Source organism: Gobio gobio (assembly GCF_949357685.1).
Source record: "Gobio gobio genome assembly, chromosome: 23".
NCBI classification, from domain to species: domain Eukaryota; kingdom Metazoa; phylum Chordata; class Actinopteri; order Cypriniformes; family Gobionidae; genus Gobio; species Gobio gobio.
The window spans coordinates 13,594,859-13,739,037 of NC_137119.1; the positions used below are offsets into that span (position 1 = coordinate 13,594,859).

The following is a 144,179-nucleotide window of genomic DNA, read 5'->3' on the forward strand; positions in this document are numbered from 1 at the left end:
TGTTGGAGATTCTTCTCTTCAGTTCACCCCACTCATTGTCTATAGGTTCAGGTCAGGAAACTGGGATGGTCATGGCAGAAGCTTGGTTTTGTTCTCAGTGACACATATTGTGTTGATTTTGATGTTTGTTTTGGATTGTTGTCGTGATGGAAGTTCCAACCATGGCCCATTATTCATAGATGCCACCTACGTCACTACCAAATAGAAAGCCACCATATTTACGACCGATCTCGCCCGGTATGGCCCCCCAAATGCCCATTTGAATGAGAGAGAGACAGAGATACCTGGAGAAAATTTCTATTTTAGGCTCAGAACCTTATTTGTTATCTTCAGTTCCCTTTCGAGGGAACTCCCACTGCATCGGAACGACGAATTTGGGGACACTCCCTAAGCAACAGCGCGTCTGAAGTATAAATGAAATCAGGCCAATCCTGATTGGTGTTGCGTCATGACGTAACTATGACGGCATACCCGGAAGATACATAAGGGGAGCCCAGGCATAGTAATGGCAGTTATCGCTCTTCAGCATAGCGCTCTGTGTGAAATCTGTCTGTCTATTTATTGCTGTTTGTCAAAAAGTGAAAGTGTGTGTGAAATGGCGACTGGAAAGTGAGAGAGTTTAAGCAGTGTGTGCATCCGTGTCCCCGTTACATGTCGGGCTTGGATGCACACCTGCTGTGTGTGCAGTGTCTGGGTGTTCAGCATACTCGGGCGGCTCTCGAGGGAGCCGCTTACGAGCGTTATGAAAGCTGACACTCAGGCTGCTCCGCTCTCGGCTGGCCGTGTTCAGTGAGACCAGCCAGCCTCGTGAGCCCTGTGGATCGGTCCCGCATCCGCCAAGGCGGTGCGGCGAGGCCGGTCATGGGGCTCACGGATGGACTGTCAGCGGGACTTGGGACTGCTGAGGCATCTTCCCAGTCTTTGTCTGACAGTTCAGATGTTCTCCTTCCCCGTGTGGAAGCCCGCGCTGCGGCTTCTTCCCCCGGGGCGGAGGACCTGATGCTTCAGCGGTCTGATTCTGAGGAATTAGACGCGCTCAGCATCGAGGCAGTCAAAGTCATGAAGCACTCCTTATATATGCAATTAAAATGAACACACGCGATCGGTGTGCATGAGATACTGGTTGGCTTAACGGCTTGAGCCACGTTGCTGAGGCAACGTGTGGGTTACGAGTCCGTATAGTACGATAAAACAGTATCGTCTGATGATGGCTGCATTTAAATCTGAGGATTTAAATGAAATATGAGCTGACTCTGAGGAGTTAGATATTCAGCCTGTCATTCAGACCATGTTTCACCGTATTGTTTGAAACTGTTTGGCTTTTTTTCTCGAGGGATGAAAGCCAATTGTATTATGATGGCTTGAACCTTTTATGAGTCCATATAAATACAAATAAACAGTTCGTCTGATGATTACGGCCACATTTAATTCTGAGGAATTAAATAAAATATAATCTGACTTTGAAAAAAAAAGAAGCTCCCTTAGATGAGGCCCCTGCTGGCCAGCCCCCTCTCCCGGGTAGGAGCGACTGAGGTCATTTTCCCCCAGGAGCTCTCGGGAAATCAGTGCTGTGTTCCCGCCGTCAAAGACGCTTTGGGCCTCACTGATTTCCCGCGCACGCACGCCGCCGTCGTCGCCTCCAGTAGGACTTGCGACTGGGCAGCGAACGTGTGCGCCAACCGAAAAACATTCTCGACTGCTCCCTGCCGGTTAGCCGCTTCAGGGGGTCGGGAATGAGTTTCGGTTGACACCCGAGGCCAGCCTCGAGAGGCTGGTTCCCTTAGTAGATTATCTCGGCGCATGGTCATGCCTTCCGAGTGTGTCTACGTGGGTCCTGCAGACTGTAGAGCTGGGTTACAGGTTTCAGTTCGGTTCTCCTCCCCCGAAGTTCAACGGGGTGGTCCGGACTGTGGTCGGCCCAGGGCAGGTTCGGGTTATGGAACAAGAAGTACAGCCCTGTTAGCCAAGGAGGCCATAGAACGGGTCCCTCTGGCAGACAGGAAGTCCGGATTCTAATGCCGGTACTTCATAGTTCCTAAGAGGGATGGCGAGTTGTGTCCAACTTTAGACCTGAGGTACTTGAATCGTTCTCTGAGGAGATTCAGATTCAAGATGCTTAGCAATTCCTCCATTGTGATTCAGATCCAGTCTGAGGACTGGTCTGTCACGATGGGTCTGAAGAGGACGCATACTTCCCTGTATCCATCCTTCTGTGTCACAGGAAGTTCCTGAGGTTCGCTTTTTGGGGGCAAAGCGTACCAATATCGGGTTCTTCCAGGCGGCCTAGCCCTTTGAGACTCTACACGCAGTAGCGTGTTGACGCCTTCTCAGGGAACTGTGTTCCTGGGAGTCGTATGGGATTCTCTACGTTGGGGGCACAATTGTCTCCCGCACGTATCGAGTCCATACGGGCGGTGGTCTTTAGAAGGAAGCTAGGCCACAGCATCACTGTGAAGCAGTTTAAGGACTGCTGGGGCTCACTCCAACAGAATATCTCTTGGCCTGCTGCATGAGATCCTTACAGTGATGGCTGGGAATCAAGGGGTTTTCCTCGAGGGGAAAACCATTCTGTATGATCAGGGTAACGCGCAGATGCCTTCGTTCCCTAGTCATATGGAAGAACCTTGGTTTCTGTCCCAAGGGCCAGTGTTAGGAGCGTCCTGTTGCCGGGATTCTGTTTCAACAGACGCCTCCCTCACTGGCTGGGACGTGGTCATGGCAGCCGCTTGCGAGAGGTCTATGGGAGACCCGGCATTTCTCCTGGCACATCTATTGCCTGGAAATGCTGGCGGTCTACAAAGCTCTGAGGAGCTTTTTCCCGGACCTCCGTGGCCATCATGTCCTGATCGGAAGTAAACCAGGTGGCTTTCCTTAAGGGGAAATCCATTCTGTATGATCAGGGTATCGCGCAGTGGCCTTCGTTCCCTAGTCATATGGAAGTAGCCTTGGTTTCTGTCCCAGGTGCCAGTGTTGGGAGCGTCCTGTTGCCGGAAAATCCGTTTCAACAGACGCCTCCCTCACTGGTTGGGGCACGGCATCAGGGGGGTTGAGGTCGCGCCCTCTATGCAGACTGGCGCATCACATCCTCCTGTGGTCCCAAGGGAAACTGTTGTCCATCAGGGCAATGTATGTCCCAGGGGTCCAAAATCAGGGAGCAGACATCCTGTCGAGGCAGGGGCTGAGGCCCGGGGAGTGGCGACTCCACCCTGAGGTGGTGGAGGCCATGTGCGAGAGGTTCGGCCCAGTGGAAGTGGATTTATTCGCGTCTCGAGAGACAACCCACTGTCCACTGTGGTTTTCTCTCACGCATCCGGCCCCACTGGGGCTGGATGCCATGGTGCAGACGTGGCCAAGGCTGCGTCTGTACGCCTTTCCCCCGATCGCTCTGCTCCCGGGAGTCCTGGAGCGGGTCCGTCGACAAGGCGCCAGCCTGCTTCTGGCGGCGCCACGTTGGCCGACTCGAGTTTGGTTCTCAGACATCATAGCTCTGCTAGCGGGTCAGCCGTGGGAGATTCCTCTGAGGAGGGATCTCCTGTCTCAAGCAGGGGGCACAATATTTCACCCCCGGCCAGAGATATGGAACCTTTGGGTCTGGCTCCTGAGGGGGCCAGATACCTAGAGGCTGGCCTGCCGGCAGATGTGGTTGAGACCTTGCTCAGTTCCAGGGCTCCGTCTACAAGGAGACTGTACAGCCTCAAGTGGAATGTATTTTCCACTTAGTGTAGAGAGTGTGAGGTGGACCCAGTTAACTGCCCAGTGGCTTCAGTGCTGGAGTTCCTCCAACATCATTTCTCTGCAGGGCTTACCCCGTCCACACTCAAGGTGTACGTGGCTGCCATTGGGGCTTTCCATACACCGTTGGGTGATGGGCCTTTGGGTAGGCACCAGTTGGTTGTACGGTTCCTTCGTGGGGCTCGGAGGATGAGGCCTGCGGCTCGTTCCAGAGTCCCAACCTGGGACCTGGCAGTGGTTCTCGAGGGATTGGCTGAGGCCCCCTTCGAGCCACTAGAGTCAGCAGACCCAAAGAGCTTGACCCTTAAGATGGCCTTTCTCTTAGCCATCACTTCTCTGAGGAGAGTGGGGGACCTTCAGGCCTTGGCGCTTACGCCGACTTGCCTGGAGTTTGCCCCTGGCGAAGTGAAGGCCATCTTACACCCTAGGGCCGGTTATGTGACCAAGGTGCCATCAAGCGTGATCAGGCCTTTGGTTCTTCAGGCATTTCATCCTCCGCCTCACGTGACGGCGGAAGAAGGGAGGCTTCACCTGCTCTGCCCGGTCAGAGCCCTTAAATTATATGTGGAGAAGTCTGCGCAGTGGAGGAAATCTGAGCAGCTATTAGTGTGTTTTGGTTCATCTAGGAAGAGGGCACATTCCACCAGGGGCATGGCCTCTTCGGTGGCCCTCCTTTCTGGGGTCCCTTTGCAGGACATTTGCGAGGCGGCCGGATAGGCTACTCCACACACTTTTATTAGATTTTATAGTCTGCACCTCCCTGCGACGCCCGGTGCTAGGGTACTCCAGTCCTAGCTGTGCCCGGTCTCCGGCTTCACACTAGGACTGGTGCTACCGTCGGTGTGGCCTAGTGGGTACTCGTTCCCCAAATTCGTCGTTCCGATGTAGTGGGAGATCCCTCGAAAGGGAACGGCTCGGGTTATGTATATAACCCTGAGAAAGGGAACGAGCACTGCATCTCGTCGCCACACCTCGGCAGGCCTGGAGCGCATGCTTCATCGCGATAACTGCCATTACTATGCCTGGGCTCCCCTTATGTATCTTCCGGTTATGCCGTCATAGTTACGTCATGACGCAACACCAATCAGGATTGGCCTGATTTCATTCATACTTCAGACGCGCTGTTGCTTAGGGAGTGTCCCCAAATTCGTCGTTCCGATGCAGTGCTCGTTCCCTTTCTCAGGGAACAAGGGTTATATACATAACCCGAGCCGTTTTCTTTTGAAAAAAGAAGTTGGTACCCCCAGACTTGCCCCAATTGGCCTTCCATGACATATATATATATGTGTATGTGTATGTATGGAGTCTCTCGCATATTGATAGCGGCTCCCTGATGCCCGCAAATGAGTTAAATTAGGGGGCTTTTATCTCTATTCCCGAACCGAATTAATCAGAACCGAATCTCCCTGACTTTTCCTGACCCATTTTTGATTAATTGAAACAACAAACATCAGATAATCTCAATCAAACACTTGAGCTCATAAACGCATGGCAGTATAAAGCCTCCAAAGAGAACACACACTCAAAAAAATGCTGGGTTAAAAATTACCCAAGTTAGGTTGAAAATGGACTAACCCAGCAATAGGGTTATTTTAACCCAGCGGTTGGGTTAAAAGTTTGCTTAAAACAACCCAATTGCTGGGTTAGTCCATTTTCAACCCAACTTGGGTTATTGTTGTAACCCAGCATTTTTTAGAGTGTACCAAAAGTATAAAATTCATCCATTCATTCAGAAACATACAACATTGTCCCTTTACGACATTACAGGAAGTATGAAGGGACAGATAAGGAAACTGTGAGGTGTAAAACTACTGAGTTTAGCCCAATAATTAGTTCATTTTAATATTTTCATAAAGTTACTACATGAGCTAAAAAAAGGGGACTTGCATAGGTAGACTGAAAAAATTAACTTTGACATCATCCTACTTCCAGGATTTGTGTTTATGTGAAATATAGGTTTAAAGGACAATTCTGATGCCAAATGAACCTAGGGGTTAATAACATATGTGTACCGAGTCGACCGTTCTCTGGGACATGTTTTCATGCAAACCGGAGATTAGCTGCTAACGCTCGCTTACGGGGCATTTGGTAAATCACTATTTCATACCACTAAAAAGGCTCAAAATAGCACAACACTTCAACTGTAGCATAATAAGGGCCCCAAAATGCAAACCGAAGCATTGAGAACTTTGTAAGTGTACCGACAGTTTATTAAAAATATATATTATAAAGACTGTAGCGTACATGTTTACATGCAGACAAAATCGGATGCAGTCTTTATAATCTAGCTATCTTTTTAATAAACTTTCTGTACATTTACAAAGTTCTCAATGCTTCGGTTTTCATGTAGGGACCCTTATTATGCTACAGTTGAAATGTGGTGCTATTTTGAGCCTTGTTAGTGGTAATAGTGACTTTCCAAATGCCTGTTGGCACCATGTACCAGCTATCATCTGCGAAGTGTTCATTGCATAGTTAGGTGTGAGACGTGGGTGTCCAATTATCTCTTCGAATGACAGCTAACCACTTCTTTCTTCTATCCTTTTCTTTTGGTATAGAATAAAATACCAGTTCGGGCTTCCTCTTTCGGCTGTTGTTGCAGCCAACTGCACAACATATTGCAGGCATTACTGAGACCGTCGGTCGTTCAGTGATGTCATGTGACCCGACCGAATAAGATTTCTAGCAGAGGCCGTCAGGTTTAGATTTTTTATCTGTTGGTATTTTCTAGAATCAATGACACCATGTATCTGAATAAGATGTCCAAGACCTCCAGCAAAAAAAAAATAGGCTCACATTAAAGATCCAGCTGTATATTTAATCGTGGGCATGGGAGACTTTTTATCCCTGTTTGCACCAAACCCATCTGGTGGATTTGCTGCCAAAAAGCTCTTTTTTTTTGTTTCGTCTGACCATAGAACTAGGACTCGTTTGAAGTTCCAGTTGTGTCTGACAGCTGAATATGCTGGAGTTTGTTTCTGGATGAGCGAGGAGAATTTTTCTTGAAATCCGTCCAAACAATGTGTTGATGTAGGGGTTGTTTGAATTTGTTTTGTTTTTTTTGCCTTTCTGACCCCAAGACTCAACTAATTTCTGCAATTCTCCATCTGTGATCCTTGGAGTCTTTGGCCACTCAAACTCTCCTGCACCGTGCATTAGGATGATATAGACACATGTCCTCTTCCAGGCAGATTCGTAACATCTTTAGTTGATTGGAACTTCTTAATTATTGCCCTGGTGGTGGAAATGGGAATTTCCAATGCTTTAGCTATTTTCTTACAGCCACTTTCTATTTTGTGAAGCTCAACAATCTTTTGCTGCACATCAGAACTATATTCTTTGGTTTTACTCATTGTGATGGATGATTAAGGGAATTTGGCCTTTGTGTTCCCTCATATTTATACTCCTGTGAAACAAGAAGTCATAGCTAGACAGTTATATATAATATATATATATATTTTTTTTAATGAAAGATCAAAAGGATAAACAATGCAGATTTCCTTTTACAGCCATCTTTGATCATATTTACCAAGGTGTGCCAATAATTCTGACCACAACTGTAAGGTTCAATCATATAACGAATCATGAATTAGCAATTAATGTAACATTTATAAATCTAGGTTAAGTAATTTATGCATATACTAATGCGTTTTTGACATTTCAACATTAGTTAGTTTAGTCATTAGAACAGCATTACTATTGATAATGAACAATAGTATATTTATGGAGCAACATTAACCTAGATCAGTGATTCTCCAACTTTTTTGTCTCAAAGTCCCCCATTGTTGTATTAAATAAACTACTATTCTAAGAACTGCATGTTCTTCAATAAAAAATATTGATTTTATAGTTATTGATAGTTTTTTTTTTTTGTGTTTTTTTAGCATTTTATTTTAAATTAGAGTTACAATGTAACAGGGCTCAAATCAGCAAACTTGATTACCAGCCCTCAAAAGTGTGTTCTTCGTAAACTTTTACATTTACTGCGAGAATAGAGGATTCAAGCAAACATTGCAAAAAACATGGATTGTCGTCATATCCAAAACTCGCAGAAAAGAGTATGTATGTATATGCATGTGTGTCTTTAAAGTGAGCCTTTGTCTAGACAGTATGATGACAGCAGAGTTAGTCTGTTAACTGACCCCACACAGAATCACGCACAGGTCATTCATCATGCTACTGACAGCCGATTAGCGACTGACCCTTGAAGAATGGATGAGTTCTAGCATGAATGCTGCACTTTTGCATTCCTATATCTCTTTGACTCTCATCCTTAATGTGATTGGACCATGCACCTGAAATAAATGTACCACTTTTTGATCATGTCAAGTCACTTACAGCCATTTATGTTAAAGTTATCATGATTTTGCATGAGCATAGGTGAAATGACATGCTGCGCACACACTTTGTCTAATGGCTGTGTGCAAGTGTGTGTTTAACACTTTGAGCTACTGATTGAAATACATTTGCAGAGGAATGCTCAGCTTTTATCTCTCTTAAACCACTTATCTTGTCAGCCTCTGTTTTCTCTCACTGCTTAAAATTCTTTCGTTCTTAAAGGAATATTTCGCCCATGAATAAAAATCATGTTATAATGTATCTTGTTGCTCCAAACCTAAAAAAAAAAAAAAAAAAAAAAAACAGAAGCACAAATCAAGGTTATTGTGAGGCACTTGCAATGGAAGTGAAGGGGGTTTTATAAAAGCACCAACATTAACTCTTCTTTTAAAACTCATTTAAGCTTCAAAGTTGTTTCATTTAATTCTCATCATTCAGTTATTTTAGGGTTTTAGATATTATTTTGTCTTGGCAATAAAGTTTTAAAATTGGATGTATTAAAAAAAACATACTAGTGTAATTTTATTTATTTACTTTTTGAAATGAAAAAAATGCCAAAAGTTTCTGTGATGGGTGGGTTTAGGGTTAAGGGATAGAATATACATTTTGTAAAACACATATTGTGCAATTTACTTAATTGTATTATTTGCAATCCATGCAACAAAATTGCAGAATGTGCAAAATGATTTAGGGCGAATGTGAACCAATCAAGTACTCGCAAATGATTTTTGCTGAAACTGCTGTTCCCAGCATGCTTTGCTTGGGAGGCTAAAAGTGTTATTTTATGTGTTTTTAAGAAAATGAATGCATTAATCCTGTTAGGGAACCATATTCAAATAATTTTGAACGTCTGCCAAATGAATAAATGTAAATTTTGAGACTACTTAATTGGGTTACTTAAAAATGACTTCATTCTATGATGTTGAAATTAAGTAAACAAATTATGTTTGTTTAACTTAATTGATTCATGTGGAACTGATGTACATGATTAAATCATGTAAATCCAACACACTTTTTTCAGTTGGAAATTCTCCATACAACGTGTGTGTGTGTGTGTGTGTGTGTGTGTGTGTGTGTGTGTGTGTGTGTGTGTGTGTGTGTGTGTGTGTGTGTGTGTGTGTGTGTGTGTGTGTGTGTGTGTGTGTGTGTGTGTGTGTGTGTGTGTGTGTGTGTGTGTGTGTGTGTGTGTGTGTGTGTGTGTGTGTTGAAAAATGAAAACAAAAAAATGGTGTGTTGGATTTACATGATTTAATCGTGTACATCAGTTCCACATGATTCAATTAAGTTAAACAAACATAATTTGTTCACATAAATTCAACATAATGGAATTAAGTAATTTTTAAGTAACCGAATTGAGTAGTCTCACAATGATTTTAATATAGCTCCCTATCAACAGTGGTGCTCACGGGGGCTTGAGACCCTGCCTCTTTAGTCAAAACACATGTTTATTTTTGTATATTTTTGTTGTCACTTGACTGATCTATAACACAGTACTCAATAGCTTTCATTATATTTGCCAGCATTAGCACATCATACATGCTAAGTGTGAAATGCTCTATAATGACATGTGTAGAGTCAGTCCACAGCCTAAGCAATCGCTCCGCTCTTCTCCACTATGGTAACTCAGTGTAATTTAAATGGTTCTAATAATTCCAACATAATTAAACATTAAACACTAATAAACAATATAAAGTCTCCCCCTTTTTCTCATTTTGCCCAAAAACACATAAAATAACACTTAATTTCAACAATTTTACTCTAGTCGTCAAGTCCCAAGCAAAGCATGCTGGGAACTACAGTTTCAGCAAAAATCATTTTTGAGTACTTAATTGGTTCACATTCACCCCAAATAATTTAATCTAGTAGATTGCACATTTTAGAGAATTACATTAATTGAAAGCAATGAAATCATGTTTAGAAGAGAAACACAAATTTGTTGCGTAGATCACAAATAATACGATTAAGTAAATTGGACAACGTGTTTTCCTGTTTTTTCAGTGTGTACAGGTTTATATTATCCCACAAGAGGAATGGATTGCTAAATTATATGTTATTTTGGAAAATATACAAATACTTTTTGTGTTTGAAGTTTTCTGTGATGGGTAAGGTACGGTGGCCCAGTAGTGCACAACACAACGAAATTTAAAAAGCATACATAAGTTCACAACACAACGAAATAAATCCACAACACAACGGAATGAAACCACAACACAACGGAATGAAACCACAACACAACGAAATCAAGACACAACACAACGAAGTCAAGCCGCAACACAAAGAAAAATCCACAACACAACGAAATCAAGCCACAACACAACGAAAAATCCACAACACAACGAAAAGTCCACAACACAACGAAAAGTCCACAACACAACGAAATAGCCACAACACAACGGAAATGCTCCCGACCACTAGGGGGCACTCGGAGTGCGGTAAAGTTAGTTTTCCTTGAATTGTTCTATATAGATTCGCCAATCTTACAAATATTTAAACACTACGATCAGTTTTAAGTGTGCAGTTGTATATCGACATGAAATATCAATTAAAAATCACTTACGTGCATAATAGCTGCATATTTATACTCGAGAACGCTTTGACCCGCTGCCTCGGCGCTAAGGGAGCGTCTGCCAATTCCACCAAGTTGAAATAATTTGTATGAATTAAATTAACTTTTTTTTTTAATTTTCAAATTCCAATGTTGTGTTGTGCATTATTAAGTCAATTTTACCAATACAATCAAGCTGTGGAATTTTAACATGTCTGTTTTTAAATGTTAAAAGTAATTTTAATTCATACAAATTATACATTTCAACCAATTGGTGGAATTGGCAGACGTTCCCTTAGCGCCGTGGTATCGGGTCAAAGCATTCTCGAGCATAAATATGCAGCTATAATGCATGTAGGTGATGTGATTTTAAATTAATATTTCATATAGATAAACAATGGTTAGCCTACATACTGTTAAAACTAATTGTGGTATTGATTTCTTTGTAAGATTGCCGACTCTATAGAACAGCGCTCCGAGTGCCCCCGAGTGGTTGGGATTGTGTTGTGGCTATTTCGTTGTGTTGTGGATTTTTCGTTGTGTTGTGGCTTTATTTCGTTGTGTTGTGGATTTTTCTTTGTGTTGTGGCTTGATTTCGTTGTGTTGTGGTTTCATTCCGTTGTGTTGTGGATTTATTTTGTTGTGTTGTGAACTTATGTATGCTTTTTAAATTTCGTTGTGTTGTGCACTACTGGGCCACCGTAGTAAGGGGATAGAATCAGTTTGTACAGTATAAAAATAATTATGCAAAACCTAGTATGTGTGTGTGTGTGTGTTCTTGTATGGTTTATGATGAGGACACAAATGTGTATAATGACATTGGTATTACAACATAATGAGGACACTTCCTTTGTCTTCGTAAACAAAATGGCTTAAAAAAACATACTAAACAATGTTTTTTTAAATAAAAAAATGCCAAAAGTTGTGTGTGATGTAGGGATAGTGTAGGGGAATAGAATATACAGTTTGTACAGTATAAAAAAAAACAATATGCATATGGAGAGTCCCCACAAACCACACACACATACGTGCGCGTGTGTGTGTGTGTGTGTGTGTGTGTGTGTGTGTGTGTGTGTGTGTGTTTGATGGATGTGATGGACTTTCAAAGATTGGACTGATGAAGGGAAGGGAAGGGGGTGGCTGGAATTGGTTTGCATCGCTGGTCTTTGATGCATGCTTTTCAGCCCCGTTAGATAAGATTAGCCACTTAGAGATAACAACACTCAGCCATCTTATCGATCTGAATCTCACCAGACACAACATGGTGTGTGAATGTGTGTGTGTTCTGAAATCAGTCTCCATAACATAAACATGTAAGCTCTCTCTCTTATTATAGTAAGTTCAGAGTGTCTCATCTTTAAAGCGTTGCACCTGACCGACCACAATCTCTAGTTTGCTGTCTATCTGTCTGATGTCTGTAATCTTAAACATCAGAGAACTCCTTTAAAAATGCACGAGAAAGACGAATGATCAAGATATCGCACAAGATAAAATAATACAGTCGTTTTAGTGCCTTGTCAATTATCCTCTTTTTTTTCAGAAAAACTATATTGACCTTAACAAAAATGTATAGCCTACATGTGTACATGATACAGTTATAGTATCAGATAGAAATACAACGTTATTGACTGATTACCATATTATGTAACACTGAAAAAAAAAAAACTGTTACTGGGACGGTACCCTTTCTAAAGGTTCTAATATGAACACTTTTGGTTCCAATATGTATACCTTTGAGGTATGCACTATGCACTCTTTATGTACAAAGATGTACATTTTGAGGTACTAATATCTGCACTTTTGGTTCCAATATGCATCTTTGAGGTACTAATATGTACACTTTTAGTTCCAATATGTATCTTTGTGGTACTATTATGTGCACTTTTAGTTCCAATATGTATCTTTGAGGTACTAATATATACACTTTTGGTTCCGATATGTACCTTTGAGGACTAATATGTACACTTTTGGTTCTGATATGTACCTTTGAGGACTAATATATACACTTTTGGTTCCGATATGTACCTTTGAGGACTAATATGTACACTTTTGGTTCCGATATGTACCTTTGAGGACTAATATGTACACTTTTGGGATATGTACCTTTGAGGACTAATATGTACACTTTTGGTTCCGATATGTACCTTTGAGGACTAATATGTACACTTTTGGTTCCAATATGTACCTTTGAGGTACTAATATGTAAACCTTTGGCTCCGATAGTTACCTTTGAGGACTAATATGTATATTTTTGGTTCCGATAAGTATCTTTGAGGACTAATATGTAAACTTCTGTTCAAATATGTACATTTTGAGGACTAATATGTTTTGGTTCCAATACCTTTGAGGTACAAATGTGCACTCTTTAGGTACAAATACCTTTTGAGGTACTAATATATACACTTTTGGTTTCGGTATATACCTGTGAGGTACTAATATATACTCTTTTGGTCCCATTATGTATTTGAGGTAATAATTTAGTTCCAATATGTATATTTGACATACTAATTTGTACACTTTTGGTTCCAATATGTACCTTTGAGGTACTAATGTGCACTCTTTAGGTACAAAGACGCTTTGAGGCACTATACACTTTTGGTTTCGATATATACCTTTGAGGTACTAATATATGCACTTTTGGTTCCATTACGTATCTTTGAGGTACTAATAACTTTTGGTTTCATTATGTATCCTTGAGGTACTAATAACTTTTGGTTACATTATGTACCTTTGAGGTACTATAATATGTACACTTTTAGTTCCAATATGTATCTTTGCGGTACTAATATGTACACTTTTAGTTCCAATGTGTATCTTTGTGGTACTAATATCTGCACTTTTGGTTCCAATATGTATATTTGAGGTACTAATATGTACACTCTTAGTTCCAATATGTATATTTGAGGTACTAATATGTACACTTTTAGTTCCAATATATATCTTTGTGGTACTATTATGTGCACTTTTAGTTCCAATTTTGGTTCCATTATGGGTACCTCTTTAGGTACAAAGATGTACCCTTTAAAACCGCCCCAGTGACAGCTTTTGTACTTTTTTTTTGTGAGAGAGAGTGTACCATGACACAACATAGCCTAGTTCTTTTTTCTGTTTTCGTCAGTGTCTTGCGGTAATTTTCTGTGTCGTTAGGGGTCATGCTTCGGCCATAAAATGGCTCGATTTACATGGCGCACATTATAGGATTTTGTAGTAACATTTATTGAAATAACTATTAAAAATAATTACTTGGATGATTACCTAAAGCCTTATTTGATTTATGGCATCCTCTCACAATATATCAAGCGAATATCGGTCAAATAAGGTCATACTCTGCACGCGTGCACTTCAAGCGCACAAAGCGTGACGCAACACAACTAGAACGCTTCTAGGACTTGAACGCTATACTTGGTCAAACTGTCTTCGTTATAACTATTGCCTACACATAGGAGGCGTTCAGTTAGGCTACACATGATGCGCACTGGCGTCTTGTGGCTATCTCTCTGGTTGTGTCACTATTTTAAGACGGCGACAAACTAACTTTTTTTTTTTCCCGAGAGCGCGACAAAACTAAAACGCTCCCATTTTAACACGAACACGAAACGCAACTGCTGCTCTTATAATGAATGGATTTTTCTGCATGGCGTTATTAATCTTGCACTTTTGAGTAGAACTGGTGCGTAACGGCCGCGTCGCGTCGCTCGTATGCAGACAGACACCTGACTTGAGAGCTGATATTGTCATATTTAAAAGAAGACACGTAGACGTGTGCGTAAAGACGAGTGTGAGGATGTTAAAACTGTCTTGTAAAAGCTCCACCTCTGGACGCGAGCACTGGGGCGGGCTCGAGACGCGTCTACCTGCTTCAGCCCCGTTATTTAAAAGCCTCTGAGACAGACGCGCTGTCCACTCTACAAACTCTGTTGGGATTAGCCTAGGGTTAAACCAAAGAACCGAACAGAAAATATATATAGTAATAGCATGGGAATACTGTATTGGAAGTGACGGATAACTTTTTCTTTATTCCTCGTTTTGAATTATACACATAACTTCACATTTGAGGCGGCACAGAAGTTTCCTGCTGTCTTCTGCCCGGAGCGACAGTATCACGCCGAAGAATTGATGGAGAATTTGCGAATTGAAAAAATTCCTGGACAACTGCATTTGCTTTGCACAGGATAATACAGTTTAACAGAGACGGGTTTACAGCCTGATGCCATTGGAAACATAACTCTTTTTTTTAAATTCTGTAGTTCTTAAGAAAACCATCTATGCACTGGTACTTTAAGGAATCCAGCACACTGATCTGAAGATCCTATAATGTAACATAGGACATTTTAATCTCCAGGGGATCATACAGGCAAAATGGTTCTTAATAAGAAGAAAATAAGTTCTTTTCTGAACCATTGAAGAACCTAAGATCCATGGCGTGAAGCAGAAGAGAAGAGGACAGAACATTGTTTTACAAGTGATTTTATATTTAGAAGTGATTGCACCCTTATCATCATCATCATCAGACTGGATGTAAAGATGACAAGCGTCTGGTTTGCTCTGCTGGGCTTCTTGTGGGGCTCTTATTTGACAGGTAGTTCTGTACTGGACGGCTCTGAGCTTCAGCCCAACTTCATACATCGGAGGTTACGGAATCAGGAGAAGAGAGAGATGCAGAAAGAAATTCTGTCCATACTGGGACTGAACCACAGACCCAGACCTCATCTGAACAGCGGCAAATATAATTCAGCACCCCTCTTTATGCTGGATCTGTACAACAGCATGTCCACTGAAGAGAAGAGCGACGTGGATCAGTACAGATCACTGTTCACCACCACGCGACCCGCTTTAGCTTCACTTCATGACACCGAGTTCCTGCACGACGCGGACATGGTCATGAGTTTTGTCAATTTGGGTAAGCTGAACTTTTACATTTCCAATTTAACGCTTGTTTTAATTTGGCCAGAAACGATGCACACGGATAAGGGTCTCACTACAAACCCAAAAAGCATCTGTGAAGTCAATTACGTTTTTACAGATTAATTAATTATTTTTTTTATAAAATCAAATTCTCCTCAGACATTTATGTATTACTTAAATAGGTGAATTCAGGGTGATTGGGACACTTTTTTTCAAGTCATCTCAATGGCAGAAAGTGTTCCAATCAACCTGAATTCACCTGACTAAAAGGTAGGCTACTTCAGTTCTGCCGAGATGTCTTAATTTATTTAATGTAATATTTTAAGATGGTGCTTTTCAGCCAAACATGGCAAAGAGGTTTGTACGGTTTCTAAATATAGGCTAAAACAATAAATATATTGATTATTACATGAGCTACACCTATAGTTATTCTGCTTGGACCCCTGAGTGAATTTCAGGACCACTGACTTTATAAATCCACTAAAAATTGTCATAAATAATGTCTCAGAGAAAGTGTATTTTGTAAGTGTATTTCTAGTGCAATGGCATTCAGGCATGTGTGGGTCTAAGTGAACAAATGTCTTTATTTTGAGCAGGATATCTACTTTTTTAAACATTTAAAGCCAGGCAAACTTATTTTTGTGAAATATTATTACCTAATGCAATGACATTTACACATTTTTAAGTGTGAAATAAGTAATTTTTGTGGCCGCTGCGTTTGTAAATCTTTTCCAGGCAAATACATTTTATAAAATAAATATTTTAATGAATCCAAAAATGATAGAATCCCTCCTATTAGCGTATATTTAACAAATGTGCAGGCCATCATTGCAAATGGTTTATTTTATTATGCCTCCTGGAGTGAAAATGTTTGATTTTGTTCAGATTTTTCTGTGGCATTGTTTACTGTAGCTTTCAGGATTAAGGCAGTTCATTTTTTGTTCTCTAATTAACTACCTGAAACATGCATTAAAGTGTATTGTCAAGCACTTTGATATTTTGCTCATATACCATGGGAAGTGAAGTATCTTGGAGTACCATCGTGTTCATCAGTAGTTTTTTGTAAGGTTTTGCGAGATATCACCCTTCAACACTTTTTTTAACTGACATCTATCAAGCGCATAGTGACCCTGAGTACAGTGTCAGACCACAAGTCTGTTTATGCTCAGGGATTCTGTGTGGTTTGCTTCAGTAAACACAGACCTCATTAATGGAGGGAGTATTTGCGTCCAAGATTCACTTGTTTATGTGAACTTCCCTCTACAGGGGCCAGGAGTTGCCCAATTAAGTTAATTATAACAATAAAAAACTCTTCTGGCTCTACTCACTGCAGCTATGGGCCAATTGTTGGGTCAGTTGCCAGAGATGCTTTTGTGTGAGTTGCGCCATTCTAGTTGTTGGTTGGGGTTCATATCAGAGCTAATTTCTGTCTGTTTTATAAGACAATATATGTGTTTTTCTTGATCTGGTAGCGGTTTTCTGCAGTCAGTTGAACACTTGATGGACATATGTCATTGATTGACGTGTTGGCCACATTTATAGTGCTGCTTGGAACTTGCAACTGACCACAGTGTGTTACCCGAGACAGGCTTGAAGTGGCTTTTCACATTTGTGTCAATGGATATTTTGCATTAGTATTTTAATATGTTTTTTATTCTAGACTCTTGCGAGGTAAGTCATATTTGTTTTGGATGACTTGCCTATGATTCAAGTGCTATTTCTTCTCTGGTCATTTACTGCAGTCATCTGTCTAGAACACCTATGACTAGTCTCTATATATAGGAGAAAAAGGAAGCATTGGTATATATTGGCATAGATAAACTGACCAGTGTTGCAACTCATCCAGAAATAGCCAGGCTTGTCACAAACATTTGGATGGTCAGTGCATCCTATGTGAATCATCTTATGACTGTATAACAGTAGGCTAGTGCAAATTTCCTTTTTTATGGTGTGGCTTCATGAGTAGTCAGGAATTCTGCCTCAAAGAGAAACAGTATGTTGTACACCATTATTAAATAAATATTCAACAACTTACTGACGTTCTGACCCAAAAAATGTCAGTTCTGTCACAAATTAATCACCTTCATTGACTCACATTATTCCGTGGAGCTCAATGTTAGGCAGGATGTGTACACTTTTTTTTTATACACTGAAATGACCTTGGGCTGTCAAGCTCCAAAAATGAGAAAAAAAGCATCATAAATGCAGTCCATGTGACTCATGCGCTATATTGTTTTCTGATGGTTTTCTGATGCTTTACAATAGCTTTCTGTAAGGAACAGACCAAAAAATTAAATTGTTATTCACTTAAAGATATCCTCTCCAATGTAGCTCAGACACAACACTAAAAATTGATTTATTAGAATAAAGGCAAGTGTGCGATTTGAGAGCTGCGGCAGGAAGATTTTTAGTGAACAATGTATGTATGTACAAATGTTGTATGACTTCAGAACATGAAATATAGCGCCCCCATGCAGACTACTTTTATGATAGTTTAACTATGCTTTTTGTGCTTTTAGAAGCTTTTGGAAATACACTTTAATCAAGTTAGTACCCTCCCTTGTGAAAAAGAAGTACACTTTATCATACTTTTAAAATAAGTACTATACTTATTGAGGAAATAATTTATTTTAAAAGTATCAGTGTGCTTATTTGTAATTGCACATTTGTAATTATGAAGTTGCTATTTAGTACGTTTAAAATAAATTAACTTCAAATGTAATGTTGGATAATACACACAACATTACATGTTAGTATGTTAACCAACACATTAAAATCAGTGTAGCACTACAAAATATAATTACAACACAATGATATAAAATGTACTTTGAAGTAAAACTTTTAGTTTGATATTTTCGAAGAGCATTTAAAGCAGCACTAGGTAACTTTTCAACCTTCATAATATATTTTCAAAACTCTTGTGATGATACATCGACTTACAATAGGTTGAATGACACGTCTGCCATAGCCTGACGGGGTCTGTATCGTTTTTAATCGTACTTTTAAACTTCGGGTTTCGGGTAGTAACCCGAGAACAAAAAGAACTACAAAATTAGACTGCTTTACGGCATATACGTCACTTCCACCACCATCCTTAAATTCGGACGTGCGTGAAAAAATCGCTCGCAAATCATTTGTTTGCCGAATGTTATAGTCATGGCCGAAGCAGCACAGAAAAATAAGAAAGCAAAGGTTTTGTCTGAGGAAAGCAAAAAGAGGAAACGAGAAAGTGATCGGATTAAAGGCAGGACGAGGATCAACATTGGGCCAGCGTTTGCTCGCGGGTGTGAGCTGGAGGAGGAGGGGCTACATTCTTGCAAGTAAATACGTAATACATACAAAATCATATTTTAGGATACCTAACATGTCTGTGATATTGGTTTATTTGTCTTTCCTCAAGCTTTAATGCAAATCGATTTTTCGAATTTGCAGATTCATCTATGGTAGCTTCATATTATAATATTGACGATATATGGTTATTACCTACCACTCAAACATTGAATTGAAGTATCATATAGATTCCGTAAAACGGGAACCAATAGACTAGGCTACTATAATGACGCTGGCTTGTAAACGTGAGCATCGCGATCATTTGGCGTTTGAAAAAAATAAAACCCATGAAATTGTATTCATATGACATGCTGAAACATATGCCACTGTACCTGGGATGAAGACATTTCACACGCGACGCAAGCAGAACACCTGAATTTGAACTCCTGCAGTGTTCAGGGCTATCATAGTTGTCATGTCAACAAATGCACGTGCGATGCATCCCCTGATGTAGAGTGACCGTTTACGACAGTAGTAGAGGACAATACTGTTTCACAACTGTAGGAGGAGCCCGAGAGCAAAAGTTACCTAGTGCGGCTTTAAAAGTTTGCTTGATTGTGATAAAAATATTCACGAAAGGTTACTATATTTAAAGCTACACTGTGTAACTTTTTTTGTTTATTCTTAGCTAAAAACACTTAGTTCTTTCAAAAATATATGTGCTCAACTGCTCATTAATGTATATTTACTTCTTTCAAGTTATAAAGTATTCTCGTAAGTTTATAATATGCCATTGAAAATACATACGGGTGAGGGGTTCGAATGCCGGTCGCCATGTTGCCCCTCCATCTTGAAAGTACATTAGCCAAAGAGGGACATACCCGTAAATTCAAGCTTCGCCTTTCGCGTTTTAACACTCGATGGCACCGTGTCGAATGTGGACGAGGTCGAACTGGAAGCCATGTTAAGCCATGATTTTGCCTTCTGAAGCAAATTGATGGGTTTTTGTATGGAAAATATCCATATTTAACATGTTTTAAATATTAGGAGGACCGCCTTCTGTATTCAACTAACGGAAAAAGCATAACTGGCGCGATGCATGACGGGCTGCCATTCACTGCCATTATAATGCTAGGATTAGCCAGGACATTTTTTTAAATATAACTCGTAATTTCACTTATATTCGTCTGAAACAAGAATGTCATATACACCTAGGATGGCTTGAGGGTGAGTAAATTATTGGATAATTTTCATTTTTGGGTGAACCATCCCTTTAAGTGTGATGAAAAATACTCATGAAAGTCTACTCTACACTTAAGTGTCTTTTATTTTATTAATATTACATTATCTGCAAGTACAGACAAAAAAAATACACTTTTAAGAATTGAAGTACACTACAAGTGCAAGGGCAGGTTTCTTAAAAAATGGGGAGTTATTTAGATTAGTATATTTTTGTTATTTTTTTATTTTAGAATTTTTCTGGTCTCTATGTCTCAAGAAAAACTAAATTTGTATCCTAATTGATGTTGTTATGTAATAAACATAATATTCAGCAATATTATTGACTTGAATGCACTGAAATTATTGAATTGAACTGAGCTGAATGACAATGTCACTGTTTTCACTAGAGCTGCTTTATAGCTGAATTGAACTCCATCCATAATTGATTAACTTTTCACAGTTATTGAACCAAACTGAATCAACACTGAACTGATTTCAACTGAATAATGACTGTTTACTATTGTTTTTTATGCTTTTTTACAGTAGAATTGAATTCTGTTTGCGTCACTGAAGCATTATTTTCCTGTTTATTACTGTAAAGCCAACGCTATCCCACAACCCATTTGTATGTATTGGTACGAGGTGGCTAATTCGTACGAATTTGTATGACCTATGAATTTCTACGATTTGTCTAAATCACAGTTACGGGTAGGTTTAGGAGCAGGGTTAGGGGTTGGTCATTCGTATCAAAATCATAAGAATTGGGCAACTCGTCAAATAAGTACGATTTAGCCACCTCGTAAAATATGTATGAATTGCATGAGATTGGGTTGGTAAAGCTGCTTTGAAGCAATCTTGTATAAAGCGCTATATGAATAAATGTGACTTTGACTTGACATGGACGCATGCTACATGCAGGTGTCCACTGAAGCCAAACTTTGAGTTTGTCTGTATTGCGTTTGAGTGATCTTTGGGGCAGATTCAGAAACATCCAATGTTCTTGATGTCAATCCCAATTTTTCTAGACCAGTCTTGCTCTGTTTACAGAAGGGTAGAGGATACCCTAAGCTTTTCTTGGCACAGAGAATTTTGAGGAAACTCCCATCTCTTGTTTGCACTGGTAATATTGTGTGTTTGTCTTTTTTTCTGGATAAGAGGGATCTTCCAGTAATCCAGGGAAAATCCATTGGGGAAAAAAGCATTTCTGTTTTCTCTCCTTTGGTCCACCATTGCTTTTTTTCCACCTGGATCTTTTGTGTTCACTCACATTTCCTCCTATGATTCTCTCATACAAACACATATGCATTTCAAACTAATTTCTTTTCCACGGCACGCGTCTTAACTAGAGCCCAGCTGTCTTTTCCCCACTTAGCAAAGTCAACAGCCACCCAGGAGAGCACAGGTAAGCTTCGCTTTAGGCCTGTAAAGTAGTAAAAGTGACCCACACATAGAGTTTTAGGGGGTTTCTTGGGAGCTTAACAAGGTCTAGACAATCCTGGCTTCTTATAACTGTATGAATCCTGTATTTCACAATGCGCTTTCATTTCGCTCTTCCGCTCTTAATAACGTCTTTCAGTGTCCTGAGCTTCAAATCTGGGCTGAGCTGTTTGTTTTGCACCACAATGTGTTTCTAAACCCACATTTTATCACATAATTAGTTTGCCGCAATCAATCAATGAATTGTTTGATGTTGGCAGGTTATGCACAACATGGATGACCCCTTCTGAAAGACCGCCCGTGGCTCACAGACACAGGAGGGCTGTATCACTTCTAGTCTGCATGCGGGCGTTAACATGGAAATTAAGGAAGGAATTTGAGTTATGCTTTAGCTCCGTAAAGGAAAGGGATTTTCTCATGGGTGACTCAGCAGACTGATAAGAACTGTTGAAAACACACAGCGAATGAGACTAATGGCCAGGCACAGATGAAATCTGCAGACGTTTTTGCAATGATTTTGAGGGAAAATCGGCAAGTCTGTGGGATGGATTTAATGTTGTGTTATATGAAGCTGTAGTCATGATATTCAGTCATTTAGCTAAAGCTTTCATCCAAAGTGACTCAAATATGGTAGCTGAGAACATTATCAAATTACCAGGTCATCATGAAATTAACACTGACCTATTTACTTTCTCAGTGCATGTACCTGCTGTTAATGTGCACAATTCATTGGTGAACTTTTTTCTACCCATCAAAATATGATAACTTCACATTGTAAAATGTTCTAAGACTTCTAATATTTTTCTTTCATATAGAGTCCACCCCCATCCAATCAATTCCACATAGATCAAATCCCTCTCTATAGTTTGTCTTTTTGAATATCGTTATTCACAGCCATACATCTTTAACAGAAGTAAGGTTGTGTGCAGTGTTTCATCGTTGACTTTAAAGCTGCACTATGGAAGATTATTAAGCAAGTGCGTAAAAAACAAGTGCGTTTTCAAAACCGTCTCCTTCAATTAATTATAAAATTACACAACTGTAAATTTATAATAATGACTTCATAATCATTTGAATTTTGTGGGCAGTGTTGGGGAAAGTTACTTTTCAAAAGTAATGCATTACAATATGCGATAATGGTTTATGTAAAGTGTTTCTTCCTAAAAAAATTTACTAATTGCATCACTAGTTACTTTTTATGTAAAGTAATGCATTACGTTACTTGAAATGAATAAGCCTTAGCCTGAAGGAAATATAAATCCACACCTGTACAGTAGAGGGCGCAGCTCAAACAAACCTTTTTCAGCTGTCCTGCCATTCTGGGTTGTAGAAGAATATGCAGGAAAGTTCAATACCTACTCTTACCTCAGCAAAAAACAAAACAAAACAAAACAAGAAACACAAATGTGATGTTTAACTTAAGTCATTTTTGCTTATTCATATGGTTGAATTGGATCATCAAAGGTCAGCAGCAAAGACATTGGTTAATAAAGTGAGATTAAATACATAAAGTATATTTGTATTCTTTAACATATTTCATTTTTGCAGGTTTGGTAATATTCTGAGTTAGCATTTTACTGTTTTTTATTTTATTAAGGAATACTGAATACTGAAAGGAACTATAGAGACTTTGGGGTGGTATTTGGTGTGTTTCGACTGCAGAAACCAGGGTCTAAATGAAGTTCCGGGTAAATATTTCTTAGTACTTTTTCAAAGTTCAGGAACTTTCATGAGTGAGACTTGGGCAACTGAACATGCTGATTGTTTGGCTTCACACAGCATTTTGATTGGTTGACTCCACGAGGCATTTTATTTCAGCCACCATTTTTAAAAGTCTGTGGTGCATGCAGTAAGAGTTGTTTGCTATTCGAATCAACAATGAAGTTTAAAAAAATACGACAATGTGGTTCAGACTTTATTAAGCTTGTGGAGGACAAATTCTAGCGGGAACTGGAAAGCTGCTTGCAATCCTACATCACCGGACAAATCTTCATGGTACTTTAGACCGCGATGGAAACGCAGACAGCTACAGTTCCTGGGACAAATTGTGCCGGGTAATTTCAGTGGAAACAGGGCTTTTGAAAATCTTTTTTTTTTTTTTCAGTGTATGAAACGTCTCACACACCACTGCTTGTTTCATTTTATAAATCAACATTATTGCTGTAATGTAGGCTAATGTGTAGTTTTTGAGAAAACAGAATATTTAACAAAATTAAAAATATATATAAAGATGGGATTTGTTTTTATCATTCGTGATTTGTGTGGTCACTTTAAGAGTTGTGATGTCAGAGGGGTAATGTCAGATGAAAATAAATTTCTGAGGCAAAATAAGTTATTGCATTTTGATGAAAGATTACTAGGACAAACAGTTTTCTCCTTCAGAAAAACATGACGTGATAAATGTGGGAAAGTGCATTTTAAAGTAAATAGGGTCTCTTTTGATTTCAGGTTGACATTAAGCAGTTTATTTATAAAGGCCAAGAAGACTGTAGTTACAATACTTGTCTTTAAAACACACACACGCACACACACACAGTATGCATTTTGCAGAGACTTTGTCAGTCACATGAACCTCACTGGTTTCTTAGTTTTGTTGCATTTTTTTGTTTTAATTTGTTTTAATTCTTCTCTCTTAGCCTGGGGCCAGATCCCCTCGTTCGTGAACTAAACATTTTTGGACCGTGATTATCTGACAAAGAATGCAAGTTTTAATCTCAGTTAAACAGGCGCGCTAAAGTTGATGATCGTGAGGTCAGGAGATAAGCTTCTTTCAGGGAACGTCCTCTTAGCCTTAGTCTTAGCTGTGAAGTCCCGATGCTATCTCTCCGTCTCACGCCATAGCCGTCAGACATGCCCCCACGGCCACCGGTTCCTGCGATCAGTCCTGAGGAATGTGCCGTTCTCTGCAGGTAGCTGCTGTCTTTGACTGAAGCATCTTGTGTTATCAGGGATCATATTGAATGAGGAATGAATAAGGATCTCAGAACAATAAAACTTGCCTTGCTGTTGCCTCTAGCTGTGAATCTGTCAGATAAGAGGGCGTTTGTTAAACTGATGGATAGGGATGTGAGAAGATACCACAGAACCAACATCTGATTGTGTGATAAATCACTTGTCGGATAAATCACATCCATTTAGCCATTTAAAAGTGTCACGCCAACATCCGAGGAGTTAACCGCAGAAGAAATAAGGGGTCACCCCCTGCTTATTCCTCCTAACCAAATGTGGTATTTTTCACTATAGCGGCTGATGGCCTGACGTCAAACACTTTTAAAGCCAAGTCTGTGCTTGAAAGTGAAATGCTTATGCACAAAGTCAGAGATGTCTGGACAGCAGAGTGTGACCTCCCTGCCAATCCTCTTGGTTAACCTTTGACCCCCAGATGAGGTCACAGCTGAGCTGTCACCACTGGGTTCAGACCTACAGGTATGCAACATTTGTTACCATATGATATTATGTAATAGAATTATATTAGTCAGAGTAGATGTCATATTTAATTTAAAGCAAGTGAAAACTAAACTGAAATTAAGACTTCCTGTTACATACATATATAATGCTCCAAATCCATTTTACATGCACTTCAAAAGGGGGGGGGGGGGGGGGGGGGCATCACTTGGCATCACCGTTACTGTTCGTATCACTGTGTATAGGAAGCCTCTAGAGCTAAAACATGCTGTAAAAAAACCTTTGGAACTGAAACATGCTGTAAGCTGTGGACCAATTACAACAGACTGGACCATCTGACCAAACAGTAGGCTCGCGGAAAGGAGGGGTTTAGAAAGACTGACACTGCATCCGAAATTGCGTACTATGTGAGTAGGTACTACATTTGAATATGAACGTAAATTTGACTTTGCAACCGTTAAAAAAGTGAGTGTAAAGAGTGTAGCATGAATGTAATCCGGATGTACTACATACGCCATGTTGTCGTTATCATGTGACCTACCAGCGTCAGTTGCGTTGCTTCACCTTCATTCATAAATATTCTCCCATGGCCTCATGGGATAGTAAAGTGTCCATCGTATGCACACTTCAGAATCTCGCAGGAAGTAGTAGGTCATCCGGGTACTTTTCGCCTTTTGTTTTTCAAAATACTATGAATTCGTACTGTTTTTTGCATATTATATAGTAGGGAAGAATTTTGATTTTGGACGCTGCATGAATCTCTGAACCTACCGTTTTCAGACTCTTTGAGAAATGAAGTGATGTGCAAATGTGTTTTTTGACCTTGGATGCATGTAAATCTAATGTAGGAAACTTCCAAAGAAGGATAACCATTAAAATAGCATAATAGATAGGGGCGTTTTAAAATGATTTAGTTCCTGTATTTTTAAACGAATCAACCCAATTCTGGAAGAAACTGATCCCTCACTGACATTATAAACACACTCTCCACCCATGGTGGAATGTCACCCAGTGCCCTCCACAAGTGAATAGGAAATGCGTGAGCGCTCTAGATTTATGGCTCCAATGCTTTCTTCAGGCAGCAATGAATGGGTGTTCATTTAATGGTCAGTAGCACAATGAAGTGTTTCGTGGTGTGCTGAATCAGTCATCTAAAGAGGTTACATTGTCAGAACTTTTAATAACAATCAGAGTGCATACAAAAAGCATGTTAAGTATTTATGCAAACAGTTAGCATACAAGCACAGTTGACTGCACAGACTTTCAAAATATACTTCACAGGGTCTTCATACATTGCGCGTGACATGAAGTTTGTCATTCGTACTTTACGCTTGCAGCACGATTTTTCTAATTGCGTAATCTACGTGCAGGTCACACATGCACATTTTTTGGCTCGAATTAGTTTGTCCACAAGGTGGCAACAGTGCCGCTGGGCTGTCGATTCACAAGGTAGTCAAAGAGAAAACTGAATTAACAAGATAGAAAAGCGTACAAGCTACAACAACAATGGATGGCTACGTAGATTTGACGAGATTGCCCTCTCTTGTAGACCAGAAGGGGTAATGCAAGTTGTCGTAATGTGTATACGTCGACAACCTGTGTACATGCACACATCAAATAGCGTAGGCCTATACTTTGAAAGATCTTTGTAAAAAAAAAAAAGTATACTTTGGCCTTTAGAAATATTGAGCTATGTGTGTACCGTGTGCGCGTTCTGTGCAGGTAACGAAATTGTTAATTAATAGTATTTGCTTCTGTTGAAGCCGTCAGTCCACATTATTTCAACTTCATTTTAAAATAGTGTTTTTACAGTGGAATTTTTGAGGAAAAAACTACATTACCCATGATGCTGCTCAACAAAAAAATCCACCAATAAGAGAGTCAGAACAAGCAATGCAATGCAATGCAATAAACTTAAAATATATTGTTTTTATATGTATAATCAATTTTTTTTAAATGAATAGGCCTAGTTTTATTTATTATTTCACTATGGTGTTTGCAATGTTTCATGGTATTGTAGTTCTTTAGTTGGTTTGGTTCATGGCAAATACAGTTTTAATAAAGACTTTTTTGAAATCCCTATGAGAAAAATTTATAGAAAAAACACTTTTGGAACCAATACAGCTGAAAAAGTGGTAGTGTTTCACTCTATTGTGGCTGCCGTGTGTCACGTGATAAACTTGATGCCATGGAAATAATAAGGTGAAACATTCAAAAATAATGGTCACCTCAAAAAACTCATACTGGGAGGCTCATTTAAAATTTAGTTGTGATGTGTGAAAGGGTTTATTGACCATGAGATTGGTTATTGGTTACACTTAGAATCTGTCCTACCTAGAGTTTCCAGGAGGAAGAAATCTATGGAGGTGGATGTCAGAGGATACACATAGCGACAAAGAGAGAGAGAGAGAGAGAGAGAGAGAGACTTTGGCTGTTGTACTTTCTGCTCTGGAATGCAAGCCACCGATATTTTGACTTCTCCTTTGGAAACAGCTGCGTTTCCTTTTTCAAAGATATTTTTTCCTTATTTATCAGATCCCTTAGGGGAGATTCATCTATGCTGTCTGACACAGACTTCCTCCTCTAAATCTGTGTCTCTGGCCAGCCCTGAGCTCACACACACCTGCTGCAGCACACACAGATGGCTCTAACAGGTCTCTCTGCTTGGCATGCTCACACAGACACACAGGTAGCCACAGTTGCTGGAGACACTGCACACAATACCTCAATAGACACCACAGGTATATCTCATCTGTACCAAGCATGCACCAAATTAGGCATTCCGACCCCCTAACTGATGGAGAAAATCACCACCTAGGGTGCCAAAATGACCAGTAATAAGTCTTAATTTTTTACCTGCCAGATGATAAAACCAGTGCTGCAGTAAAAAAAAAAAATATTTGGACATTCAAAAAATCTTTCAAATATTACAGTTACGTTTAAAATCTTAATATGACAATGTAACAATGTTTAAAGTTCAGGTAGACGAAGGCAGGACCCGGCAAATGGCCAACATAAGTTTTAATCACAAAATAAACAAACAACAAAATGAAAGTAAAGCGGCAGCCCCTCACAGGCGACTGTCGCATATAAACATAATTAATCAACAACATAAAATCCAGGGCTGGTCCTCTCTCGTTCTTCAGTGTCGTCACTCCTTCTTTTTATCCTTCTGGAGCTCCTCTATGAGACTTGATAGCAGTGTGGCATGCAGGTGACGCACATTAGCACTCATGCCACCGGCCTCACTCCGTTCCCACGGCTCTCGGCCCCCGCCCTGCTTGCCACATACCCTCGTTGCCCTTCGCAGTTCTGGGGGCACACATGAGAATGCGCTCTACTCCCTCATGCTGGCCGCAGAACCTGGGGGTATAGACAGACGAGGCGAGAGAAAAGGAGATGGAAGGATGAGGAGGGGCAGAGGGGAAAGAGGGAAAAAAAATATTGGTCCGGTTCCTAAAACACACTGTCATCCGGTCCTCCTCCAGCTGGGTGAACTCCTCTGCGATCCCTGGCAGTGGTGCAGGATACCCCTCGGTGGACGACCCTCGAACTCCTCTGACGCCTGGTGGACGATGATGGCTCTTCTGGCTTCAGGCAGCCGGCAGCGAGTCCCCCGTTCCCTGCTCTGGAAGCAGGCCCCAGCCTCAGGCAAACGGCGGCGACCCCTCTGCTCCCTCTTGGTCGGCAGCTGCACCCTCCACAACCAAGGCGGATGGCAGCGAGTTCGCCCATTACCCCGGAAAGTCTCTCCAGCCCACTGCCTCGAGTGTCCATGGCGGCAGACTCTGCTCAGCTTGATGGCACCGTGGATTTCCTTTTCTATGACAGTGCGCCCCTCCTTCCTCCCAGGTTTCAGCACCAATGTAACAATGTTTAAAGTTCAGGGAAGAAGGAGGCGGGAACCGGCGAACACTCAACGTAAAGTTTTAATCATTAATCACTCATAGACGACTGACTTATATAAACACAATAAATCAACAACATAAAATCCAGGCCTGGTCCTCTCTCGTTCTTCACTGTCATCACTGCTCCTTTTTATCCTTCAGTAACCAATGTGGTCTTGAGTCTAACCAGTGTGGCTCACTCCGTTCCCACGGCTCTCGGACTCGACCTGCTTGCCACTGACTTGTAGAAGCATGTCTATGACTTGCTCTAACATGGCAGCTTGGCTATAATAAACTATTTAGCTACAGTTCGGCTCGAAATTGCAACAAAAAAAGGGTGATCACAAAATAGATACGGTTACAAAATATGTATTTATTACAGGGTCGTAAGGGAAACATAATGAAATGAAGGATAAAGAAAACATTCAAACGCGACCAGTCCAACCATGGCCACGAGGTAGACGGAACAAACAAGAATCTCATGATGGTGGTGTTCTAATCCAAGGGCACCTGCCTGCCACGTGCCCATTCCTGCAAAACGCAAGAAAAGAACAAAGAGCATCGAACATCCCCACACCACCACTGGTTATTTAACAGACACTTAAATACCCACAGCCCATCCAGACCAGGTGTTCACAATATCACAATCACTGACGGACAGTGACGGATAACTGACAGAAAGCAAAACTAAACCAAAAGAAAATAACACGGTAAGACCGTGACAATATACTTACAAGCTTCTTCAAAGTAGTGCAAAAAACATCTAACACAGAATGAAATTAGCACAAAAAAAGTATTACATTGTTATGAAAACATTACATTTCATTTAATTGTAGCTACCACTGTACCACAAACACCACACACAGTTTTCATACAGAAAATGTAGAAATCTAGTTTAATTTGTATTTGTTTTACTTTAATGAGAACCAAACCTGTGGTTGAAATGATTTTAGCTCTATAAATCTGAAATGAAATCTCCAATTAAATGTCCAATTGTAATAAAACACTTTATATTTATACTGTAGCCTATTCCGCTCAAGATAAGAACAAATTATAATGGATAACAATACAACTATTGTTCTCCATTTTTTATGTAATTCTCTTACAATAAATAGTTTCTTAATTATCCCAATTTCCAGGCACGTGCAGAGGGGGGGGCTTTGGGTGCTCGAGCCCCTGCCCTTTTTCAAAATGAATCAAAAGTGCCCCTCTCAGACAAATGATAATCAATGATAATATCGTGGTCAACAAAACTAAATAAATGTGATTATTATAACATGACAATGTATACAATAGTAACGAACGGCTCAAAAGTAGGACAATTTCTGTTGAGGCGTTACCATAACGCGTTGCTATGGATCGCGTGCGTTTTGATTGACAGCTGATTTTCCTCTGTTCGGAAGCGGCTCTCGAGCTAAATATGGCCCTTTCAGAGAGTGTGTGGCCTTACGGGAAAAAAAGTAAACCAATATTTTTTTTCATCCATAATCAGAGCTAATGTGTTGATTTAATTACAAATCTATATATTATATATTTTAAAGTATTACACAATTCACCAATGCCCGTTTGTCATGTATATACACCAACCAATCGTGATCTGGCAAAGCAAGTTCAAATTCCATTGGGCGATGTGAAGTGCAGCAGTAATTTTCTGTTCTTATTCATAAATCGGTTGAAAATTACATGGACAGACAAACTAACGTTTGTGGAACGATTTCCTGCGGTTTGTCTCATTTTATAAATTGCATCACTGACAAAATGGATTTTAACAAACAAATCCCTGCACAACACCACAGCAGCAGCAGCAGCAAACGTCGCATTAATGGTAAGTTAAGTGTTAAATTCACTTGTATTTATGTATATTGATGCACCGTTTACCATTTCATGAAACTATCAAAGTTAACAAAAACCAAGTGCCACCGGCATACAGGCCTATTATGTGAAGATACGTGAAAGGACTTTATTATATTACCATTTTTGAATATTATGCAGAATTATGAAAGTCTCTTATGTTCATCAAGCCTGCATTTATTTGATAAAAAACAGCAATATGGTATTTAAAATATAATTTATTCCTGTGATCACAGCTGGATTTTCAGCATCATTACTCCACTCTTCAGTGTCTCATGATCATTCAGAAATCATTCTAATATGAGGATTTAATGTCAATGATGGAAACTGTGATACTATTTTCAAGATTCTTTGATTAATAAAAAGTTAAAAAGAACATAATGTAATAAAATTTCACAATATTAGGCTACTGTTTTTTTCTGTATTTTTGATTAAATAAATGCAGGCTTGATGAGCATAAGGATATATATATATATATATATATATATATATATATATATATATATATATATATATATATATATATATATATATATATATATATATATATATATATATATATATATATATATATATATATATATATATATATATATATATTTTTTTTTTTTTTATTTTTTTTTTTACATATTGCCCCTTTTTTACATTTGAGCCCCTGCCCCTGAAGAACTCTCTGCACGGTCCTGCCAATTTCTTCCCAACTGGCTATCTAAAACTAAAAATTGGACATAATTTATTTATGTTTTGATAACATTATGTATCTACAAGAAAATAAGTCCAAGCATCTTTGTTGTGTCATTCTTAGACTGTGAGTTTTTTGAGGCCTGCGCTCTAGTAACACTATGCGAATATCTCCTTTTTTGAGGTTGCCAAAGCACAGAGTACCATTAGTCTATCCCAAAATGTTTTGTCAGCTGTTCTCATGGATTATGCCTTTATTAATGTTTCTATATGCAGAAAAGAAGGAAAGAATGGGACTGTTTATTTTCCAGACCATTTCCTCCATTTTATGGAATTTCCTCATACAAAAAAAGACATTATAATATTTGTTGACAGGTCGTTGGCTTGTGTCGGCACTCAAGTGAAAATGGATTTGTTTTACGCCTGCTAAAGACAGAACAGCTGACTCTTGTAATGTCTATTAGCCTGTTGCCCCACACATATGCAGAGCATAAAGTAAACAATTCTCCTACGCAAAGCAAGTTAACCTGACTTTGTGCCTGAACTGTTGAACACTCTCTCTCTCTCTCTCTCTCTCTCTCTCTCTCTCTCTCTCTCTCTCTCTCTCTCTCTCTCTCTCTCTCTCTCTCTCTCTCTCTCTCTCTCTCTCTCTCTCTCTCTCTCTCTCTCTCTCTCTCTCTCTCTCTCTCACTCACACACACACACACACACAATTCCTCTCTGTTCTGTATAATTCTCCTACTGACACGCAGGTATGGCCATCTGACTGCGGCCATTCACTATGGAGACGATCCGCTTATCTGATGTCTCACAGTGTCTTGAGAGATCTTTTAACAGTCATAATTATCACAAATTACTGCTATTCTCTAAATACCCTGCGATGCAGACAGATTTAATTTCTTCCTGCATGAAACTTTAGAGCAGTCCAATGAAGATTTGGTCCAACATACTATAAAAATACATTTTCCTAAAGGTCACTACCGCAAAATAAAACTGACAGGGTGATTTAATGCAAAATAAACCTGACAGTCCCTGACGTGAAGCAGAGAAAATATTACAAGGCAACTTGCCAAATAAAAAAATGGACATGAAATATTGAATTGAGTGTAAATTATTTTATCATGTGAGAATTAAGAGAGTGTGAAGTGATTTAAGAGACATGGAACTAGCACAGCTATACTGGAAATCACTTGCTTGGGACAACAGTCATTGACCAATCAAGTATTCCTGAGAGCCGTTTTATTCGATCTTAATTAACTATGATCAGTTAGTGGAGGCCAATTTGCAATATATGCAATATATTTATAACATTCCTTTATGTTCCTTCATAAACCGCATATAGCAACTTGCTGTATTTCATCATGAGGTTTTTCTTAATGGAAGAACATTATTACTTTTAACATAAAATATAGTACGTTTTATAACTACAGTGTGTGAGTGAGTGTGATCTTTTTCCTAGTGCTCACATCAACCAATGGATCTTTATGACCATCTCATGTATGGTTTGCCATAAACTACTGCACCTCTTGCTGACCTCTGCTCAGGGCTCTGACTCCTGTAGTGGCGCCTTTGATGCTTTGCGTGGGTCAGAGACCAAGATCAGAGTTGTAGGAAATGCCCAGGGAATGCTGTGTCAAACCCCTGCCATCTCCCAGCTGCCCGAATACAAAACCTTATGACCAGCAAGAATTTTGGGCAGCCTTAATTTACCTACTATATTTCAAAACAGTCACCGTGATTTCACCAAGTAATACATGTTCCTGGATCAACATATTTTGTTGATCCTGGAACGACATTCCTGTCCAAAAATGTAGTCCTATCCCAGACCCCTATATTTACATAACATATCCCTAAAATCTGAGGGAAATTATTGGGGAATAATACTGATGTAGAAGCACCTGACCTTAGTTGTAAGCTTAAACTTAAAGGGTTACTTCAGCGATTAGCATTAAGCTTTGTATCATTAGAAACCCGGTAGTATATTCAAATGATGGTACTTTCCCCCCGCATATCCCCCTGAGACGAGAGAATTATGCATTTTATTTCTGGAAAAAATCCTCAGATGATGCAAATATCGTCATTTTGCATCATCTGAGGATTTTTTGGCCAGAGGCTAGAGACTACAGGAGCTAGTTCCGCATGTTATCTCACTCACAGAATGTAAATGCGCACAGCCGCTCGGCTCGGGCATTAATAATGGAGCGGTGAGGAGCAAAGTGAGTGTTTCAACTTTTCAATGAATTCCTATGAAAGTTTAGCTTCCATAGGCATGATCTGATAAAAATTGCCGTGCCAGACTGGACACGCGCCGAGAATGACTGCCATGCTTACCTCAGCTCTGCTCAGCTCTTCGCTCTTGTAATGAATGAAATCTGACTCCTACTGCGTCTGCCATGACTTTCGTTCGGCTCACTCACACTTTATTGAAAAGACACGTTCAGTTTTTAATTGTAGTGTCTATTCTCTAACTGAACGAAATGATTGTATTAGTATGAAAATCAAAATCACGGTGGGGTGTCATGGTGGGCAAGTGATAACCAGTAGCCTTGGCTTTGGGAGTGGCCTCCTAGGACAGCGAAGGAAGTGTTTTCTGGGAGTTGTAGACTTTCATCCACATGAGACAAAAATACATTTACAATGACCCAGTTTAAATAAACATGCATCTTCCCAGCGCTGAAGTACCCCTTCAACATAAACTGTAAACGTATCCCTCAAATCTGATTGGTTGATTTGAATGTTGTTCCAGGATTAACAAAGATGTTACAAAAACGAACATGTTGTACTTGGTCAAATACGTTCACCAAAAGGACACACTATTGGAATTTCATTAACCAAGCATTAGTTTCCCAAAATCATTACTGGCAAACTATGGTTGCAAATGCATCATTAGCACCATAGTTCAACGCTTTGTGTCTCTTGAAACCATTGTTCCAATAAACCAGCTCACAAATTTGTGTGATCGGAACTACAGCTCTTGACTTGTGGTTAGAAGCATAGTTTCTTGTTAGTATGACATGTGGACTTAAATATTTTATCATGTTTCCTGAGGTGCACTTATAATGTTAATATGATTTTTACATCAAATGATTTTCATAATTTAGAAATAAATGGCTATTTTCTATCCTGATTTTAGTCTTCGGATTTGAACTCTTTGTTTTAAAGGTTGGGTAAGTGCTTTCTGGTAACGATGTTGATTTCAAATCACCAAAACAAACACGCCCCTATTTTGATAGCTCCACCCCACACATACGTAACCCAGGCAACGACTATGGCGGAATCTGCTGTGCCAGCCGGCCAAAGGTATGATGTCATCAATAAGTGAAAGCAATGTGTGTTACTATGGCAATCCAGGTCGAATATTCAGTGAAAAAGTCAGCCCTTCCATCCCAAAAACACAAACACAGTTCTCATGAACAACTCGATAGCATGAGCATGACAGTCCAACTAACGAACATATTACAATTATGACAAGATTAGAGGGTTATATCGAACCAAAGGAAACAAACATATATTAGGAGTATATTATCTTACTTTTCGGACACACTTTGGGAGCTGATACTTCTTGCCTGATCATAAGCCTTTTTTTTTGTTCCACAGACATCTTCCACGTTTGTTTTTTATCTGGCATCCCTCTCTTTATGTCGTCGCTCGGCTAATGTCCGTCCTGTGTCGTGTCTTTTGAATAATGACGTGCACTGAGCGCTCTCTTCTCCCTGTCATTACTAGACACGCTCCTTACTGCTGATTGGCTATAAGTTTGTTTTGGTACTCTGTCCGAGACACTTTTCTAAAGCAGTTTTGAAATACCACTTACCCCACCTTTAAGGGGCGTGTCTGCTGTGAGACTTCAGTGTAAACGTCCACTGCTGTGATTGGATATGAAATAATATCTTGTCAGTGTTAAAATAATCATTTGCTTATGAAATAAGTATTACAAATGGAACCCTCTCAAATACTTTTACTAAATTTTTACTATTACAGCTGTCGAGATTAACGAATCGTGAAAAGTGTTGATTATAGTATTATATTTAGATCTATTACCATTACATGAAAGGTTGATAGTGTGCATGTAGTGATCTCATCATTGCAATGCAATGCAATTATTTCACCATAAATAACAATGCAAACACGGTGTACAGTTTCTAGCTTCATTGTGCAGTGTTACAGCATCATTGATTACATAATGGGAGTTTTGGCAAGTGTCTAGCTAACTAGTGCATTTTTATTGATAGCTTCAGCGTTCTTTGATTGCTTTCTGTATATAATTGAATCACAATTTAAACAACAGAGAAGAGAAACAATGTGAAGTTTATCGTTTAGTAACTGGCTTGATTTACTGATGCCTAAACAGTATTGAATCATTTTGAGACAAACAAAATATGTCTGAACTTGAATAATTACACATCAGAAATCACTGATCACAGATCAGACATTTTAATAAACATGGTTACTTACATGTTTGTGGTGTTGCTGATGGATCCATATCATGTTTGCAAAGCCTCCCCCGAGATTGTGACTGAAATACCAAATAGTCCTTTCGCATTAAGATCCTTTGGAAGATAATGTTAATGGGCGGTGCCAAAGATGCGGTTATGTAGATGTTGGGGTTGATTTTCTTCTGCAAAAGCATCGTAATAAATACATAAGCTGTTTTTGGAATATCAAGGAAATTTTGAGTTTTGAAACATACAGGAAATTTTTATAGTATAACATCCTCTTAACTGTCAAAATATCAAGGAAAATTTTAATTCTCAGTTCATGACCCCTTTACATAGATCATACTCATGAGAAAAGAGTAAGCTAACATGCAGTACAACCTACATTTTTCATTCCATATATTTACAAATTTAATTCTAAGTCTTTTAGTTTGTCAAGAGAATGGAAGCGCCATTTTTGAAGAGTGTGCATATGTTAACCCCGGAGTATGATTCGAACAAACTTAGGATCTTCAGATAATACAAAACAACGAAGAACAAAAATAGTAGATAAAGTAGTAATTATTTGTTATTTACAGCAACAATTTGACATTAATTCAATCTCAATCTGATTAATTAGCAGTGACATCATTGACAACCATTCTATTTTCGAACCAAGCTGGTTTGAACGGTTGATGTGCAACAAAGTAACTATGGTTTTGGAAAACAGTTGTGACTAGATAGTTAATATTTCCAACAATGCAATGTACAATGGGAAGAACATTACATCATTGTATGCAAAACACAGCTCAGGATAGTCAGCAAAGGAGATTAAACACTGTAAACCCATGGGTTAACATTTGGACAAGACATTGCGTAAGAAATTGAACAAGTGTTTTAATTGTTTAATTAGCGACGTTAAACCCAGCAAATTTCCATAAATTGCTGGATTGATTTTTTGGTAAATGTGCACCTCTGGTGTTCACACAAGCAGGGACTTTCAATCTTTTATTATTAAGATACCATTCAGATATTCATGCCAAAATCCTGGAAAACTCTGTGATGTCAATCATTGTAAAATACTTTTAAGCGTTTTGCCATTTTCGTCATCCACGCAAATGAGGAGAATCACTTTAGTTGCATCTAAATTATTAACTAAATTACACAATAGTTTGGCTTTCTGAGTGAATGATGTTACTGTAAACAGTGCAGAGTAACTGCGTTGTCTCTGTCAGATCTTTCATTATCCCAAATATGTCAGCATGTTCTAACTTTGTACATGCTAATAAATCCAGGATCGATGGAAAAACTTGCCTGTGGCAACATTTCTGCAAAATATTATGTTGTTTCTTGGACATTTCATGGCACTTTCATGGTGGTATGTGCAGTGGTGCTAAAATCACTTTAGATTACTGTAATTTTATTACATTGGTTGTTGTACGGCATTCGGAAATGAAATGTCCAGTGAGTCACGCTAAAAAGTTAATGCTACAAGTCTTTATTAATCAATAGGCCTAATATGCCCCTGTAATCATAACTTGTGTAAAAATTAATAAAAGTTGTCGGTGTTTTACTGCCTCTAGTGTTAATTTCAGCTGGGAACTGCATATGTTTTTGGAGATTTGCAAAAATGTAGGTGGAGGCACGGTTTTCCAATGAGCCAATGCTGGAAATGTTACAACTTCCCATCCCAAAATTTGCCAGAACTGATTTACTGGTAGTTCTCAACAGCTCATGTTCACACATGATCTCATAATGGTAAAAAGACAAAAAAATATATTAAAAGTCTGTGTAAATGTCTGTCTGTCTATCTATGAAAATGACACAACATAAATCCACTTTGGTGGACTTAAGTCTTCTAAAACAAAAGACAGACCCATAAATATGAAATAAAAACAAGAACATTTAACATCACTGAGATTTCTAACTTTTATATCCAATTCTCCTCAGAAGATCTTATGAGTATTTAATTCATGAGAAAAGCAATGAGCCAATATATGATTGGTTTTCTGTTGCTAAACGACTTAAATTGTAGCACAACATTTCATATTGTATGGTGACACCACAATGCAGTGTTAACTCTGTTCTGGAGTAGGCTTTATAACCCAGGGTTATAAGCAGTTTGGTTAAAAGAGTTTTGGTGGGTTTGGTTGAGCGTTATAAATTGTCATTCACTTTTTTAAGAGTGTCAAAAACAAGTGCAGTCGTACAGATGACAAGCAAGTCGCAGTAGCTTTTCATTACAGAAGTTGAAACAATTAGATTGTGGGGGAAGAGAATGTGAACGGGGATTCTGAAGATAATTACATAAACACAGATGGATTCTTCACATGCCTGGCTTCACAGCACATTTTTATTGGTTAAACTGAAGGAGACAGCTTTCAAATCATCTGCGTCTGAATGTTTCATGTGCTGCAAAGACGCAGGGAATAATTGCAGGCTTTGTGTACACTCAACTTTTTTTTTCTCACAAATTTGTGGTGAACGATTTTGGATTGGACAGAATAATTAAAAAGCTTTAGACATAAATTATGCCTTAATCCTTAACAGAAACTTGTTGGTAGTGACTTGTTTTGCACCAAAGTACTGCATGTATAAAGTGGATGCTTATATACATTGAAAAGGTACATTATACAGTTTATTGTATACATTGAAAACCATCACATTTGTTAAGATCAGCATGATTAGTTTTAGTGATAATGTGGCTTAACAGCTGTATTATTATCAGTATACAGTTTATAGTAATAAACTTTAACGGGTCATTTACAACAACAACTCATTTCTCCCTCTCCACATTCACTTAAGTTGGTTTAGACTACATTATATTTTTTAAAAAGACATGAACTGTTAAATATACCGCCACTGTCCAGTAATGCTAGTAACATTGTCACTGTATTTTTATGTAAAATTCTGGCCACCTTAGATACCGGTTTGAGAAATGTGTTCAACCAGCTTTAAACTTACACAGTCAAATTTCCCATAGCATCTCCTGGATACTTTATAGTGCAACAACTCTGGAATATAGGTCAAAATTATGTGAAGGATTGACATCAGTGTAGCGCCCCCTTTGGTCTTGGAGGAATTGCATTGTTGTTGTTTTTCTTAGTGGTTGAGGGCAGGGAGAAAAAAGTAAAGATGTGGTCAGTGAATCAAATGCAAATGACCACCGGACTACTTCAGAGGATGTGATGGAAAACATTTAAAGTGCGACTCGCATGTGACCACGGACCACAATGAAGCCTGACTGCCCAGTACATGCAGCCGTATGCCGTATGCCACGGTGATTGGCAAAAGAAAAAGAACATTTATGTCTGTCTCTCTCTTTTCAGGTGTCTGTTTCTCTGTCTCACTTCTGCATGTTTTGAAGTTTTTCCATAGCTTCTCTGTAGGTCACAGCCCACTCCTTTTTGTCCTGTGTGGGCTAATGACAATAGCACAGAAGGAAAGAAACAGATGTTATACAGGTGGAAATGGAGAATCAGCCCTAATTAGAACAACACAGAGCTTTATCCCAGACCCTTTATCAACTTATCAATTTTACACTGTAACAAATGTTAATACTTTCAACAAAAGACACATGAATGCATTTTTAACAATTCAAATTTGTAATGAAATTTATTCAATTTTAATTATGTTCTGTGTATTGGCATGTTTTATGTTACGTTTGTTCCATTCAGAGGTGCTTAGTCAAGTCAAGTCACCTTTATTTTTATAGCGCTTTTTAAAATGCTGATTGTTTTAAAGCAGCTTCACAGTGTTAGACAGGAAAATAATGCAGCAGAATTTGATTCGGCTGCACAGCCGCTCTGGAGAAAACGTGATGTTATCCGTCTCATTTCAATTATCATATAGGGACAATGCGGGCAGATCAGTAATTTAGTTGAAAATGTGGTATCTGAGGACTACTTCGCTGTTTTTGTTTCCTGTGTTGGTAACTACAGACTTAGTTGGTTAACAATGCTTTCGGAAAATACATCCCTGTTTAGTTAAGGGTCATTGTATTCTTTTTGCATGTTGTGTTACCTTGATGGTGTTTTATGTTGGTGTAGGTTTCCAAGTTTAAGCCATTACATTTTACCATGTGTATTGTGGTCTGTTATTAGGATACAATGCTGTGAGCAAGTTTTTAGCATTGTATCTGGTCAGATTTTATTGTGGACTAGTATACATTCATTCTAGTCTTTCAAGGTTTCAGTTATTTAATATTCAGGTGTCTGCCTTTTGCCCATATAATCAATGTGAATTTGACAGCACAGCAATTTTAAAGTCAGGTGGATCATGCCACAAAGGAATGAGATTTCTGAAGAGATTTTGCAAAAAAGTTGTTGAAGCTTATCAGGGTTCTAAGTCTGTATGGCTCCAATGAACTGGACATCCTGCAGAATTACTACAAGATTAAGGTATAATATTATCCAGTAGATGACAAAGAACTGCAGAGAAACCTTCAGAGATCTTTGGGCCTCTCTCACCTTGGATAATATCAAACAGGATCTATGGCAAAGTAGCCAGGCGAAAACCAATGTTGACCAAGAAAACATCGTGCCTCATATTTGCTAACTCTGGCACAATGCCTATATGAACAGATTAATCAAAAGTAAAACTTCTTCTATGTTCCACCATTATGTATGGTAGAAATCAAAAATTGTATTTCATGAGAAGAACCTCAAAGCAATAGTCAAGTCAAGTCAAGTCAACTTTATTTATATAGCGCTTTTAACAATGCAGATTGTTTCAAAGCAGCTTCACAGTGTTAAACAGGAAAATAATGCAACAGAATTTTATTCAGCCGTATAGCCATTCTGGAGAAAACGGTGATGTCATCAGTTCATTTCAATTATCATACAGTGACAATGTGGGCATTAGAACAGTAATTAGATCAGTTATTTAGTTTATATGGTTAATTTAGTTTAATAATTAGATTTATTTGGATATTTAGTTGAAAAATTTAGTGACTGACTATTGTCATGGACAATAGTCAGTCATGGTGGTGTGGTGGTAGTGTTTATGGAAGTTTTGCTTCATCAGGACCTGGACATGTTGGCATCATTGAATAAAAATTCAAGCGTCTACCTCAGAATTGTTGACAAGTTTTGAAATGGCCTATAGTCAAATTACAGACATTGATGCGGAAGCTAAATATCTGAAATGGCATGGAGCACCATAAGTAGTACTAGTAATTTACATATAAACATAAGGTAATGAAATATTACAGTTATGAATTATAAAATATTTGCATGACATTTCAGGCATTATAGGGTGGCAAAATGCCTGAAATGTCATGCCTATATATATTTTTAGTGATTCTATTTCCCTTTTTTTTCACTTTAAACGTAACAAAATTCACACAGCTTTCATTTAATTTTCCTTAGCATTTTGTATAAACCATTTCTCAATGTATGTCCCTCTCCCTGGAACTGTCATCACATCCCTGTCCTCTTTTCCTGTTAATGTGTGGGAGAAAAGTATCTGTGAAGATGATGAAAAACGCCAACACAATGAGAGTCACTCAAGACTTTCCACTTTGTCTCTTTTAAACGTCTCTTGCTCAAACAACCTTTTGCACTTTCATATTTCTGTTTAGTATGTGGCCACACAGTTATTGTTGTGGGTCCTTACTGGGTCTGTACTCTGAAAAACCACATCAGCTATATCAAACCATATGGGCTCTGTGGTTTTGGTTGTGTTTCTTACTGTCAATGCCAAGTCCTTGATATAAGTATAATCTATCATTTTGTCAACCTCCTTTTTTCCATTATCCTTTCAAAAAGGCAACAGCATTTTCAGAGGACGCATTTAGAACTCCTGAATAGTTGAGACCTTTGCAAATGTCCACTTTCATAATTGTAATACAGGCAATGAAAACTTGAGAAAAAAAAGAAGCGTATATATTCTGCTACACTCTCATGGGCAGTCTGATTTCAACCCCCATTTTGTTTAAAGCAAAAGTTACAGAGTAATTTCCAGACCAGTGGCCCTTGATACTGCATGTGCTGATGATCTTTAATATATCTGTCATCTCGGATGTTTTTGCTGCAGAGAGACTAGCTTCTGTTGTTGGATCCACCTGTGAAAGTTGTTAATGAAGAAGTCTCTGTAGAATGTGAAATGGTCACATTCAAACCTTGATGTGCTGATGTTAAAAACATCACAAATGGGACCTCTGGAAATTGCTTTCAGTATGAATTACTAAGGCATATTGTGAGTGAGAAAACGCCTGGTGTTAAGCCATCACCATGTGAACCTTGAAGCTGGAACTCCACTAAAGCAAATTCTCTCTCTACTCTTCTCTCTCTTCCTCTTCTTTTTTTTGTGGAAAAAAAATAGAGGTCAAATGTCCCACTAGATGCTACCAGTACTCTATTTCATACTTTGCAGGTGGGTTTTCCAAGGTTAGTCAGTCAATTAGAGAAGAGTATGTAGCACAAGGACAGGGTGTCCCCCAGGGATCTTTCTTAGGCCCTTTGAGGTTTCCTCAAGAGGTTCAGTTTTAATTCGTAACGCATGTGTAAGGACAGCAGAAGAGTATAACTCCCTGTTGGAAGACCACAGATCAGAGAAGTTGCTCCCATGTGATGTTGGAGAACTTAAAACAGCTTCTGTAATTCACCAAACAGAGAAAAAGGGGTAGTTTTCACATTACCGAAATACCCTAGGTGATCTCTAATTCATTCCTCTGCTCCACGATTTAGTTAACTCCATGACTTTCTCTTCCTCTTCACAAGGAGGGAGGGCTTAGATGGAAGTGTGTGTTCCTCACCTAGGGAAGCATGGAAATACAATCAGAGCAGGACACCTCACCCTGGGCCCACAAGCGGGGCATCCGGCTGGACTTGTACTTATGGCAAGAAATACAGCCCATGGGTCGTCCATAGGAACAAGAGGAAGGATTGTCTGTGACGTGAGGGGAAGAGTAGCACGGCAGAATGACAAAGCTGTCATCTGACGAGAAAACACACTCTGGTCGCAGTTTCCCCTTTTTCCTTTTTCTGCATGAGTGGCTGAACTCATGCAGAAAAACCTAAAACTGTGGATAAATGAATTTCTGTGATGTCCTTTGCTGTGGGAACAGCTTGAATAAATAAAGAATTAGTATTCTACCAGAAATAGTGAATCATTATTACAGCACATGCCCTGCACATCTGGACGCTCTGTGAAGTGGTGCTGTAATATAAATGCGTATGTATAGACCATATGGGTGAATTAGGTCAGTCAATTATAGGCTATTATTGAGCATACATAGCTTACCACATCTTTATAATGTTTAGGTATGTGAAAATAAAAACCCTGGTTAAAAAGTTAATGTTACTGGTTACATGTTGGTCTTTCACCAATAGGACTAAATTTTTGATTATAACAGTGCATGGATATTATATTGAATAGTATATTATTATATCATGTCTTGGTTTTGTAAAGAGAAACAATGTATTTTTGTTGTTTCCAAATCCAAGTACATACCTATGCTCCTGGAAGACTCTTTTCACAATCTTTGCGTCTGAACCGTAATACATTTGTACCATCAAGTACTTGCTTAGCGGTAACTGTTTTCTACTGTAGCCAGGCATCAACTCGAGAGGAGAAATATTTGTCCTTCTGGATTTACCACCAAATCTTTACACACAGAGAACAAGACTTGAGTTTGTCTCCCATGGATGCACTGCAAGAGATGCAAATAATGAAAGTTGCTTTCAGAAGGCAATTTATTCAGAGACAAGGAGCTATAATAAATGCAATGTACTACAATAGCAAGAATATGTTTTTGAATTTCTGCATCAATTACTCATAAAATGTGGCCTGATCTTACAATTATAAACAAGCACATCTGACATAATAACATACTAATAACATACAAACAACTGTACTTTTCACATCTTTGATTAAATATATTACACTGTAAGTAATCATTCACATTGCAAACATTTTCTGTAGCTGACATTTGGTCAATTTTGGACCATCCCTAACCCACCATATATTTCTGTGTTGCCCCCCTTAGGTCACGCTACAGCATCCCAATTGGCTTTAAATTTCACTTTGTCAACCATTCTTTAGTTGGGGTCCTTGTCTTGTTGCATCACCCAACCTCTCTAAAGCTTTAGCCTAAGCGATGATTTGATGTCCTGACATTCTCCTGTAAAAAGTCTTGATATTTTTATAGAATTCATTTTTCCTTCAATGGCTGGTCTTGGTCTATAACGTGAGGCAACAAAGCAGAGCCAAACCAAACCATGATGCTCGTTCCACCATGTTTCACAGTAAAGAAGAGGTTTTATTGTTGCAATTAGGAGACTAATACTGTATTTTATGGAACATTTTTAAGACCATGCTATGTGATTTAATTTAGGGGAGACTAAAACCTAACCTGCTAACCCTTTTTAGCTTAGCACAGTATCAAAATAAAATGTATGAGAATAACAGCATATGTTACTCCAAAATTGTGTTATAGCGTCAGAGTGATTGAAATAACTTCCTTCTGTGAACTGATGTAGCTTCTTATCACAGAACGAGGCAGAAATAATATTATTTTATAGGATTCTATTATATACAGTGATAAAGGCTATGTCAATTAGCTTTGCATTATGCACCAATCAGGCATAGCATTATGTCCTAATATTGTGTTGGTCCCTCTTTTGCTGTTAAAGCAGCCTTGACCCGTCGAGGCATGGACTCCACTAGATCCCTGAAGGTGTGCTGTGGTATCTGGCCCCAAGATGTTAGCTGCAGTCAAGTCCTGTAAGTTGCGAGGTTCGACTTGTTTGTTCAGCACAATCCAACAGATGCTTGATTGGATTGAGATCTGGGGAATTTGGAGGCCAAGTTAACACTTCAAACTAGCTGTTGTGCTCCTCAAACCATTCCTGAACAATTTTTGCTTTGTGGCAGAGTGCATTATCCTGCTGAAAGAGGCCACAGCCACCAGGAAATACCGTTTCCATGAAAGGGTGTACATGGTCTGCAACAATTCTTAGGTTGGTGGTACTTGTCAAAGTAACATCCACATTGATGGAAGGATCCAAGGTTTCCCAGAAGAACATTGTCCAAAGCATCACACTGCCTCCACCAGCTTGACTTCTTCCCATAGTGCATCCTGGTGCCATTTGTTCCCCAGGTAAGCGACGCACACGTACCTGACCATCCACGTGATGTAAAAGAAAATGTGATTCATCAGACCAGGTCACCTTCTTCCATTGCTCTGTGGTCCAGTTCTGATGCTCATGCCCACTGTTGGCGCTTTTGGTGGTGGACAGGGGTCAGCATGGGCACCCTGACTGGTCTGCAGCTATGCAGCCCCATATGCAACAAACTGCGATGCACTCTGTATTCTGACACCTTTCTATCCAAACCAGCATTAACTTATTGAGCAATTTGAGCTACAGTAGCTCGTCTGTTAGATCGGACCACACGGGCCAGCCTTCCCACATGCATCAATGAGCCGTGACCTATCACCCTCACCATTTCACCACTGTTTCTTCTTTGGACCACTTTTGATAGATACTGACCACTGCAGACCGGGAACACCCCACAAGAGCTGCAGTTTTGGAGATGCTCTGACCCAGTCATCTAGCCATCACAATTTGGCCCTTGTCAAACTCACTCAAATCCTTCGCTTGCCCATTTTTCCTGCCCATAAACTTTGGGGACAAAAGTTTCACTTGCTGCCTAATATATCCCACCCACTAACAGGTGCCGTGATGAAGAGATAATCAGTGTTATTCACTTCACCTTTCATAATGTTATGCCTGATCGGTGTACATATACAGTACATTATCCTTACGAACAAAAACAAGATGGCTTGAAGAACACAGATAAACCATATACTGTCATAATGGTAAGTTAATTCTCTTCATGTTTAACCAGTCAAAACGTCTCTATCTGCATTTTATACAGCTGTAGCAATAGCTGAATGTGCAACATTAAAAGTTCTATGGGTCTCACTTGTAGACTTTCTGTGTGAGGGACCCTCCAGTGTCGAGAATGAATAAAACAAATTACATTTGAGAGTTTAGCACTCCATAATGCTCACATTGCCCTATCTTGGATAAAAATACAACAAAAATATTCCTCTCTAAACGTTTTTTTATCCGAATGAGCACTGGAGAGACTGGGGTGTCTAACGAGTAATTATCTCTGAATCCAAAAAACTCCCATACTGGCAATCTTACTTTTTTGGAGTGTGGTAGAGACCTCCGTCATATTGGACGACATGAAATTGCACAGCAAATCTTCTGCTTTATGACAGATCTTCTGCTTTATGACGCATTAAGGCCTGTTAACACCGGGACGTTTAAAGCCTTGTGACTAAACAAAGGGCGCCAATGTGAGTGTGCACACCGACGTGTAAAACAGCAGGCGTAAAAGCGTAATAAAAAAAAAATGATTGGGTTCTTTTTTTTTATTTGACGCGTCACGTTAAAACCTGTCCGACCAATGAGAGTGGTGCTTTTGTTCACGTGCCTGGAGCTGCTGAAGTTACAGTAAAACACGACTTGGTGGCGCTCAAGCACAAAACGGTCTTGCCAAGCACACATTGATAAGACAAAGAGGAAGTAAGTAGACAAAGAAGAAGATGAGCTGCTAATGCTGCTTGCCAGTTAGCAAAATGTGTGTTAATGGTTTTGGCAAGCATGTAAATTGTCTCTCTTCTTCTTCTGTGTGACAAGCAAGTGTCAGAAGCGTAAAGTGGCGCAGCACCACCTTATGTACCGGGAGCGCCATCTACTGAATTTGCACGGTCACTCTGCACATTGCCAGTGAAAATCGCTTCGGTGTGAACACAAAGACACGCCAAAAAACATCTCGAAAAATGTTGGTGATAAGTGCGCGATAATCATCCCGGTGTGCACAGGCCTTTAAGGTGCAATACCGACACCTATTGTACTTTGGGATGTCAACCAGGTAGGTACTGGCGCTGGATTATTTACGCGTCATATTAACTAATATTAATAGTTATCACAATATATTGCTACACCCTTAAAGGGGTGATGAATTGAGAAATCAACTTTCCTTTGAGCCTTTGGTATATAAAAGTTCATTGTGATATAAGAATATCCTGCAAGTTTCAGAGCTGAAAATGTCCTTGTTAGTCAAAGAAAAGCTTTTATAGACACCAGGCCCAGAAAACGAGAGATCTCAGAATATTTCGACCACTGACGTAGTAGGACGCAGAAGCACCGCCTCAAGCCCGCCCACCAACTCGTGGAGCGAAACGATGTGGAATCGATTGTAAACAAGATAGAGGTTGAAACTGGATTTGCAGACATATTGAGATTAAGACACAATGCTGTGCCTTCTATATTGGATCTGACAGGAACGGTGCAACACACTTATGTGAGTAAAACATGTTTTTATATGTGTTAGTATTGCATTGTTACAGATTGTTTGATATCTAGTGATTACATACCTTAGCAGGCGGTCACAGGCTGGAGAAGGTGTTATTGGTTCATTCGTGATCAGACTCGGACTTGTAACGCCAGCTCGCAAAGCCCAAAGTCCTGGGGCTATGTGCTTTTTTAGACGGGCTCGCGCGCGCGTGTGCATGCATGTGTGTGTGTGTTTGTACGGTTTGCGGTTATATTAACTGATGATCTACCGAAATGATACAGAAATAACATTCCAATCAATCGCTGGTGGGAGAGATTGTGTTTGTTTGATAAAGACATTTTTTGAGCCCTGGCTGTGGGCTGGGTGATTCATTCCGATTGCCGTTTGCCACACGCTGTCACTGATAGGGGAGCAGAAGCTCATTAAATATGCAAATCTTATCCAATCCTAGCCTTGGGCATTTACTTCCAAGTCTTCAGTGCAGCACGCCCATTAAAACCGATCGTTTTTCAGAGAGCCTCAAAACCAAGGCAGAAAGTAGCCTATTACTTATTCATTATGATGTTTTTGAATGTAAAAACCACGCAAACGTCATAAGTTGACGTCAGACAACAGTATAAAAAAATTTAAAATGCCTGTTCATGACACCTTTAATCGACACAATATCGATATTTCATGTTTTGAATATCATGGTTATTGTCAATACCGGTATATCACGATATGCAATGCTGTTCTCTTTCATAGGTTCACTCGACGCTGCGTTGCGTCACTTTAATTACGTAATGGGACGCCCTCTGGGTGTGCCGATTGTCTGAAGCCCTTATAGAATCACGCCAATTGATTGGCTGATGGCGCGCACGTCGCCCCACTTGACGTAGTCACCTATATTAGCGCGCGCGCGCCATCTGCTCCTCAGATTTCTCTGCCTTCACGAAGCGGCTATTTCATGCCCTTCGGTTTCGGTTTTTCTGGCCCAAATATCTTGGATTTCATTCGACTTTATCACCAGCACTTCAGCAACTGCGGATAGTGGAGCATTGTTCTCCTTGCGGTGAAGTACCATGGTTTTTCGTCGTTGCCCGCTGCCGTGCACTCGCTTCATCGCGAACAACGACCCCCCACAGTAAGTGTTAAATGTTTGGGGTTCTCACACGCGTGCGAGGCGGTTCAGGGGTTTTCATAATGCAAATTTTGCTATAATCTCCTTCTCAAAACCCTCCGCTCGAGGCTCGCGGTTTTTGAGAAGGAGTCATCCTTTTTCCCCCGTCGCGCTCCCGAGGCCGCGCAGGCCTCTCTTGGATCCGCGACCTGGATTTCGTCTTTGCTCGCCGCCGTGCACTCGCTTCATAGCGAACGACGACCCCCACAGTAAGTGTGTTAAACGTTTGGGGTTTTCACATGCGCGCAAGGCTGCTCAGGGGTTTTCAAAAAGTGGAGGTGGACCTTTTTGCCTCAAAGGAGTCGTCCCAGTGCCTACTCTGGTTCTCTCTGAGTTCCCCAGCCTCATTGGGGATAGATGCGTTCGCGCATCCACGGCCCAATCTGAAACTCTATGCGTTCCCGCCCATCATCTGATTCCGGCGGTTCTTTGCAGGGTGAGAGAGAGTGGAGTAAGCCTCCTGCTCTATTCTTCCAAGTGGAGGGTCTTTTGAGTCATGGTGCTCTTCCCATGTGGTGGACCCAGTTAACTGCCTGGTGGGTCCAGTTCTGGAGTTCCTGGAAGAAAAGTTTGCCGCTGAAGCAGCGGCTACCACCCTTCGGGTCTATGTCGCAGCTGTCATGGCCTGTAGGGAGTCGGGCGAAGTCCCTCTAGGCAAACATAGACTGATTTCATCTTTCATGCGAGGGGTTAGGCGCCTGAGACCAGCACGCTCCCCATGTATTTTCTCTTGGGACCTCTCCGTGGTCCTTGAAGGGCTAACATTGGCTCCATTTGAGCCCTTGGAGTCAGCTCCTGAGCGAATTCTGACTCTCAAGGTTACTCTTTTGTTAGCTCTGTCCTCTTGGAAATGAGTGGGCGATCTACAGGCCCTCTTTGTTAACGGGTCCTGTATGGATTTTGCTCCTGGCCTAGTCAAGGTTACTTTAAGACCTAGGCCGGGTTATGTGCCCAAAGTTTTGTTCATGAAAAATAAGTTCGCTCTCAGGTTATCATTCTTCACTCCTTTCACCCCCCCTCCTTTTGACTCGGAGGAAGACGAGAAACTTCATTTGCTCTGCCCAGTTCGAGCGTTGAAGTGTTATGTTGACCGTTCCGACGGGTGGAGGAAATCTAACCAGCTGTTGGTGTGCTTCGAAGCAAAGGGTTTCCCATTGGGTGACAGAGGCTATTTCCTTAGCTTATGAGGTGCGTGGTTTACCTTCACCTCTTGATATTAGAGCGCATTCTACCAGAGGTGTGGCTTCCTCTCAAGTACTTTTTAGAGGGGCTCTTTTGGAGGATATTTGTGATATTTCGGCAGGTTGATCCTCTCAGCACACTTTTGTGAGATTCTATAGTTTGGATCTCGACATGGCTCCGGGTTCGCATGTCCTGTCTGCTTAACCTAGTCATGCAGGTTATCTGGTGTTCTTTGAGCCAGATACAGCAGCGCTTTAGCTTGGCGTGTTTGGTATATCGTTCCCATTACGTCATTAAAGTGACGCAGCGTCGAGTGAACCTATGAAAGAGAACGTCTCAGGTTACTTGCGTAACCTATGTTCTCTGAGTAGGGAACGAGACGCTGCGTATGCTGCCAAGCTCCTTGCGCTGCCGACAGGCCTTCCTTTTCGGCAGAGAAATCTGAGGAGCAGATGGCGCGCGCGCTAATATAGGTGACTACGTCAAGTGGGGCGACGTGCGCGCCATCAGCCAATCAATTGGCGTGATTCTATAAGGGCTTCAGACAATCGGCACACCCAGAGGGCGTCCCATTACGTCATTAAAGTGACGCAGCGTCTCGTTCCCTACTCAGAGAACATAGGTTACGCAAGTAACCTGAGACGTTTTTCTTTAAGCAAAGTGTTGTGCATTTTTACCAAAATAATTTTTTTTGACAGGTTTGCTTTATGTTGTTCAGTTTATTTCTTATAGTAATGTTTTTTGTAGCCTTTTCCAGCTTTCTGCATCTCTGTAATGTGTTTTTAAAGACTTGTGAAAACCTTGTCAATGATCACTCGATGTCTTTAAAAAAGTTCTGAATTTGAAGATCAAACTACATTTTATGGGACATCAGTGCAGAAATTTAGATATCACAATCGTATTCTTGCCACTGTATATTAAATGTGTGACCCGGAGTATGCAAACATGCTAATTATATTTCAATAGCAGTTCGTCAAGCACACTAAAACATCTCATTGTACTTCTGTGTGTCTTAACAGTGGAAAATGACAGGGAGCTGTCTCCACAGAGACGACACCATAAAGAGTTCAAATTCAACCTGTCCCAGATCCCAGAGGGAGAGGCCATCACAGCTGCAGAATTCAGGATCTACAAGGAGTGCATCACCAGGGGCTTCCGCAATGAGACATTCCTACTTAGTGTGTTTCAGGTGGTTGGGGAACACCCAGACAGGTAACGAAATTACATTTCAAAATATTATTCTATAAAAGTATAGTATAGTTAAAGTAACTTAAAGGGATAGTTCACCCAAAAATGAAAATTAGCCCATAATTTACTCACCCCCAAGTCAGGTGTATATGACATTCTTCTTTCAGACGAATAAAATCGGAGTTATATTACAAAAATCCAAGCATTAGTATTTGATTCATAGTTGCTCTGTTTTTGAAGTCCATAAAAGTGCATCTGTCCGTCAAATAACGTGCTCCACACGGCTCCGGGGTGTTAATAAGGCCTTCTGAAGCGAATCGACGCGTTTGTGTAAGAAAAATATTAATATTTATAACTTTATCAAGTAAACTTTCGACCGACCCCATTCCATGTAAAAAGTGTTGAAAGTTGAAAGTTAAACTCAAAATGCGTACATGACGTCATGACGAGCGTACCTGATCGCGTTAGTCTTTCGATCGGCAGGGGAACTTTCAACAATTTTTCCATAAATTGAACAGAGAAGGCAGTTGGTCGAAAGTTTTCTTACACAAACGCATCGATTCGCTTCAGAAGGCCTTTATTAACACCCCAGAGCCGCGTGGAGCATGTTATTTGATAGGCAGATGCACTTTTTATGGACTTCAAAAACAGAGCAGCTATGAATCCAATTCTTACACTGTAAAAAATTCTGCTGTGATTTTACAGTAAATTACTGGCTACTAATTGCATTACTTTCACATTTAGGTACTGTGAAATTTACTGTGAAATTCACAGTCATTTCTTGTATAATTTTTACAGTAAATAATTGTGAAATGACTGCTGTATATTGTGAAATTAAATACACTACCTTACTGTGAAAGTAATGCAATTAGTAGCCAGTAATTTACTGTAAAATCACAGCTGTATATTGTGAAATTAAATACAGTACCTTACTGTGAAAGTAATGCAATTAGTAGCCAGTAATTTACTGTAAAATCACAGCAGAATTTTTTACAGTTTGCTTCTGTAGAATTACTGTTTAAAAGTAATGCAACTCAGTAACCAGCAATGTGCTCTTAATTTACACTTAAAAACATACTGTAAATTTTACGTTTTTATCTGTTAACTAATCAGTAACCTATAACATTGAAAAGACATGTTAAATTCAAATAAACACAAAAACATGATCAATTTAACACATTTATTTAGCAGTTTAATAAAGTGTGTAAAATTTCCAGCAAAGAGGTTTAGACGGTCATGTTTCTCTCCATTGAACCAGGAGACACCACAGATAAGAACATATTCAGTGACCATCTTACTGCATAAACACATCTAGCTTAAAGGAATAATTCACCCACAAATAAAAATTAGCCCATTATTTACAAGTCATCCTAAGTGTGTATGACATTCTTCTTTCAGACAAATATAATCTGAGTTATATTAAAAAAGTTCACAAACCCTTATGATGACAATTACAGTAAGGACCGTGACGTCGCCCGGCATGGCGCAGCCGGGGCCCCACCCTGGAGCCAGGCCCGGGGTTGGGGCTCGTATGCGAGTGACTGGTGGCCGGGCCTCCCCCCATGGGGTCCGGCTGGGCTCAGCCCGAAGGAGTGACGTGGGGCCGCCCTCCTGTGGGCTCACCACCTGCAGGAGGGAGCGTAAGGGGCCCTGCAAGGGCGAGGCCCCCGACGACCCGATCTCTGGACACGGAATCTGGCTTTAGGGACGTGGAATGTCACCTTGTTGGCGGGGAAGGAGCCTGAGCTTGTGCGGGAGGTCGAGAGGTTAGGCTCTGGAACCACACTTCTTGAGAGAGACTGGACTCTCTACCACTCTGGAGTTGCTCATTGTGAGAGGCGGAGGGCTGGAGTGGGTTTGCTTATAGCCCCCCAGCTCAGCTGCCATGTGTTGGAGTTCACCCCGGGGAACGAGAGGGTCGCTTCCCTGCTCCTTCGAGTCGGGGTTAGGTCTCTCACTGTCATTTGTACGTGTGAGTACCCGGCCCTCTTGGAGTCTCTGGGAGGGGTGCATACTGTGAGGGTCTGTTGGGAACGTTTGGCCGAGCCCCTTGTCAGAGAGATCTTCAACTCCCACCTCCGGCAGAGCTTCGACCGGATCCCGAGGGAGTCTGGAGATATTGAGTCCGAGTGGACCATGTTCTCCACCTCCATTGTCGCGGTGGCCGCTCGGAGCTGTGGCCGTAAGGTCTCCGGTGCCTGTCGAGGCGGCAATCCCCGAACCCGGTGGTGGACACCGGAAGTAAGGGATGCCGTCAAGCTGAAGAAGAAGTCCTATCGGGCCTGGATGGCTTGTGGGACTCCGGAGGCAGCTGACAGGTACCGGCAGGCCAAGTGGACTGCAGCCCGGGTAGTCGTGGAGGCAAAATATCGGGCCTGGGAGGAGTTCAGTGAGGCCATGGAGAAAGACTATCGGTTGGCCTCGAAGAGATTCTGGCAAACCGTTCGACGCCTCAGGAGGGGGAAGCAGTGCCCTACCAACACTGTTTACAGTGGAGATGGGCACCTGTTGACCTCAACTGGGGATATCGTCGGGCGGTGGAAGGAATACTTTGAGGATCTCCTCAATCCCACTGACATGTCTTCCGTTGAGGAAGCAGCTGCTGGGGACTCGGAGGAGGACTCGTCCATCACCCGGGCTGAAGTCATCGAAGTAGTTAAAAAGCTCCTCTGTGGCAAGGCACCGGGGGTGGAAGAGATCCGCCCTAAGTACCTCAAGTCTCTGGATGTTGTGGGGCTGTCTGGGGCTGACACGCCTCTGCAGCATCGCATGGCGGTTGGGCACAGTGCCGCTGGACTGGCAGACCGGGGTGGTGGTCCCTCTTTTCAAGAAGGGGGACCGGAGAGTGTGTTCCAACTATAGGGGGATCACACTTCTCAGCCTCCCCAGGAAAGTCTATGCCAGGGTACTGGAGAGGAGAATTCGGCCGATAGTGGAACCTCAGATTCAGGAGGAACAGTGTGGTTTTCCCGGTCGTGGAACACTGGACCAGCTCTATACCCTTTCCAGGGTGCTGGAGGGTTCATGGGAGTTTGCCCAACCAGTCCACATGTGTTTTGTGGATTTGGAGAAGGCATTCGACTGTGTTCCTCGTGGCATCCTGTGGGGGGTGCTCTGGGAGTATGGGGTCGGCGGAGCAAGAGCTTGGTTCGCATTTCCGGCAGTAAGTCAGACCTGTTCCCGGTGCATGTTGGACTCCGGCAGGGCTGCCCTTTGTCACCGGTTCTGTTCTTAATTTTTATGGACACAATTTCTAGGCGCAGCCAAGGGCAGAGAGTGTCCGGTTTGGGGACCATACGATTTCGTTGCTGCTTTTTGCGGATGATGTTGTCATGTTGGCCTCCTCAGACCAGGACCTTCAGCGTGCACTGGGATGGTTTGCAGCCGAGTGTGAAGCAGCTGGGATGGGAATCAGCACCTCCAAGTCCGAGGCCATGGTTCTCAGTCGGAAAAGGGTGGATTGCCCACTTCAGGTTGGTGGAGAGTTCCTGCCTCAAGTGGAGGAGTTCAGGTATCTTGGGGTCTTGTTCACGAGTGATGGAAGGATGCAACGGGAGATTGACAGACGGATCGGTGCAGCTTCTGCAGTAATGCAGTCGATGTACCGGTCTGTCGTGGTAAAGAAGGAGCTGAGCTGTAAGGCAAAGCTCTCGATTTACCGGTCAATCTACGTTCCTACTCTCACCTATGGTCATGAGCTGTGGGTCATGACCGAAAGGACAAGATCCCGGATACAGGCGGCCGAAATGAGCTTTCTCCGTAGGGTGGCTGGGCTCTCCCTTAGAGATAGGGTGAGATGCTCGGTCACTCGGGAGGAGCTCAGAGTAGAGCCGTTGCTCCTCCACATCGAGAGGAGCCAGCTGAGGTGGCTCGGGCATCTATTTCGGATGCCTCCTGGACGCCTTCCCAGGGAGGTGTTCCAGGCACGTCCCACCGGGAGGAGGCCCCGGGGAAGACCTAGGATACGCTGGAGGGACTATGTCTCCCGGCTGGCCTGGGAACGCCTCTGGGTTCCCCCGGAAGAGCTGGAGGAAGTGGCTAGGGAGAGGGAAGTCTGGGCATCTCTGCTTAGACTGTTGCCCCCACGACCCGGCCCCGGATAAGCGGAAGATGATGGATGGATGGATGGATGGATGGATGGAAGTTCTGGCTAATCCAAGCTTTATAATAGCAGTGACTGTTTTTGAAGTCTATAAAAGAAAGTGCATCTATCCATCATAAAAGTGCAGCATCTATCCATCATATAACTGCTCCACACGGCTCCACGAGTCGAGTTGTGCTAAAAGAGTAACTCTTGACGCATGCGTATATTGATGAACGCAGAACCGCAGAGGATAGAGCAAAACAAAACAAAAACGAGAATTTTTATAGAGAAATGGTGGAAGATTTTGATATAAGAGAAGAGGGGCTTGAGTTTGTTTCCCAGCCGTATCCGCGAGAGGCGTCCAAGCTTGAGACGCTCCTATACATTGCGTCAGGGGTTACTCTTTTAGCGCAAGTCGACTTGCTACCGCTGACCACCGGAAGTTAGTTATTTTAGTCTATAAAGTTTTAAGTATGGATTTTTTTTAAGAGATGTTCCAATACCCTTTTCCCCTTCCGATTACAATACCTGGGCCAATACCGAGTACTGATCCAATACCTGGGTGTGTATCTGTATATACTACTAGCCCTCTATGAATTGCTAGAATTATTTTATGGTGTGCTTCAGACTTATCCCTTAATAAAACATGAACAAATACATACAGTGAACTACTACAGTATTTGTATTATCTGACATGCACTTAAGTGTAAAAGAACCTCAAATGCAGCCACAAATCTAACGCTGCAAACTGAAAAAGGTATTTTATTCGTCTGAAAGAAGAATGTCACATACACCTAGGATGACTTGAGGGTGAGTAAATTATGAGCTAATTTTCATTTTTGGGTGAACTATCCCTTGAAAGAACTTATATGCCTCATAGTAAGTAATGATTTCTTTCAAAAGTATGTAAAGCAGAACTAGAAAATAAGTTGGATAGTTCACTTAGTTGGATTTTCCAACGCCATTAAAAATCACGCCTACTATTAAATTGGTATTATCTGTTTGGAAACAGTGATTTGTTTTGCAGTTCTGGTTGGTGCCTCTATAGTGGGAAAGCTATGACTTCACTTTTAAATAAATAGTGCACCAGTAGATAGTTGTAATACGTATTGTATTCTGGAACCTTGATTTAGGGTTAACTCACCCAAACATGACATTTCTGTTATTAATTACTCACCCTCATGTTGTTCCAAACCCGTAAGACTCATCTTCAGAACACAAAATGAAGATTGTATGTTTATATGTGAATAATATTGTATTGACACAGATTTCATGATTTGATTTGATTTTGATTCACAAGCTTGTTTTTTTTTTTCTTCGCTTCTGATTCAATTAGATTCAATATCGATTATTTTGGATATATCAGGTACAGTATATGCCAAATTTTCTCAAGAAAAAAAAAAATTCTCTCAACTAGCTAATGCTGTAAACTATACATGAGAGTCTTTTGGTTAGTATAATATTGAAGGTTAAAATGAACTGATTTGTATACAAACACAAATTACAGAAATTAAAATTCTCAATTTCTTATATATAACTATATGTTTTTTCTGAGATAAATGTGACGTTACGTGACATATTGTTCACAAGCTGTTTTATTGACGTCTTTGAAGTTGAAACACTGATTGAACGATTACATGAGACATGATACAGATTTCGGTATGTGGCCCCACTTTATATTAGGGGGCCTTAAAGGGTTAGTTCACCCAAAAATGAAAATTCTGTCATTAATTACTTACCCTCATGTCGTTCGACACCCGTCAGACCTCCGTTCATCTTCGGAACAGAAATTAAGATATTTTAGTTTTAATCTGATGCCTCTGAATTGGCTCAATGGTACTCTACACTCTCAAGACCCTTAAAAGGTACTAAAGACGTCGTTACAAAGTCCATCTCCCTACAGTGGTTCTAAAATAACTTTATGAATCGGCGACAATAGTTTTTGTGCGCAAAAAAACCCTAAATAACGACTTACATAGTGATGACGATTTCAAAACAAAGCATCATGAAGCTTCGAAGCGTTATGAATCAGTGAGCCGAATGATGATTCGGATCGCGTGTCAAACCGCCAAACTGCTGAAATTTGGCGATTCAAACCGCTGAATCGACTCAGTGATTCATAACGCTTCGAAGCTTCATGATGCTTTGTTTTGAAATCGTCATCACTATGTAAGTCGTTATTTAGGGGTTTTTTTTCGCACAAAAACTATTGTCGCTGATTCATAAAGTTATTTTAGAACCACTGTAGTGAGATGGACTTTGTAACGACGTCTTTAGTACCTTTTAAGGGTCTTGAGAGTGTAGAGTACCATTGAGCCAATGGAGGACTTTCAGAGGCATCAGATTTCAACTAAAATATCTTAATTTCTGTTCCGAAGATGAACGGAGGTCTGACGGGTGTCGAACGACATGAGGGTAAGTAATTAATGACAGAATTTTCATCTTAGGGTGAACTAACCCTTTAAGTACTATGTACTTACATCAAAAAATAAGTACAATGTACTTACTGTGTCCAAATTGTATTGCAAAACACTTTTGCTTATATTAAGGTGGGATACGGGTAGGGTTAGGGACAGGTGTGGTGGTGTGGGTAAATTTAGGGGTAGGGTTAGGTGTAAGGGAAGTGTCAACTGTGTAATTACAAATGTAACTACAGAAATCAATTACAGATGTAATTACATGCAGGTATTTTTTTTTATGTAAGTACAATGTAAAAACATGTATGTACACAATAAGTGCATTGTATCAAATGATTAATTAAAATGTTAGTACCTAGTAGTTAAGGCCACCTAATATAAAATGGGTCCCGGTATGTTGTACTGTATCTTTTAACATTCCTTCGGGTGTTCGTTCATGTTTATTTCGTGCTGTTACTGGTATTAAAGGGGAGGAGATTATCAGTTCACGTGAGCTGCGCATTGCCGAATTTAAAATGTTGTAATAAAATGGAAATAATTTGAAATCTGAGACTTTGTTTCATATCAAAAGTAACAAAGTTCAAAGATTGTTGTGATTTATTGGATGGGAGGGGCTCTACAATGTTCCATTAATTCATCAACTGAAAACAGGATAAACTAATAGATTCTTGGGATTTAAGAATCAATATTGGTTCGTAAAAATGAGAAACAATTAAAATTGAGAAATCTATAATTTTTTACCTAGCCCTAGTGAATAAAAGTCTAAATTCAACCTGTTCATCATATAAAGCAATAAAGTCAAAATTTTGACTAAACTGCTCAATTCATATGGATTAGTTTTACGATCTCTTTATTAACTTTTTGAAGCGTCAAAATGTCAGTTGGATAGCTGTCTATGGAGGGATAGGAAGTTCTCAGATTTCATCAAAAGATCTTCATTTGTCTTCCAAAGATGAACGAAAGTCTCATGGGTTTGGAACGACATGAGGGTCAGTAATTAATGACAGAATTTTCATTTTTGGGTGAACTATTCCTTTAAGTATTAAACTGCAATTTGTTGCACTTGTGCATGGTTTTCAAGCTGAGTAATTGACTGTATTTTAAATCAAGCCTAGGCGTCCCTCACTGAACACAGCAGAGGTTGTCTACCATGTACTTTATGTAGACTACGGCCATGACCACAACGCACAACTGAAATAGCTTTAGTTTAGCGTCTAAAAAAGAACCCACCAACACACGTCAAACATTGACTTTGTGGGTGGTGGGAGGGATATCTCCTTGAGAAAGGCAGATGGCGTGACCGGTAAAGTGTTCAAAACACACCAATAAGGTGTGACTATGAGACTACCCATCTTTTTTTTTATTTTTACCAAAAAAAGGCACCAAACAAGAAACAAAGGATCTCTGGCTAAATGAACTACATGTTTCTCTCCCAAATAGTTTTCTAATGTTTATCACGAAGTGTTCATTTGGTGTACATCCTGAGCTGAACAATGGACACACTGTTTCCCCCCTCCAAAAAAAAAAAAAAACCCTTAAAAAAAAGCAGTAGGAGTCTTTTATTTTTAGCCATATCTTGAGATTATGTATCGCCAGTCATTGTATCACTGTACAACACAGTTTACCTTGATGCAAATTATAGCGTGCTTCGTGGTATTTCCCTACATGCCACTTTCTGCCTGTAAATCCCAAATACTGTGTGGGTTGCAAAATGTATTTGCTTACAAACAGATTAATTTGCAAACTTGTCAAGTTCTAACAGCATAATTACTGTGTTTATGGTTTGTGATCTTTAAAAAACACATCGGTTGGGGAAATGCGGTATAGCTGAGCTAAGTAGATGCACAAGATGGCTGAGAGAAACTTCTGAAGTGTGTAAGCCTTTAATCCATGAAGCAAAAAATAACTTGGTTATGGAGGTGGTGCAGAGGGGCTGTATATCTGGCTGAATTTAGCCCATGTGGCAAGACGATTTGACCTAAAACAGAAGTATAGTGAACCTTGAGTCAACAAGCTTCACAAGGTCTTAAATTTAAAGAAACAATGACTTGTAAGAGCATTTTCAAGTGGTTCCCAACAATGCACAGTTGTTTATCTGGACCATATGTTAAAGGTGTTTCATTTTAGCACCACTAGAAATAATGACTAATGAATTAGAAGTCTAAAACAATAATTTTTAAAGAGAAGTGGTGGAGAATTTCGATATAAGAGAAGAGAGGCTTGAGTATGTTTGCCAGCCCTATCCGCGAGAGGCATCAAAGCTTGCGATGCTCCTATACATCACGTCAGTGGTTACTCTTTTAGCGCAAGTCGACTTGCGTATCGCTGACTGTCGGAAGCTAGTTATTTTGAATGAATGTGTGGCGAGCAGCGAGGCTGAGGGACCGTGAGAGCGGGACGAGGCCGCAGTCATTAATGATGATGAGCACCAGCTGTGTGCCGCATCGGCCTCGTGTCTCACGGCCACTCAGCCTCGCTGCTCGCCACAGAATGAATGAATAAGGCATTTATATAGCGCTTTCATATGTACTACTGTACACCCAAAGCGCTTTACAACTATGTCAGGGGTCTCTCCTCAACCACCACCAGTGTGCAGCATCCACTTGGATGATGCGACGGCAGCCACAGTACAACGGCGCCAGTGCGCTCACCACACACAAGCTATTGGTGGAGAGGAGAGAGGGTGATAGAGCCAGTTCAATGGATGGAGATTATTAGCAGGCCATGATTGGTTAGGGCCAATGGAGGGAATTTGGCTAGGACACCGGGGTTACACCGAAAACAGTATTGAAAACAGTATTTAAAGTGCAAGTTTTTGAAAACGATACCGTTATGAATCATTTCCACCGAGCGGTGCGGTACGGTTCCATACAGTACAGCACGATTCAGGGACGTAAACCCTGATTCGGCTTGCGTTTCCACCGCCAACAGTACACATATGATAGGCGTGGTGTAGCGATCGAGGTCATTCTCGTGCAAAGAAGAAAGCAACACAGTAAACAACAATGGACAACATACAGCGGATCGTGTTCTTTCTTCTCGGCATGTGGCTGTTTGTCAGAAGACATGCTTTGTTTGAGCTAAGGCTGCAAGGACAAACACAGCAGAAAAAGCATGTGCAAGTGACGATTATCTGTCAACCAATCAACGTTCTGCAGTGTCAAGGGTGTCAAAAAAGTGGTACAATATGGTTCGGAAATAGAGTACTATTTACAACTTCTAACAATGGAAACAGCAAAAATTGCATACCGTACTGAACTGTACTGATCCGTATCGCTTGGTGGAAACGAGCCATTATTGTCTCTGTGTAAACTACAAAAACACGAATCTGTGAAAACGGTGACATCATGCACATATGCATTACGTCTTCAGTCTATAGGCGCATAGTGTTTCTAACACTGCCAACTACTGGCCTGGCATGAATAATACAGTGCTTTGGTCATTTTTGTGGCTCTGTGTGAACTGGGACCTTTTTGACAACATTGTAGTCTATACGCAAAGAACGGAAAGGAAAAACGTTCCTTAAAAACGTTTTTTAGCACAGCATTGACGTCTAAACATACGTTACGTCATGATTAAGCTGAGATTGACGGGTTCTCTGAGTGAAGTTGTCACTAAGGCACTAACTGACTTTTTTCGGGATTTTTGGGAGGAGATTGGAGCTTTAGCTTTAATTTCTACATTTCTATAACTGTTTATTTCACACCAACATAATTAATTGTTCTGCATCTGTGAGAGTGTGGACGGGCTTTTGATAATTGCGCCTCTACATCTTGCTCTCTACTCTGCAACTCCTGTCCCGAGATCGCTACTGCGCAGTCTCGGTCCCAAGATGTCAGCGCTGTGTGCGGGCCTACGAAAGCTTCAACTCTGGTCAGCGGAAGTCAATGAAGTCGCGTCGTCCATATTTTTTTACGGTCTATGTTTTCTCCAGTCAATTTTAATCGGTCATTTTAACCGGTCCAATCAGCGAACAGAGGGAGTGGCTGAGAACGATGCCATTGATGTTGTGCGCTAGTTTGAGATGACATGCGTCACGACCAAACGTTAGCACTTGGTTATTGCAGATCCAGAGTGGCTCTGGGCAGATCCAATAGTTTTAAACTTTAACAGAGTACCCGCCTTCAAGGAAGTTAATGCTTTTCAATGGAGAGTGGCCAGATTCTCTGTACAAATGAAATGTACTAGAGTCTGGTTGGACCAGGCTAACTAAATACTGCTTAATTTAAAAATTGATTCAGGACGTGTTGACTGTAACTAATGAGTTCACAGTACCATAGTGAATGTGTTGTAGAAAAGTTTAGTTCACTTCCACTACTGTTTTCATTTGTAATTACATGCAAATGTTTTGTTGTCTTTTTTCAGTTAACTGTGATAAACTTTTCACTTGATTTTGATTCACAGTTTGATACACAGTAATCCCATTACTACATAATTTAACAATTTCCGTAGAGATAAAAATGCTTTGCAATGTCACAATTTATTCCAGTCAATGTCAGAATAATATCCACTTATTTTTTACAACTTTATAAGCACATTTTATTAAAAATCATGGTGTTTATGGAAATCTTCTAAAAAGTGCAACGCTGCACCTTTAATATTGTGAAACTAGATAATTGGCATATAGCTAATGAATGAATATAGAATTGTTGTATTACAACTTGGGAGTTATATTAGAGCTTATACATTTACATTTATGCATTTGGCAAATGCTTTTATCCAAAGTAACTTATAGTGAATATACATTTTATCAGTGAATGCATTCCTATGTCATTCTATTGGGATAAAACTGTTTTGGAGAAATGTGAAATGCATTTTTAAACACTGCCAATTGTATTTATTTTGAAATCCGTTTCTGTTTCCATAACCATCCATCAATACCTCATGAAAAATCTGGCTTGCCATGACTGTAGAGTTATTACCTTTCTGTTTGTATATATTCTAATCCCTGGTTGTTTTCATGTACATCTGGCCTCCTTGGAAAACCCTCCCAAACCATATGTGAAGACGGTCCTGTATGCATGCAATGGCAGCGTGAAGCTAATAAACTGTAGGCCTATTTTAACGGCAGCCAATGACAGAGGCAATAAATGCGATTTATGAAACCAAAAAAAGCCTGACACTTCTGACTTTATTATTCCAGTTAATTTAATGTGTCTATAAGAGGCTTTACAGTGGGGCTTTTAGAGTCGGTAGCTCCCCTGTGGTCCCATTCGGACCCCATCCCAGGTGAAGCTGTGTGACTGGTGGCACTAAACAGTATGAGTCAGCATAAGCATGATGCGTTCATGTCGAATGTGACGTGTGAACCACCGGAGGGAAGAACCTCATATGGAGCTCCTTAGAGTGCGGCTCTAATTAATGAGCAATAACGAGGGGCTGCAGGGACATTCCCAGAACACCTGTGTGACCGACAGCTTTGAAGTGACCCGGCCAATGCTTATTACCATGCATAGTGTGTAATTACTATAATGGGAGAGGCCTCCCTGTAAGGCTACTACCTCTGTACTAACTCAGCTCCTCTGAGTTTGACAAACTGTTATTTTTTAACATTGTTTACTGTTGAATACATGCCTTAAATGATCTTAACAAATATTTATTTGAGAAAGAAAACAGTGAGATACTATTATAGTTTTTATTCATATTTTGAATTTGTTTTTACTTTTTTGGTTTTCCATTTTTAATTTAAAGTTTCAGTCATTTTATCATATTACCATTCATATAAAACGCTATTAGACAGGTTTATTGATTCATGTAAATAGTGTTTATAACATATAATGATCTCCAGACTTGCTCATTTGCAGGGATGCCGACCTGTTTCTGCTGGAATCTCGCAGGTTGTGGGCGGCTGAAGAAGGTTGGCTGGAGTTTGACATCACAGCAACTAGTAATCTCTGGGTGATGAGTCCACATCACAACCTGGGTCTACAGATCAGTGTGGAGACCAGCAGTGGTAAGATACGTTTAAGATGACTTTAAAGGAACACGGCGACTTTTTGGGACTTTATCTTATTCACTGTATCCCCCAGAGTTAGATAAGTCCATACATACCATTCTCCTCTCCGTGCGTGCCATATCTCTGTCTGACGCACCCACCGCTAGCCTAGCTTAGCACAAAGACTGGAGGTTAACAGCTGCAGCTAGCCTACTGCTCAATAAGTGACTAAATAACGGCAACATTTTCCTATTTACATGTTGTGATGTGTATAGTTACATCGTGTACTAAGGCCGACGGAAAATGAAAAGTTGTGATTTTCTAGAACGATATATGGCTAGGAACTATTCTCTCATTCCTGCATAATAATCAAGGAACTTTGAGCCGTCCCATGGGTGTAGCGGCGCAATGATATTACACAGCGCCTGAAAATAGGCTAATTTCCATCAACGTAACCAACGTGACAACATGCTTGCACAGAGAGCATGCTGGGGACTATTTTCAGGCGCTGTGTAATATCATTGCGCCGCTGCACTCATGGTACGGCAGTAAAGTTCCTTGATTATTACGCAGGAATGAGAGAATAGTTCCTAGCCATATCTGTCTAGAAAATCGCAACTTTTCATTTTCCTTCGGTCTTAGTACATGCTGTGACTATACAAATCACAACATGTAAATAGGAAAATGTTGCTGTTATTTAGACACTTATTGAGCAGTAGGCTAGCTGGAGCTGGAGCTGGAGCCATTTACGTCCTGTCTTTGTGCTAAGCTAGGCTAGCAGTGGGTGCATCAGACAGTTATCGCACGCACGGAGATGAGAATGGTATGTCTGAATTTATCTAACTCTGGGGGATATGGTGAATAAGCTAAAGTCCCAAAAAGTCGGCGTGCTCCTTTAACTAAATATATACAGTTGAGGTCAGAATTATTAGCCCCCTTGGTAAATATGATCAAAGATGCTGTAAAAATAAAAATGCATTGTTTATCCTTTTGATCGTTCATTCAAATAATTCACAAAAATCCAACCATTCATTGAAGTAAAAGAAGTGGGGGTAAATCACATTATGAAAAAAATGTTTTTTCTCCAAAACACGTTGGAAACAATTATTGGCATCCCAATATTTTTTTATGAGTAAAATATCTCTGAATATATTCCCAGCACACCAGGGTGATTAGGAACATAAAATTGTCCAGTTATGACTTCTAAAGAATATAGTTCCGATGTGCAGCAAAAGATTGTTGAGCTTCACAAAATGGAAAAATAGCTGTAAGAAAATAGCTAAAGCATTGAAAATCCCCATTTCCACCATTAGGGCAATAATTAAGAATAATGATTAACATAATATATGAATATATACACAGATCAGGCAAAAGATTATGAATACTTATGTACATATGAATTAAATTGCAAAGATTTCAAACAAACTTCTTTCACATTGTCATTATGGGGTATTGTTTGTAGAATTTTGAGGAAAATAATGAATTTAATCCATTTTGGAATAAGGCTGGAACATAATAAAATGAGGAAAAAGTGAAGCGATGTGAATACTTTTCGGATTTTCCCCTCATTTTCAATTGTTTTACTTCAAGGTTAGATTTTTGTGAATTATTTAAATAAAAGATCAAAAGGATTAAAAATGCAGATTTATTTTTACAGGCTTCTTTGTTCATATTTACCAAAGGGACCAAAAATTCTGTCCACAACTGTATTTGTGTGTGTGTGTGTGTGTGTGTAGGTCAGGTGATTGGCTCTAAACTGGGCGCCTATGAGTCACCATGAACAAAGATGGCGCTTCAAATAGATTATTTCCAGGTAGTCCACTACTAGTGAAATGACTTGGAATGTTAACAGATGCTTTTTGCTTGGGTATTATATAGGCTAATTCAACCTATTCATTTTATTTTCCTTTGGTCACACAGAGTTCAGTTCTTTTCAGTTTGATTCAGCTCAATTTACAAGTCAACCAATTCAAAGAAGTCATTCAAAAGAAACATTTACATGTATCTTCCAACTATTAGGCCTGATGTGACCAGATGTGTGAACAAATAGCACTTATCAAAGAGATGCCCTACTTATTGACATCTTTGCATCTAAAAATGGTCAAGGATAGACCAAGACCAACGCATGACTCTGAAGTGTCTGTAGAGACCGTGTCAATTAGACTCCCCCTGAAATTGCCTCGTCGACACGGCATCCTCAATAAACCCGTCTCCGGCGTGATGACTCCGATTGTTCGAATATTACAATTTAATAATTCTTAAATCGATATGTCATCCTCAATAAACCCGTCTCCACCGTGTTGCCTCCAATCCTTCGAATATTGCACTTTAATAATTATTTAATCAACACATCATCCTCAATAAACCCGTCTCCGGCGTGTTGCCTCCGATCCTTCGAATAATCCGATCTATTATGACCTCTGACCTGTAAAGTTGCCAGAATAATAATCATACGCTGTTTGTTAATTGCCCAGAGGAGAACTGGCACCCCGACTGAGCCTGGTTTCTCCCAAGGTTTATTTTTCTGCATTAGGTCACCTGATGAGGTTTTAGTCTCCTTGCCACTGTTGCCTCTGGCTTGGCTTGCTCAGTTGGGGACACTACATTTTTCAACTAAATATCCAAATAAATCTAATTATTAAACTAAATTAACCATTTCAACTAAATTACTGATCTAAACCCCACACTGTCACTGTATGATAATTGAAATGAACTGATGACATAACCGTTTTCTCCAGAACGGCTATATGGCTGGATAAAATTATGTTGCATTATTTTCCTGTTTAACACTGTAAAGCTGCTTTGAAACAATCTGCATTGTTAAAAGCGCTATATAAATAAAGTTGACTTGACTTGACTTGAAGGATACCCCGTCAATATACTTTCTCTTTTTTATTGAAGGATGGAGCATCAGTCCCAAGGAAGCGGGGTTAGTGGGTCGTGATGGAGCTCTGGAGAGGCAGCCTTTCATGGTGGCCTTTTTCAAAGTAAGCGAAGTCCGTATTCGCACGGCCCGGTCGACGGGCAGACGTCGTCAACAGAACCGCAATCGCTCCAACAATCCACAGGAGGCGACAAAGGGATCGGCTCATACAGGTTAGCCATTTGAATATACCATATTGGGAACTAAGCCCCTTCCTATTATTTTTTTTCTAAACAAGACAAGTTTAATATGCATTTATGGCAGAAATCAGCCATCCAGTCTCTTTTAATTTTTCAGGAGATGTTGACCTGTATAGTTTGGGAATGTTTTTGAATCTGATGAGTTTTATTGAGTCCAGATATAGCCTACCCCTTCATAATGAAAATCTGGACTCAATAAATATCTTTAAGATCCTTTTGAGAATTCATTTAGGAAGCAGCGCATATGTAGGCCTGACATCCTGTGTCCTGATTTGTCAACCTACCAATGTGATCCTGTAAGAGATACATAGAAAAAGCCCTTTTTAAAGATTACATAACACACAGTTTCTACCAATCCTTTTATTGCATCCTTCATATCTCAGAAGGTTCTTTAGTTTTATCATATTTATAAAAGATAGATTCAGTATACCAACTCTTTCAGAAAACATTCACTGAACTCGTGGAAGCGTGCAGTGGGTGGGGCTAAATAGTCAGGAGCACACACACACACACACACACACACGTTATAAACATTATATGCACTTACTCGCTGATTGCAAACAGAACACACAGATTTGATGCAGTTTCACTCACCGCCTGCGGTTTCGACTCATGACCGGGAATAAACAAACACACTTACACAACTCCGTTGCTGCTCCAGAAAAACAAACTGCATCCACTGTTTACTGCATTTACAGTCTCTCTAAACCTCCGTTCTGTGAGCCTACTCTGCTCTAATATGTCAGATGGCCCAGTCTGTTGTGATTGGTCTACCACTTACAGCGCATATCAGAAACGAAACACCTATTACCATATCCGAATTTCAGCTCCGGAGGCTTCCTCAGCAGCATGATACACAGTGATACGAATGTTGCCGTCGCTTTTTCCATTTCAATTCCAGCGCAAGTCCTCATTCTTTTGAAGTACATACAAAGTTGATTTGCAGCTCTGGAAAAAGCATCTTCTTGACATGTAGACCACTTGAACCACTCTTGCAGGCTTCAGAAACAACTACAGTGTTTGAGGTCCAGGCAAAGTAGACATTGTTCACAGGCAGCCAATTGTCAAAAGACATCGGCTGTCAATATGTAAATTTGTTACATTGTTACATAGGTTTGTAACAGGAAGTAAGACTGGAATTTCTGATGACTCGTTTTAGCAGTTCAGAATCCATTTTTTAGGAGACAATAACTTTTTATTTATCGTGCACTTTGATCTTTAAAACTTTGCAGACATTTTACATTGACAAACACCTATATTGCATACTACATGGAAGGTAATATTCAAAACGCATAATAGGGACACTTTAAATGGGTACCTTTCTACTTTAAATAAGAACAGTAGAGGACAGCAGGGTCTTAATCCAGTTTCTGCTTCTCATTATTGCCCTGGTTTGGGGTGGTCTGAAAGCTTAGTGCTAACACCCACATAATCCAGAGCTAATTCTGAATGTGAGGCCTCGAAACATAAAGGACCTTAGGGCTGAAAACTGTATATTTATCATAATTTATCAAAGTTTTATGAAGTTTCATTCCCATATATGATAATGTTATGATAAGGATAATGTTCTTGATGTGCTTTAAAATGCATATATTTTCCTTTTTTTTAATCAGAAACAGCGACTGAAATACAGTTAATTGACGTAAACACATATTACGCATGCAGCACATCCTGCTGTGATTCATTTACACCAGTGCCATATGTGACTCAGACGCCACAGTGTTTCACTAATTTATACAGTAGTGTTTAAACTCAGAGCTCCTAAACCTTGCAAGCTACGTGTCTCGTCTAATGAGGAAAATCTGCTTAATTTGTCCTGAAGGATTGGACTTTATGTAACCCAAAACATCAACCTCTCTCTTCGGCTCGACTTGGGATGTCTGGAGTGTAAATATTTATATTTGGAGCAGGAAGTTGCGAGGCCGTTGTGACAGCCGTCCCCTCGTGGCAGTGTTGAGAAGGCATATGGTTCCAATATGAAATCACTCTTATCAAAGCATTCATAAACTGCCTGTGAGCGCTGCATCTTGACCCATATTGAGAGATACAAGTGCACTATAGTTTATAGTCTCTCTAATTGCTAAATCCAATGTTAAGAAATAACTTTTGGGGTGAAAATGTGTTCTTTTCAGAGTCGAGAGAAAAGAAAATAACCAATAATATTTCATATAATAACATTTGTTCGCATTTTGACAGAATTTTCATGACAATTTATGATGATGATAATTATAACAATTGTGATATATTTATTTAAATGACTAAACATTTCATAAATATTATGTAATGTAGTTTTATTTGTGAAAAAAAGTGAAACTGTTGTCATAATGCATGTTGTACACTGATGCAGTCATTTAATTATATAATAAATGAAACATACCTGTTGACATAATAACTGAAACTGAATGAATCAGTACTGAAATATTTTAATTAATAAAAAATAAATAAAAATTGAAATAAAATAAAATATAAGGTAACACTTTATTTCGATGGTCCACTTTAGACATTCTACTAACTATAAGTACTTTTGTAACTAAATGTCAACTACCAGTCATTAGAGTATTAGTAGACAGACCGTCTGCTTAAAGGGATAGTTCATAAAAAAAAATGAAAATTCTGTCATTAATTACTCACCCTCATATCGTTCCAAACACATAAGACTTTGGTTCATCTTCAGAAGACAAATTAAGATTTTTTTGATGAAATCTGAGAGATTTCTGTCCCTTCGTTGACAGTCTATGCAACTACATCTTTGACGCTTCAAAAATGTCATAAAGAGATCGTAAAACTAATCCATATGAATCAAGCGGTTTAGTCAAAATTTTCTGAAGAGAATTGATCGCTTTATATGATGAACAGATTTTATTTAGGCTTTTATTTACAGAACATGCATGAGAACAAGCCTCATTGGTTCTCGCACCTCAAGCGAACATGCTTGAGCTTCCATTTAACACAACTGATGTGCGAGTTGATGTGTGTGTTTATATGTGAATAAAAGCCTAAATTCATTCTGTTCATCAAAGTGATCGTGTCTCTTCAGAAAAGTTGGGCTAAACCACTCAATTCATATGGATTAGTTTTACGACCTCTTTATGAGCTTTTTGAAGTCAAAGTGGTAGTTGCGGAGCTGTCAACAGTGGGACATAAATCTCTCATATTTCATCAAAAAGATCTTCAACTGTGCTCCGAAGATGAATGAAAAGCCTCTTTCACACATACAGTCTTTACCGGTATTGCTATATATAAATATGTGCACTCATCTAAAGGATTATAAGGAACACCTGTTCAATTTCTCATTAATGAAATTATCTAATCAACCAATCACATGGCAGTTGCTTCAATGCATTTAGGGGTGTGGTCCTGGTCAAGACAATCTCCTGAACTCCAAACTGAATGTCAGAATGGGAAAGAAAGGTGATGGCATGGTTGTTGGTGCCAGACGGGCCGGTCTGAGTATTTCACAATCTGCTCAGTTACTGGGATTTTCACTCACAACCATTTCTAGGGTTTACAAAGAATGGTGTGAAAAGGGAAAAACATCCAGTATGCGGCAGTCCTGTGGGCGAAAATGCCTTGTTGATGCTAGAGGTCAGAGGAGAATGGGCCGACTGATTCAAGCTAATAGAAGAGCAACTTTGACTGAAATAACCACTCATTACACCCGAGGTATGCAGCAAAGCATTTGTGAAGCCACAACACGCACAACCTTGAGGCGGATGGGCTACAACAGCAGAAGACCCCACCGGGTACCACTCATCTCCACTACAAATAGGAAAAAGAGGCTACAATTTGCACAAGCTCACCAAAATTGGACAGTTGAAGACTGGAAAAATGTTGCCTGGTCAGATGAGTCTTGATTTCTGTTGAGACATTCAGATGGTAGAGTCAGAATTTGGCGTAAACGGAATGAGAACATGGATCCAACATGCTTTGTTACCACTGTGCAGGCTGGTGGTGGTGGTGTAATTGTGTGGGGGATGTTTTCTTGGCACACTTTAGTCCCCTTAGTGCCAATTGGGGATCGTTTAAATGCCACGGCCTACCCGAGCATTGTTTCTGACCATGTCCATCCCTTTATGACCACCATGTACCCATCCTCTGATGGCTACTTCCAGCAGGATAATGCACCATGTCACAAAGCTCGAATCATTTCAAGTTGGTTTCTTGAACATGACAATGAGTTCACTATACTAAAATGGCCCCCACAGCCACCAGATCTCAACCCAATAGAGCATCTTTGGGATGTGGTGGAATGGGAGCTTCGTGCCCTGGATGTGCATCCCACAAATCTCCATCAACTGCAAGATGCTATCCTATCAATATGGGTCAACATTTCTAAAGAATGCTTTCAGCACCTTGTTGAATCAATGCCACGTAGAATTAAGGCAGTTCTGAAGGCGAAAGGGGGTCAAACACAGTATTAGTATGGTGTTCCTAATAATCCTTTAGGTGAGTGTAGATAATAATAATGTAAAACTTTAAAATTAAAACTTAAAATATAATTCAAAAGCTAATTCAAATCTAATCTTAATAAATTATATAATAGTAAATGAATAATACTAAAATAACACTGACATGAGAGATAGAAATGCATTAATTAAAAAGATACTCTTATCTATATCCTTATCAAGTATATAAAGTGTCAGGACATTTTAAATGTCCTGACACTTTAAATGTCCACCAATTAAAATAGTGTCATTATTTCCACATCACAGTAATGACAAGGCTATTTGTTGCACTATAGTAATGGGAAGTGGGGAAAATGTGCGTAATTGTCATGAAAATAATTTCAGAATTCAAAAAATCTTAATGATCCCAAAAACAGGCTTCATTTATCTTTTCTTTCTTTTGATTCTGGGCAGAAAAATTACCCTTGACATGTTCTTGACAGGGTTCACACTTTAAAAATTATTTCTGTCTCTGAGCTTCCAATTCAGGTGAAGCATATTTACGTGCGATTAGAGGTTTGACACTCTTTCTAAAGCTTTGGCTATATGTGAAAACAAAACATCACATTAAGCACTAATGCTCAGCTCGAGGTGCGGGGGAGCTCGCCGGCCTTTGGCCTGAGGGAAGTTAACAAGCGTCTAGCTCAGCTCAGTATGTGCCGCCCCAGCCCTAGACCTGTAATTACCTCCGTGCTGTTATTAGGTGCTGGGCTAAAATGCCTGACCACGTTAACAGTATCGCTTAAAGAATTATAATAACACGGCACTGTCCAGCTGCGGTTTTTCATCTCCCCCTCCCTCAGCCCTCCTTTTGTTTACCGTTGGTGTAATTAGACATCGGCTAGCTCTGGGGATGGAGGTTTAATAACCACAGTGATGAAAGACAGGAAGAGAGATAAACTTCACATGGACGCAGACAGCACTCACATTCTCTTTCAAGTCATCAAGGGAGTAGGGTGAGACAGCCTCCCTGCCTCAGCTCTTTCCAGGATGGATGTTATTCCATGCGGAACGCCGTGTCCATTACTCCAGCATGCCGTCACCACCAGGAATGTCATTGTGTAATTGCTCCAAAGAGAAGCTTTCCGTGAGAGGCGTCTGTGAGATTTCATTACAGTTACCATGTTTTTGTCTTTTGGTCAAGAAACCACGTGTGTATCTTGGCATGTGATTTTGACAGTTTTTGGCTGTAACTGTCAAACCAAAATGGTCATAAACCTAATATAACTATTTCTATTAACAGTTCTTGAACATCTGCGTTCTTCCACCAATACTCCGACAGTGATTCCTTTGCTGCGATAGAGCTGCACTCACGACAACAGTAATGAGAAATTAATTAATCCTCTTCTTCATTTATTAATTAATACATCTTATACAGTGTTTAGTTCGGACTGATTATGATTTTATAATTATTTAATAAAAATACTAAAAGTATAATTTATTGATCTGCTAAAGTGCCCCTATTATGTAATTATAAAGGCTCCTAATTTTGTTTGGAGGTCTCTTACAATAGGTTTACATACATCCAAAGTCAATAAGCACTTTAATTTTCTCATAATATGCATTGAAGCATCACTTTTCTCACAGTTTCTGAAACATTTCAATAAAGGATTCAGTCTCTCTTAACCCCTCCTTTCCGAGAGCCTACTCTGCTCTGATTGGTCAAATGGCCTGGTCTGTTGTTATTGGTCTACCACGAAACGTCCATTACCATATCTGAATTTCAGCTCCGGAAGCTTCCTCGGCACTTGATACACAGTGATTCAAACAGTAATAATAGCATAGTTTTTACCATATCAATTCAAGCCCGAGTCCTCTAGCCTGACGTCGTCATACTCTATTGGGCTGTGATTATGTGGCGTGTTTCAACCGAACCAGGAAATACCTCAATTGGATAGACCTACAACCAACCAGAGCAACGGAGCGATGCATAGTTGTCAACAGAACTCAACTGCATGCACGCTGGAAGAAGTAGAAGAAGAAGATGAGTGTAAACGATCTTTGCCGGTGTTGTGAAAAGAATTTAAGGATAAACGGAGTACTTACCAACACGATCATCATTTTTGAGAGAAATAGTAAAGGTTCTCCGTTTAGGATTTGAACGAATTCAACCCAAGCACTCTTTGGTGACGTGAATGCTTACGTTACTGTTTATCATCTGTCCATCATCATATAAAGCCCGCCCTGACAATTTCATTGGTCCGAACAGCTCCTGTTCGGGTACACAACGGATCAAGTCCAGACCAAATTTCCCAAACTTATATGTTGAATTTGGCTGGAATCCAGGCTATGAGTCCTCATCATTTGCAGGTAAATGCAAAGACGATTTGCTTTCGCAGTTACATGTCTACAACACGTCTAATGTCTACATGTCTAATATCTGAAAACTTTAAAGAATCAGAACTGTTTAGTAGAATCAAGTCAGAAGCAGATCACTAAATTCTGTATGATAGTCATCCCTCCATACAGTATGATAAGCAGCCAGCGGTCTTCATTCAAGGGCCAGCGGAGGCCCACATGACCCACTCACAGCAGTAACAGTGTGGCATTAAATTTTACAGGCAGGAAGAGAAGCGCTTTATGGGGTACCACAAATCTGCCCTTTACACTCAATGAAACTCCACACTAAATATCTGCTTTACTCCTAAAGAGCCCTTGACTGTAAATACTGGCAGTAAATAAAGGCAAGGCTGAGCTAAACAAAATTGGAGTGTGTGAATATACAGTCTGAATTCAGTGTGTTAAGGCTGGGCTACACTAAAAGATTTTTAAAATCTTATCAGATGTATGTGACAGACCACAAACATGATGATAAAAAAGTGACTTTAAAGTAAACAAAGTTGGTGGACAACAAGCATGAAGAAATGGCGATAATATGTTTGGACTTCTTTTTACAGAAAAATCTGGACTTTACTTGCCGGAAGGGGAGAATTGAGGCCCAAAATCGTCTCGGTTATCTTGTGCCTTGGGTGCCTTTAGTGGTGCATGTTTTGGCAAATGTTGAATACACAGATGCATCATATTTGGGTGACTCTCACAAAAACAGTTCCAGGTTAAAGCCACAATATGTAATTTCTCGCCGTTAGAGGTTATTCAAAATACAGGCGTAGCTTTATGATGGCTGGATTTCGTGGAGCTTTTATTATACCGCACACAACCACCTCTGCTTTTTCCCGCCATGTGTTAGCAGCGCTGTTTAATCATATTAGATACAGATTAAGACTGTGTTGAGCTATATGACAGTGATGGTTTTTGTCCAAACATCTTATTGTGCCTTTAAGAAATGATATTCTGCATGAAGATGAAGCATTTTCTTGACATTTTTTAATAAGTTCTGTAATGCAAAAAACTCTTTCTGTATATACTCTTTCTAATAAACTCTTATTAGCATTATAATTCTCAAAATTCTCAATGATAAATACAGCCCAGACAAGACAGAAACAATGACATATTAATATTATTGGTATTGGTCCTAAAATGCCTTTGTTTTCTATGCATATTTTTGGGGAGAAATATGACCCAGAACCAGGTTTCATGAGATTTATCCATTTAAAAAGACTTTAGAAATGGATCAAAAGAAAAAAAGTCCAATATTCCTCTTAAGAAATAGCAAAATACTGTTTAAAATAGATGGAGTATAGCATGTCACACCACAGGACATGTCAACTTCCCATATGTATGAGTTGTGTGTCAAAATCTGCCGTTCTTGGGTTGTAGTTTGGCCTTGTTCTCAGGCCTGTGGTTAGGTGTAGAACATTCTTGACTATAAATGTCACAGTTGGGGGTCTGTGTAAGACAGGTTCACTGCTCGGGATCAGAGAGGAAGGGGACCCCTGGGGGACCGACTAAAAGGCCACTCGGGAGAGCTCGGGGGCCACTCCTGCTGGCGGATTTATCTCAGTAAATATTTACCCTTTGTCCTGCCAGACAGAGTGAGAGAAATACAAGAAGGGGTCTTACTTTGGGGGCTAAAGAAGGCCAGAAATTTCACACTGTATCTCAAGCTGCAAACCCTGTACCTATAGTTTAAACAGAAATTATCTTTAGTCAATACTGAATATGTTCATGTTATCTTTTAACTGTGCAAATTACAGCAAACTACAATAATAATTTGTTTGTCGATACTACAGGGTAAAAGTGCATTTGATTTTATTCTCTTAAACCACCAGATGAAACACTTATCGCAGCACTTTCCGAAATATCCGCGTTTCAATGTTCACCTGGAAATTTGGCTGATTCGTGACTCAATTGTGGGCAGCAATGCAAAGTTGATTCTGTGTTAAACAGATGTTTTCTTTTTTTAGATGTTATATATTTATGTTTGTCTGGCTATCACCAGACCAAGCTCAATCTTTTAAGATTTTTACTGTACAAGAGGTGATCAACGGGCATAGTTCAAATGACCGTACGAAATTGGATAGTCCTTCGACCAATCGGACCACAAGAGGTGTGATCAACAGGCATAGTTCAAATGACTCTGTATGTAATTGTATAGTCCTTCAACAAGCTAAACAACCCAGATTGAAAAACCCAGAAGTTTTTATAAGCTGTTGACCCAAAAAACGAGCGTTAAATGATAAAAAAGTGGATACAGGCAATTGAGACAGAGCGTGACACTGAGAACTACACCCACTAGAGGGGAATGTGATCAGCGACAGGAAATATAATATATAAAACTGACATTTGGATTTTTGACCCTAACAGTGACAAAATGTTTACTGCACACATAGGCATACTGAGGCAAACTGAGAGTCTGAGAACTGAGAAATTTACCCATTCTTCCTGTTGATGCTTCACGTATTATTGCCTGTATCCACTTTTGTCTCCTTAAACGCTCTTTTTTTTTTTTTGGGATGACACTTTATAAAAATGTATTTCTGTGTTTTTTAGCTTGTTTGCTGTACACCCTATCGCATAGCAGCTTTTAGATATTGTTCTGTTTTTTGTTACAAGTCCGAAATGACAAGGAGGCAGCCTCACGTAATGCAAAGTCAATAGCGCGCTAGGTGGATAAGCCAGTCTGAGATTTGTTCCCGCAAAATTGTAACAGAAGCAGTAGAAATTAATGTACAGGTTTCCAGACTGCGTTGCAGGGGGAAATCAAATCACCGGCAGATCAGGCTGGGTTTACCCAGTCTAGATTTATGTAGCAATTGACAATCAATCAAATTACCAAATATATTTTGAGACAAATGTCTTGATAATGATTTCCAGTTTTGATCAAGGTAATTCAATCAACAGTTTTTCAATAACGGAAGGATATGTAAAAGTATGGTATTTGGGGTAAAAAGCACCACAGCTGTTGGGGCTAAAGGCACAATAATTGACAACATAATACATAGCTGTCTGACTTTTTACATTAATTACATGACATTGTTAGATTCAAATGGTTAATGTAATTTATTTAGTTTGGTGCACAATGAACATATTTTAATGACAATATTTTATTAAATACAATGACAGTTATAAGACCAAAAAGCTTTTGCCAACCCGTTGCATCAACAGTAGATTTTAAACAAACTTTCTCTTAAAGGAGAAAGTGGGAAACACCTTAGCCCTGGATGATTCTTCAATTCTTAGGTTGACCTCAGAGATTTGTCTACACACTCACCATATGGTTTCAGTTATAGCCTTAATTTCCACTCTACATTACTCATAGACAATCATTTTTTAATGAAGATACTTTTTTTTTTTAGATAAATATAGGTTTTCCCCATTTTATGAGAATCATTTGTCCATTTTTTAGATGTGTTTCTAAAGTGAACTGTCCAAAAACATTCTTATAATGCCCCATCCTTCCGAAATGAGCAATGTGCTCTTATTAGTCAGCTGGAACAGTGTATTGTTATTGGTCAACTGATTTGCGTGAGTTTCGGAAATTTCAATTACCATAACTGTGAGTTTCAACAAACTACTAACGGAACTCAGCCGGGCCTCGCCCCTTTTTTGCATATGCCTTGGACGAGAATTATTTAAATTCGAAATATTGTGACGTACATTCCTGGAAGAAACTGAAGACTACAATTTAGGCATTTTAGGGAGTTCAGAAACTGTGCTTACTGATAGAGAATAACTATCAAAATTATGATTCACATGAACAGCTCCAAATGTGTGGCTTTTCTGAAGTAGCAGACTTGCTCAGTAGTTCACCTGGGACACCATTGCACTTGTGATATGGAGCGCTTGAGTAAATTGCATGTTTGCTTCAGCAAACGTGTTTATATCTCACCTTTGCTTATGTTTTAGTGTAGTTTGTACGTTATTTTCAAATGTGATTGAGCATTAAGCGCCACTCACTGGACTTTTCATTTCCGAACTGTCATGATACCTGCAACAACTAACGTAACAGATTCACGTTCCAAATAAAACTTTTCTTTTAGCAACACAAGAAACATAAGGCAACGTAACATCTTTTTGGAGAAATGTCGCCACAGGCACGTTTTTTTTCCAATGAGCCTGCATTAAACATTACCACCAGGTTCCTGACTGACTTGAATGTTGTTAGTGTTGTTGAGCCCAGCTGGGCTGTGATGTTGTGTGGAATTGCCAGGCTGGCTGAGTTGTAAATATTGTGTATATTTAGAAGAAAAGGGTTCATTGTCATTTCATTGTCATGTTGAATCAACATATAATATTTTGTCATACGAGAGCGGTAAATTTAATTTACTTACATCATAATATCATTACAGTAATGAATTACAGTATGGCTTCATTATGCGGGCTTCAGCAGCCTGTGTGAAAAGAAAACAAACAGTATAACAGCCATTATGCACCCAGACAAGGCAAAAGTGTGGTTTATATGGAATCGGGTTGCGGGGGTGGGGGGTACGTTTAATCAAATCTATGTGGGGGCACTTCTTCTAACTACCCTCTTGCATGGCATGTCTTGTCACTGTTTTGGTCAGCAAGATCTCTGGATGGTCAAAGTTATGCTCTTTGGGCGGGAACTCTAAAAAAAAAAAAAAAAACAGGAAGGGATTGCAGCTGGCCTGAACTGATATCATAGTTTTCTCTCTCCTCTCCCTCTCCACTGCACTTAGCAAAAATAAAAAAAAGAAACATATTTGTATGAGAACACCAGTGGAAAGAATGTGTCAGAGTTTGAATTCAGAGCAGGAGTCAGTGCCAGAGATGACCTTCCCCTTCAGAAAACCCAAGCCTACCTGCTGCTGACATGTAGCTAGGTCACAGGGTGGAGCCGCACAGATAATTGAAATAAACTGTAAATGTTGCTGACAGCAACTGAAGGACACATTATGTTACAAAGCAGGTGTGTTGTCATGTTGACAGGATTAGCAGGCTGACTTCAAATATTGTCTTTAATCTTGTATTGAGACAAACTTTAAATGGAGGAATTTTAAAGTCACCATATTGGTTAATAGTGCACCAAAGACCTTTCATGTGATTGGCAAGAAATGTCTTACTCGCCCTCATGTTCCAAATCTCTATCGCTGTATCCATCATCCTGGTTTTATGCACTTTTTGAAATATCGTATCAGAAACGTATGGAAGCTTGCTTCCGCCACAGAATAAAAAAAAAAAAAAGGTAATTGCGACTTTTTATCTCACATATCTCGACTTTTTTTCCCCTCGCAATTCTGACTTTTGTGATATAAAGGCGCAATTGCAAGTTATAAAGTCAGAATTGCGTGATATAAAGTCAGAATTGCGTGATATAAAGTCACAATTCTGAGAAAAAAGATTTTTCCCCTCAGAATTGGACTTTATAACTCACAATTGCGAGTTTATATTTCACAATTCTGAGAAAAGAAGTCAGAATTGCGAGTTATAAAGTCAGAATTATGAAATATAAGCTCGGTATTGAGAGAAAAAAAGTCTAAATTGCAAGTTTATATCGCAATTCTGACTTTAAATCTCACAATTCTGACTTTATAACACACAATTCTGACTTTATATCTCGCAATTCTGAGAAAAAAAACACAATTGTGGGATAAAAGTCACAATTATCTTTTAAAATGTTTTATTCTGTGGCGAAAACAAGCTTCCGCAAGTGATGAAAAAAAAAATCCCTTAATTGACCCTTAATATACTGTTGGTTATTAGGTTACCAATACCACCTTCTTCCGCTCTAACAACTTGATGGAAACGCACACAATTCACTTTTTTTTTGCAAACTTTTAAAAGATTCACTTAATGTTTGGATAGAAACCCAGCTTATGACTTTCTTCCTTACATGAAAGAAAATGTAAGGCTAAAAATAAAGCCTCAGTCACCATTTATTTTCACTGTATGGAATAAAGATGGAAAGAAGGTCAAAAGTGACTCTCTGCTGCAATTTGAATTTCAAATTCAGTTAATTTTCATTTTAGGTGTATATTTTTGTTAGTAAGCACATCACAATGAGTGTCTTTCATTAAAGCACGACAAGATTATAAAAACATAATGATTTAAAGGTGCAGTGTGTAGTAGCCCTTTTATGCAGATCTATTGACAGAAATGCAATATAATATACATAACTATGTTTTCAGTGGAGTACAAAGACCTTACTTACTGTACCGTTATGTTTTTATTACCTTAGAATGAGCCATTTCTATCTCCATACACCGTGGGTCCCCTTACAGTGAAATCACCATTTCGCGCTGTCAGGTTTCTACAGTAGACCTAAACGGACAAACTTCTCTGCAAAGCGCGTCACTCTCTGCTCTCTCCGACGATGACATTTTTGTCCTGTGTCGGCCACCGTAGCTTCTCATATGCACTCTGAAAGGGAGGGGTGAGCAGTGGGTAATTGCAATTCACAACCTCACCGGTATATGCCGCTAAAAATCTGCACACTGCACCTTTAAAGGAAACTTTTAATTTGACATTATTACAAAGTTCACTTTTTAAAACTGTACTTAATTTAGCTAAGAAACAGTAAAGTGTACTCTAAGTACACTGAAAATATACTTTTATGATTTGAGGTAGGCAACTGCAACTGCACATTCAATACAATTAAGCACACTTTTTCAGAAGGGATCCATTTAAGAAAAAGAATCACTATTAAAAGCCTAATGTGTAGTATGTTATACTGTAACCTAGTATGCGTTAATGTCTCTCTTCTCTGTGAATGGCAGATTACAACAACAGTGATCAGAAGACCGCCTGCAGAAAGCATGAACTGTACGTCAGCTTTAGAGAACTGGGCTGGCAGGTAAATATGAAGGACATGCATATGCAGCATTAAAGATGTCATACTGGAGCAGCCTTCAGCCTCCATTTGCATATAAAATAATATGTGTTGATTCTATTTTAAGTTTAATTTTAGTGTGGGCAGCCATTTTAATTGTAAATGTCTTTTGTCAGGACTGGATTATTGCACCCGAGGGCTACGCAGCAAACTACTGTGATGGAGAATGCTCTTTTCCCCTAAACGCCCATATGAATGCTACTAATCATGCTATAGTACAGACACTGGTGAGTTCTTCATAAAATAAAAAGTAAAAAGTTTATTTCACAGCAGTAAGTAAAAAAAAATTAAAAATCTTGCTCCACTTTTCAGGTCCATCTTATGAATCCAGAGAATGTTCCAAAGCCATGTTGTGCTCCCACCAAACTGCACGCGATCTCCGTGCTCTACTATGACGACAACTCCAACGTCATTCTGAAAAAATACAAGAACATGGTGGTGCGCTCATGTGGCTGCCACTGACACAAGGGACACGTACCCTCCTGCCCAACCGCTGCACCGCAGACACAGACAAATGTGTGTAAGGACTGACAAAACTAAATAAGACAAGAGTTATGAACAAATGTGAGAGAATGTCTCAACAGTGGATCCAGGTTTGCTGCTTCTCCTAATCTTCACACACGGCCATTTCTCATACGACATATGAGATCCTACAAACTGCCAAGAGGATGTACATCTGAATCTACAGAACAGAAAACGAACCTGATGTCTTCACTCCAAAACAAAGACATACAAAGGGAATGTAAATGATGAGCTAAAATGCAGTACGTATTTAAAACATACCAAATCTTCAAAGAGGTCACCTTGTAATGTTACAAAAGTTTCACCAAAAGAGCCAATACTATTTTCCACCCTCTCTTTGACCCTTGGAATTAAACGGGATGTTTTTTTTGTTTTGTTTTTTGCTGCTGTGCCTTTAGACATCTTGTTCTACAGTCTTTATCTGTCTGATGTTAGTCAGTTCCAGAACAAGTTGTTTTTGCAACTTACAGGAACTTCCTCCCCAATATAAATAGACAATTTGAGTTCTGAAAGTTACAGTAGCTCTTTCTTTGGTTCCTCACGATATGACCCATTTAACATCTGAAACTGTCCTAAAGCACAGAAATCAGAACAGGAAACTTTCTACCGTTTTGTGTATTTATGATGAAGTCACTTCAACCCACAGGACTCTATTTTAGGTCTCAAAAAATCAAATTATTTTAAGTTTCTCAATATTTGCTCTGCACTACCTGTGGTTTGCATCGGTGAGTCAGAGCGAGTGGTTACTTCAGCAGAACGGAACCATTATGTTTGCGTTCCAAGGATGGAACTGTTTTTTGATGCCGCCCGACACCACAGATCTATAATTTTCCTGCAACACCTGCACCTCGGATGGCTTACATCCAAAACCTCCCACAAGACACAAGGACCTATGGATAATTTAAGGTTTTTCAGCAACAAAACCATACTCTGTGCCAACATCCGCAAATGGGCTGTAGATGTCAATATTTATTATCAAACTTTTACTATGCAGCTATCCATCTTTTTTTTTTTTTCACTGTGAGCCGTTGAATGGTACAAAGCTCTTTCTGGACTGGCTACATGTGTGTATTTTCATCATTGTAGCGATATCTTAAGTTTTGCCTTATTTTGTAGGTTGAGAACCTATAACCGTTTCCATTTTTATACCAATACTGGAACTAAATAAGTTCACAATATTTGATAACATTTATGGTTCCAGAATGTCATTCTTCCTCTGGCATGAATGGAAAATATCAATGGTGTTTGTATTCCCATTCGTCTCACTGCCACAGGACCAAAGGCCAATAGAACTCCATGGCAACCAGCCAAACCTGGATGGCTTAGTTCACAGTGACAGTGATCACATCACTGGATGGCATTGGGTTGTACTGTTGGTTGCCAGTGGGCATTCCTACTCAGCTGTATCCAAATCTGGTCCCAAATCATAACATTTCTCCCCCAAGAATTGTTCTGTTGAAACAATCTGTTAACAGGCAGCTGAAAGTAGTAAAAGCAATAACAATTTTCCAAATATTGTCATTTTTTATGATCCCTAATTATATCACATACCTCCCATAAACTGCTGTTTACATGTCTTAACCATATTTGGATGCTTGTGTGTAAATACTTGTACATTTTACAGTTTATTTATTGCTCCTTTTATGAATCATATACCACAGAGATCATATAACAAGAGTAAAGGAAAAAAATTAAAACAGCTATTTTTGGAAAAAGACATTTTTATTATGAAATCTGTCAATGTGCCTTTTTTTGTACAAAAACCCCCAGGAAATGTGTCTACCCCTCTCACACAGGACAAAAATACTGCGTTTTCATCGAGGCCGGCCTTGACCATGTGCCTCTCATAAAGACTTCACTGAATATATGTGGTTTCTCTGATTGCTTTTCCCTTCCTTCTCTTTCAGATCCAGTAAAAGAGAAAAATAAACATCTAAGTGTGGGAACATTTCAAAGAAAAAATGTAAATTACATTTGTTTAAATCAATGAAACCACTGGAGAGCTTCAGAGAACACTTACAAGTACTATCAGCGTTCCTTAAGTAATGATACCAGGTGACGCTAGTGTCTGTACAGTGGTTGACTGCATGTGAAAACCATCAAGACTGCATTATAGAGACAAAAATTAGAAAAGATTGAGACTCAAACAGTCTAAAGAGACATATCTAATCAAAAATGACGAGCAAAATAGTCACATCTGTAGAACAAACTTTTCTAAGAAAAAAAATATTATCACTGTACCGTAACTGCTTTAACCGTTCACAACCTGTACTGTAATTCAAATTAAATTATTTTTTTAAACAACTGTCACTATACTACAACACATGATCTATTCTGCATGGTTTCACTTTTATAATCATTGAGAAAATAACAAAAAAAATGTCAATATAAATGGCAATGTCTAAAAATGTGTCTACCCCACTCATATGCCTCTAAGAGCACTAAGCAGCTTTAGAAGACAGATTTGAAGCTTGATCTTGGCTGATTTAAACTGGTCTACCAACCTGGCTAACAAACTACCTTAGTCTGGTTTACTTCTTTTTAACCTCTGAACAATGTACAACCAATTGAAACCTAATACCACAAATTAAACACTTGAAATTCCAACTGAAAGACCACATACAGGGTCAAAGTGCTGTTTTGCAAGTGTGCATCCTATAGTATTTTACACTGAATTGAGAAAAAGGGAAAAGACAACAGGTACATGCCATTATTTTCTTTAGATGGTCTCCCTGAGGTCATTTTTTAGTCTTAGTTGATATTCATAAACTAAGCTGAATTTCCTCATAATTGACATTTATAAAATATGCACCTTAGACGATGTGATGATCTGAAGAGGTGTCTTTTACATATCCACAACTGTTTCTTTCATGGAGGAAGGGCAAAAATTAAAGTGTATGGTTGTTTTACTAATAATCTCATCAACTGGTCAAGATGAAATCATGTACATTCACATTTTATCATGTGGAAGAGATTGTCCTCACTTCAGCAGATGAAAAAGAAAAAGCAGTCCTTCTGACAGTATAGTAAATGTTGTTTGTTGTCTTGTAGAGGAAGTGTGTGAGATGGAAAATGAGGGAGGAGTTACAGCTCATCTCTTGCTTGCTTCATGACAAAACTGTGCAAGCTCTCCAAGTCCCGTCCTCCATTATGCTCCTCCCCCTGTTCCCCCGCCCGGAACATCAGGAGTGTTGGGTATCCGCGCACCTATAGAGAACAAGGATTAAAAGTTTATATACATTTAGATATCCATTTTTAAAAAAAGCAGCAAATCAACTGCTCTATTAAAAAATGTGGTGAGCTGCCCACCACCAGCATTTGTAGGCACAGGTAAGAGTCGAGACCAACATTATTCAATATAGAAAAATTTATACAAATGGTTAAAACCAATTAGAAACGTTTTGTTTGCAATATGCTTGCATCAAATTCTACTGAAATCTATTGTAATTTTAAGTTGTGTCCAAAATTGCATAGTGCCTGAAAGGTACTACATATGATTTGTAATAACCTTTCCAAGTTATCTCAATGGGAAAACGTGCCCCAATCACCCTGATTCACCCTATATAGTATGAATGTGTGTAGTATAAATTAAACCTGGATGTACTAGATCCAGCATGTTAGCTTTGCCATGTGACCTTCGATGTCCGTTGTCTCGCTTCACTTCCATTCACATCATCTGCAGCCTCATCGGATAGTAAAGTGTCCATAAGATACGCACTTTAGAATCTCACTGGAGTAGTAGGTCATCCGGATACTTTCCAGTTCCACGTACTGGTTTTCGCATACTTTATAGTAGGGCAGTAGGCATATTCAGACACACGGCTAGTCATGCACTTCAGATGAAGAGCAACATTTGTCTGGCACACTGAGCCGTATGTAGAGCACTCCAAATTATTAAAGTAATGGGGTTTCAATTTTATTTGCTTGTGTTTTAAAGGGATAGTTCACCCCAAAATGAAAATTACTCCATGATTTACTCAACTTCAAGCCATCCTAGGTGTATATGACATTCTTACAAACGAATACAATCGGAGTAATATAAAAAATAAAACAAATATGTCCTGGCTAATCCAAGCTTAATAAATGGCAGTGAATGGCAGCCCAAAATTTGAAGCCCAAAAAAAGTGCATCCATCCATTATAAAAGTAATCCACACTGCTCCAGGGGGTTAATAAAGGCCTTCTGAAGCGAATTGTTCAGTTTTAGTTAGGGGTGGCACGGTTCACAAAACCCATGGTTCGGTTCGTATCATGGTTTTCGGGTCACGGTTTTCGGTTCTGTACGGTTCTTGTTGCGTTTTTTTTTTAATCGTTAACACTCCAGAAATGTACTTCAGCATATGATATATATAGCTTAATCATCCACAATTTAGGATACAGTATTAAAAAATTGTTATATCAAGTTGTTTCCTAATTGGCTGTCTACCGAGTCCAACACATTGGCGTAACATTTTTCATGCTAATCATATCAATTTTGATCAGAACAATGCACTGTGGCTTTAATTCAGCTGACCAGATTAACAAATTTCACCATGAAGTGTTCCGTGTGTTTCACAATCACCATATGACATCCAGCGCTGTGAAAATAAATAAATAAGTACACGAAAACACAACACTGCCAGAAGTTTTTGCACAAACTGCAAAGGCTAGAGGCATATCTTAACTTTTAAATGTTACATTTATCATGTGAACTACTTATATACAACATGTTATATGCATGTGTGTATGAGACAGAGGGGAACACGGTAGCATTTGCAGCAGATATATGCTGCCCATCAAAGCATGAGACAGACAGGGGTCGGAGGAGAACACCGGAAAATGTGACAGAATGGACAATATTTGTCTGTATTTGCAATACACGAGCCGCGGTTCAGCTGCGCGAGACAAACACTGCCCGTGTGTGTATACGCAACGGGCGCGCGCGGCTCCCGCTCTCCGCACTGCATCTGCCCTGCCTGCTATACGTCGCTGGCGCATCCTCCAACTCCGGGCAGCCTTCCTTATCTCTCCCACTTGCATTTCTACACGTGACGTGACCTGCAGCACTCCACTTTTACTTTACTGTATGTCCACAAACACACACACACACACCTCTTATTTCGCACAAAAAGGACACCCACTGTCTGAGGTAACATATGGGCACGAGAATACATTGCGCATGCGTCGAACCGTGCGACGCACACACTCCGAACCGAGACAAGCGATTTTCTACATTTTTTCCATGTACCCCTAGTTTTAGTAAGAAAATATCCATATTTTACACGTTAAAATGTAAAATATCTAGCTTCCGGCAGACCGCCTTCTGTATTCAACTTACGGAAAAAAACATAACTGGTGCGGCAATGTCGTCGGATGTAGTGCAAGCATTTTGAACTATGAGAGGTGCTACACTTTCTTCGTAAATTGAATACGGAAGGCGGTCCGTCGGAAGCTAGATATTTTACTTTATAAAGTTTTAAATATGGATATTTTTCTTACACAAACCCATCGATTCGCTTCAGAAAGCCTTTATTAACCCTCCGGAGCCACGTGGATTACTTTTATAATGGATGGATACACTCGTGTGATTCAAATTTTGGGCTGCCATCTACTGCCATTATAATGCTTGGAATAGCCAGGACATTTTTTTTATATAACTCCGTTCAGACAAATACAATCGAAGACAATATACACCTAGGATGGCTTGGGGAGGGGGGGTAATTCATGGGGTAATTTTTATTTTTGGGTGAACTATCCCTTTAAATGCGATGCAAGCATCCATGGCAAAAAACAGCTAAAATGCGATCTAAATATGAAATGTTATAATTTGAAAAAGGACTGGATTTTTTTTTATGTGACATGGCCTGTAACGAACCGTTAACGAAATAAGTGTACAAAAAAACAACAAAAGCCTAATTAGCTTGCTTCTTCCACAAAAGTACTAAAACAAAATTCACTAAAATAATGATTAGGAACTAGAATCACTAGATGGGATTAGTGTTAATTTCATAAACAAAATTAACAAATGACAAGAAATACTGGTTGAGAATCTTTTTTTTCTTCCATGAATAATACAAAACAACAACCTAGACATCATTAAACACTAACTGCAATATTGTTGAAGAAAAAAGACGACTAAAATGTAGTTGAAAAAATAAAAACTCTAAACCCTAACACTAATGTCTCTCCTAATTCTCCCATCCTAAATTTCTCAATAAAATTTAGAAAACAGACTTTATATTAGGTGTCTTTGACTGCATGTACTAACATTTAAATTCATCATTAGATACAATGCACTTATTGTGTAGCCTACATACGCGTTTTTACACTGTACTTGTATTTAAAAAAATACCTGCTTACAATTGCAAGTTGCACAAACATGCAAGTTGGAGTTCTTCTAAACATCAAATAAAGCGAGTCTATATTCTTTCACGTGGCCTCTTGTGCTGTTTGCTGCAACTAAATCATCTAAGTGATGAACTGTAATAAATCCAAACATCGATCTTGACCATATAGTTTGTGATTATGGTTGCAGAATAAATTCACTTAAAGCAACCCCTGTCTGACTGACAACAACAGTCTTTTATGTTGTTTTAGTAGAAATACATTAACCATTTAGAATTATTGGAATTACTATTAGGAATTTTACCGTTTTAGCTTTTGAGCGAAGACTTTGAGTTACTCTCTACATAAACGTAGAGTGTTAATTTATATGATAATATAATAAATCAGGAAACTAGATGGGTAAATGAGCAAAATAAACCATGGCAGGCGTACGAGTTGACATTCTTCTGAATTGTTCTTATAGGTGAAAGTGCAATAATTCAGATTTTTTTGTGATTAACCATTATACTAAAACTAGATTTAAATTCCCAGCCTTTTAGTCAACTAAAACTTGACTAAACAAAAAAAACAGGATAGATTGACCAAACATAAAAATGGGACGAGTTTTTAGTCTACTTTTAGTCCTTAAAAAAAAAGAAAAAAGTCAGACAAAATTAACACTAGATGGAATGGAACCAAAAAAATAGACATATGGGTTAACACTTCCATTCCTGGTAGACAGCACTAACTTATATGACTGACTAAAGAATGAGCTCACTAAAAAAGAAATGACTTTCTGCCACTAATATGAAGTTATGTCAACCCCATTCCTCAAACATCCACAATCCCTCCCCCCACAGACCCATGACTTTGTGTTCCAGACTATACGAGCGGCACTCACAGAGAATCTGTTGCAGAGTGTTCTCTCCACTGTGCAGTCCACTTTAGCAATCTTCACATCAGTCAGACCAGGAAACTCCTTTTTAGATAGATCCTCCCAGGTAGGGGCCATGTTCTTGCAGTGACCGCACCTTAAACACACGGACACATTGCGTGAGTCGCTGAACGAGAGGGGAAGATCTCAGCAAATCAGGGACAGGCGGGTCTCTTGATCAGCCACTAAGGAAGTGTTAAGATGATCAGAACAACAGATAGGGGAGGGAAGCACACTGTGTGTTCAAGTGTGCATGCATGGAAATATATACACACAACCACACACGTCATTGCACAAGGCTTGGCAATATCAAAAAATAAAATAAATAAGTATTTTGTCATTGGATCAATCTCTAAAAGAAAAATTGTTAAAAAGTTAAAATCTTAAATATTGTTTAAAATTATAATATTTAAAAAATCTAGTTATTAAAATTATTTTTTGTTGGGGTTTTTTGCAACTGAATTCACCAGTTTAAATACGCAACTTTCAGCCAATTCAGAGAGACCATGGTATAATCAAAAATACATTCTCTGAAAGCAACTCTTATCTACCAATATCTTGGGAGGTTGACTTTCATTTGTAATATTTAGATATTTTGAAAAAGAAACACTCTAAGAATCCATTTTGTAGCAATGTACCCATTAATCCCTATATAGAACAGTTAGTTCAGGTCCTCTAATCTAATTTGACAAATGGCATTCCAAGAAAGTTGATATTTCTATAACCGTGCCAAGATGTTTCACGGTTAGTATTTAACCACTTCTAGACCTGCACGATTCTGGATAAATTGAGAATCACTATTTAAAAAAATAGGAAAATCACAATTCTGAATAGACAACTAAACAAAATAACATGCAATTTACTAGAGTTAAAATTGGTTTGAATGAATGATTCAATGACTTCTAAAAAGACCTCACTTGTTTCATTACTGGATAAATCAGTGTTTTATTGGTGCTAGACTATTTTAAGGTATCCTTGTTACAGTGTAACAATACATTTAAGTACTAAGTAATATTAATTAACAACATGTACTTACTATATAATTAAGGCTAGGGTTAAGGTTTGGTTTAAGGTTAGTCGCATGTAATTATAATTTAATATTATAAAGTACATTTAACATGTAACAAGGGCAATGTAAAATAAAGTGTTACCAAAATATTTTTGTTAATTAAAATAAAAGCTAAAATAAACATATTAGATGAAAAACTTATTTTAGTTAGTTCCTAAGGCAACATTTCAAAATTTTTGTTTAGTTTAAGCTTTAAGAATACTAACTAGAAATAAACTAAAACTGAAATAAATTTAAATATATATATAAAAAAAAAATGATTTCAAAAAATTCTAAATACAAGATTCATAAAAATTATCACTTTTTAATTGTCACTTTATTGTAAGGTGTAATTGTTACAATGCAGGGCTCGATATTAAGTGGATTTTTTGAAGAGAATTATACTTGCCCGACCGGACAAGTATCCAGATTAAAACATCAAAAACAAAAAAATATCTAGGGAATCACTAAAATGCAAGAATGATTCTGCATTTATTTAGTGTAAGTGGCGATTGATAGTTGATAATAATGTATAATGAACTGACGGTAACAAGGTTGCGCTGTTGAGGCATGCGCTGCCTCTCGAGGAGAAATCAAAACAAATCAGTGCCGCTCAAACGAAGAAACTCAGTTAATATACGGCAGTAAAAATTCAAATTGTGGAGTTTTTATATTTATAACATGATACAGTTAAGCAACATCACATGAGCAAGAGTGCCGTTTTCCTGAATACCACCACGATTGAAAATGTGACACTGATTTCAAATGACAGTTCCGTAAACAATTAACATCAAGTCGCTTACATTTTAGATACAATATTGACTGTTTTCAGCAGCGAAAATAGTTCCAAACAAAGACACAACGGAACCATAACGCATCTCACAGCAACAGTGTGTTACTGAATGATTCAGTGTTTGAATCTTTGAGATATTCATTCAATGACCTATTCATAAACGACCACCTAATTCTTGAATGAATCAGCCGTTTGAACGAATCGACTCAATGACTCGCTCATTAAGACGGTCACCTACATTTAGTTTCATGTTTAAACATTCTTTCCAACTTTTCTTATTTGTATTATTCAAAAAAATATTTACAACAATCTCATAACATTATTTATTACAGTTGTAATTTTTCAGTATAAATTATTTAATTTGATTGGTAACAGTCCTATAGTGTCTTAATCAAGTTTCATTTATTGATCAAATTTAAGAATATAAAATTAAAGCTGAAGCATAGCCTACATTTAATAATATTAATAATATGAATGTCGAGCCCTGCAATGTAATTATATATTTAAGTACTGAGTATTATTAATGAACTACGTGTACTTACTTTAGGGTTATGGTAGGATTAGGATTAGTTTGAGTGATAGTTGCATGTAATTATGCATAATTTACTGTTATTACTATGGTAAGTACATGTAACATATGTAAAAAGGACTGTAAAATAAAGTGTTACCAAAATTATAGTACCGTATATTAATACTGATGCTGCTTAGATTTTATTTCACAAACATCATGAATTAATCATTTTTCATGTCGGCCAGCACCACCTGCCACTAAATCAGACCACAGATACATTACCAGTCGAAATGCCAAATGAGACCCTACTAACACTTACCATGGGGCATAGAACTTGATGAAGGAGAGTCCTTTGGCAACCGTCTCATCAAAGTTGCTCTCAGTCAAGACCAGAACATTAGACTGAGAGAAACAAAATGAAATGTTTTAGTGGCAGCACATTTTGTACGTATTATACACTTTTAGATTGTGTTCCTTGTTAACTAATGTGTTAATTACACTAATAGCACACAATTCGTGTTACAGGGCAGAACGGCTCATGGTATAAACCCTAGAGAATCTCCACAGGTTATCATATCCTGCAGAAGTTTAAATACCTCTCTGGGAAACTGGCTAGTTTCCTTAATTACAACACCAGTTCTGAACACAGTCTAACATTTTACAATCTTTTAAAATGATCCTCAATCTGAAAAAAATAAATAAAAATAAAATCCAGAACTATGAAACAGCTCTTGAGGGAAATTTTAGCCATCCAACAATCCAGAATCCGGCCAGAATCCCTTTATAAAAGACAAGCTTAGACAGGAAAGCCAATTAACAAAACAAAATAACAGCTCTTTAAATTCCCCGCCCACCCCTTCCACTCCGGCCCACCAACCCAAGCGCACGCACACATGTACATTTGCATCAGCAGGAGGAAATAGCTGCTCTGCCCATAATTACTACCTCGGTTTCAAGATGCAGATTTGTGTCTACGGGCCAAAGTCTGCAGCTCGCTGTTCAAACATCTGCCCGCACATACAAACGAATGAAATCTCTATGGTGCCAAGCAGGAAATTTGCAAACAAAACCCGTATTGTAAGAAAACTAAAACAGACACACACCTCCAGTTCGTCAGGTTCAGCGCTGGGTGGGATTTCTTGAGCATGCTCCTTCTCAATCACAGGTTCATCTTTAGATTCAGCAGCTTTCAATTGATTATCTACAAACTCTTTAAATGAGTCCAGATCGCGCTTCCCTCTGTACTGATCGATCTGAAAACAGAAATCATGTGCACAGCTTACTTTTTACTCCAAACAATAATGGTAATTGCATTTTATTATGGTTTTTGCAGGCATTGCTAAGTGATGTGTGACATTCTGGTCTATACATTTGGATTGGGTGACTCCAACAAAAGCCCATAGGATTTTTTTAATAGAATTAGTTGTCACCAGGTGCAAATCGTAGGAATTGTAGAAAAGTAACAGAATATCTGAAAAATCAATGAGAAAAAAAAGTAACTCTTTGGGTTAAGTAAGATCTTGTTACATATTTATTTTATATGCATTAAATTGCTCAAAAGGGATAGTAAAAGTAAAACTAATCTCTATTATTAGAATGCATTTATAGGTTTTTCTCCCCAAAGTGTAAACATTGAGCCCCTCAGGCACAACCAAAACATTGAGAGCAGTCCTTCTCTTTACAGCTCAACCTATAGGGTGCGCGCGTGACGCCACCACCGGCCAGAGTGACTGCGGTTACGACCACTGGGTGGCAAAAAAAGTAGCAGCATTGGTTTTCAGCGTGAATGTCGCGATTGACTGTACAAGCAGATTTGACTATTTGATTATTTTTACAGACTTCTGAAAGCTACAGAAAAGAGAAAATGGATCGCTGCAGTTCACAGAAACAACTTGACTCCAGGCAGCGAAAAGTGGATTTGCAGTTATCAGTTGAATTTTGGAATTTACCATCGTATATTCTGCCTAATTTGATGTTTTTAAATAAACGCTTGTCAAAAACTAGATATAAACTATATATATATATTAAAGTGATCACCCGGATTTCGACCTACCTATATCGTATTTAAAGAAAGCGTTCACAGGCAAATTTGCTTTATGCATTTCCCCTGCGTCAAAATCAGGCATAATATAAATGTCAGGAAACACAATCCTGGCTGCATGTCAATATCCATGGATCACTGGATCTTTGGTAAGTTGTAAGGAACACTTGTATCGAGTCTAACCTTTAATTTAAACTGATAATCGTTGCTTTATGCATTTTCCCCAATTAAATCCAGTCATGCAGCAGCTCTTTTGCCGGCTAAGGGGGCGTGTTCTGGTGGGAAAGTGACGTCAATGCATACCTTCTATAGAGGGAGTTTGGGACATGACTACAGTAGCAGGCGGAACCAGTGTTTAGCTGCTGTTGGACCATTACTGACGCATTACATGGGGAAAGACATTCAGCTTCGGGTACAGGAGTGCAAGCCAAGTTCCTTCAAAGATTTAAAAGGTCATGAACACATCAACGTGAACGAGGCATTACGATGCTACATTCTACAATGGACGCTGCGATACCACATCCTCATGCACCGGTTCAGAAAGAAAAATGTACCTTATGTTCACTTTGATGTGTCCAGTGTAGACAGCCTCAAAAACATCAGACGCACATTACAGACGTTCGCGGTTGCGGAGTGTTTGCCTACTTAATTCCTTACTCATGACACATAGCAATAGCAACACAGCTAAAATTATTCCTTATATATTGGTCCATTTATTGAAAGTAGCCTACTTTTATCTGATGAGACATGCCTTTACAAGTACTCGTACAAACTCTGATGTTACGAGGCATTGTTAAGAAATGTTTCTTGAGCAGCAATTCAGCATATTAGAATGATTACTAAAGGATTGTGTGACACTGAAGACTGAAGTAATGGCTGTTGAAAATTCAGCTTTGCCATCATAGAAATAAATTACACTTTAAATATATAAAAACGGAAAAAAGTTATTTTAAGTTGAAATAATTTCACAATATTACTGTTTTAATGTATTTTTGAACAAATAAATGCAGCCTTGGTGATCATAAGCCACGCTAGAGGTCCTTACCTTCTCTCCATCACTGAAGAAGAGCAGCGTGGGATAACCACGAACCTGATTTTCTGAACACACTTCATAATGCTGTGTGCAATCCACCTTTAGCAAGCAAATAAATAAATAATCAGAAAACAGCAGTCAGTTTACAATGTAGAAAATAAAAATAGTGAAAACATGATGGCCTCTCTCACCTTGCCGATCTTGACGCTGTCTGAATGCTCAAAGCTGGTGGCGAGCTGTTCCCATGTAGGAACCATGGCTTTGCAGTGCCCACACCACGGAGCAAAGAATTTCACAAAGTGAGAACCTGCAGAGGACAATGGCAAGGTTACAAACTCAAAATGCAACAGCAAGATCTAGTTCTCAAGCAGGATAGCAACAAAATGTTTTGCAAAAAGACAAAATAAATATGTATGTTTACCATATTGGAACCGAAACTGGGCTCAATAAGCAGAATCAGAATAGCTCAAATTCAAACGATACCCAACCCTACTCAACAGTCATGCCACCCACAACCATATGACGTTACAGAGCTATTTATCAACTGAAATGCGTAAAGTATACACAGTACAGTCCTGAACGTGGAAGTATATTGATTTAAGCATTACTCAAATGACTGCACAATAAATAAAAAGACAAACTTGGTGAGCACCACATTAGGTTTATGCATCTTTTACATGTGCTTCCAACAGCTGAAAGTGGGGAACATAAACAGCTCTGCAAAGCAAGAGCATCATTTCCTGCCTCTCCTCAAAACAGGAATCAGTTATTTGGCTAACGGACGGAACATGTAGCATAAAAGGGGTGAAAAAAGGGCTGAAACTGTACCAAAGCCAAGACTATAAAAGTCACCCTTTCTGCCAAAAAAATTTTCATAAAGAAAAAAAAATATGGGAAAAACAGGTGCTATTACCTTCAAAAACCACACATTATGTTTGAAAAATATATGAAATAAATTAATTGTATAAGAAATACTGATAATTTTATGTAACTAACTTGCATCATCAAAACGTATATTTTAAATGCTAAGAAAAGAAGAGCGTGCTTACACCAGTTGTTTGTGATTAACTTAATTTAATATATACTGGTATCCACTTTAGTTGTTGGGAAATTTGTTGTTGGCTATATATAAATGGCCACTGTACACACCCAAATCAAGTGTACATTAAAGGTCATCAAATAAACCTATTTAGCTCTGATGAGGTTGTGTGTAAAGCTCCTTAATCTAGACAGAGAAACACTAACAGTTGCTTGTCTGAAAAAAAAGAAGGAAAAGATTTATTCTCGAGCAATATTCTCAGTGTTCTATCTGCTATGACATTCAAATCTAGGATATTCTGTGTATGAGCCCAGACAGTAGCCTAGTGAAATACATATCCATATTTTCATGTGATTTGACAGTTTCTTTTATTAAATATCAAAAATCTAAATTGTGCATCATACCTGACACCTAGATGAACACTTTACTGCTATTGAAGTTAGAAATGTGTACCAATGTTGTAAGTAACTTTAGAGACGTAAATAAATTAGCAAATATCGAGAGTCCAACGTCAAGCCAACTTTATGCCAGTCACATCAGATGCGCTATGGTTCTGCTGTGATCTTTGAAACTATTTTCGCTGTTGAAATAGAACAAAAACATAAAAATAAATCACTGTAAGATGAATAAATCTCCTACGTACATCGCACGTAGGCCTACATCTCTGCTTTGTTGTTTATGATGAGAACGCAGATTTCAGTGAGTGAGAGCGTGCTCTGAGTATAAACAAAACTCTGGCTAATCTGAACGCCTCTGATTATTAGACACTGCATTCATAAATGTGTGATAGGTTATAATGTGATAATAACAGATGCCTTTTGAGAAGACTACAATAAAATGTTACTCCCATGGCTAGTGGGAGTGACTGTTACACACCACAGCTGAAATACACCCCCAAATGGCGGGTGTTAATGTCAAGCCCTGCTGCCCAAACAACAACAAAAAGGTCAGTTTGGAAATAGGCAAATGCTTAGGTGTCTATGATATGATTGGATCTTTATTGCAGTGACTATGTTCACCAAACTCTTGATGCAAGAGTCAAGTATTGAAGAACTGACCGGGCAGTGTATTAGGGGTGGGAGAGAGGAGAGAAAACAACAACATCAATCTGCATGCAAAGAGAATGGAAAACGTGCAGATACTCTTAAATCACTCTTAAAGCACTCTTTGCTTATTGCTTGTAATATGTTTAGTTGTTCCTCTTTGTTATTTACAACTAGCTTTTATTTTATGTTATGTTATGTTTTTTTTCCAAGTCGGTGAACTAATTAAGAAAAAAGTAGATTAAGAATCGTTTTTGGAATCCTAGAATCGGATCGGAACATGAGGTACTTAAAGATTCCCACCCCTAGTATATATAGTCATTATGTTTTCAGGCTTGTGAGTAATAACCAGTGTAAAATCTAGGTAACCAAAATTTCAAAGATTCAAAAAAGGTTATAAAAGTATCGTAAAATGAATCCATATGAATCAAGCGGTTTAATCCTAGTCTTGTGAAGAGATACAATTGCTCTGATACAATTTGCCACATCATATATGGTCAAAAGCAGCTCAAACATGTGCGTCACATGCCAGAACAAACCTAATTGCTTCTGAAACAGCCTGGATCATATGGATTATTTTTTATGTCCGTCTATGAAAGGACAGAAATTATGAGAAAATATTTAAAATATATAAAATTCATTTTATGGATGAACGGTTTACAAATAAAATACTGTAAGATATCTCATTACAATTACTTATGCAACTGTAAGGATATATTTTTTACATCAAATCTTTTCTTAGAGTGTGTATATAAAAGTCTGGTTGTGGGCTACTACCTTTAGAGATGTGTGATTTGAAGTTATTGGCTGTGAGTTCATACAGGCCGTGTTTGGGTTCAGGAACTTTGGGTGGCTCGGGTTCACTCTGGGGCTCCTGGGGTGAAATGGGTGAAAGAAAAAATATGAACAAATGTAATAGTGACATTTTAGAATTAAGGCCCGTTCACAACAACTATAAAGATAACTATAACAATAACTATTCGATCTCTCTTTATTCGAAGCGCGTGTAACCCCTCTGGCTCTACTTACACCTCTCTGAGAGGGATTCAAACCAGCGTTTTCGGCATGGGCAATAGTATCCAGCTGCAGCCCCGCAGCACACCAGTTTCAGAACACCAGTTTCAGAACCGGAAGTGAGGGGCGAGCTTAAACAGTCATAGTTGCGCTATCCATAAATGTAATTTTCTTTTGATAAATATAAGCTGTTTTCACATGGATTTTGATCGGATCGATGTCAACAATACTTTTAAATAAAGTCACTTTTCTGTTCATATAATATGCATGTCATGATGTACAATGATCAACATTTTAAAACATAGCCTATTGATCATGCTTAAATCAATGAATACAAAGACAGTAGTTTATACTTCATGGAAACAGGCTAAAACTATACACAGTTTTTATTAAAAAAATATGAATAAATGTATAACATGTTGTAAAGTGTTTCTCATTTGACTATAGATATATTAATATTATTTAGTTCACATTCATGTTGTTCCAAATAATACTGACAGAAAATAGCCTATGAGATTTAATGTTAATGGACACAAACACTGTAGTTTATTGTTACTTTAACAATACTACAACTTTTAATTTTTATTTTAAAAATATATTAGGCCTAATACATTTGTAACATGTTATAAAGTGTTTCCCATTTGACTCTCTATTCAATCGTATTATTTCGATTGAAAATAATAGACAGAGAATGTGACATTTCTATTTTTCAAATGTCAAATAAAAATAACCATTTAATACAAGGCCTTAAAGTGAAACATGCGTTTCTCTGAAAGAAAACAAATAGGACATATATAAAATATTTCTAAAATAATAGGTTTAAAACGAATTTAAACGGCACATAAAAATAAAAACATGCAAAAAAACTTAAAACAAAAACTTGCGACTCTTAAACCCATATCATAGCATTTCTGCAGAAATACTGTGTTTATCCCTGAAAACTAAATGTATACGTTTTATTAATGAATAATTATTTAATATTAAGACGAATAATATCTTTTGACAAATGCAAAAAAGTTTTAATGATAAAACGTGAAAGACGTGAAAAGATGAAAGTCTTTTCATCCCTGAAAACAAAATTAATATGTTTTATTAATTAATAATTATTTAATATTAAGACGAATAATATCTTTTGACAAATGCAAAAAAAGCTTTAATGATAAAACGTGAAAGACGTGAACAGATTCAATATTTGTTCACCACCACATGTATCATGACAGAAATATCACAACTCAACATATTCTCCTTCATGCTTCTGTTCACATCTTACTGGCTTAAATGCATGTTTCTCTTGCATGAAAAGTAACTTTAAATTCCATATGAAAACAATGTGTATGGGTAGCGCCGCTCACTTCCGGTTCTGTGGATGGTGTTCTGAAACTGGTGTGCTGCGGGCTGCAGCTGGATATATCTCGGCATGGGAGGCGCACACACACTAACAAGGGCACTAAACACTGCAGCCTCTAGTGTCAGGCACTAGTGCGCCTCTTGAGGCCAGGGGAGTGAAATTTACTTAAACATCTCTTACTAGTTGTTACATGCGTTCTGCAGTTATGTCATCAGCTGCTGACTGGCTGACAATGTTCTGTTCATCAGCTGGAAATTCCCAACAATATTGTTTCTCTGTGCCATTACCGTTATAGCTGTGGTGTGAACTCTGCTATTCTTTTACAGTGCATCCGGAAAGTATTCACAGCGCTATACTTTTCCCACATTTTGCCATGTTAGCCTGATTTCAAAATTGATTAACTTCTATATTTTTTTTCATAATGACAATGTGAAAGAAGTTGTTTGAAGTCTTTGCAAATTTTTACAACTTTTTTTTTTAACATGTACATAAGTATTCACAGCCTTTGCCATGACACTCAAAATTGAGCTCAGGTGCATCCTGTTTCCTCTGATCATCCTTGAGATGTTTCTAGAACTTGATTGGAGTCCACCTGTGGTAAATTCAGTTGATTGGACATGATTTGGAAAGGCACATACCCGTCTATATAAGGTCCCGTAGTTAACAGTGCATGTCAGAGCACAAACCAAGCCATGAAGTCCAAGGAATTGAGACAGGATTGTATCGAGGCACAGATCTGGGGAAGGGTACAGAATTTCTGCAGCATTGAAGCTCCCAATGAACCTCCATCATCTGTAAATGGAAGAAGCTTGGAACCACGAGAACTCTTCCTAGAGCTGGCCACCCGTACAAACGGAGCGATCGGGGGTGAAGGGTCTTAGTCAGGGAGGTGACCAAGAACCCGATGGTCACTGAGAGAGCTCCAGCGTTTCTATGTGGAGAGAGGAGAACCTTCCAGAAGAACAACCATCTCTGCAGCACTCCACCAATCAGGCCTGTATGGTGGAGTAGCCAGATGGAAGCAACTCCTCAGTAAAAGGCACATGACAGCCCACCTGGAGTTAGCCAAAAGGCACGTGAAGGACTCTCAGACCATGAGAAACAAAATTATCTGGTCTGATGAAACAAAGATTGAACTTTTTGCCCTGAATGGCAAGCGTCACGTCTGGAGGAAACCAGGCACCACTCATCACCTTGCCAATACCATCCCTACAGTGAAGCATGGTGGTGGCAGCATCATGCTATGGGGATGTTTTTCAGTGGCAGGAATTGGGAGACAAGTCAGGATCGAGGGAAAGATGAATGCAGCAATGCACAGAGACATCCTTGATGAAAACCTGCTCCAGAGCGCTCTGGTCCTCAGACTGGGGCGACGGTTCATCTTCCAACAGGACAACGACCTTAAGCACACAGCCAAGATAATAAAAGAGTGGCTACGGAACAGCTCTGTGAATGTCCTTGAGTGGCCCAGCCAGAGCCCAGACTTGAACCCGATTAAACATCTCTGGAGAGATCTGAAAATGGTTGTGCACCGACGCTCCCCATCCAGCCTGATGGAACTTGAGAGGTCCTGCAAAGAAGAATGGGAGAAACTGCCCAAAAATAGGTGTGCCAAGCTTGTAGCATCATTCTCAAAAATACTTTATTTGGCTGTAATTGGTGCCAAAGGTGCTTCAACAAAGTATTGAGCAACAGCTGTGAAAACGTATGTACATTTTTGTTTTTTATTTTGATAAATCCAAAGATTTCAAACTTATCTTGCGTCATTATGGGGTATTTTTTGTAGAATTGAGGAAAATGAATTTAATCAATTTTGGAATAAGGCTGTAACATAACAAAATGTGTAAAAAAGTGAAGCACTGTCAATACTTTCCGAATGCACAGTATATTTAGAACTATTTTTAGAATTATATCTATTGTTATAGTTATCCTTTGTTTGAACGGGCCTTTTCACATTGACCAAGATTCACACAAAATGCTTTTAAAGCAATAGTTCTTTCCTAATGTGCCAAATATCCACGTGAAACAGCTTCTCAAACAAGAAAAATATGAATTTGATTTAATCCATCAGGAATTAAATTGATCGTTGTCGTTTGCTATTGCAGCGATCTTGTGTGAGAGACAGGTTGCTGGAGGGGAGAGGTTATTGTCCCATACTCACGCCAGGTGACAAAAGCCAGAAGCAAATTTCAACAGTTTTGTGATCTTACTTCAGGTTCGTCCTGCAGGGTTTTCAGCATCCAGCTCTCCATTGCCTGCAAATCTCTCGGGCCCTGATACTTCACAGACTCCTGCTCAGGTTTAAACAGCTTCAGACTGTAACAGAACAAAGTTAGTTAGTCAATGATTCATCAAACTATATTTACCTGAAGCACATGACCGTCAAGTCAGGTGATTATAAATCATGCATATAAACTTCTTACACCCACAAAGTAGTCATGTGACCTTATATAGTGCTTTATACAATGCAGATCGTTTCAAAGCAGCTTAAAGCTATAAACAATAAACATTGATCAGCGAACATAAAAAGAAGCTCAACAGTACTTGCTTGATGCATGAGAACAAACTTCATTGGTTCTTGCGGAAGCTCAAATGGCAGCGCAACACAAGAATGATGAACCTCATTGGTTCTCGCATGTCAAGCAAGCATGAGCTTCCATTTACTATATCTGATATGAGAGTTAATGAATGTATCTGAATAAAAGCCTACATTAAATCTGTTCATCATATAAAGCAATCGTGTCTCTTCAGAATTTGGACTAATCCACACAATTCATATGGATTAGTTTTACAATCTCTTTATGAACAAAAGTGTCAATTGAGGGACAGAAATCTCTATTTCATTAAAACATAATTTGTGTTCCGAAGATGAACAAAAGTCTTACGGGTTTGAAAGAACATGAGTGCGTAAATTACAATTTTCATTTCCGGGTGAAGTAACCCTTTATCAGTGTTAAACAGGGAACAATGAGCAATGCAAACAGAATTAAAAAAAGACAATAGAGTCATAATTAAGCTGAAGTCAGTTCAGTGTAAAGTTCATCAAAGTACACTACACAACATATGAATAATTTTTACTCTCATTCTGTGCGTGTAACATCTCAAAACGTGTCTTTTTTTGTTTGAGGACCATGGTGTTAAATAACATACAGTACTAATGAAGCAGTAATGCTTACGTTGGGTATCCACGGATCCCATGCTCACTGGAGCAAAACTTAGTGTCTTTTGTGCAGTCGACTTTCACAACATACACTGGAGGATCCTCCATACTGTTATATTTCTCAGCCAGCTCATTCCACGTCCCCTGCAACCTCTGACAGTGACCACACCTGCACACCACAAACACATTTGAACACTTTTAGCATACTATTTACTACTATATTACATATTCCGTCACATATTACAAATGTTTCACAACATAAGAGAGCGATGGTCCATAACTAACTTAAAGTAACTTTTTAAATCTGCTAAAGTTATAAAGTTCATTGGTCAAGTAAAAAGAATTTGCCTTGCCTGTGAATCACTCCCAAGTTAAAAACACATATTTATACATTTAAAAGTGCATAAAATAAAGTACAGAACACGATTCAGAACACCATTTTTGGGAGGTGTTCAATAGTAATAGTACTTGCCAAAATGCAAAACACTATTAATTCGAATGGAGGACAAGCTCTTTATTATTGTTTATAGTTTGGAATCACTCATTGTGTGTCTGTCTGTTCTGGCTTTGATGGCTCTGAAATCAGAGCATGATCTAAATATATATATACTGTATATATCCCTTTGTTGGGGAAATTGAAATCATGGTTAAGTCCAAAAAATGACAAAAAAAAATATGATATTACCATAGTACCATCCATACATGAAGCACAGTATTATTACCAATGCACATTTTTAAAACATTATGGTATCTTTTTCCTTTTTTCTTTTTTTTTAACTTAAGAGGACGAGGAAGTGATGTCGAATGTCACGACTGTTCATGCTCTGCCACGTACACTAAAACTTTATGACTGCAGGAATTTTACTTTTCACCAAAGTCCATTATTATCACCATCACTCTAATATCAAAAGGCAGTGCTTTGTGCATTGATATAAACGTGCATTAGAAACTTTACATCCACTTAATTCTATTTTATTAAGGGGTGAAGATTAAAGAGGCTAATGGACTTAGTCACTTCAAACATTGCAGCAATTCAACCCAAAACTAACACAACGACACTGATCCCAATACATGCATCACTTTATGTATATCTGAATATAATGAAAATGTTTGATGAAGGTGTTGCGTTTTACCAGGGCGCGTAGAACATGACGAAGTGTGGAGCAGTAGAGACGGCATCATTGAACATCTCCACCGTGTATGTGTGTTTGGCGTGCTCATCCTCTTCTGTGTCATTATCACAGCTTATCCAACTGCATAACAACACCAAATAAATAAAACTCGTTAAAAACGGCGTCATGTTCATAACTGAGCAGGCCTGTGAATGAAGCGGAGCTGTGAGTTTAAATGAGTGTGTGAGTGAGAGTGCCGCTAGCAGACACAGCTGATCAGTATAAAATCCTACCACAACTCAGCAGTTGTGTTGACGAGCCGTATGATATGTAGATTTGAGGACTGCGCAGGCGCTCTCATCGACGCTGCGCATCCGGGACACCGGTGTACGGAGGCTCATAAGAGCCATGCATTTTTTTACTGTTATTTTGAGATCAAGAAACTTTATTTTGAAATAGGCCTACACAGGGTGAATTCAGGTTGATTGGGACTCTTTTTGCATTTTAGATGACTGGGTAAAAGTGTCCCATTCAACCTGAATTCATCCTACTATTATGTTTCAAGTCAAGTCAACTTTATTTATATAGCGCTTTTAACAATGCAGATTGTTTCAAAGCAGCGTTACAGTGTTAAACAGGAAAATAATGCAGCATAATTTTATTCAGCCGTCTAGCCATTCTGGAGAAAACGGTTATGTCATCAGTTCATTTCAATTATCATACAGTGACAGAACATATTGGCATACTATTTATTAAAATTGCATTGATTAAAATAGCTTTTCTCCATTCTGTCACCTGAGTTTGGGTTCCTTACCATTGTCGCCTCTGGCTTGCTTAGTTGGGGAACACTTAATATTCAACAATATTGATTTTACTGCACTAACACTAACAAAACATGAACAAAATTGAGCTGAATTAATTCAAACAAGTCTTTGGTGCATGGAGCTGCTTTATAGAGCACTGGTGGTATAACACAGCTTTATAGAGCACTGGTGGTATAACGCAGTGTTTCCCAACCTTTTTTCAGTCATGGCACCCTTTGAAAATGTTCTCCATTTTGTGGTTTCACCCCCTCGCATACGTTACACTATAGGGGTAACGGTACAGATTGCTCACGGTTCAGTTTGTATCACGGTTTTAGGTTCACGGTTTCAGTACGATTCAGTATTTGATATGTTCAGGGAAAAAAGGACTACTGTCAAATAAAAATTAAGAAAATAATAAGAACAAATAATTTAAATGCAAGCAGCAGTACAAATAAATACTATTGAGCAAATTATGCTTTTCAGGTTTTTCAGATAGGCTACGTCTAACATTAGTTTTCAGTTACAGAAATTGATCAAATGTAAAATAACATTGCATATTTAAGTGTATAAATTAAAGATTAATCCTATTAAACTTACAAAAGCTATTCAATCAAGAGCAGTGAGTGATGTCCTTGTCTTTTGTTGTTTGACATTTAACAGACAGCACTAAAGGCTACTGCCCCTTTAAGACCTAATGCACGGATATGCGTCATCTTTCTCGACTGTATAAAGTTTACTTAAGGCATTTACAGACTATGTCTGCTAGAATACTCAAGATGGACATGTTGACATACTTTTTGTGTGAGTTGTCTGTTCAAGAGAAAGACTTGAAAGAGAGAACTCTCTTTCAAGAGAGAATATTTGCGCGCTGTGAGAGGTGTGCGCACGTTCGGATGAGTGCACAGAGACAAATTTTCTCACAGCGCGCGCAACTTCTCATTCGCGTCTTCTGGCACTACACCCGGGTGATGACGGCCAAAATGACTGGTCATATTCGAACACAGCACTCTCGCATGCATTGAACAAAGTTTACAAAGTTTAAAAAATTTGAAGAAAAAAAAAAATGTATTTGAAGGACTTTTACACGGCACACCTGCTCTTGTCAGACGGCACCCCAGGTGCTCGAAAAGTGCTCGAAATACTACGTTTTGGACATTGCTTAGAGTAGCATAAGCTAGAATAGGGAGGGAATAGAGGAATTTTTTATTAAAATGAGAGGTTTTTTTTAAAGAAGAGATTCGTTTTCAGAATGTTTTGAATGTTGTTTTGAATGTTGTCAGCAATTCTGCATTCTGGGTGGAGGTGGGGAGATCATTCCACCAGCAAGGAACAGTGAACGAAAATGTTCTCCTTTGCTGAGGGAAGGCTTCTGGTGGGGATGTAGACTCGTAGGAGCGAGTGGAAGTATGCGGGTGCTGAGCCTGTGGTGGATTTTTAAGCAAGCGTCAATGCCTTGAACTTGATGCGAGGAGTGAGTGGTAGCCAGTGCAGAGAGATGAAGAGAGGTGTGATGTGGGCCCTTTTGGCCTCGTTGAAGACAAGATGCGCCATTGCGTTCTGAATCATTTGAAGCGCTTTGATTGCACACGATGGAAGTCCAGCCAGAAGTGCATTGCAGTAGTCAAGCCTAGAAATGACCACGGAAGCTGTGTTGCATGCTCTGTTAGGAATGGTCTGATCTTCCGGATGTTGTGCAGCGCGAACCTGCATGACTAAGCTGTCTTTGAAATTTGGTCTTTGAAGGACAGCTGGTCATCAAAGGTTACTCTAAGATTTCTGACTGACCTTGAAGGGGTAATTAAGGATAAACCTAGCAGGATGGTGAACTCATGCTGTAGAGTCGGATTGGCAGGGAAGACGAGAAGCTTAGTCCTTGCCAGGTTGAGCTGCAGGTGATGTTCTTTCATCCATGCCGAAATGTCCGCCAGACAGCTTGAGATTCGTGCAGCAATGTGGGATCATCTCAATTGAAATGAAAGGTAGAGCTGTGTGTCATCAGCATAGCAATGGTATGAGAAGCCATGTGTCTGTATGATGGGTCCTAATGGTGTAGTGGATATGGAGAAGAGAGGTCCAAGCACTGAGTCCTGAGGAACCACAGTGGTCAGTTGATGAGCTTTGGATACCTGCCCTTTCCAGGCAACCTGGAAACACCTACCTGTGAGAATATCCAACCAGTGGAGTGGAATCCCTGTGATGTCCAGTGATGAGAGGGTGGAAAGAAGAATCTGATGATTCACAGTGTCAAAGGCAGCAGATAGATCGAGGGCTGATGATTTGAAATCAGCTTTCACAATCTGCAGGGCTTCAGTGACTGACAGTAATGCAGTCTCAGTTGAGTGGCCCCTTTTGAAACCTGATTGGTTGACATCCAGCTGGTTACACTGTGAGAGGAAAGATGAAACCTGGTCAAAAACAATAGGTTACTGTCGTAACCCCGGTTGTCTGAAACATAGAATGGAGAGATCCACCTATGAGAAGGGCATCCGTACCTGACCTCTGCAGAAGCATCCAATTGCACCAAGTCTGACAAGACAGGCAGGAGCGTGCAGCCAATGCCCGGTAAGGCCCCACGCCTTACCAGCGGGCATATATAGCCTGCATGCGCTACTGTACACCAGTAAGTAAATTCGCTTCTCGTGCAGAAAGCGGGGCAAAGCTGGTGGATCTCTCCACTCGATGTTTCAGAGAACCGGGCTTACGACAGTAACCTATTGTTCTCTTTCATCATCTCGTGTTTGAGATCCACCTATGGGAGAGACATGGACAGCTCCCCGATTGCCCAATACACTCACAGTGAGGTACTGTTTAGCCAGAAAAAGACGGTCACCCCCAAGGGGGCGGTGCTTGACACGTCTCATAATCATGAACCCGCCAAACGGACGCACACAGGTAACTGCGGTGTGCAAGCAGGACATGAAACGTGTGTGGCACACACAACAGAAGGCAGGGTTAGGAAAACCCCACCCCCAAAACCGAATGTGCTACCGAGGTTCTGGTGACATTCAGCCTGTAGTAACGCACAAACGTACGGGGAGAAGCCCAACTGGCAGAAGAGCAGATAGCCTGCAGCGATACTGCCGTGAACAGAGCCCAAGAGCCAAAAATTATAGCGTCCACAAGCCAATATGAAAAGCGTTGGCAAAGGGATCCCCTTTGTGGGGAGGAGCCCATGAAACAAAGAGTTGGTCACTCTTCCAGAACGCACTGGTCCTAGCCAAATACGACTCTAACGCACGGACCGGACACAGGGCATTTAACCCTTGATCCTCCGCGGAGGGTGAAAAGGGTGAAAAGCGGACAGCTCCAGCACCTCCGATGTGAACGCAGGGAAACATTTCGGCAGGCTGGAATAGGCTTAAGGAAAACCTTATCTCCACCCAGAGAGAATATAATGCACGAGGGGTGAACCGAGAGTGCATGTAACTCACTGACACTTTTGGCTGATGCCAAGGCCAAGTGCAAGGCTGTCTCGAAGGACAGCGGCTTTAGGGAAATATTCTTCAGAGGCTCAAAAGGGAATTGAGACAGAGCTCCCAGCACCATGGAGAGGTCCCATTCAGGGATCGTTCTCCTAATGACTGGCAACAAGCGACGGGCATCCTTCATAAATCCGTGGAATAGAGGATGCTGCCCAACCGTTGAGCCCTCAAAGTCCACATGACAAGCATAAATAGCTGCCAGATAGACCTTAATAGTGGAAAAGGACCTGCCCTTATCCATAAGGTATTTGGAGGAAACACAAAATATCAGCAACTGAGCACTGATATGAAGTGAGACCCCGCCAATCACACCACTCACCGAACAATTGCCACTTACAGCCATATAAGGACCGTGTAGAAACGGCCCTGCATGGCATTCTGTATAGTAGCCACCACGCGCGGGAGAAGCCCTAACGCACTTAGGTTCATCCTCTCACGGGTCAGGCCCAGAGAGCTACCCTGTCCGGGTGTGGGTGATAAATCTCCCCGTTCGCTTGAGACAATAAGTCTGTGCGGCTGGGCATGTAACAGATGGATTATCTCCGCCAGCCATGGTGCTTTGGGCCACCTGGGCGCTATCAGAATGAGAAAAAGACCCGCCTCTCTCACCCTGGCCAGAGTAGGAATTATCAGGCACAGGGGAGGAAAAGCATACAGCAGCACTCTGGGCCACGGGTGGGCCAGTGCATCAACCCCGAGGGGTGCGTCCAAGTCCTTTAGTGAAAAGAACATGGGACAATGGCTGTTTTCACGCGAGGCGAACAGATCTACGGACGCCTGTCCGAATCTCATCCAGATCATGCCCACTATCTGAGGGTGGAGGCGCCAATCTCCGAAGAGCGGGTTCCCCCTCGATAGAAGATCCGCGCCTCTGTTCAGAATCCCTGGAACATGAGTCGTGTGGAACGACAGGAAAAATCGCCTGCTCCATACCAAAAGCTTGTAAGCTAGAGCATGAAGTTTTGACGAGCGCACGCCCCCTTGATGGTTTATATAAGCCACTGCCGTGGTATTGTCGTGGCGTACGAGCACATGTTGTCCCTGCAGACGCAGCAGAAAATGATTCAGAGCCTTCCAAATGGTCAGAAGCTCTAAAAAATTGATGTGCTCTGAACGTAGTTTGCTCGGCCACAAATCGGTTCACAGTTCTGCCCTCTTGGGTGGCACCCCAGCCTGTTAAGGACGCATCCGTCGTCACAACTTTCCGCAACATAACCGTCCCCAGAGGGGTGCCCTGTGCTTAAAAGTCTACGCTCTTCCAGTGGCGCAGAGCTGCAGCACAGGTGCGCGTCACTGTTACAGAGCGGCAAAGATCGTGTAACGGGCTGAAATGTAGTGACAAAACCCATTTCATGAATGCCCTCATTCTCAGGAGTCCTAGTGGCAAAACCTGGCTAGATGAAGCCATAAGACCCTGTAGCCTGAGACATGTGCGATATTGCACCCTCGCCCCTTCTCTGAACTGCGACAGACTTCTGTGAGAGACGCGCTCGCATGGAGACTGAGTTCAGCTCCATGCCCAGGAAGATCACATTCTGGCTGGGTGTAAAATTGCTTTTGTTCACATTCACCCTGAAGCCCAGACATGTGACGTGTGCAAGCACACGGCAGGTGTCCTGCAACACCTTTTCCCTCGAATCGGCTATGATGAGCCAATTGTCTATGTATGTCAGGATCCGTAGACCAGACATTCTCAGGGGAATCAAGCCCGCTTCCGTGCACAGACAGAAGGTGCGGGGGCTTAGGCTTAACCCAAAGGGCAGGACCGTGAATTCGTAACATATGCCTCGATAGGCGAAACGAAGAAACTTCCTGTGTGGTGGATAAATGCTTATGTGGAAAAAACATCTTTCAGATCGACCAATGTGAACCAGTCGTTCCGTTTTTGGGCGTGGGCGAGCGAACCATGAGTTAACATTCTGGAATTGTATTTCCTCAAATGTTTGTTCAATTCCCTGAGGTCCAGAATAGGACGGAGGGAACCGTCCTTCTTTGGAACCAGGAAATAATGAGAATAAAAACCCTGGTTTATCAGATTGGGGGGTACCACCTGAATTGCACCTTTGCTCAGAAGACAGGAGATTTCCTCCTTCAGAATGTGGGCCGTGCTTTCCTCTGTGTGAGAAAATAGAACGCTGCTGAAACGTGGGGGTTTCATAGCAAACTGCAGACGATAGCCCTGCGATATTGTACGCATTACCCATTCGGGTGGTGAGGCAGGTCGCCAAGCTGACACATGGCTAGCGAGCATGCCAACCCGCGCCGTGCTGGTTTCGTGTATGCCCAGCTGGCTTATTTGTGATCCAATGACGCCCTCTAGTGGGGAAACTAGGGACGGCAAGCGTGGGTTCAGTGAGGTGTCCACTTTTTGCAGAGAAAAGTGCTTTCCCTGCAGAGAGAGGGTATCTCTCTGTAACAAATTAATTTAATTAGTTTTATTTAATGTTTTTTTGTGTGTTTTGTGTTTTGGGAAAACAATGGGGCCGAAGCCTTTATTAGCTGAGTGAGGGGAACACAGTATGTGCGGTGTGGTGACACTGCTTTAGCACTTTCCCTCACAACAGACCCCCTGAATGGGGGGGAACACACATCGTCCACTAAACACATGGGCTGTGCAGCCATGGGAGGGGGGCACCCTCCAGAAGAGACCCTCCGTCTTTTGGACAGGGGTTCTGGGGCAGGAAGAGTCTCCAAAGAGCTTGTCGCTCGAGAACTGCTTTGATGAAAGTTACGTCCCGGGGCCGGGGGATTAGGCAAACAAGCAGGGGGTGCCTGGCGTGGGGCCGCCTTCCTAGGAAGACACAACTTGAAGGCCTCATCCTCTTTCTTCTTGTTGTCGCATCGGTGTTGCATCAGTGCGACGGCGGGGCCAAAGAGAGCCCGGTCTGGCTCTACCGGGGCGCCTGTGATGCATCTTTTCTCGTTATCCGGGAGGCCCGACAGGTTGAGCCAGAGCGCGCGCTCTCCTACCACGGAAAGCGCCATGGAGCACCCGCAGGCTTGGACGGTCTGACGAGTGTAACGGAAAACGAGGTCGTTAACCGGGATGATCTCCTTCCAAAATGCAGGCGAGGGAGATCCCTTGTCCAGCTGTTGGCCCAGGTCGTTCAGAATTTCCGCCTGGTAAGCGGAGAGGAGGGAGGAGACATTAAGGGACCTATCAGCCAAGGCAGAGGATTTATAAACGGCCTGGTGCACCGAGGCAGAAAAATGGTCCATCTTGTTTGGAAGGACCAGCTTGGGGGGGCGAGCAGGCCTCCCTGTACTGGGTTGAGGTGCCTGGCGATCGAGGGCTCAATGGCAGGCGGTTCACCCATGCCATGAGCCGCCATATTAATAACCTCCAGACCCGCGAGATCGTGTTTAATGTTGAACAGGTCACTCCAGAAGTGCCTCATGTGCTTAGCGCACGCTGGAAGGATGGGAAAGAGTTGTTTCCTCGGGCCGTTGGGCTCCCAGCACTTTCCCGTCGTAAATATCCCTCTCATGTTCGGTGGCACTCTGTGGAGCCGGCCAATCTATGTTGAGACGAGCGGCCGCTCGCTCACACACATCCTGTTTTTGATTGAGGCAAGGCCGCGGGGGCGCTAGCCTGGGGAATACCAGAGGGCGGGATGGCCTCCTCGTCCTCTGAGAGAAGGCCCGCGTCGGCGTCACCACCGAACCCGGCTGGCTCGTGGGCGAGCGGTGGGTTGCTCGCGAAGATGTCCTCTTCAGGGAAGTCATTATTGGGCTGGTCAGCCCAGACAAGAGCAGTCGCGTCCCGGGAGGTCCCCGGGGGCGGGCTGCCGTCATCGTGTCCCACATCCGAATTCGCTGCACTGGGTAGCGGCAACTTTAAGGCGACGTCGCAGGAGTTTCTTAGGCAGCACTAGGCAGTGACTGCAGTACTCCAGATTCTCTATGGCCTCTTCTGCGTGCTTGAGGCCCAAGCAAACCACACAGAAAGGATGAAGATCCTCAGCGGCGATAAGAGCACCACACGCGGCCGGGCAGGCCCGTGATAAGCTAGCGCTGGAAGAAGCAGGAATAGAGAGCAACATACTGGCGAAGAACTCAGGAAAATCCATGGTGGCAGCCGTGGAACAGGAAAGACGAGTGGCGGGCGGCTCCGAGAGCAGACACAGAGAAACTGGCTGAATAGAAACTCTCATGCCTGGCGGAGGCTGATCCGAAGATATTTCCTCCTGCAGACAATAAGTGAGCAGCACAAATTCGACCGAACTGTGTCAGTGCAGAGATTGCGAGAAGCGAATGTCAACTGGTGTACAGTAGCGCATGCAGGCTATATATGCCCGCTGGTAAGGGGTGGGGCCTTACCGGGCATTGGCTGCGCGCTCCTGCCTGTCAAGTCAAGTCAAGTCAACTTTATTTATATAGCGCTTTTAACAATGTAGATTGTTTCAAAGCAGCTTTAGAGTGTTAAACAGGAAAATAATGCAGCATAATTTTATTCAGCTGTATAGCCATTCTGGAAAAATTTCAAGTATCATACAGTGACAGTGTGGGCTTTAGATCAATAATTTGATCAGTAATTTAGTTTAAATGGTTAATTTAGTTTATTATTTAGATGTATTTCGATGTTTAGTTGAAAAATTGGCACGCCAAGCCAGAGGCAACAGTGGCAAGGAAACCAAAACCCCATTAGGTGACCTAATGGAGAAAAATAAACCTTGGGAGAAACCAGGCTCAGTCGGGGTGCCAGTTCTCCTCTGGCCAATTAACAAACAGCGTATTATTATTATTATTCTGGCAGTTTTACAGCTCGGAGGTCATAATAGATCAGAATATTCGAGGGACCGGGGGCAACATGCTGGAGACGGGTTTATTGAGGATGATGTTGATTAAATAATTATTAAAGTGCAATATTCGAATGATCGGAGGCAACACGCTGGAGACGGGTTTATTGAGGATGACATATCGATTTAAGTATTATTTAATTGTAATATTCGAAAAATCTGAGTCAACACGCCGGAGACGGGTTTATTGAGATGCCGTGTCGATGAGGCAGTTGCAGGGGGAGTCTAATCACGGTCTCCCAGACACTTCGGGGTCCTGTGTTGGTCTTCTCTGGGCGCAGGTCCACCATCTGAACTGGATACGGCCCGGATCCGGCTGACTGCAGTAAACCTCGGGATAAAACAGAGAGACTATCATTAGCGTAGATGCCATTCTTCTGATGATGTAACGAATACATCAGGTGTTATGGGAAGTGTTCCCGGTTCCGGCTGACCTAGTTAATGCAGCCTAACAATCATTTCATTGAAAAAGTGTTTTATGTGTATGCCACAGTAAAGAGATGTGTTTTTAGTCTAGATTTAAACTGACAGAGTGTGTCTGCTTCCCGAACAATGTTAGGAAGACTGTTCCAGAGTTTCGGAGCTAAATAGGAAAAGGATCGACCGCCTGCAGTTGATTTGGATATTCTCGGTATTATCAACTGGCCAGAATTTAGAGACCACAGTAGACGTGATGGAGTATAATATGTTAAGAGCTCGCTCAAGTATTGGGGAGCTAAACCATTTAGTGCTTTGTAAGTAATAAGTAAGATTTTAAAATTTATGCGATGTTTAATAGGCAGCCAGTGCAGTGTTGACAGAACTGGGCTAATATGGTCATACTTCCTGGTTCTAGTAAGAACTCGAGCTGCTGCGTTTTGGACCAGCTGGAGTTTATTTATTAAGCGAGCAGGGCAACCACCCAGTAGAGCATTACAATAATCTAACCTTGAGGTCATGAACGCATGAACTAACTGTTCAGCATTTTGCATTGAGAGCATGTGCCGTAATTTAGATATATTTTTAAGATGGTGGAAAGCAGTTTTACAGATGCTAGAAACGTGGCTTTCAAACGAAAGATTGGTATCAAAGAGCACACCCAGGTTCCTCACTGACGACGAGGACTTGACAGAACAGCCATCAAGTGTTAGACAGTATTCTAGGTTACTACTTGTGGAGCTTTTTTGTCCAATAATTAAAAATTAAGTTTTTTCTGAATTGAGTTGCAGGAAATTACCAGTCATCCAATGTTTTATATCAGCTATGCATTCCGTTAATCTTGTGAATTGGTAAGTTTCTTCAGGGCGTGAAGAAATATAGAGCTGAGTATCGTCAGCATAACAATGAAAACTAACGCCATGCTTCCTAATGATATCTCTCAGTGGTAGCATGTACAGGGTGAAGAGTAGCGGTCCTAGCACTGAGCCTTGTGGTACTCCATACTGAACTTGCGATCGGTGTGACATCTCTTCATTTACTACTACAAACTGATAACGGTCGCATAGGTATGATTTAAACCATGATAATGCAATTCCACTAATACCTACACAATTTTCGAGTCTATTCAAAAGAATGTTGTGGTCGATAGTATCAAATGCAGCGCTAAGATCGAGTAACACTAATAGAGAGATACAGCCACGATCGGATGATAAGAGCAAATCATTTGTAACTCTGACGAGAGCAGTCTCAGTGCTATGATACGGTCTAAATCCTGACTGGAAATCCTCACAGATACCATTTCTTTCTAAAAAGGAACATAATTGTGAAGACACTGCCTTTTCAAGTATTTTTGACAGAAAGGGTAGATTTGAGATTGGTCTATAATTGACTAAATCTGTAGGATCAAGTTGCGGTTTTTTAATAAGTGGTTTAATAATAGCCAACTTAAAAGTTTTCGGTACATATCCTAATGACAAAGATGAATTAATGATATTAAGAAGAGGATCTATGACCTATAGCATCTCTTTTAATAGCCTAGTTGGTATAGGGTCGAGCATACATGTTGTCGATTTTGATGTTTAACGAGTTTAGTCAATTCTTCTTCTCCTATAGCAGTGAATGAGTGTAATTTTTCCTCAGTGACACTACAATGCTCTGTCTGATGTGATGCTGTATTAGACGGCTGCATGGTTAAAACATTTTTCCTAATATTATCAAATATTACTTATTATCAAATATAATATTACCTGTCTTGTCAGACTTGGTGCAATTGGATGCTTCTGCAGAGGTCAGGTACGGATGCCCTTCCCATAGGTGGATCTCGAACACGAGATGATGAAAGAGAACAACTCGTTAAAGTGTTTTCACTATGAATGGTAGGAGAGAGACAGGTCTGTAGCTATCTACAAGTGATGTGTTTAATGTGGGTTTTTTAAGCAGTGGGGTTACCCGAGCCTGCTTGAATGTGGTAGGGAAAATGCCAGTGTGGAGAGACATGTTGATGATGTGTGTGAGTGCTGGAGTGTAGGAGAGAGGGCTTGTAGGAGGTGTGAGGGGATGAGATCTAGAGGGCAGGTGGTCAGATGGCTGGAAAGAAGTTCAGATACTTCTGCCTCAGTGAGTGTAGAGAAGGAGGAGAGAAGATTGTGCACAAGTAGTACGTTCAATAATTCAAATCAAAACTATTTCTGAATAGGACAGAGCTTAAGTGCAAAAGTCAGCAATAACAATTACCACGAGTGCAGCAGAACGTGGCTGTTCTTCTAAATAGCCTTGGTTATAATTAAAAAAACAAATTACTATGACAGTATAAATTACAAATAAGTAGAAAATCGAAATGAGCACTCAGACTAGTAATAAACTAAGCAACACAACAGAACTGTATTCAGAAAAACACTTACGCGCTCACACTTCGTTCACTGACCAGGCGCTTCTCCTAATGATCAACTAACTGAGTCAACTTTATATATGTTCAGTTCACCATGCGTGCCCTTATAATTACCACACAAAAGCCAAAAGGCCATAAATGGCTGAAATCAAATAAAAAATATTGCTAAATAGAACAGAGCTGAAGTGCAAAAGTCAGAAATAACAATTACAATTACTTGTGCGTTTTGGCACAAAGTGATGTCATTCCTTCACCACTCTATAGCCTATTCAAATTTTTTCATTATTGATGAACTTTGCAACACTGGCACTGTTAATGGACTGAACTGAATCAACACTGAACTAAATTGACCTGAATTATGACACTATTGACTTCTTTAGGTCTACAGCTGAAATGTATGAACTTTGCAATGTTGACACTATTATTGAACTTAACTGAATAAACACTGAACTGACTAGCGCTGAATAATGACACTATTATCCTCTATAGAGCTGCTTTATAGTTGAATTGAGCTTGTTTCACTGATGAACCTTTGCAACAGACATTGTTATTGAACTAAAGTAACTAATGCAAATTAATCAACATTGAACTGAACTGAATAATGACACTATTGTCTTTCTAGAGCTGCTTTACAGTTTAAATTCATTTCATGAAGTTGAACTGAACTGCTTCAAGAGAATTCTCTCACTTAGATTCAGACCAGAACTATAGATGTTTGTGAGTGAGTTGTTTACATATAACTTGTCTATTTCCAACATAATGGCATACGCACCTGGCACTGGCTCTGGCTCTTGCTCTTGTTCACACATGCGTACCAAGATGAAACCTGGGAATATTAGGTCCTGATGCTGGGATTCTCCTGATCAAGCGATTCTCCAGCAGTTTTCCAGGATCAAAGCTTACTGCTTCCCATCATGTGACATATTTTCACTTGTTTGCATTTTCCCTCACACAATTATGACAAAATGTCATCATTTTCCTTTATTTTGTACTGTTGATTTTATTTGAAAAAACTCCACATTATAGTAGGTCTGCAGAAACATCTAGAGGCTTGTCAAGAACATTAGGTCTATTTATACTACAGGGCTGTTTAATTCTTGAATCTGATTTACAATCTGATTTTTAACAAAAGCTATAAGGTGTGCAATTTTTTTCAGGGAAACGAACAGCAAACGTTGTTCCAGGCAGGTCTTGACTGCTTTAGTTCTATCACATCACCAAATGATTTCAGTTATTTCAAAGGTCCTTACAGCCTACAGCAGCAAAAGAGCCAAAAGCCACCACGACACTGATCAAGCAAATAAATATAGTAAACAATAGGATAAAAACAGCAAATTATTTTCATGTTTTTTTTGTGACAAACCTATGTTTTATTATGTACGGAAAGCACATAGGCCTACTCCAACACGATCACATGAGAATGTGTATCAATTGTACGAGTGTGCAATGTCATGGAATGTATACATCAAAATGAGTTGATACACTATAAAGTGCGTATCATATGCACGCAAAAAACTGAGTACCATATGCACGCGAAAACTCATTTTGGTGTATACATTCCACGATATTGCACACTCGTTATTAATACACATTTTTGTGTGATCGGGCTCCCTAATCCAGTCTCTTTCTCCCGCTCTCTCTCCCACTCAAATGCACACCCATACAGTACGGACACACACTAGCACATAAACATATTGTCTGCGCTACGCTGTGTATTTGATCAGGAAATAGTTTAACAACTTAAAAACTTCATGACATTTCTCACAAGTGAGGCAATAACGACACTGTTCTTGGTGCAGATAAACTTACAGTAAGAAATGGTGCTGCCGAACACTGTTAAGAGACACACAGACTCGGATAATTCACATTCTCTCTCTCTCTCTCTCTCTCTCTCTCTCTCTCTCTCTCTCTCTCTCTCTCTCTCTCTCTCTCTCTCTCTCTCTCTCTCTCTCTCTCTCTCTCTCTCTCTCTCTCTCTCTCTCTCTCTCTCTCTCTCTCTCTCTCTCTCATAACTGCATTAATCTGCTATCAATGGCTCAATCTTACATTACAAGCTCTAAAATTATACGTTTTGGAATTAGCAATGGAGGCTTGGGATTAGATGTGTAAGAAATGAGCCATACACAAAAGCATTTTAAGAACAAAAACCTGACAAATGTCTTAAAATACAATACATCATCTGAACATTGTTTTGAGGTGTGATAACCATAGTATAAGCGTAATAATTGAATTATTGAAAATTAATGCACATGGGTCGCCAATTATTCCTTACTTTTAATATGATGGTCCCTGTTCACAGACCTACAGAATTTTAATAGCTTCCAGCGAATGACAGGACATGGTCAAGGCCTAACAACAGCTTAGCTGCTCTGCAACTTAGAGGCACTGCATACAACTCTCGCAAGTCAGTCTTGAGAGAAAACATCCATAACGATCTTACAAGTTAACAGTCAATAAACATTTGGTTGTTTTAGCTCTTTATTGGAAACTTGTTTCCGCCACAGAATAAAACATTTTAAAAGATAATTTGCGATTTTTATCTCATAATTGTGTTTACATCTCGCAATTCTGACTTTTTTCCTTTAAATTTCGAGATATAAATGTGCCATTACGAGTTATAAAGTCAAAATTGCGTGATATAAAGTCAAAATTGCGAGATATAAAGTCAGAATTGTGAATTATAAAGTCAGAATTGAGAGATATAAAGTCAGAATTGTGAGTTATAAAGTCAGAATTGCGAGATATAAAGTCAAAATAGCAGAATAACTTTTTTCTTGCAATTACGAGTTTATATCTTGCAATTCTGACTTTATAACTCGCAATTCTGACTTCTTTTCTCAGAATTGTGAGATATAAACTCGTAAGTTGCTAGTTATAAAGTTATAAAGTAGGCTATGATGAGAAAAACTCGTAATTGCTGAGAAAAAAGTCAGAACTGTATAAGATCAAAAATCACAATTACCTTTTTAGTTTTTTTTATTCTGTGGCGGAAACAAGCTTCCATACTTTATGAACTTGGAGGTTAATTTGCAATATGTTCTGAATGTCTAGCCTAAAAAACAACATGTAATTTAGCTTGTTTCTTTCCGGGGGTGACATTAATCACTCCTTAAGCTTCATGAGCACGTGCACGGGTTGAAGCGCTATTTTTAGCACGAGTGTAATGTTTGTTAATAGATTTAACGTAAAAAAACATCATTAATCTTGACAAACTATATATCATTCTAAAGGTCTAAACCTCAAGCATCGAGGACAGACCACTGTTTTTCAATGAAAAGCTTATAACGGCTGTATTTTTGCATGAATGTAAGCAATACACATCAAAACAATTGATAAGAAAAAAAGAGCACATACCGTAGTTTCCTAATTACGAGCCACACACGCATCCACTGCTAAAAGTTCCAGAATGAATGGAAAGGTGAGGGTCCACTGAATAACATCCCATAGAGCATTTTAATCCAACGAAACAATAACGGTGTAATATTGATGGTTAATCCTTTGTTTACATCGCATTTCCGCGGAGCGGAGTATCATACTAGACTGTTATGCAATAAAATAATGCACCAAAAACCGTCTCCCGGTAGCATAAAGTGGCATGGGTTTAAAGCTTAGACTGTTACGAACATTATACAACTAACCCCACTCAAAAACATGCAAAGATAGCCGCGATATAGTCAAAAATATCCAACCATTGCACTCGTTTTGGCTGATGTCATGACGTGCTCATCCAATGATAATGTCTGTTTATCTGGAGCCAATAAAAGCATTGAATCGTCATGACTGACAGAAAATGTAGCCAATGAACACACGATTCCAACGAGACCTCTCATGTGTGTATTTGTCACATGGGCGTGAATATTTATTCATTTGAATGTGGCGCGCTCTCCCACGAGAGGCTGAGACAAGTCTGTGTGACTGTGACACACACACACACACACACACAAACCCCTCCCCGGCATCTGACAGCTAAAGCTAACGAGCTAGTACAGACGGTCTCTTTGTAGTAACTGTTTGCTAATCTTACTAACTGGACGGAATTTATTATCCAATGGATCGTCAAAAGAAGTTTGTATTGTGCTGAAGATGCTTTATTTGAGCTCACTCGAAGCAGCGGTGTGGAAAACCATTGAGGAGAGTCAAGACAGCGATGACGGTGCTTGTTGACAGAGAAGTTGATCCAATAACACACCGGTGAGTCGCTATGTGTTGTTGTTTATGTATATTGAGAATGTGTGTGAGAATGTATTTATTTTATTGTTTCTGTGTGCTAGAAAAAATGCAATATACCAGTATGCATTATACATATGCTGATATTTTGCATTTTTCCTAGCACACATGGGGAAAAAGTATAAATAATTTTTCCCCATGTGTGTGTAAATAAAACATATATATATATATATAACACATGTAATTGTTTATATATATATATATATATATATATATATATATATATATATATATATATATATATATATATATATATATATATATATATATATATATATATATATATATTGAGACTATTTATTTTATGTTTTTCCTGTGTGCTAGAAAAATTACAATATACCAGTATAGATTATATATATACTGATATTTAGCATTTTTTCTAGCACACACAGAAAAAAAAAAAAAAAATATATATATATATATATATATATATATATAATATATAAAATGCATTTTTTTCCCCTATGCTACAAAAAACAAATTGACGAAAAAAGAAAAGTTCTGGACGGCCGACCATCTGTGTGATTGTTGAATGCTCACTGTATCACCGGCCATTATATTGATTGTAGGACTGTGTGAGAATGTATGGGCCGCCGTCAATATGAATGCTCACTGTATAGCCGGCCGTTAGATTGATGCTTGGGCTGTGTGAGAATGTATGGGCCGCCGTCAATATGAATGCTCACTGTATAGCCGGCCGTTAGATTGATGCTTGGGCTGTGTGAGAATGTATGGGCCGCCGTCAATATGAATGCTGTCTAACCGACTGCCCATCAGTTTCATTGTTCATGGGATGGCCTGTAATTAGAGTGAATGATGACAGTGTGATTGTTGATTGAATGGGCAAACTATACAGAAATAGGACATGCAGTGCTAATTCTCATTCCTTTCCTTGCCATTCTACAGGCATCAGGTTGAGTCTTCAGATGAGCTATGGCATCCAAGCACCAGCCAACCAGCAGAAAAGAGAAGAACGCTTTCAGATTCTTCAAGATCTGCACTTGCTGTTGTAGACCTGAATCCGCCAGTAAAAGGCCAGTAAATGTTTTTTTTTTTTTACATTTGCAAATTGTGTGTGTTTTTATAGCTATATATTTATATTATATTGTTATTTATATTACTAGTTATATTTATAGTTATTATACTTATATTACTTGTTGTATTTTCAGTTGCAAAGAAGTTTAGCTCTTTTTTATTAATATTTCATTTTTATTATATTTTTATAAGTTCTGTTGTACAAATAAATCACTAATACAAAGTCTTATGGTTCTGCCTATTATTTTATAGTTGAAAAAGCATTCAAGCATCATATATGATGGCTAAAACAGCTTGCAGTACACTTCATAACATTAGGTTATCAAGTCTCCTGTAGGTTTCTTGGCACCTGGACATATTCTTAGAAAAAAGCATGCAGGAACCCCATTTTTCATGATATCTTCGTCAAATTTTAAATATAAACTGATGAGACTTTTGCCTTTCAATTCATTAACTAACTGGATTCCTCCAGGCTTATTTTCATATATTTTTACATCAAATAATAAAGTGTTCATTGTAGCACAAATCATCTTCAAGACACTTCAACTTCTATAACTGTTTGTCTTTCTAAGTTTTTTTCTACTTTAATGTTTGGGTAATAAACTGTAAAGTGTCTTCTTTTTAAAGATGTCTAAATTGTGCATGTAGTGCAAATTGTTTAGCAACTGCAATTGTTTTAGTTGGGAGATGTCATTTCTGGGGATGTGCCTCAAGCAGGCGGAGGGAGAAATGGAACAGACATAGTCTTGGAAAAAAGCTTGCAGGAACCACATTTTTCATTATATCTTCCTCAAACTTGAAATATAAACTGATAAGTCGTGTGGCTTTCAATCCATAACTGAACTGGATTCCTCCAGGTCTATTTTCATATATTTTTACATGAAATAATACAACATTCTGTGTAGTGCAAATAATTTTTGAGGCATTTCAACTATTATAATTTTTTATCTGTTTGAGAATTATCAACTCTGATTGCTTTTTAGTAGAGTCCCAAGTGTCTTCTTTCCAAAGATACCTTAATTGTGCCTGTAGCACACTGTTCTCAGGAGCTATAATTGTTTTAATTCAGGTAGGTCGTTTTCAGCTGTGAGCCCCAAAGTGGGGTTGCAGTTTAACAGGATAAACAGAACATTGTGTACTAGAGAATGATGCTGGTATTTTGAAGCCAGCAAAGAGGCACATACACTTACTGAAGTAAATATATTCACAATTACATATTGTCAAAGTGTACATAGGCTGTAGTTTTAGTAATGGCTTTTGTTATACACTATTATCTTCCAATGGGAGATAATAATATATGAATAAAAGCCTTTTATGCAACATCCAAGCTTGTGGGTAATAAGTAAAGATTAATCAATTTTGGTGAGACGACAGCAATAGTAATAGAAGTAGTACTTGCCAAACACCATTAATTAGAATGAAGGACAGGCTGTTTATTTACTTAATAGCTAAAATGAACAGCAATGATGGATGGAAATATTAGTTATGACATGTGTAAGTGAGAGAAAGTGTGAGAGCAGAAAACCGTCATGCTAAAATAATTAAATAATACCACAAAATGTCAGCAGAATTTCAGCAGTCAGTTACTGTAACCATAGATACAGCACATTATTTAAATGTTTTTAATATTCATTAATAAGTATTTCCTGACAATTCATCTGGGAGTAGATCAAGTGTGCCAAATAGTATTTTATGTAGAAGAAATCTGCTTTTGTGGACCTACACATGGTTCCTCGTCTAAATTAAGCTCCACTGACTTGTACTGCAGGATATCCATAAAACATTTATCAACATCTAAAAAAGATGGTAGTTCATCATTGTTTCCCTCATGGAAAAACAATATATAAACCTATACAATAAATAAGCATGCCATAAATATTTTTGTAGAAAAAAGGAAGTCATAGCACCTTCTCGTTGTAGTTATACAGTAAGTTCAGGGCAAAAGGAAGCGAACGTTTGCAAGGAACGGATGCTGACAAACAGCTATAAAAGACACCATGGGAAAATCCAGTACAGCGGCTCACGCCAAGCAGTCGTTATGGAAACAATCTCAGACAGGCTTTCATCTGGAATGGATGGTCACGGCACTGAGAGGTTACCATGGCTATCAGTATTGTATTGAGGTTTTATGGGATCTCTTCTGCTGAGAATGTAATCTCTAGCCAGAATTCTGCAGGAAATCTGCTGGAATTATCAGTTTTCCTCTCCCGTCTGGGAGACATGCTGCAGGAATTCTTGAAAGATCAACACCTGTGTCTAGACAACCACACACACAGTTCAGGGAGGGCATTGTGGAGTTTGGTACAGCTTTTCTTGTGCTCTCCACTCCCTGTTGATTCTTGGTGAGCTGTTTCTTGGTAACACTGCACCAGACTAAAGCCCTGCTCCAAAACCAAGATCTAGCTACCTAGACTGCATTGCTGGAGGGCCTTTCCTGCTTCAAAACACCTGTCTGGAAGTTTCTAGTGATCCTGAAGACCTTAGCTGGTTCAGATGTGTTTAATTAGGGCTAGGGCCATACTCTACGGGAAGGTGGCCATCCAGGAAAAGAATTGGACATCCCTGCTCTAACACAGTGCAGACAGAATACAAGAACATGTCGTGAGTGACCCCTTAGGTAGTAGCTGCTAATGCAGACAGTGGAAAGCAAGGCCTCTCACTTGATATTGGAACACAGAAACGCAGCTCCAATGACAACATATTCCGGTGAGCGGAACTCTGCTGTTCTGGGGCTCTTTAGGAAACTGGCTCTGGACACCTCAGTAAGTTTCTCTTCTAAGAGGAACATTATTTTGGCTAACTACATTACAACTGCAGTAATCAACGTTACACACCAATTTTACCCAACTAGCATGATGATTATTATAAACTAGAAATTGTAAAGATTCAAGTCTAAACTTTACAAAACTTGGCAATGTTCCACCACTTTGACCAGTAGATCTTTGCAGTCTAACTTTGCAGGGGCTGCGTTTGATTTAGTTGTGAAAGCTGTGAACCTAATTAGGAAGACAACTCAGAAATCTAGGCTTTCCAGAGACTTACATGGAAGAAGAAAAATAGCACCTGATGAGATTAGAGATGGCTGACCAGAGGGAGGGTCCTTTAAGGTTTTGGACATTTTGATCAGATTTTATTTAATTTTTATCAATTGACAATTGTGTGGCCCACCCATTATGTTCTGCAGTAGAAATGCTAACACTATCAATAATACAATAAGTAAATTACGTCCAGAGATAAAATTGCTGTCAGTGTGAACAGGGCTTGAGTCAAGTTAAATTTATAGCGCTTTTCACAATACAAAGTATGTTTCAAATCAACTTTACAGAAAGTCATAATGTTCTTAACTCTGTTCCGGGAGTTCCTCTAAGGGGCTTTTTATAGTTTTTGGCCGTTCATTTACACCTGAAAACCCTGAAAACACAAGCGTTTTAAAACAGCTTTCAAAGTGCAAGTTTTAAAAAATGATAGGGCTACCGTTATCGTCTCCATGTAAACAACAAAAATTTGTGAAATCAGTGACGTCATGTGCATATATATTAAGCGCTCAGTCTAGAGGCGCGTAGTGTTTCTTTACAAAGTGACATCCCCAACTACTGGCCTGGCATGCATAATACAGCGTTTTTAGTCGTTTTTGCAGATCCGTGTGAACAGGATGGTTTTGACAGTGTTGACATCTGTACCTAAAAAAGATTTTTAGTACATCGACGTCGTGTAAACTTACCCAAATGCTGCAAATTTTTTACATGTCCCTAAACACACCTGATTCAGGTTGTCAGCTCAGAAAATACTACAAGATCTGACATGAGTGTTTCAGACAAAGCACACTCAAAATATGTAGTGTTGGGGAGGCTCCAGAAACAGGGTTATGGAACCTCTGACATGAATGATCAACATGAGATCTAACTATATTGTATAAATTATTTTCCTAGCAGATGTATTTTGGGACGGCTGCTTTTACATGCACATGCACATTAATGACATCTCATTCTTAATCCGTAGGGTTTAATATGGAGTTGGCCCACCCTTTACAGCTATAACAGCTTCAACTCTTCTGGGAAGGTTTTTCACAAGGTTTAGGAGTGTGTTTATGGGATTTTTTGTTCCTGGGCATCGAGAGGATTTTACCTCATAGAAGAGGCGGAGATAGAGACAAGAAATTGTTGCAAAGGGAAACATTTTGGATCTTGTTTTTTGTAACTTTCTGCAACATTTACTGTTGTTTTCATTGCTGTGAATGTATATTCCATGTAGTTTGTGTTATGTTCATTGCTTTTCAGACTCTCTTGTTGTGACACTTGTGATAATTGATTATTATTGGTGTTAATTGATAATTATGATAAATGGATTAAGCTGATGGTTTTGAATTGCTTGTCTATCTAGAAAAAGGGTGATTGTTTGTTGCATTTTTGAGCAATGAGGATAGCAATCTGCTGAAACGTTTGCTCATGCTCCTCTGTTTTTAACCCACCTGCACTTTGCACTTTCACGAGTTCACACTTACATCAAATTAAATGGAGTAAAAGATTATGCGTATTTGGCGTGCTGTCCGGGGGAGGGCTCCGGGCTCGGAATTTTGGCCCGAACCCAGAGTATCCCCCCCCATGATAGGATTGGTCTAGAACTAGACTGTATTGCGTTATGGATTGAGTTGACGTCTAATAGGTTTTTATTCAATCAAGTGAGGAGATGGGGTGGTGGAGGGATGCTAAGAAACTGTCAACGAAAGGAAGGTGAGTCAGCTGTATATAAACACTCCTCCTGTTGTTGATTTAATTGATTAGTTCAGTATGCTCCACTCGTGTTTAATTAGGTTTTAATTATCTGGGCGTGCTCCACTTGGGTTTGATTAGATTTGCATTATCTGGCGTGCTCCATTATTTAGAAAGGTTTAATTATCTGGACGTGCTCCTCCCGAAATTAGTTACTAAAACTTCACTTCACGATTTCATACTTACATCAAATTAAATGGAGTAAAAGATTATGCGTATTTGGCGTGCTGTCTGGTGGAGGGCTCCGGGCTCGGAATTTTGGCCCGAACCCAGAGTATCCCCCCAAAATGCTAGACCAGGAGAGCCTGTGTTGCCTCTGGTGGGAGCAACTCACAGCGTCGGGCGGAACGGGTCCTACTGGCCGATGTACTAGGAGCAACCTTGGTTTGGAACGATCGATCGGGAAGGTTCTTACAACATCTGAGGGGGGCCCGGCTCACTGCAACAGACGAGAAACAATCCTACCAGCTGATAAATGAGGAGCATCCTCACAAATTACCGATTGGGAAAGCTCGTGCGACGTCTGAGGGGGGTCAGGCTCACTGCAACAGACGAGAAACAACCCTACCGGCCGATAAACGAGGAGCGGTCTAAAATTACCGATCGGGAAGGCTATTGCAACATCTGAGTGGGGCCCGGCTCACTGCAACAGACGAGAAACAATCCCTCCGGCTGATAAATGAGGAGCATCCTCACGAATTACCGATTGGGAAAGCTCTTGCGATGTCTGAGGGGGGTCAGGCTCACTGCAACAGACGAGAAACAACCCTACCGGACGATAAACGAGGAGCAGTCTTAAATTAAAAATGACCAATCGGTAGGGTTGGGCATCGTTTTGATTTGAACGATTCTGATTCCGATTCCGATTCTTAGTTTCGATTACGGTTCTTTTCGATTCTCGATTCCGATTCTTTGAGGGGTGGAGTCACAACATGTCACGGGCTCATTTCACAGAGGAAAATTGTATTTTGATTCAATAATGAGTTTTAGTTTTGGGACTTTCTCCGCTGGCATTTTCACTTGCTTTGCTGCAAAGGTGAATGGAGTTTCACACCGAGTCCCGGTTTAACAATAGCATTAACAGCAGTCATTAGGACTGCTACTAGCGTGGGCAATTTGCGTATAGCTACATTTATCTACGAGGGGGAAAAATAATTTCAGTAACGTTGTTGTTCACCACAATTCGCAATTTGGTAAAGGGGTTTACACTACAATCACTTACCTGATTATGATGAGGTGGGATAATGTTAGTTCACCCTGAAATGAAAATAAAGCCATCTTTTACTCACCCAGCTGTTGTTCAAATGCGCGTGTTCCAGTGTGTGCGCACTCCAAGCCGCAGTAGCCTCGTGCAATATTGTCATGACAACCGGTACACAATATTCACTTAAGGAGGTTATATTATTAGTATTATTTCTTATCATATACGTTATAGAAAAGACGAGAATCGCGTTTTTTTCTATTGAGCTTGATTTCTCAAAATGGTGCGCGCGTGTGTGTGTGTGTGTGTGTGTGTGTGTGTGTGCTTATCGTGGGTGCAATGACAACAGTGCGAGTTATTATAGTAGTCATGAGCGCCGGCGGCTGCTGACAGCTCATAGTGTAACTTACACAGAGGAGCGCGCTCAGAATAACGGCCGAGCTCAGTGTTTTGACTGAATAATACGGTTTCTTTCTCGCAAAACCTATAGTGTGCCCACTGAACACTTTCCATATGGCGCGCATCTCCCTGTATCGTTGCGTGATACATTTGTTTACTTTTTGTAATGTTTTAGCTGATCGCCATTCACTGCCATAATAGGAAGGAGCGCGTGCAGGAACAGTATTTTAAATGTCATAGGACATAGGGCACTGGGACAACATCAGGGTAAGTAAAAGAAGGCTTTATTTTCATTTCAGGGTGAACTATCCCGTTAATAACGTTGGTTAGCGCAGGGTTGCCCGAGGGACAGACCTGCGCAGCATTTCAAACACGCTACACTTAATTTATAGCTACACCACATATTTGTAGTGCATCCTCCCGTGCAAGAAATAAGTTTGTCATGTGTTGCACTGTGCCGACCCAGGTTTTTTTTTTTTTAGTGAAATAAAGCCACACTTTTGAGCGCCACTTACCGTGCTCCATGGCTGCAACAGAACAAACGGGCGCGGCAAGCACTTCCGAAAACCTCGCGCGTTTGGAACCGATGATCGGAATCGAAAACAAAATTTCTAAACGATTCCAATGGCATCGTTATTTTTTAAACGGTTCCAAGTTGGAACCGGTTCTCGATGCCCAACCCTACCAATCGGGAAGGCTCTTGCAACATCTGAGGGGGGCCCGGCTCACTGCAACAGACGAGAAACCATCCTACCGGCTTATAAATGAGGAGCATCCTCAAAAATTACAGATTGGGAAGGTTCTTGCGACGTCTGAGGGGGGTCAGGCTCACTGCAACAGACGAGAAACAACCCTACCGGCCGGTAAACGAGGAGCAGCCTTAAATTAAAATTACCGATCGGGAAGGCCCTTGCAACATCTGAGGGGGGCCTGGCTCACTGCAACAGACGAGAAACAATCCTACCGGCTGATAAATGAGGAGCATCCTCAAATTACCGATTGGGAAAGCTCTTGCGGAATCTGAGGGGGGTCAGGCTCACTGCAACAGACGAGAAACGAGCCCTACCGGCCGGAAAAGAGGGAGCCTTCACAAGAAGGAGTTTTTTTTTTTTTTTTTATAAATCGGTCAACGGTACGGTGAAAGAGATGTGAACACCCGGCAGGAGAGCTCTCACGGCATCCGACGGGAGATCGAGACTCACTACAATCGGATGGGTAAGCCTCGCTGGCAGACGGGTGGAAGGTAAAGCATAGAGGTATGTCCAGGTGGGCCCTCGCTGGACAGAGAAAGAAAATATGGATAGTGGATGGTTGAGCCTCGCCAGATGGAAGAAAGGGTTAAAATATATGTAAGTCTAGGGTTATAAAATAAGGGTTTGATGAGCTTTCCTGATGTGGAACTGGTCGGTCCTGATGTAGCTTTGGAAAGCATCTGACGACCATCTTCCAAGAGCTTGGATTTGCTGCTGGGAGAGGCCTTTTTTCGCTGCTGTTGTTGCTGCCCCTATGCGAAAGGAGTGACTTGAAAAATTTTCCGCTGGGGTACCTGATTGCTGGAGAACATTTTTGAGATGTTTTTGGAACCAGAAGCGTGTAACGGGTTTGTTGGAAGCGTCTATAAAAAGGGGTTCAGAAGGAGATTTAGCCTGAAATTTCCTATTTTGGAGGTACGCAAGAACGGTTTGGTATGGTTGAATTGGAGACGGGATGTTGAAAATGTAGATCAAATGACCTTTTTTAGCTTGGTCTGTCTTGCTTCGTTTGATTAAGTATGATATGGTTTCGCCATCGAGTACTGATAGGTCCGAAATGGTGGGGTGTATTTTTGGGTCGAATTTGGAAGTGATCGCGATTTCGGAGCATCTGAGAAAACCGAAAAAAGGTAAAATAAACATGGTGTCGAGTGTGCGGGCTGTATCGAGGGGCTGGTAATTTGTACGAAGTGTATGGATGCATTTTGTGAGAACGTCTAGTGTTATGGGTTGTCTGCTGTCAGGGCGGGTGGGCTGTGATCGCTGAATCCCTTTGATCAGGAGGGAGGTTTGAGAATTATTTATCTCTTGGGAGGGAGCACCGTAAATCAATTTGTGGAAAAATTGGACGCCGCTCAGGTAGCCTTTGATGGACCCGACTTGGAGGCCCTTAATATTGTTGAGATAGGAGATGAAAGAGGTGATTGCAAGGAGAGAGAAATCAGGAAACTGTAATCTATATGAAAGGTGGAAAGATTTGAAACATCTCCACGCTGTCACATAGGATTGTATAGTCCTGGGTGAAACTGCTTGGAGGATGCTGTTGAGCGATGCGTCGAGGAGGGGTTTTAGCGGGTGGTTTAAGGGAATATCAGTTCTGAATAATGAGGTACTGGAGTTGGGAACTGATCCACCTCTGGAGCCAATGTCCTGAATTTCTGAAACAGAAAACGAGACAGAGAGTCAGCAATTAGATTTTCGGACCCTGGGACATGTTTTGCAAGAATAATAAATTGATCACAGGCTGAGATCCAGATGAGACGTCTTAGAAGGGGCATCAAGGCTAATGAATGAGAGAGGCCTTTATTAATGCACTGGACTGTCGCTTCGTTGTCGCAATGCACTAATATGCTGCTAGCCGTCCATTCTTTCCCCCACAGAAAAGCCACTACAACGAGAGGGTAAAGCTCAAATAGCGCTGAGGACTGTGACTGTGGTGGCCAAGGAGATGCGAACCAGCGACCCTGGAAAAAACCCCCAAAGCCAACTGAAGGAGCCACATCTGTAAAAAGTTGGATGTCAACGGGGGAAGAAACAAGATTATTGTAGAAGAAAGACAGGCCATTCCACTGGTTTAGGAAAGTTATCCATAACTTAAGTTCGTTGCGACACGATTTAGTTATTAAAATGAGGTCCTCTAGTGCATGAACCGAAGATGCGAGTGAGAGGAGATGCGAGATGAAAGGGCGGCCTTGCGGAATGATGCGCATTGCGAAATTTAAGTGACCTAGCAGTGATAGAAGTTCGCGTTTGGAACAGTGGGAGTTATCTAGAAAGGTAGAGGAGATGAGAATTATCCTATCAATTTTCTCTTTTGGTAATGAAGCTTGGAAGTTTTTTTAATCCAATTTAATGCAGAGAAACTCAATGGATGTGGCAGGACCCATGGTTTTTTCCTGGGCAATGGGGATTCCGAGTTCGGAAAAAACGTTTGAAACGGTGAGGATATGTGCTGCCGGGATGGCGTCAGGAGACGAGATAATTAGAAAATCATCTAGCAGATGAATGAGGTGAGGAATGGCATAATTGTTCGACAAAATCCAACAAACAACTTCTGAAAGCATGTCGAAAATCTTGGGGCTGCTTTTACATCCGAACGTTAGGCGTACAGCCAAATAGAACTTCTCGTGCCAGCGAACCCCAAATAGGTGCCATGAATCTGGATGAATGGGCATCACTTTGAAAGCAGAAGTGATGTCGAGTTTTGCAAGCCAAGCGCCTCGACCTGCGATTTTAATCATATCGATTGCCTGATCTATGTCATGGTATTTGAGAGAGAATTCATGCCCGGATGTTTTGCGCTACTGGAGGCGGCTCAGAGGAAACGGCGTTAGAAGGGACAGGCATCTGTGTTGCTGTGAGGAGAGAAAACGAAGATTTAGTTTGCAGAAGGGGGTTGGAAGAGAGAGGAGCCTGGGCTGCTTCTGGAGCTTGGGGGAAAAGTTGTTGGGAGCATGAGGAAAAGGAGGATACATGTGAGACATAGAAGCTTGTGCTGCGGGTAGGGCCGGCGTTGCGTTTACTGGAGCTGCAGGCCACTGAAAAGAAGAAGTGTTAGCGAGTGTTGGAAAGGACTGTTGGGGATTTTGGGCTTGGACTGCTAGCAAGCTCGCGCTAGCATCTGCGGTGGGAGCTGGAGGCCACTGAAAATGAAAAGGGTTAATAACTGTTGGAGGAGCGAGCTGAGAGGCTTGAGGCAGGCCGGCAGGCCCAGCCACAAGCGTCGCTACAGCGGGAGAAGCCGCGGTGCGAGGTTGGTCCTCGGGTGCAAGCCGATGAGGCCTTGATGCGGTAGACCTTGAGCGCGTCCCAGGCTCGCTGAAGGCCTGTTGCTGCGGCTCGTCACTCGAATCGCGCCGGATCTTGTACGGAGAGGAGAAGGTGTCGAACGAGGTGAATCCTGAGCCCTGCAAGCTCTATTCTGCCTGCTGTAGGCTGAAGTGGGCTTAGGAGAGCGGTAAGCTGGCTGCAAGCTGACATAAAGGCTGTACAGTTCCGCTTTGTTCAATTTCCGCGAGAACTGCACGTCGGAGTTTGCCAGCGCTTGCCTCAGACCTACTACCGTCCACTTCCCGATAGCTGGGATCGTCGGGACGGCCGAGATGTAAGAGGAGGCCGGGGAGGAAGTTGGCTGTCTCGCCGGTGGAGGCGAGGGTTGGCCTCGCCGTCTTGGTGAGCGTGAGGCGGATCGAGCAGGCTGGCGGCCGCGCTGAGAGGCCTGGGGCTCGGGTACGATATCCAGCGGCGGAGGAGTGGGCCTAGGGCCGGCAGATTGCGGCGGAGGGTCCCGAGGAGAGCTGGTTTCCTGGTCAGAGGAGGATGATTGGATTTGTGACATGGTAGCAGACGGTCAGACCAACAATGCTAAGAAACTGTCAACGAAAGGAAGGTGAGTCAGCTGTATATAAACACTCCTCCTGTTGTTGATTGAATTGATTAGTTCAGTATGCTCCACTCGTGTTTAATTAGGTTTTAATTATCTGGGCGTGCTCCACTTGGGTTTGATTAGATTTGCATTATCTGGCGTGCTCCATTATTTAGAAAGGTTTAATTATCTGGACGTGCTCCTCCCGAAATTGGTTACTAAAACTTCACTTATTCCACCATGCAATTGATAAAATAAATTTTGTATTTTCCCAGACTTCAGTCTTTTTTGGATTCAGTGTGCAGTCAGCCATTTCTTCAAGTTTATCTTTTTTGGCTCTACACACCTGAAAGAAAAGAGAATCTTTCCAATTGAAGAGCGCAACAACTGACCTATGGGATTTTTTGACCATTCTTCTAGAAGCGCATTTGTGATGTTAGGCACTGATGTTGGACGAGAAGGCCTGGCTCGATTCTCCATTCTCCATCCATGCAGGTCTCCATTCTAAGGCCCTGTCCACACGAACAAGGGTATTTTAAAAAACACAGCTTTTTCTACGCGGTTTGGCTGTTTGTCCACACGCAAACGCAGTATCCAGTTACTGAAACCGGACTCCGGCCAAGGTGAAGTTTTTTAGAAACTCCGGTTACAGCATTGTCATGTAGATGGTGAAACCGAAGATTTCGGCTTGTTAAGTCGAAATGTGCGTCGTTCTCTCCTTTGTTTGACGTCAGTTTGTGTGCCGTTATCGCTTTTGTTTACATGAGTGGAGTCTATGCAATGGCGGACGTAGCTTTTAATAACTCTAATAGCGCTTATCACATGTATAGAGATACATGCGCAGTTATCTCATTGTATTGCAGAACAGAGGCGCCAGAATGCAATAATACAACATAGTAAGGCAAGTGTGTGAAGCTTCAGTCCACTTGGGCCCTGACCCTGTATACAGTTAGGCTACCTGTCACTGAGTCCAAAGTAAACTTGTAGAAAGGTTTCACTGAGCCCATATGGCATCCCTCAGTGCCATGGATGGGACCCATGTGGAAATCAGGCAGCCAATCATAGCACGGTTTTGCGTTTTCATGTGGACGGAGATTTGTTTTAAACCGTGCTTGTGTGGACGTGATGAAAAACTCTGGTAATAAAAATACCCGTGTACGTGTGGACTAGGCCTAATTTATCCCAAAGGTGTTCTATCGGGTTGAGGTCAGGACAGTCAAGTTCCTTCACACCAAACTCGCTCATCCATGTCTTTATGGACCTTGCTTTGTGCACTGGTGTGCAGTCATGTTGGAACAGAAAGGGGCCATATCCCCAAACTGTTCCCACAAAGTTGGGAGCATGAAATTGTCCAAAATGTATTGGGATGCTGAAGCATTAAGAGTCCCTTCCACTGGAACTAAGGGGCCAAGCCCAACCCCTGAAAAATAACCCCACACCATAATCCCCCCTCCACTAAACTAGATGCAGTCAGGCAATTAATGTTCTCCTGGCAACCGCCAAACCCAGACAGAGAAGCGTGATTCGTCACTCCAGAGAACATGTCTCCACTCTATAGTCCAGTGGCGATATGCTTTACACCACTGCATCGGTTTGAGGTTCGAGGTAAGTGTCCTGTTTCTAAAACAGATAAACAACTGTGATGAATGGACATTGTATGTGATATATAGATTATGTTCAGCACAGCCAATTGGTGTATCACACAGAGAGTGTACAGGATGTAATTAATGACGAGAAGCTATCATATCTCATTGCCTGATGTGACTTGGCTGAACACAGTTCTAACAAAAACAGCCTCTAGTTTATTGCTCTAAATGCAATAGCAGGTTGACTTACATTTTTATGCAATGAATGATCAATTCAGTCTATTCATGCCTTTATTTTGCTGATGGTGGGTGGCACACCTCTTTTACAGTACAAAACAAAGGTCAATTTTAGGTCTGGGCTAAAAATTTTTTACGTCTCATCTTCAAACCAGGGAAGAGATGACACTGTTCAGATAGGTCACCATGCTTATTGACTAACTCTACAGCTGAGGAAACTCTGAGGTCGTCCCTTAAGTTCTGTTTATACATATTGCAATACACTTAAGTGAGCCTACATGCATCAAGGTTTGTTTTTATTTTCCCCTTAAAAAGAAATTGCAGATGTTGTCACTTACTACTCTCATGGAAAATGGCCCTGCCTTGCTGAAGTCAAGTGTGACTGTGCCAGAGAGAGGACGCCAAGTCTCCAAACAGATGTATTCTGTTTTCCTTAGCGATGATTTGTTCACTGCTTAGTACTGATACCTGTCCAACCAAAACGGCTCTCCCTGCTCAGTGGAGAGCATAGACTACCTAACAGTGTGCCGCTGAATATGAGGGACACTGTACCGTGTATGTTGATATATTATGTTGTAGTGACTTGTTTTAAATTTTAGAACGTCACGGTCTGGAAATTGTGCATTAACCTACGCAGTGTGTATTAAATATTCCAAAGTTTAAAAATTAGTCTTTTGCCATCAATCAACCTTAGTTTTGCATGATGTACCAGAGCGTGTAAGCGTGGAGCACTTCCTGTCACAGGACAGGGGGCGATCTTACCGTAGCTGTTTGTTTCCAGCTCCCCACAGAAGCCATTAAGTTGCTCTGCAGGCGGAATAATATATTTGAGTTGGCCAGTAGTGAGCAGCAGGTGCAGGGAATCTCAACCCCTGGCCAGATCACTCTCAAACTTTGATGTGTAAGCCAGAGAGGCCCAGGGTGTGCTTTTCCAGAGGATACAGAGGAACATCATCTCCAATTCACTGCTGTCGGACAAGCAATACTCCCAGAAAGCAGCAGAGTACAACAGGAGGATCATAATCCATAGGTGTAGGCAGTAAAGATACTGCCAGAGATAAATAATGAAGCATTTCATGAAAAGTGCCAAAAGCAGCGGAGGGATTTACTGATGCTTTACAGTCCACAATAAAGTATAAAATAGAGATTGAAACTCTTAAAATATGTTGTTTAAATAACTTTTTTTTTTTTTTTTACAAAGTGTCAGGTGCTTAACCTTCAATTTTTTTTTTATATATATATATATGCTATTTTGCAACCCTTTTACCAAAATTTTAATATCTAAAAACATTTACAGCTTAAAACATAATTAAATAAATTAATTTCATTAATTGGGTGGTCCATTTGTCTATTTTACAGCAATTTCCTTCATGTGATATCTGTTCACCCACCACTAATATCATCTGAGTGAGAGCGGAAAGTCTGGTATTTCTCTTTGAGATATCTCTCTTAATTGGTATTATCTTAACTGCTGTTTTCACTGTGGAGTAGTTAAAGGAGTAGTTAAACATTCACATTAACATTCAAACCAAAATAGCTGACTTCCTGTTTGTCGGAGCTAATGACTGTAAATTACAAAGTTGTTTGCCTCGATGAAAACAATTTCTGTACAGAGTTTGACTGTAGGTAAAACTACCCCCCCCTCCCCCCACACACACACACACACACACACACACACTTTTGTCAAAAGGTGACACTAAAGAGCCCACCCATTTCTATGGCTTTGCCCATGTCTACTGGCTGACATCTCTGATGTGTATGTGTCGAGTGTCATGTTATTTGAAGCATTTGAAGCAAGAGACTAAAAAGCATCCGAAATAATATTAAAGTTTAATGTTTTGCCATGGCAACAGTGTTTAAGATATCAAGAATCCTTTCACAGGTCTACATTTGTCATGTCTTGACATTATTCTAATGAAGTTTGAAGCAAATCGGGTAAAAATAAGAGGGTGATTTCAAATCACACTTCCTTCTGCCAGTTGGTGGCGCTATAACTTTGACTCACAATAATCACACCCATGTGATCACCCTCCTACAACAAACACACAGCTGAAGTTTCATCAAAATGTATACAGTGTATACAGAAGTTATAACACACTTCCTGTTTCCCTTCATGTTGACCAAGTTTGGTGGCGATTGCACTAATCCGCTAGGAGGAGTGCTTGATTTTTTAAATAATCCACATTCAAACCAAAATATCTAACTTCCTGTTGGTCAGAGCTAATGACTGTAAATTAGAAAGTTGCCTGACTTTGGTTACTGTAGGCAAAACTACCAATGTTTGTTGTAACTATGGTTTCGGGAATCTCCAACACGTTGAACTGCTGATAACAATAACTTGTGGCCATAGTTGGCTAACAATGCTTTCGGGAAATGCACCCCTGGGTAATGTTTATCCAATCCTGTCCAATCCTGCTCCTAGATGGCCAGTGCCTCTATCCTGTAAAGTTTAGCTCCAACCCCAATTAAACAAACCTGATCAAGCTAATCAAGGAAACCGTGGGACCTCAAGCAACGGCGATTGTGTGCCTCTCCTCTCTTCCTCCAGACTCTGGGACCCTGATTTCCAAAGGAAATGAAAAATTTACTTTCATCAGAGAACATAACCACTTTTTTCCTTTTTGTCTTTAGCACAGACGAGACGCTTCTGACGCTGTCTGTTGTTCAAGAGTGGCTTGACACAAGGAATGCGACAGCTGAAACCCATGTCTTGCATACGTCTGTGCGTAGTGGTTCTTGAAGCACTGACTCCAGCTGCAGTCCACTCTTTGTGAATCTCCCCCACATTTTTGAATGGGCTTTGTTTCACAATCCTCTCCAGTGTGCGGTTATCCCTATTGCATGTACACTTTTTTCTACCACATCTTTTCCTTCCCTTTGCCTCTCTATTAATGTGCTTGGACACAGAGCTCTGTAAACAGTCAGCCTTTTTTGCAATGACCTTTTGTGTCTTGCCCTCCTTGTGCAAGGTGTAAATTGTCATCTTTTGGACAACTGTCAAGTCAGCAGTCTTCCCCATGATTGTGTAGCCTACAGAACTAGACTGAGATACCATTAAAGGCCTTTGCAGGTGTTTTGAGTTAATTAGCTGATTAGAGTGTGGCACCAGGTGTCTTCAATATTGAACCTTTTCACAATATTCTAATTTTCTGAGATACTGAATTGGGGATTTTCCTTAGTTGTCTGTTATAATAATCAAAATAAAAAGAAATAAATGTTTGAAATATATCAGTCTGTGTGTAATGAATGAATATAATATACAAGTTTCACTTTTTGAATGGAATTAGTGAAATAAATTAACTTTTTGATGATATTTTAATTATATGACCAGCACCTGTATACACAACTTTGCTGTTATGTGAATGTTTGTTGCAACCATGGTTTCTGGAAACTCCAACACATTGAACTTTGCTGATAACTATAGAACTTGTGACCTTAGTTGGCTAACAATGTTTTCAGGAAATGCACCCCATGGTAATGTTTATCCAATGCTGTTCAATCCTGCTCCTAGATGGCCACTGTCCTGTAAAGTTTAGCTCCAACCCCAATTAAACACACCTGATCAAGCTAATCAAGGTCTTACTAGGCATACTTCCAGGTAGGTGTTTTGAGGCAAGTTGGAGCTAAACTCTGCAGGACATTGACCCTCCAAGAGGACACCAGCCTGATCTAACATATTAATAGTTCTGTTCTCAAAGAACAAGGTATTTGTGCATTTTTAAAATTGTCTTTTATTTGTGCCTTTAAATGGGTCATATTATAATTAAATTTATTTATTATATTGTAATTATATTATAATTTATTTATAGTGTTTTAAACATTTTCTGGGAGCCTTAAAATTTAAAAGCCCATTTTTTATTCTGTGCCATTTCTAACATTAAGATTCTTTAGAAGATATTAAGATCTGTAGCTCCACAGATCCAGAAACAGTACAAAGTTTGGCAAACATTTTACTCTTTTCATTAGTTATTCTTGTGTTTAGGAATTATTTTATCTATCATGTGTTCTCCTTATAACCTCATTGTGGCTGTATGCCCACTTTTTCTGATCACCCAATGTGTCATTGACCTATAAATGTGGGCGGTCGTGTTCTTGTGTTCACTTTTATCACAAGTGAGGTTTTACTCATATCCAGTATGTCAAACAAACAAAGATTGTATAAAGATCACTGGTGTGTCACCAATGACTGTGTTCTGATGACAGGTGTTTTACTCAACTCAGACATTACATAATCTACAACGCTAAATAGCATCTGATGAAATTCAGATGTTCTAAAAAGAGGCTCTTTTTCCTCAAACATGTGGGCAGCAACGGGCATCCAGTTAAATGAGACATGAGCATGAATTAAATGAATCTGGTTTCAACACACAGGTCTTCTGTAGTATGCATCTGATGATAGAGCCCCAGTAGAGCTGGGCTTTATGAAGGATATCATCATTTCCAGAGAGGATGAATCTGAATCTGATGTTGTCATGAGGTTGAAAGTAAAGTCGGCTCCAGGTAAAGACATTAGAGCAGAGTTTCTTTTGAAAGGAGAGTTCAAGCAAGGATAGACGTGTGTGTAATAAAGCTAGAGGAGACCCCTGGAAAAGCTTGCACACACAAAGCATCTGCCAGCATTCTCGGGCCCTCTTGGTCTGGCGACTGAGTCAGACGAGGTCTGTACTAGGGGACATGCTTTTACAAACACACACAGAACATTTATCCCTCTTAACTTTAAAAAGACCTGCTTAGAAAATAAAAAGAAAGACTACGATGATGGTGAAATAAATAATATCAGTAACATTCTGTAATATACAAGTTATCTCACTATGGAATATTTATGATTAATAAAAACAGTTTGTAATAATAGTTTAGTCACACTTTAGATTAGGGTCCAATTCTCACTTACTTACTTACTCTCACCTCTTCTTACTTACTCGCCTTTATAAACTCCTGATTACTGCTTATTTATAGTTAGTAAGGTTGTTGTTAAAGGAATAGTTCACCCAAAAAGTCCATAAAAGTGCATCTATCCATCAAAAAATATATCCATACGGCTCCGGGGGTTAATAAAGGCCTTCTGGAGCGAAGCGATGGATTTGTTTAAGAAAAATATAAATATTTAAAACTTTAAAAATGAAAATAACTAGCTTCCGGCAGAAGAATAACCCCTGACGCAATATGTAACGCAGGATGTAGGAGTAGCCTATTGCAAGCTTTGACGCCTCTCGCGGTTCAAACAAATAGGGCTGGGCAACAACTTCAAGCCCCTCTTCTCTTATATCAAAATCCTCCAGCATTTCTCTTTAAAAATTCTAATTTTAGACTTCTAATTCATGACCAGTGTTTTGTTTCGCTCTATCCTCGTTCCTCGTTCGTCAATACGTCATGCGTCAGGTCAGGGGTTATTCTTTCTCCATTAATCGATGCATACGGCTGTCTGTCGGAAGCTAGTTACTTTATTTTATAAAGTTTTAAATATGGATATTTTTCTCACACAAACACATTACTTTGCTTCAGAAGGCCTTTGTTAAACCCCCAGAGTCGTGTGGATCACTTTTATGATGGATAGATGCACTTTTATGTGATGATGGTCTAACAAAGTACCATAATGTATCAATTAAACACGTTTTGTTTCATTTTAAATTAGTTTTTAAACAAGGCACATTTCAACTGAGGCTTTTCAGAGACAAAAATAAAAGATGATGCAGTGCCAGCAATATTGGATCCAACAGTAATGTCGCAACAAGTGTGATTAACAATGTTTTTACCATATTTCACTATTGCTTTGTCTGTTACAGATCGTTTGCTATGGTAATTAATTAAAGGACAACTCCGGTGAAAAATGAACCTAGGGGTAATTAACACATGGTTACTGAGTAAATCGTTCTCTGGGATGCGTGTTCATGAAAATCGAATGTAAAGAGTTTTATCTCTAAAAACAGATAAGCTTATAACGCGACTAAACGGGGCACAGAGTAGGTACAATAAAATCGCTAGTTTATACCACTAACAAGGCTCAAAATAGCCTCACGTTAAAGCATAATGAGGGTCCCTACACTCTAAAAAAAAACAAGGTTCTATATTGCACCAAAAATGGTTCTTGGCTCGTAATCATAGGGGAACCTTTTTTAGTGCTATATAGCACCAATTTTGGTGCTTCAGTGGTTCTTCAGCGGTTCTTCAGAGGTTCTTCAACGGTTCTTCAGAGGTTCTTCACCGGTTCTTTGACTAAGGTGCTATATAGCACCTCTGAAGAACCGCTGAAGAACCACTGAAGCACCAAAATTGGTGCTATATAGCACTAAAAAAGGTTCCCCTATGATTACGAGCAGAGGTGGGTAGAGTAGCCAAAATCTGTACTCAAGTAAAAGTACAAGTACTTACTGAAATATTTACTCAAGTAAAGTAAAAGTAACAATCGTAATATTTACTTGAGTAAGAGTAAAAAAGTAATCGATGAGAAAACTACTCAAGTAGTTAGTTACTAGTTACTTTCGATCTGATTGATAAGCGAAAACCCTGAATTTCAGGCTACTTGGAGAGCTTTCACACACCTCTCTGTAACACTTTACAATAAGGTTGTATTAGTTAACATTAGTTAATGTATTAGTTAACATGAACTAACCATGAACAACACCTCTGTTCAGCATTAGTTAATCTTTGTCAACGTTAGTTCATAAAAATCCAGCTGTTCATGGTTTATTCATGTTAGTTCACAGTGCATTGACTAATGTTAACAATATTTTAATAATGCATTAGTAAATGTTTAAATTTACATAAAGATAAATAAGTGCTTTATAAGTGCAGTTCATTATTAGTTCATGTTAACTAATGTAAGCTAATGAACCTTATATATATATATATATATATATATATATATATATATATATATATATATATATATATATATATATATATATGTATGTATGTATGTATATATATATATATGTGTGTGTGTGTGTGTGTGTGTGTGTGTGTGTGTGTGTGTGTGTGTGTGTGTGTGTGTGTGTGTGTGTGTGTGTGTGATTAATGGTTAAACAGTGTAAATTAATGGTGTGCTGGGCTAACTAGAGCTCTTCTTAAAACATACTTTGTTCTTATATTTGTATAAGTATATAGGCTATTCTTTAGGTAGGAATAAAATACAATACCGTTTTTATTTGTATGCATTTTCTACACTTCAGACAGGTGTCTGTCCGGATTTGTGTATAAATGCAAGACGTCACATTAGGCTATTCAATTTGTTTCGTTTTGTGAAGAAAAGGATATGTAAATGTGAAGATGAGAACGTTTGTTCGTGGACGTGTGTTGTTTGGAGGATTCAAACGATTTGTCATTGCTTGCACAAGAGTGCATATGTGGAAAACACTCGGACAGTGTGTGAAATAGTATTATAATAAGGGAAAATTTCCCATAGTTACCAAATGACCGTTAATAGTGTTCAAATATAGGCATCATTGTGACACTTACCGCTACATGTTCTTTTCAGGGTGGAATTCTTGTATGCTGAGAGATGTCAGTTCGTTTTGGTGCACACAACATGCATCGCATTATGAAACTATTATTTTTGACATCTTGGAGTGAAAACATAGACTGAACTTGAGGCCACGGGCAATCTGCCTCCCGTAGCTCACACACATCTTCCTCTGCTTCGGCCATCATCTTCCGACTAAACGCGCGCTAATTATAAGCGGGTGATGCGTAGCAACCTCTCGCGAAGCAGCCTCTCCAACGTTTCGCGAGACTTGCGAAAGTCATATTCACTTATTTTAATATATATAATATAATTATTACCATTTGACAGTAACGGAGGAACGCCACCGAATGTAACTAAGTAAAAGTACAGTTTTTTCACAAGAAATTTACTTGAGTAAGAGTAAAAGTACCCATCTTTAAATCTACTCTAAAAGTACAAGTTACCCAAAAAATGTACTCAAGTAAATGTAACGAAGTAAATGTAATTCGTTACTACCCACCTCTGATTACGAGCCTTTTTTTTAGAGTGTATACAGACAAGGAGCCATCTTGGAAAACAGTCTCGACAAGTCTTGTCTTTGCTACCACTAGCCTTGTTAGTGGTATAAACTAGCGATTTAATTGTACCTACTCTGTGCCCAGTTTACTCACGTTATAAGCTAATCTGTTTTTAGAGATAAAACTCTTTACATTCGATTTTCATGAAAACGCATCCCAGAGAACGATCTACTCGGTAACCATGTGTTAATTACCCCAAGTTGTCCTTTAATAATTAGTTTTTACGCGAAACACCATAAGTTATTCTGTCAGCTATAACTGTGGTAACTCCAAGTATTCAAACTTTATTTGCCACAACCAAGAAAGCATATGTAATATGCATAAATGTTTCACATTTGGCAAATGTTTCACCTATATTACGAGATAAACACCTTTCTGTAGCGTCTTCATTTCAACACCAATAGAATGTAATACAATGCAATACTACCTATAAATAGGCTATTACTTCTAAATTAGAATGTTTTTGATATAAAAATCTTGCTAATATTATAAGAGGACATTAAAGAACATCAAATTTGCAGTTCTTGACCCCTTTAATACAAGTCGTTCTAATAATCATTACTTACATTTATTTATGAGTTTGAGTGGGAATCAATAATGCATCAGGACGGCAATGTTGTAATGCATCTGCATTAACTAGATGGCATTTCCAGATGAAGATTTGTTCCATTGTTCATTTCCACTGATTGTACCTTATTTCTGTTTCAGGTTATCTCATCCTTTATCTAGCCAGACAAACAGTGGTATCGCCATCATGCAATTGAGCTTATTCATAAAGATATAGTTTTTTTAGTCTGTTGAGACTATTTGTTTTTTTAATCTTTTCACCAAATGGGAATCATTAAATAACAAATGGTACACCCTTTGGTCTCATGGATTCCACAAATATATGTGAGCCTCCACATTTTCACCTAATAAACATATGTGACAATTCCATTTTTAGTATGAAGTGTGGGAGAAGAGAGGGCCAGACTCAATGTGTGGTGAAATATTCCCGGAGGGGCCTTTATTGAGTGCTTGAAATTAGTGCAGGTGTGGCAACTTGCTGGTGAACTGCAGCCTAAGTTCCTTAATAATCACTGGAGCCTACAGAATAAAAAAAATAGAGAAAGCGTTAGCTTGGGAGATATTTGCTGCGTCCCAATTCACATACTAGCCGTACTAAATAGTATTCGAAAAAAGAATTGGTATGTCCCAAATCGTAGTATGTTGAAAAGAGTATTCCAAAGTTTCCCGGATGGTCTACTATTTCCGGTCAGAATTCGAAGTGCAGATCTAATATTGCCCACAACCCATTGCCAGATGGAGGAGGATTCGATTAGAACATCAACCGCGGATAAAAAGTGTTAAAAAACTAGAAACATGACAGTTATGCGAGTCCGACAGTGAAGTAGTGAGGGTTAGATAAAGGGGTTTGAGTGAGCAATTATAAGTATTTAACCTGACAAAAATATATTTATTCAGTTATATCCAAATTATATTTCACCTGCAGCAGCATTGTGAACTTTTGTAATGATACGTTTGGCCATTAACTTTTAAATGCATCATTATATTTAAACTGCATAAACATGAGAGGAGTCTTTCCATTAAAGACCTACGAATGGCAGATCAAGTGCTACTACAGTTCTCTCCGATATGGTAGGATTTGAACTGTGACGATAATTGACAGGGCAGTTTAAACGGTGACGGGATGCACGTAACTAAGCAACAGAGTCCGTTATAGATGACGAAGTAGTATGTCCCAAAAGCTTGCATACACTTCTGCTACACACTCAAAAGTATGTACTTTTTCTTCACAAAAAGAGTACATACTTTTAGGTCGTATAAGTAGGCGAATTGGAATGCAGCATAGTGTCTCCCCAAAGCTTCTTCCTGTTGGGCTTACGTGGGTTTATATCATAGTCAGTAAAATAAATGGACACAGTGACCCCATAGGCTTCAACGGGAAAAGTGAAGTCAATTAGTAGCACTCACTTCCTGATGGCTGAGCGTACTGCGCAGCCTCAGACTGAGCTTGACGACGTGGATGTGATGTGAGCAACCTGTCTGACAGTTGTAAGTCTTCTAGTAGTTGTGCAAGGTGAAATCTGAATCACGTTGTTGAAATATTTTGTCCCATTGCTTTTGGCTCTCTATGGGCTTCTCCCCATGCTTCTCCCTTGACTTTATGCCTCCATGTCCCCCGATTGCCTCATCTCCTCCTGTCTATATGGTAATTTCTCTACTATGCGACATGGAGTCGCGTGGTTATGACGCAATCGTTAGTCTATTTTTTTTTTTACAAAAACGGCTTCTACGGGGCGATAGTGTAAGATACAAGGTAATGGCCTTTTATACATTGTCGAGTTTCTTTAGAAATAAACAATGGACAAATAGAGTCTTTAAACGCATCAGATGTAAAGTTATTCGCTTTAATGAATGGGACGCCAAAATGAATGGGAGTCAATGGGATGCTAACAGCAGGTGATGGCTTGGTTAGGAATGGCTGCCCCTATGGAAGGTACGCTTTCCGGGTGCTGGATTACCCCCTTGGTTTATATCCTCTTCTCCTGATGGCTCTCAGGTGGCTCCCATTCCCTGACACCACCTCCTGGTAATTGGATCCACTCCATTTCCATGGCAACGCTGACAAGTGCTTGCTACAGCAGCAAATAATCAACTTGAAGGATCTTCATTTTATGCTTCAGTTTCTACATTTTGATTTACCTTAAACATTCAAACCAGAAATGAGTAGTAAATAACCAAATGTATGTACCGTTCATGTATACCATTTCATGACATAAATATGAAATAAAACCCTTTTAATAATGATGCCCAATCCCAAAGGACCATGGGGTTAAAGGTCATGTGTTACAAGTGCATAATGAGCTCATGATATAGTGAGCAAATACAGTCATCTACAGATGTGATGCCAAGGAGAGGTTCATGACCAGAGAACTTCCCAAGAACGGTTCCCAAATGTCTGGTAAGTTAATATTCTGAGTAAATGAAAAATACACACCCATCATTATTCATTTACATTTTACATGTATTTGGTTAATATTTGTTTTAACCAAAGCAACTTATAAAAATATGGGCTGAAGCTATTAATCCAAAGGTGGAAATAATATGTAGTGCTACCTGTCAGCACTAAGTAGAGCAGAAGGGCAGAAATGTAGAGAAGGCTATGAGTTAACATGGATTCAAAACTGACTACATTTACTTAATACTCTGGTCTTATTGTGCATGATTCATCAGTTTTGTGATTGATTACAATGGATTCAGATGTTTAAGTGAAGGAAGTACTTGTCACTACTGAGGGACAGTGAGTGTGAAGGTTAAATGCCCATTCACACCAAGGATGATAACTATAATGATAAAGTTATAGTTAAAGGGGTGGTAAACCACGATTTCACTATCCTAACTTTAGCTAGCGTGTAATGTTGCCAGGGCCGGCCCTGACCAATTTGCTGCCCTAGGCAAGATTTTACTTGGTGCCCCTTGTATCAAGGTTTAGCACTACATGTTAACAGTCTAAGTTGTGGAAACACTGCTACTGTTTTATTTTTGTAATGCATTGATGTTTTTTTCATTTTTTTATAGTTGTTTTATATGATGTCCAGTCCTTTCTACCCCGTCATTATGTTCATGATATTATTATTATTTATTTTTTTAAAGGCTGATGATAGTTAAACTATACAAAAATAGCACCTACAGCCTAAACACAAATAGCAAGAGTACATCTGGCATTCATGCACAAACTATTCATAGAGAACTAGCAAAAGTTTCTTCCACTAAACTATGCACATTCATGTTTTCACCATGAATTAAACTGAGAAATGTAGATATTTAATGTGAAATGTACATAAAATTATGCTAAATAAACCTGTATATAAATATCATTACTAATTTCGGCAAAAACATTTTAAAATTGACATATGTCCCCTTAAAACTGCACAACTGTAGAATAAAAACATTAGGCTATTAAAAAAGTGATATTACATGCGTTTTAAAAAACAGATATGATTTTTTTTTTGACAAAATCACACTGTCTGTGGCCTCTGGAGAACCCAGAACGGCTGCTTGCATATAGTTTAAGGAATTAATCAGAGAACATTAGTATTTTACTTCTATGCAGGTAAATAAACTGTTCATTCATTAGCCTACGTCACTTTACCTCTGTCTTTACACTGCAAAAAATGCTCTTCTTATTTAGTATTTTTTCTTCTTGTTTCCAGTCCAAACATCTAAAAATTCTTAAATCAAGATGCATTTACTAGATAAGTAAAATGACATAAGATATATTTTCCTTGTTTTCTGGGGGGAAAAAATCTAATTGAAGTGAGTTTTTGCTTAAAACAAGCTAAATGATCTGCCAAATGGGGTGAGAAAAATTATCTTATTTCTGTTTGGGACAGAAACACGATTTCAATCAGAAACTAGATTATTTTTCTCACCTCATTGGCAGATCATTTAGCTTGTTTTAAGCATAAACTCATTTAAGAAAAAATATAATTTTACTTATCTAGCAAATGCATCTTGATGTAAGAATTTTTAAATATTTAGACTAGAAAGACAAAAATACTAAATA

General features: G+C 39.8%; 2 protein-coding genes across 2 annotated transcripts; one reads left to right on the forward strand and one right to left on the reverse strand.

Annotated features, from left to right (window-relative positions):
* Positions 1-14,445: 14,445 nt before the first annotated feature.
* On the forward strand, positions 14,446-82,200 carry bmp6 (bone morphogenetic protein 6). Its single transcript, XM_079806808.1, has 7 exons — positions 14,446-15,515; positions 50,364-50,556; positions 62,838-62,986; positions 65,870-66,064; positions 79,614-79,690; positions 79,843-79,953; positions 80,039-82,200. The coding sequence occupies exons 1-7, from the start codon at positions 15,140-15,142 to the stop codon at positions 80,186-80,188; spliced, it is 1,251 nt and encodes a 416-aa protein (XP_079662934.1). The 5' UTR covers positions 14,446-15,139; the 3' UTR covers positions 80,189-82,200.
* On the reverse strand, positions 81,758-101,956 carry txndc5 (thioredoxin domain containing 5). Its single transcript, XM_079806810.1, has 10 exons — positions 101,648-101,956; positions 100,531-100,683; positions 99,565-99,670; positions 95,770-95,866; positions 93,102-93,217; positions 92,923-93,009; positions 90,940-91,089; positions 90,156-90,238; positions 87,452-87,581; positions 81,758-83,455 (listed from the first exon to the last, which is right to left on the reverse strand). The coding sequence occupies exons 1-10, from the start codon at positions 101,818-101,820 to the stop codon at positions 83,333-83,335; spliced, it is 1,218 nt and encodes a 405-aa protein (XP_079662936.1). The 5' UTR covers positions 101,821-101,956; the 3' UTR covers positions 81,758-83,332.
* Between the last annotated feature and the right edge of the window lie 42,223 nt (positions 101,957-144,179).

Bases quoted from the DNA above. Each gene is read 5' to 3' on its own strand.
- bmp6 (XM_079806808.1), top strand. From the start codon at position 15,140: ATGACAAGCGTCTGGTTTGCTCTGCTGGGCTTCTTGTGGGGCTCTTAT. The intron at 50,557-62,837 runs GTAACGAAATTA...GCTCATTTGCAG, and splicing joins GTTGGGGAACACCCAGACAG to GGATGCCGACCTGTTTCTGC. The intron at 66,065-79,613 runs GTTAGCCATTTG...TGTGAATGGCAG, and splicing joins AAAGGGATCGGCTCATACAG to ATTACAACAACAGTGATCAG.
- txndc5 (XM_079806810.1), bottom strand. From the start codon at position 101,820: ATGAACATGACGCCGTTTTTAACGAGTTTTATTTATTTGGTGTTGTTA. The intron at 93,010-93,101 runs GTGAGAGAGGCC...TGCTTGCTAAAG, and splicing joins ACAGCGTCAAGATCGGCAAG to GTGGATTGCACACAGCATTA. The intron at 83,456-87,451 runs GTGAGTGCCGCT...TGTTCTCTATAG, and splicing joins CACTCTGCAACAGATTCTCT to GTGCGCGGATACCCAACACT.